This window comes from Pholcus phalangioides, unplaced genomic scaffold (genome assembly GCF_987345545.1).
Source record: "Pholcus phalangioides strain wild (caught in Gottingen) unplaced genomic scaffold, Ppha-v1.0 ptg000019l_1, whole genome shotgun sequence".
NCBI classification, from domain to species: Eukaryota; Metazoa; Arthropoda; class Arachnida; order Araneae; family Pholcidae; genus Pholcus; species Pholcus phalangioides.
The window spans coordinates 7392669-7508356 of record NW_028301612.1 but is presented as its reverse complement, the minus strand read 5'-3'; the positions used below and the strand labels follow the sequence as shown (position 1 = coordinate 7508356).

General features: G+C 36.7%; 1 protein-coding gene across 1 annotated transcript; it reads left to right on the top strand.

The window, feature by feature from the left end:
- Positions 1 to 76858: 76858 nt before the first annotated feature.
- hop (tyrosine-protein kinase hopscotch) lies at positions 76859 to 112474 on the top strand. Its single transcript, XM_089248127.1, has 18 exons — positions 76859 to 76940; positions 78558 to 78852; positions 80218 to 80526; positions 81908 to 82072; positions 82217 to 82315; positions 85577 to 85734; positions 86086 to 86381; positions 86510 to 86757; positions 87135 to 87347; positions 93259 to 93380; positions 93727 to 93871; positions 96304 to 96460; positions 96691 to 97006; positions 99935 to 100031; positions 103344 to 103533; positions 106303 to 106424; positions 108577 to 108743; positions 111321 to 112474. The coding sequence occupies exons 2-18, from the start codon at positions 78586 to 78588 to the stop codon at positions 111616 to 111618; spliced, it is 3369 nt and encodes a 1122-aa protein (XP_089104253.1). The 5' UTR covers positions 76859 to 76940; positions 78558 to 78585; the 3' UTR covers positions 111619 to 112474.
- Positions 112475 to 115688: the final 3214 nt, after the last annotated feature.

Genomic DNA, 115688 nt, shown 5'->3' with positions numbered 1-115688 from the left:
GCCAAAAAATATTTCACTGAATAGAAAACAGATTCGACAGATTGTGCAGATCATCACTGGTCATGCTAACCTAGCAAAACACCCTATATAACTGTGGCTACGCAGATTCAACTCTTCCACTTCAAGATTCCACTTGAGAAAAAGCCACATAGTTTTACATTGATTACAATGTAAACTGTAACTTATTTCTTGGAGAAAAGCACAAAATATCTCTGGATGGTCATCTGTGCCGCTAAGCAATCATCTCCTATTGTCAATCTAAACACCAACAAATTGGTCTATTGTGTCATCAAAGATTATTACATATTGTCTTCATGCGGAGATTATACCCAAATCCTTGTTGCGGAGCATCAGGATGGGTACCGTATATGCTTCGTCCTAGGAGCCTACTTGGATATTTTGTAAGTTAGTGATAGTGAAAATGCTGAACACCAATTTATGCAGTGGCTAGAGAGCAGTGGATCCTTAACTACTTTTTTTTTCTTTTGCTATGCTCTCACCAAAGTCCACTTTAAGAGTCACGCGGGGGGGGGGGGGGGGGGAACTGCGGTGCCCCATGCCGCAGCTCCTTTCTCCGAAGGCGATCAGAAATTAACAAACAATCGTAAAGAAATAAAAATAATGATAACCTTTTTATGGATGCTGTTTTTTTTTACAAAAATGCTGTTTCAATAGATTTTGTAAGTTTAAGTATTGGAGGTTGCAAACTCAAAGTTCATTATTGGAGAATTTTATTTATTCTGAGATAATTAATTTTTCACACACATACACAAATATGAATTTTCATTAATTCTTAAATTATTTTTTCATCAAAAATTCGAATTTCAATTTATTTCATTAGTTTTGAGAAATTATTTTTTCATGAAACAAAATTTTCATTAATACTTATTGTTCCTTCATTAAACGTAAATTATCATTAATTCTGATTGTTTTCCCATTAATTATTTATCTCTAATAATTCTACCACGAATTGAGGAATACATTTCGCTTCTGAAATTATTTTGGAATCATTCCTTTCAATATAATTATGGAATCTATCTATGGAAGATTATTATTATTATTATTATATACGTGAGTAATTCAAATGTGAATGTCCAGCACTGTGAACGGAAGCTCTGTTTGATTATTCCCGTCACTGTGGAGGATCTGGATGTTTTCATGTGTGTGTATATTGCATATGCCGTCAAAACAAAGGGAAGCAAAATTGCCCAGCACTGTGGACGGAGGCGTTGCATATATTGTGTATTTAGATCATTCTCGAATTTCTCCCAGTTCAACATGCCGACAGGGGAGTCACGTTCAATACTTTAAACCTGCAATTCTTGATTACTGCTAGCCGGCGTATCATTGCATAGCAATGCAGTAACCGTTGTACGTAAACTGTCTTTATTAGAAATTGATATATTTGTATGTTATGATTTCCAATATGTATTATTATAACTCGAATAAATTTTAACATGTAATTTACCATCAGATATTGATATAAAACTGAGAAAAAATTACTAGCAATCACAATATTCTTCTTATTGCTTGCTCCACAAGTCTTCTCCACACTTCTTGTTTTGAAATCCCAGGCTGCGGTCTCCGGCCCTTATGCGCCAATGGGCTCACGTGCAATTTTTCTCCCTGGTCATTGTCCAAGCTGACGAAACAGGTGGCGTGTTTCTTTCATCATTAACAAGGAAATTCTGGCATGTTTCGATGAAGTATCCCTCGAGCACACAATTCTGAACTGAATTTTCTCGAGGGATACTTCATCAGAACATGCCAGAATTTCCTCGTTAATGATGAAAGAAACACGCCACCTATTTCGTGAGCTTGGACAGGCTTTATTAACCTCAGTCGTGACAAAACTTTCAACACTTTGCAACAGATGGCTCCCCAATTCGCATCCAAAGACCACTCGGACACAGCAAATACAAAGGCGAACTCTTCGGACGACCAGACGTAAACATCACTCCTCCACGACTCATTCGTGTGAATTCTCACCACGAAGTCCTGATGACGGCTCTCCATTGAAGAGCCAAAACGCGTCGACCATTCGACCAATTGAATTTATTTGTCTTAAAAACGTGGCAATTTTTGTATAAATTCTAAAATTATTTCTCTTAAAAATTCTAAAATTATTTCTCTTAAAAATTCTGAAAATTCTTTCTTTCTTTTTTTTTCATCTTCAAATCATTTCTATAACCATGGAAGGATTTTCGGAGGCAGGCCACTGCAAAAAAATTCGAGGGGGCCACATGTGGCACGCAGTCCATGCGTTGAAGATCCCTGGATTAAAGCTTCCGAAGAGCATGACATCCATGAAAGAGGAAAATAAAAGAGCAGTTTTTTGAAATAAAGGATAAAAAAAAAATCATCAAACAAAATGTTATCTATTCTAACCAATAGCAAAAAATAGAAAATGAAGCTCCAAAACACATAAAGATACATAAAAAAGTAATAATTTAATGAAAATAACCACATAATTAAGTAATCTCTTCCAATAACCCATTCTTAATTCACTCCAGTTAAAAATCATAATGTCCCAGACCCGTGGGAACTACGGAAGCCAAATTTTTAAAGTATTTCCCTCATCACTTTTGTCCACTAGCAAAAGTTATCTCCGTTGGTTGATACGTTGATAGTAAAATACATCGAGTCCCATCGACGTAATTCAAAATGCGTCCATTGGTGGAGGTATCCAGCGATATGCGAGGTTCCACTGCAAAATGATCTCGTGCCTGCTATGCTGATGACGAGAGAGTAGTAAGGGTTGCAGGTTGTTAAGTTCAGGTACTTCCTGAGTTAGATGAAACCTTCTGGAATCAGCAAGTGGCGTTAAAATTTCCAATTTTTTAGACTAGACCAGCTAATTTTATTTCATTTTTTTAATCAAAAGATAAAATTTCCATTATTTCTTTTTTAAAAAAAATGGAACATTTCCAAATTTCAATTATAGATAACTCTCTTGAAAGTTGATCAAAAACATAGCATTCAAATATTCTTCTACCATTCCTATATGCTTGCTACCTGTGTTGGGCTATTTTCTTTTTTTACTTTTGTAAACCAAACTATTTACTTCTACTGTAAATTTGCTAAAAGTGGAAATGTTTCCTTTTAAGTGCCAACTATCGTTGGATGGGTGGTCATGTCTGTCAACTACAGATGTGTCGCTGAGCAATCATCTTCTATTGTCAATCTAAATACCTCAAATATGAGGTATATATCCATTATGGTCCAAATATGAGGTATATGTCCATTATGGTCCAAATATGAGGTATATGTCCATTATGGTCCAAATATGAGGTATATGTCCATTATGGTCCAAATATGCTTATGTATATGTCCAAATATGTCCATTGTGTCATCAAAGAAGCATATTGTGTTCATGCGAAGATTATAACCCAAGTCCTTGTTGCTTGAGCATCGGGATAGGTACCGTATATTCTTCGTCCTGGGATCCTACTTGGATTTTGTAGGTTTATGATAGTGACAATGGCCGAACACCAACCAATTTATGCAGTGGTTCCCAAAATTTTTTTTCGCTGCTCCATTAGATATAATATATATATATATACCTGTATATAACATATGTTAATGTCATGTCTGTGTGCGATACGTCCAACGAAAGCATCTTGTAAAATCCTGCCCCCCCCCCCCATTTAAGATACACGCAGACGCAGAGAGGGAGGACACGGAGTCCCCATGCTGCCCTCCCTTTTCCCAAAACGATGGAAAATTAAGAAGAAATTGTAAGAAAATTATATATTCGGGGGAAAAACCCGCAAATGCTGTTTCAATCGATGTTGTAAATTTAAAATGTCTTTTGAAGGTTGAAAACTTAGTCATTATTAGAGTTTTATTTATTCTGAAATAATTATTTCTTCAAATATGAATTCTCAATAGTTCTGAGAAATTAACTTTTTTTCATTAAACATGAATTATCATTAATTCTGATTGGTATTTTCATTAAATATTAATGGTTATTAGTTCCGGAATTTTTCATTAGTTATGAACTATCATGAATTGGAAAATATATTTTTTCATCGGTTCTGAAATTATTCTATCAGTAATTATGGAATTCTTTCCTACTAATTCTAAAATAATCTCATCACCGATGTTTCCCCCCCCCCTCCAAATCATTTCTATAATGTATTGAAAATCCCTGGACTAAAGCTCCCGATGAACATGATATCCATGAGAAAATTATATATATGTTTATGTACATATATTATGGTTTTTTCCATTACGTGTTTTTTGCTATTTTGTGGTTATCGATTCGAATAAATAATTTTTTCATGATTTTTTTTAACCTTTAATTCAAAACGTTGAGGAAACAACCATAAGAAAACCTTCTTTCCGTCAACTTACCCATTATCAATTCACTCCAATTAAAAATAAAATTGCCCCATTTACAAACGATATTGCAGGGGCTTCATGGTGGGAACTATAAGACTAGAAGGAGTATAATTCATAAAGTATAGCCGAATTTTTATATTTCCTCGTAACTTTTTCTCATTAATGTCCGATTCAATACACAAGGGTAGAAACATAGTGAATGCTGGTTTCCGATTCTGCGCCGTTACTGGTTGGTTAAAAAAACTTGAAATTCATGGTTTTTTTTTTTTTATCAATAAGCAATGGCGACGGCATGGAGAATCGGAAACGGGGGGGGGGTTACTTTGTTCGTTCCTACCCTTAGGCCGGTATTCACAGACAGCTGTTACATATATATAACATGCAAATACATGCTAAAACGATGGTTATCTGGAAAATAGCATTTTCCGTACTTATCAGACCGGTTAGCAGCCGTATTTTTCGTGAAAATATAACCACTGCTATTTTTGGGCTTTTAAAAAATAACATGCATGTTAACGCATGCGCGATAAGTGTGTTTTCGGACTTTTATTCACTTTTTCTTTAATATTTATTTCGTGGACTTATTTTAAGCATTTCAAAGTTAATTTCATAAACATAGAATTACCAAAGGATAATAATAAACAGTGAATTCCGCGTTTACCGTTTATCAAAAAACCGTCATGAATCACAAGCAATCATAGCAGTACGTCTACGTCTTTTCCATAGATTACTTTGCTGATCACATTAAAAATCTTTGCTCTGTGTCATATAAAAAACTTGGTTTGCTTAAAAGAATGTCGAGAGATTTCAAGGATAGTAATACATTAATATCCCTTTTTAATACGCTTATAAGATCTAAACTTGAATATGCTTCAATTATCTGGAACCCATTTCTCGCTTGCCATATTTTGAGTCTTGAAATTATTCAAAACAATTTTCTAAGGTATTTATATTTCAAAAAATATGGTCCTTATAACAATATTCTATCTGCCACTCATCTACGAAACAGTTTCAATGTCAGTAGCTTACAAAAACGCAGAGAGTACTTGCTCGTTATCTTTTTCAAGAAACTGTTGACAAACCAAATTGATTGTATACCAATTCTTAATGAAATCTGTTTCAATATTAAGTGTCACAATACAAGATCTAATTGTTTATTTGCCATCAAATCATATAATACGAATATTGGTAATTTCTGTGCTGTAAACAGATTTTCCGAATTTTATAATGCGCTTCCTCAACATCTGGATACTTTTCATTCGTCTGTTACCGACTTTAGAAGATTTTTGCTGTGATTGCGTTGTATATATCTTTGTATAGAATTTTTGTATTTTGCGTAATTCTTTGTTACTTTTTATTTGTCTTTTGTGTACTTTATCATGTAGTTTTTTTCTATTCTGTGCAAATTTTTATTTTTACTGCAAGCTGTAATTGGGTTTAAACCTGTAGCTTTGTTTTATAAATAAATAAATAAATAAATTACTTCACGGGAGAAAAATCTTCAACTCAACGATTTTAAATACAAATATATAATTTTTGAATAGCCTTTAACACATAATTTATCATCAGATATAAGTGCGAAATTTAATTCAAAACAAATAACTATCATTCATCTTAAGTTTTTCGATCAATTTTGTATTTTTATGAACATATTTCCATCATTCAATAATGAGATTTTAGGGAAACGCCGACAGATGGCTGTAAAGACACGCGTTTAATTGAAGAACACATTAAAATTATTTATTTAACGAAGTTAACGGAATATGCAGTGTGCTTTTGAGAAACTAGTAACCTATTTGGGAATGGGTGACATGAAAAATTTGGGTAATCCATTTTTAAATGTGAAGTAATAAAAGTTTTTTTATATTCGCAAAATTTGGCTTTTGAGTATCGAATCGATAGGGCAATCTATCAGACGTCTATGTCCAATAACATAATTGGATGGATGCACTAAACAAAAAAATTCGATCGTTTTTTTGAAATTTTTCGATGATGATCGATTATGCGGCTTCAGGAAAATTAAATTAGCATTTTATTATTCATATTGAAAAAAAACGAAAGAAGTCATACTCTCTGTAATCTTTAGGAAATAAAAAATAGCAGTAGATATCTTCATTTATACGTCAAATATGTCTTCAAGACCGTATGATCGATTCGACATACGAATGAGTTTAATTATATTAATGATCTTAATTGGAATTTCTGTGTGAAAAATAATTATATTTGATGAATTACTCATTTTGCCATCCAAGCATATCATCTAAATAAATGTAATCGTAAATTGTGAAAAATTAGCAAATTGCTAAACTGTGAAAACATGAAAACCCTTCAAAGAAAGGTTTAGAAAACGGTTTGACGTGGCACTTCAAGTTAGTGTGACATTATAGTGTCAAAAAAGTGCGAGTTTGCAGGTATTTAAAAAAAAAGGCGAAAACTGAGACAAAAATTCCAAAACAAACAGAAATTTTCAAAAAATAAATAAAAATGGAAATGAGCAAGGAAAAGAAAAAGGATAGAAATTCAGAAAAGAACGAGAGATAGAGGGAGCAGAAATTTTCAGAAAAATGCAAGTGTTCAAGAATTCGGAAAAAAGCTGCAGATAAAGAAATTTCAATGAAGGCTAGAGGCAGGGAAATATTCCGAAATAAGCTGAAACTTTTATAAAAAGAGCAAGAATGGGACAAAAATTGACAAAGAAGCAAACATTTTCAGAAAAATTCTGAAGTGCAAAAATTTTAAGAAGGGCAGAGGTGCGAAAATGCAGAAAAAAATGAAAAAGATGCAGGAATTCAGAAATGGGCAAGGATGAAGGAGTTCAGAAAATGGTCAAGGATGGAAACAGGTATTCAGAAAATAAGGCAGGGTTGCCGGAATTCAGAAAAGAGAGGGAGGAGAAGAAATTTTCACAGGAAAGTAAACCAGGGGCAAAAACTTCGAGAAGACTCTATTTATTGTAATTAATTTAACATATTTCAGAAATTTCGACGGAGTCCAAAATGCACGGCCATCACACATAAAATAGATCTTCTCGAGAAGGCGACATTTAATGGGTAAGTGGCATTGATATTGAAACCCGACCACGGACCAGGATCACAAGTTTTCACGTGGGAACTATATCATCTCCGCAATTTCATTATTTAAGAGCTTCGTTATACCATTTCAAAATTGTATACAAATCATATAATCATATAAAATCATCACATAATCGTAATGATAATTGGTGACCGATAATCGGAACTACGAGAGCGAATGTCTTTCACCATTCTTCTTTAAAAGAGTGAGGAGAACATTTGCACCCTTTGTCCCCCCCCTTTACCGGCTTCCCCTGATTACGTCTAATCTACAGGGCGTCCATAATTAAAATACCCTATTTTAAAGTAGCCTACAGGTGAAATTCAGTGATTCACTGAATTTCGCCTGTAGGCTACTTTAAAATAGGGTATTTTAATTATGGACACTCTGTATATATAATTTCGCATCCTTCGCCCAAAGACAAAGTGGTGTCAGAAATTTTATGCATTAATTACTGCCGGACAACTTGGTTAAGTAGTACCGGGCCGTGTCTAGGTCACAACAAAACCGAAACTAAAACAGTCTGTCTCTTTGTTTACTCATTTGACGTTTAACCACTGTAATTACTACTGTAAAAATCGTAAAAAGTCATCACTTTTATGGTCAGTGTGGGATCACTGTGATAAGCATATATTTCATCGGCAGCTACGGAAAAACATACTTCAAATCAAAATAGAGTATTTGCTTTTGTTGATCAAAATTCGTTAACTCTATAACGTTATTGAAATTGATTATTTACCGCTATCCACAACTACTTCTACTTAACCATACATGCACATACATGAAGAGGAGTGTGCGCAGAGGAGTGCACACTCCGCAATTTCTAAAGAATCGTCACACATCGGAATGTTTTGAACAAGTGTATGTATGTGCATGGCCCTAACGTATTTATGTTGTCAAGAATTGTGCTTATTTCATGTTCATCCCAGTGCTGCCACCTAGCTTCCATGTTTTAAGTATAGATGGGAATGTGTGCATAAACTTTCAAGTTATGTAAGGAATATGTAAGTACAGTCGATCCACGCTCAATCGGATATCACCGATTTCAGCACGTTATATCCGATTATGCGGATAGTTATTGTCATTTTACAACGTTAGTATAGTTTGTATATTGAAAACTGATGAAGGATCAATATTAATGGAACTTCTCGAATAAATCAGACATCAAAAATGAAACGGAAATTATATTTCCTTACAATGATCACAATACTTAAGATTTTTCATCATTTAATAATTAAGACTTTTCATTAGGAAATTTAGTGCCCTCTATTGGCTTAACAGAGAACAAAAACAAAATAATTAAATGTACGTATTGAAGACAACCTGAATACTAGGCCAGTACCTACTCTCAAATGTATTTATCTTAACTTAGTAACATATTTTCCATTAATTCCAAATGTTCCATTGAATGAAAACATTATGTCTATAGTGATCGATGTGTATTAACAGCTGACGTGTGAAGTATAATATTCTATTTAACGGGGAAAAGTCGTTGAAATTATATTAATATGAGCGGGAACTCTCTCTCTCCCCCTATTTTTAACACTGTCTCTGTGGAAGAAATTCTGGTTTCGGAGAGGACACTTTATCCGTTTAAGTAAGGTATCCGATTAAGCAGGGCCGACTGTATCATGTTGAAAATCTGCCTGCTCTCTGCGGTGAGACTCTTTTCAAATGGAACATTGGCTCGCATTCGAATCAGGAAGTTAGAAAAACAACTTCAGCAGCCTACTGTACCGCAAACGTGCTGTACTCTGAACCTGCAACCTCATTTTCAGAGTACAACACGATGCCCCAAACGACCGCACAGCGGCACTGCTTTCCACTGAAAATGTCTACTGCTGCTGAAAACGGGACATCTAGTCATCACCTCACATTTGACCTTCGGCTAAATATACCAAAACTTATATTTTCAAAGTCATTGAAAATATGAAAAAATAGGTAAAATGAAATGGAAAAGAAAAAATAAGTAGTATAAAATAAGTTCCCCTAAATTACCAAAACAAAAACAACTAAACAAGGATATGCCGATTTAAAAAAATCAACGATCTTCAAACTCACATCAATTTCTTATCATCTCACTCTTAATGGAAAATATGAGAAGTTACATGCTTCTAAATGGAAGTCTTACGTATGCGCTCGTCTTAACTTGGAAACCCACAAAATATCCACGCCGTTGCTCTATCTATCAGAGAATAGTCGCAATGATATTTTCGAGAGGAAAAGTCCGTCAATAACTCTCGGACAAGTTAACATCATAACCCTTTGGCAAAAGACCAACATGTTAGATCCATATGTATGTTGCTCACGAGAATTACAGTAAATAATAACCAAGAATCTATTCGGATATATCCCGGATGGAATGAGTATAACAAAAACGAAAAAAAAAATGTCTTTTCTAAAATGTTACACGAATGGCGGAGTATTTTCGAGAGCGTGAGTATAGAATGAATTTATCGGCTCACATCTATTGCAAGAAGTGTGCTGATTTAGCTAAACTTTACTCCCATTTGGCGACATTCTTCTTTTTTTTTCCTTTTAGATTTTTATCCCGTGAAGATACTCATTTCAGCCGCAGAAGAAACGTCTGGGATTAATTCCGCCTTTGAAGTTCGGCTTAATAGACCAACATCGATGTTGTTGGTGACTTCAGCCGTAAAACAAGTAATTAGCCACTTACTCGCAATAAATTGCTAAAAATAATAATTAAACGGGATACGCCGATATCAAAAATCCAACGATCATCAAATTCCCATCAATTTGTCATTATTTTAATCTTGATGGAAGACAAGAGCGGTTGCACACATACTTCTAAGTGGAAGTTTGATGTCTGTGCTTGCTTTCTCACACATAAACAAAAAATACACAAACACCATTGCTCCATCCATCAGCAAATAGTCGAAATCATATTATCGGGAAGAAATATGTTCGTCAATAACTCTCGGTCCTGTTAACATCATAATCCTCAGGCAAAATCCATATGTATGTTACACACGAGGATTCCGGTAAATAGTGATGAAGCATCTTATTGGGATATATCCCGGATGGAACAAATAAAAAAATGTGTTCCCTCTCTTCCATGTAACACGAATGCCGGATTATTTTCGAGACCAAGAGTATAGAATGAATAGATTCGCGACTTTCAGTTAACGACGTCGGCTTTCGAGACATTCTTGAGACGTTACTTGCAAATAAGATTCTCACAAAAATCATATTTCTCTTTTATTCTCACAAGAAAGTACGTACTTTTATCAGAGATTCTTTTTTCAGTTTTTCCTTTCATGCATAAAGAATAGGCAGATAAATCCTGAGGAAGATTCAACAAATTGTTGGGACTTATGGTTCGACTAAAATTCAAGATGAATCTATTTGTATCATAATATAATTTGTGAAAAGGTTCTCGATCCTTGATTATGAGTAAAATTCAAGTAAGTTTCGTTGAAAATACGGAATATTTTATAAAAATATCGGGATAGCGCGAAAATAGGAACAGCGTATTGCGGATTCCAATCCAGTAGAACCTCTCGATAACGGACACCCATAGGACCAAAAATTTTGTCCGCTAATCCTGAGGTATGATATACAATGGAACCTCGTTTATACGACTTTCACATTCATACGACGTTCGGATTCGGTCGCAATTGGTTCCTATTAAGTATAATCATCAATCATCTCAATAAAGATAGTTTGATTAAACCTCAGTACATTTTATCATTCTTACCGTTGATTATGCATAATTCACACATAAAGTTGGGAAGTCTGATGAATATGGAAAAATTTACCATTCGAATTCACCACATCCCGGTTAGGGGATTCAGTTAATAAGAACACAGTTCATTAACGACTTGTCCTTAATTTATGCAACACGAAATTGGAATTGAACATAATCTAAGTTGAATATGATGAATTCTCTGTTTATGACCAAAAAATTTAGAAATTAGAGTTTGGGAAAAAAATTAGATTTTGCCTGATTTTACTGTCCGCTAACGGGGAGCGAAATGCATTAAAACCCTATTCCACAAAACTGGGGATCAGAAAACTGTCCGTTAACGGGAATTGTCCGTTAGGGGAAGTTCCACTGTACTGCGAAACGAAAAATCCGTTATAACGAATTCAAAAACTAGTTTTTGAAGAATAATAAAAGAGTACAGAACGTTCCAAAAATGATTCCGTAAAATCTGCTTCAGGGAATCAACTTGCTGAACTGTTGTGGGGGGGGGGGGGGGGGGTTGTGCGGTAAGAACTATTAACCAGAACGTTGTGTGAATAAAATCTGTCGTAGAACAGTGCTACGCGTTACGAATTTTTCATATTTCTTCTGTTTGAAAATTGAAACATAAGTTATAGGATCCCATAAAAAAAAGACTAGACTTTCTCTCAAATTTTCAAGATGTGGATGTAGCTGTCTTTACAGGACATTCGTGCAAGACACTTTCCTGAAAAATACATGATTTCAGGGCATTCATTCACGAAATGTGCCCTCACATGAGAATATACTTTGGAATTTGCAAAGATGCGAATGATTTCGAGCATTTGTTTCAACCATTGCACTCGTTGTAGCACACGTAAAATTTAGAGGAAATTGTTTTATTTCCTCGGCTCCCACAATACTTGTACGAAAGAAAAAAAAATGCGGAATATTCGCCTCAAATAGGCTGTATTAAGTAAGTAAAACTTATCCAAAAAAATTCCAATGCTTTAAATGATTTGAGTGGCTTTGAGTCATTTTTAAACTGAACTTCATTGTTTTCATTATCTAGTACATAGATAAGTAATTTTTTCGTTACAAAAAAATTCGGCTACAAAGAATTCTTTTAATGAATGTTAAAATTCGTAAAATCAGAAATTCCTTTATAACGAAATTTCTATTAAACGAAATTAATTAACACTTATTAGGGTGAACATAATCTTTATTTTTCAAAGTAATAAAATTAGACTATATATATAAACTTTATACACGACATAATGATAAGTAAAACCTCGATAAGTCGTCACCTCAAGTTATCGAAAAATTATGACGGCTTAAGCGGAGTGACGATTTAAGAGGAGTTCCGTCAGTTTTAATGTGCAATGTTATGAAAAAATAGTATAAATTTAAAGTAATGGGACATTTATTAAAGTATGAATCAAAATAACAATATTAATAAAATTTATGGATAGCGAAAGAAAAAATAATAGCAATTTTTTATCTTTTTCATCTCTTATTACTTAAATTATTGTGGTGAAATGTAATGTACACTTTGATTTATACTAGTAATTTTTAATTTATAGACTAACAGCAACTGTTTGAATAAAGTAGCTTTTCTTTGTAATAGAAACTCTCTATTGCACATTAATTTTACATATACATCAAATTTAAAAAAATTTAGTATTTTAATTCTTCATCAGTAGTTCATGAAGCAACTACAAAGTAATCTCGAACACTTTTGACTTTGGGGAGGGGCCCTGGGCCGGGAAAAGTAAACAGAAGTTGGGAAAGAATGTCTAATTTTTTTCAACAAAGATTTTGTTTAAATTTCAAGCCCTAAATTAGTAGAGTCCATGCTTTCTACGATTATTATCCGTGCCCGTTGCACTTTGACTTGATTGATTTGATTCTTCGATTTACATAATTTTTGATTTCCATGCACTATGTGTAATCTTTGACATATCAATAAATTTTGGTTTTGCCGGAGGTGCCCCGAGTGCTTACGTTGCTTCTTGTGACAGAGCTTGGGTGTCTCGCGTTTTGTCCAGTTTCTCCAATGGAGCCCAGGCAGAAATGATTTATAGCTTGAACAGTTCCCAACGTCCCAAAAACCTTATAAGGCAAATGAACTTCCCCAGCTTAACTTTCGTGACTTTCCGTTTTCGGTATATAAGACTTTTATTTATGGTGACGTTTAAGCATATGGCAATGCTGTTAACGAGCTCTTTTCTTAATGGGGGCCATAAAAATAGTCTGTTCCACTATCTCAAACTTTTTCATAGTGACGACTTAACCGAAATTAGCGACGAGTAAACGAGGGTTTAATAACATTGTGGCCTACGAGAGCTGGAAGGGTCTGAAGAAAAATGACGACTTAATCGGAGTGACGACTTATCAGGGTGACGACTTAACGAGGTTTTACTGTATATAAACAATCGTCTCAAAAGTTTAGACAAAGTCAAATTTTCCGTAAAATAAAAATTATCTAAAATATGGTCGGATACCCCTTTTCGTTATTAAATAACTCGATGCAGGTTTTCATCGAAAAAATAAGGTTTTGCATTATCTGCTGCTCAAAATTATGCCAATAACTTTAAATGGCAGCTCCAAGATCTTTTATAGACTAATACTATAGAATATTTTCATAAACCTCTCGACAAAATGGCATAGAGATTCTCAATATGTTTCTGATCAGAACAACTTGTTGCCCAGTCAAAAATTTAAATATTCTTGGCAATAAACTAGATCTTTGCACGGCCTATTGTGTACACTATCTGCCTACGACTACGACCTGCCTGCATTATATTGCTGAAACTCGCACTGGAGACCAGGTAGAGGTTCACCAGATAGTAAGGATGGTTTCACACAGACACTTAACATGTCGTGTCAGACACGGCATGCACTCTTTGACATAAAAATGTCTGTGCGCCTGTGCAGCCACGATACGATAGATATGAATACGTTCATTGGTTTTATGTTAAAGAACGTTTGCCGTATCTGGTGCGACACCGTGAGTGTCTGTATATTTGAATTCACCCTAACGCATCATGATCTATATATAGTGTCTGTATGTAATATTTGCATTAATGTATGTAATATTACCACTAAGACACAGGCTCTATTGGTACCTGCTCATTGCTGCAGAAACCATGAGTGAACCACAACCTTGTCTATGACTACAATATTATTAGTGCGTGGTTCCTTGCGCAAATCGTGCAACGTGCAAGTATTATCCTTATATATCTGAATCTGACCCATCTAGGTTCCACTTTTTCTCATCACTGAGAATAACTGAATACCATTTGTGCATCCACAGGCACACACTAAATGTTTGCGTGCGGAATGCGAGAATTTTATGCGGAGTCCTGCCCCCCCCCCCCCCCAGGGCTATTATAGCGGCTTACGAAAGGTCTAGCAGGCTGAAATGATTGTGTTTTGCGCTCAAGTTGAAACCTGCGTGCAAAAGCTGGTTTCTTCATTCCTTTTCGAAATGCTACCATAACTATCTCTGGTATACGTGTGCGCATCGCATCCATTCATAATGAGATTCCAGACGAGCTATTAAATTGCCACGCAGTCATCCTTTGCGTGGATTCCAATCTGTGGATTCCCCTTTCACCTATTTTATTTCGAACGCGTGGCGTTACTGATCGGTATTGTGACTATGTATATCACCTCCAGATAATACTCGGCAGATAGATATTTTAGAGCGATGTGAGAGAGCTGCAATTTTCGAAACAGTCCCTTCTGATTTCAACTTCCACATTCTATTTGCTTTCTTCCGAACTGCTCGTTGTAAGTCGCGGCATCTGAAATATTCAATGCTATAGCGTGGACAACATAAATACTGAACAGTGGTAACGCGTCATTAGGGGCGAGATTACATATTTCGACTACCGATCGCGAAATATGTTTTTGGGTCTAAACTTTTGCATACATTAATTTCACACTTTTCGTAAAAACTTATTTTTATTAAAAATTACAGCACTGTTTTTGATATTTAAATGTTCGAATAATGTTTTTAGAGAGAGAGAGAAAATAATTTGATAATCTTTATTACTCAATAATTCGGCTGTTTTTTCTTGAATTTACGAGTGAATTTATACAAATACAAATACAAAAACAACGCCACAACAGGCAAAACGCCCAACGAGGTGGCTGAGAAAATTTCATAGGTGTCTAAACTTTTACGGTGCGCAATAATTTATCCATCATTGATCTTTATTACTATCCGATATCTGCATCATAGATTACGCAATGCAATGACAGTCACCTCAAAAAAAAAAAAAAAAAAAAAATCTTTTCGTATATGTATAAGCAGTAACTAATTGACGTTTATGTCATGTAATATGTCTGCATCCTGAGATTAATACTCATAGTAACCAAAAAATATTACACAAAAGAACTTGAGATGTCAAATGGTTTTTTTTTTTTTTAGAAATTTCGCTTTTGGCTATGATTTCTCACATACATTTCATTAACAGGTGTAATTAAACTTACCTAACTTCATTTTGTTTTTATATGTACGTATAAAGAAATTATAATCACATATCAATGATAGGTTTCTGGACGTTGATCTAAGAATAATCTCCCTAAAATATGCAAATGCGTTAGCAGTAGGGTAATTAATAAGGCAATGTAAATTTACAAGTATTTGATCCGAAGGAAATTAGTTCCTTTTAATCTTTTCTTTAAAAAAAGTTGGACATATGACTGTAAGTAGTATAAATAAATAGTTACAAAACAAAATGTGTTATTTGTAGTTAATGAGTAAGGTGTCATTAACGGAAAAGAGTTATTAACATTTTCTGAGTATTAGAGAGTACCGGGAATTAATTACTAGTAAGGTACATATTCCTTCGGTGAAAAATATGTTACGTCATTTATTTAAATTAATCTCGTTATTTAATTACCAATTCGTTCAGAAAACTGTTATTTTTTACTAAAAATTTATCACCGTTAACACAAAATACTTTGGCCCTGGCCGTTCTGTGGCCAACGCAAAAAAAAAACCCACGCTTCTGAATAGAATATTCGCTGAGATATTTGAACTCAAAAATCGGGGAGGAACAGCATAAATAAGGGGAAGGAAGCATTGTCCCCATTAGTTTATCCTGTTTTTCCCCAATTTTTTTAATTCACATATCTCAGTGAATATTTATTTCATATTTACACTTACAAACGTTTATTCTATTTTCTTTTTTTTTACGTCAGAAGTGTCAGGGCAACAACTTCCTAATTGGGTTTTTGTGGACAGGTATCCGTAAAAGAAGTTGGTTTTTGTACTTCAATAAATATACAACCCCGTGCAATATGAATGCCATATCTCAATCTGAGTTCTACACGTTATTCGGATACTTTTTCTAAATGGAAGTATGCTAGTATCAACGGTTCGCCAGAAAAATTCGTTAGGACTTTCCTTGCTGCCCTGTGATAGTGATGGGAACCGAGAGACACCCAGGCTCTTTCACACTCGATGATATAAGCACATTGTCCCTGGGGGCTCGGGTGCCTCCGAGGAACTTAACCATTTATTGAGCTTGAGAAAAATATATTACATACATGGGTAGGTGCCATTACGCACATAAAATTTATGATCGAAAAATTGTGATTCATGTAAATAAATCGCAGGTTATAAATCACGAAATCATCATAATAATCGTCATAATCGAGAATAGTTCTTGATAAAATTTGATTTGCTTCTCCTTAGGGGATTTTCATTGAATTACTATCAATGAAAACTGTCAATCTGCTGCTGGGTTGATTTGGCTTGCTATCCTGTGTGGAATAAAATAATTTAATGAAAAGAACCTCAAAAAAACCCATTTTCAACTCACTCTTATTTAAAACAATACTGCCTCCCCACCCACTGTACGAAACTACAGAACTAGGATTCATAAAATGGGTTATTTTTACATTGGTGGTCGGCTGAAGTTGGTTTTCTGTGGTTCCCAACTTCAAGGCGCAAATGCGAGCCGATCTCCCCGTTAAAAAGTCTCGCAACAGAGAGCAACAGTCCTACAACGATAAATCATTCAATCATAACACTTCACTCATAGTTAGAAAAACTAGTGGCAGATGGCAGCACTACACATAACAACCATTACAGAGAAACAACAAAACTTCACGTCAGGTTTCATTACACGTACATTCCCGCATGTACCGATTCGTTGGGGGGTTCCGTGGGGTGAGGGGGGTAGAGCCTCCAAAAAATGGCTCGGGGATCCATGATGTTCTTAAGCCAGCCACCTCGTTGGGCAATTTGCCTGTTGTGGCGTTGTATTTATTTTAGCTCGCTCATGACGAACATACGAGAGCATATGCAGTACGCTTTACTTATGAGTGATTGAAATTTAAATAAAATACATATTGTTTAAATTAGAATTTTAAATATATAATATTATTACTTACATAAATTTCAACATATAATTTATCATCAGATAGTCTAGTGCGTAACTTAAAAAAAAAGAAATAATTGACAATTACAATGATTCTTTTCAATCAAATTTAGATTTGTATGAACGTCTTCATCATTCGCTAATGAGACTTTAAATGATACCGCTAGATGGCAATAAAGACATATTTAGTAGAAGAATCCATTAAAATTTATTCCTTGAACGAAGCAAAGGAATAAGATGCGTGTTTGGAAAAATGAGTAATATATTTGGGATAGGTGAGCCAAAATTTGGGTAATCCATTTTTCACACCTCCCGTATGGGTACACTAGGAAAAAAATCCGGAATTTTGCAAAGTAATACTGTCTACAGAAGACAAGGAAAAACATTTCAATGTATTTTATGATGTATTACATGCAAGTCATAATATATATATTATATGTATTGAGTATATATTATTTTTAACACTAGAACCGCGGACTGGGTCAAATTGACCCGAACTGTGAAAGAACGGTGTTTCATACCGAAAACGGGAATTTATTTTCGGTTTTTGGGTTTTTCCCCCTACTCTTATTCAATGTTGTTTAATTGCGTATTCATAATGGAAAATTATATTTGTTTATGAATATAAAATGGTCTTCAAAATTAGCTAAAAAATTATGTAATTCAGTAAAAATAAGATTTAGTATACATTATTTACTCTGTTCTGTCCAAAAACACTTTTCAGTAATCCCATAGTACGACAAAGATGTTAAATAAGCGTGTCAAATTGAATATGAAAAAATCTATAATATGATTCTGTCAAATAAGTATTGATTTGTTACTGATAAGTGGAATTTATGATGAGCAGTTAGGAGCAATATTTTTTCATTATTCTTGCACATTCATCGCATGTTGTTGCACAACCCATGCAAAAATTAGAAGTTTTGTTTCCACATTTTTATGTTACTTGACATATCACTCATTTATTTTTATTTATTACTATTATTATTATTATTATTTTGATCGTTCACCAACAGTAACATGATCAAGAGCGCACGTTCCTTTTGCGCAAGGGCAACACGTATGATGAACGCAGCTCTTCAATACGATTTTAGAGGAACTGCTTTCAAAAAATAGCTCTGGCCTTCTGTACTGCTCTGTACAAAATCCAGGAATATTTTTATAGTGAGATCCAGGATGTCGTAGAAAACGTCTGTGATGCCATCTTCACCGAATATTTTCTGGGCATTTGATCGCTACAGCTACGATCGTTACACTTTGTTGAATTGTAGTGTGAAATATTTTGTGTGTGTGTGGAAGCTTTTGCCAATATTGACTGCCAGTTGAGTAATGAAAATCTTATATCGTTCTTTCCTTGATAAATTGTAATTGTGGCATTATTGTTCCATACAACTGTAGTTTCACTATATTTATTGCGTCAGATAATATTACTCTTCAGTTTCGTCTCACCGTCTCTACTAAGCTCGTATTTTTAGCTTCTACTTTAGCTTCTACTCTTCTTCTCAAATGGCTTGATCAGTTGCATCACTATATGCTCTGAAACAGAGAGATTTTTTGGACGCTGATACTCCCCAAGATTTGGAAATCCGTGCAAAACGTATTTGATGCAAGCCAGAATTTTATTCTTTTTCTGTGACAATCGTTTGCCTACAGAAATTTCAGCTATAGGTTTTTTTAGAGTTAAGCTTTTACTCTAGCAAAATCTTTATTGAGTCCCGTCAGAATTCCAGATATTCAAGTTTACAAAGGGAAAAATATTTAGCTCTACTTGCCATTCTTCCATTGAAAAAAAGATAATCTGCTCTGATAATGAATTGGCGTTGACCTTGGAAGACCTTTACTCTTCACTATCTTCATTTAAAAATAATTTTAGAAAGGGTAACCACTTCCAAGAAAATTCTACACCCCTTTTTTCCTGTAGAATAGTACGTTGGGTCAAAATGACCCAAACCGTGGTTCTAGGTATAAGTGCTTATAGCTCTGAAACACGAAATGTGAAAATAATAAAATTTTCGAGAATTAATATTCATATGATATCATGAAAAGTCACGAAATTTTTTGTAAAATCTGCGCCTAAGTTTTCGAGATAAATGAAAACGAAGTTTGATTTGGGTCAAATTGACCCACTCCGCGGTTCGTGTTAGAATCGCAATCGACTTATCCTTGACTTTCTTTTTTTGTAACAATTTCTAGTATTTTTATCACGGTCAACGACGACACTCGATCTCCAATTATCATAAGCGCCCACATGAAGAAAACATTGTGAGGATGAAAGTTGCTGGTCGTCCCGTATATTCGAGACTCAAGCGCGTACGCAGGAGAGAGGGTGCATTGCATTGTTTTTTCAGAAATTATTGGGGGAAAGGGCCTCAGCCCCCCCCCCCCCCCACAAAGTTTATTGGGGGTTTCAAATGGCTCTGTCGGTCCAGGGAATTAATTTGAAAGAGAAATCAAGTTTTTTTTTTGAATATCAGTATTTCATCAGTCATTGCAGAAAAATAACGCGCGGCGTGTAAAACGTTGTGATGTTTTCACAGAAACTTTTGGTCCTGGGCAGCAAATTTTGAGAGCACGGCAAATTTTAGTCATCGACTTTGGAGGTGATCACTGTGGAGGTGGTGTAAAACTACATTTGTTTCAGCCCCTCTCCCCCACACTCAACAGAAATAATCTACACTCTTAGTTACGACCCTGTCCGTGGCACCCAGAAAGTGCTGCAACATACAGATTGGGAATCACAGCCCTATAAAAATACAGTACAGTATAGTGTACATTCAATACAATTTATCTTCAAAGTATCTCTCAGTAATAGGCCCCCACTTGATTGAATAAGGCTTCTGGATTGAGATATTTTGTGGATACCAGGACAGGATTTCCCAATTCCCCTATCTGTTGTGAATTTATATGGTAAAAATCGGAAAAAAATTCCTCCCGAGACTCCAGCCAGGAGTACTGTGGGACCTTCCTTCATGGGAGAGCCATGGGGCTCACCCTCTGGAAACCATTGATATACAGTAAGACCTCGGTATAACCTCGACCACTCCTATAATGTCAGTTTCTTAAAATTCTGCTAGCTTAAAACTGGCAAAACGTTTACTCGTTATTGAATCACATCGTTAATTAAGTCATATTTATTCGGTACTCAGGTGTGACGCGTTATACCGAGGTCTGACTGATGTTGAAATGGCGTCGGACTCGGAAAAGTGGTTTGTTGCAAGGAGCAGATCACCCCGAGATTCAGAAATAAAAATTTGTTATAAGCATGTCTGTGGTGTTTGGCCAAAACATGACAACTCCAAAATCACATTTTTGAGATATAAGCATTTTCATAGTCATTTAAAAATCAAAAATTAAGCATACATACAAATGAAAATACCATATATCAGCATGTTGTTTAGCCGCCGTACGCATGTATTTGTGCATTTATCTCACTTCTAATTAGTTACAATTAGCAAGACTTAATACGAGATCAAAAGGCCATTTTTTTGGAGATGTCATGTTCTGACCAAACACCACAGATATATTTGTAATTGTTTCCGCAAATATTGAACACATGTGGCCCTCAGATCCTAGAGCAGGGCCCCTAGGCTGGGATCTTTTGAGGGGCCTATTATGGTGAATTTATATCGTGAAAAAACAAAAAATGGTGCGAATCGTTTCAGGCCTAGAGCCCTGTCAGCCCCGCCCTTGTGAGGACCATGAACATTTGGCGCTTGCTGGAGTATAGGCCCGTTTACACGAGACAAGTGCTTTAGTGGGCAACTTAATTTTTGGTTGCCAAGTACGATACAATGTATGCAGACGATAAAGGCCGTTTACACGGCTTTAGCTGGCAAGTGTGCAAGTGCAGAAGTGATTTAGTTGGCAAGTCAGATCAGAACGGTTCTATTTTTTCCGGTTAAGTAGACCTATGCGCATTTAAATAAAAAAATATTACTATTATACTCCCGCGCGTTGCGTCTGTCTCTCTCCGTGGATTTGAGTGGACTGAAGCGCGCATGCGCTAACTGCGCTCACCTCTGTAAAAATTATCCAATGAGCGCATACTTACAATTTATCATGTGGACAGTTTCAAGAAGAATCGGTAAGTTAAAATTAAGTTGCCAACTATGGCCCTAGGCCATATGCGGCCTGCACTTCTCAAACCTAATTTTGTAAAAATGAACTGAGCGGCACATTTACAGATCGCTTAAATGTCCCGTGGTACCATTCCAGAGCATTAAGCGGCCCGTGACACATTCGCAGATCACTTAAATGACCCGGGACACAGTTCCAGAACACTTAAGCGATCCGTGACACATTTAGAGATCCCATGAGCGACATATGGTGTAGTTTTAAAGCACTTAAGTGGCCCGCGGAATATAATTACAGATATATAATATAATCATAGATTGGCACAGTTCCAGAGAACTTAAGCGGCCCAGACGACTTGGATCCGCGAAAATTTAGAGGTCACTAAAGTGGCTCTGTAGGGCACTTACAATAACATCAACATTACAAATACATAATATATCAATACGGGGAATATTACTTCTAGTGCCCACAAATTATCGAAAGCTTTTCTCGTTTTTGGTGCAGCGAGTAAGATGTCATTAAAAATATTTCATATCTTCATAAAGGGTAGATGACGTAAGCATTATCCAAACCTCCCCCTCCCCCTTGTCATCAAAAGTCAGCAAATCAGAACCCCCCCCCCCTCCCATCGACGCTGATGTAATACTTGAATGGCCCCTTACCTGCTCACATTGAAACACATTTTCAACGCGACATACATTCAGTGTGAACAACCAATCTGTTAATAATAGCACTAAATTTTGGCTTGGTTATGGGAAATCGTAAATAACCAAGTCCTCATTACTTTATTGGTAGAAATTTCCAAAGTAACAAGGTTTACGGGGGCTGTATCACTAGTGTGAGTGCTGACACTTAAATTCAAGTAGTGACTTGTCCATAGATAGCGTAAATCTGACTCACGAAAAATACCTAAACTCCAGATAACAGCTAATTACTGTATAAAGTTTATTTTAATTTGAAGAAACACACAGTACGTTACACATATACGAAACGAGAATACCCGGACACAGATAATGGCGACTTGACTCTGCAAGAAATGAAAGTCTCTCTCAAAACAGCGAAAGAGAAGTCAAGAAAAGGCGCGCTCACGAAAACGATGTGTTGGCAGATTTATATAATATAGGAATGCCAACACCTACGCACTGTTGCGGACAGCACCACCACAAGTGTTTCGACTTCCAATGTATTCCCCCCAACAGGTCGATTGAGCCCAGTCTGCTTTTAATCCTTGTGGGTGACGGGAAGGGGGAGGGGGAAATACCAACTGCTGAGTGACGTGTCACTCTATAGAGACAAGATTGTTGCATATAAACATTAAGCAGGTTTTGCCACAAAAAAATATGGTAAATAAAAATAGTGTCGACGACTCGCATTTTAGAGGTAATTTTAACTATCACGGCTTCTATATGAAATGTCCTGCTTTTTTTAATTAAGTTGCTTGAATTTTTATTATTTATTGAAATCAAGGATTAAGATCACTTATATAACTTATATAAATTACATTATATATAGTAATAATAACTCTATAATCATCAAATTAATTATAGTCATATAATTAAATATTTGTCAAACTAAATATATTTCCGTGAATCTCCATTGTGATTTGCAATAGCGCTTCGTTTTGCGCTGTTTGGGATATCTTTAGTGATTTCAGTGATTATATAGACGCAACTTTGTTAAACTTTGACAACGTTCTTGGTGATAATTGGCGATGTCCCGTATTTTCCCGTAGGGGATCCCGATGTACTGTACTTCTTTTTCGAGTAGCTGGTCAGTCGGAGTTTATGTAGCGTACTGTGTGTATAATACTTTTCCAACAAAATACATTTCGGAGGCCGGATGGAAGCCCTTCGCTGTGTGCATTTGCAGTGTGCAGATGATTTTTAAATTAATTGTATAAGAATTCATATTGATAGAAGAGAGAAGACATTTGGAAGTTCCACATGTGATATAAAATTTCTCTGATGAAATATGATCACCAACATTCAGGTCGGGTTTTAATAAAATCAGGCTGAAACTTATATTAAAACTTATATTATTCTATAATGGTATGTAAAGATTGAATATTCACTGAGGAAAGCGTTTGTCATACAGGATTCAGGTTTTAGTCAGGGATGGACAAATTATAGGTGCCAGGTCACCATGGCAACTAGAAAATCGATATTGATGCCTAAAATTTTATATGCATCATTGCTAAACTGAAGTGTAACTATCACACAAAATTTTTTTATTTCGTAATAATGTGTCTTTCAACATGGGAAAAGGGTCATAAAGTCTCGGAAAAGTAAAAGAAAACCTTATTTAGGACTAGTTTTTCTTGGGGAAAAACATGCTTGGCTCCAAAGAAATTAGGGTGGTGCCTAATTTTTTTCTAGATTTGTGTGTGTCCAGCCCTGGTTCTGAGCTGTCTGCAGCTTTTACTATCAGGGAAGCCTATGGGACTTTTTTTTTAACGCGATCCTCACGTATTCCCATAAGATCTTTGACCTTTGAAAACCAAACACACCCCGCTTCCCATCTCATTGAGATATCGAAGCGTTCCTGGAGGATGGGTGTGTCTGGAAATTTTATTAAATATCTTCAGAATAATAAATAAAAATATTACACATAGATTGCACATGTAAATTCACATATAATCAATGTTCGTCAATGGACGTATCGTAATATACGGAAGAAGAAATTAAAGAACTCCGAAAGGTATAACCGCCAGATCACGCGCATCTTATAATAAAGTTGATTTGAATAATCGTAGTATCGCCAAGACTGATTATGATTAATTGTCCCTGGAATATAATCTCAATTTACAAGTTGATTTGACATCCGTCAGTACGAAATGCCGATAGGCACAACGTCGCTTGGTTCTCAGTAGATGGGTTTCAGTGACGAGGCCGCAGATCGTATATTCTAGTAGGGTCGGATAAGATCTGTATACGGAATTCGTTAGTGTTAGTAGACACCCATAGGAGGTGGCTCCTTAACCACTCTACAGCCAGAACTTTGGGAACATCTTAATGAAGAGAGAGGAAACAAAATTGAAATGAGCACAGTTGCCATCGAAAAAGGTCACACACACACACATTTTCGAGTTTTTATTTTCTTGCTGTAAGAGTTTAATTATGTGGGCTACAAACTTTAATTTCCCAGTCTATCGGCAATTAATTCTTCTCTGCTCCGTGTAAGATGGAAGAAAATATTCTATAATTAATGTAAGAGATAATTACAGCATTGATGAAAGTGATAATTCCAAAATTAGTGAAAGAATTAATGAAAGAGATAATAATAAAATTAATAAAAGATAATTCCAGAATAAATTAAAAAGATAATTCCAGAATTAATGAAAGATAATTCCAGAATAAAGGGAAGAGATAATTCCAGAATTAATGAAAGATATAATTCCAGAATTAATGAAAGATATAATTCCAGAATTAATGAATTAATGAGATATATTTTCAGAATCAACGACAGAAATAATTCCAGCATTAATAAAAGAAATAATTTCAGCATTAATGGAAGAAACAAATCCAGAATTGATGAAAGCAATTATTTCAGAAGTAATGAAAGAAATTAAATAATTAATAAAGGAAATATAATTCCAGAAATAATGAAAGAATATTCAAGAAATAATGAAGGAAAATCCAGAATTCATGAAGGAAAATTCAAGAAATAATGAAAGAATATTCAAAAAATAATGAAAGAATATTCAAAAAATAATGAAAAAATATTCAAAAAATAATGAAAGAATATTCAAAAAATAATGGAGGAAAATCCAGAATTAGTGAAGGAATATTCAAAAAATGACGAAAGAAATGATTCCGGCATTAAATGAAAATAACTTAATCTTTTTTCACCTTTAGATGAGTTTCTTTATCCTATTTTTAAATCTTTAAAACCCAATATTTAGAGACCGAACCATTTCTTTGGAAAAATTGCCAGGCGGGAAGTTTGTTTTGACCGAGTCACGTAATTTCCTTGCGTTTGATGTCGCTGCAATCGCGGTGGCTGGATGCTCCCTCCTGTAATATATAATCTCTGTCGTCTGCTTCTCTCCAGGTTACTTGTTTTGGGCGTCTCCTTGTGTCCTGAAAAAATTACTGAACTGGCAGTTCGAACTTCCAGTTCTGTTTGTGGGCTTAACTCGTAGGGAACCGACTTCCTCTCTGTCGTCTGCTCATTAAGAGGCTCTTTGTTTGGGACGTGTCCTTATGCTCAAATAAAATAACCGAACTTATAATTTAAATTTCCAGTTCAGTTCACGAGCTTTGTTTATAAGGAACTGAGCGGAATAAAGAATATAGTTTTTTTTTTACTTTGAACTTCATCATCACCACATGAGTCGCTTTTAAATTTGACATTAGATGGCAGCACATTACTATAAAGTGCAGTGTGGAAAAACTCACTTTTTACGATCTCACCTGTCGTCGGACGTGGAGGACGTTTATTTTGGATGTCTCTTTGGGTCTTGAAGAAATTATTGAACTGGAATTTTGATCTTTCAGGTCAGTTTATAAGCTTTGTTTATAAGGAGCAAAGCTGAATGAAGAATTTAGTTTTTTATTCCGGAGCTTCGCCATCACCACATAAGGCACTTCTGATTTTGAAAGTAGGTAGCAGCACCAACAATATTTTTAAATGAATTTCTTAAAGTATTAAATTAATCTCTCTTCTCTAGAGTATTAAATTAATTTTAATTCCCTTGAAATTGTTAGTGCCATTGTGAATTCGCTGCAAATTCTACAAGGGGGGGGGGGGGACTGCTATTGGCGGACGGCGTAACATTTCGAGTCACCCGGTATATACGGATTTTGTCATTGCATACGCAGTGACAAAACTGTTCATGTGAACATAATAATGATTGATTATCAGGATTTCAAGCCCATCGGAAAGTATAAATAAGGGGCCATTCAAGTATTACGTAAGCAGATTTTCAGCCATTTTTGACCCCCGCCTTTGTAAGCACAACACTGATACACTGATCCCCCCCCCCGTCAGCAGCTTAGAATATTTCATATCTTGAAAAAGGGGTGGTTGATGACGTAAGCCACCTTCAACCCCCCCCCCCCCCGTCATCAAAAGTCAGCAAATCCGGAACCCCCTCTTATCAGTTTGTTGACTTTAATTTCGATACGGTGAAAATCTGATATTTCGTTGGATGACAAGTTACCTTCAAGGGGCTTTTTGGTTCATAATGTGGCCGCTCTCTCGCAGGCGAACGAAGCAACGTGCGAGTTGGCTTAAACACAACACAATATTTCGCATAATAGCCTGTACTATATTTAATATACAAGGCGCATAGGTAACGGGGCATATGGCATTTTAATGGCGAACCATTGGTCCTTGAGGCATACTTCCAATTGGAAAAAGTACCCGAATAACGTGTAGTACTCAGATATTTGATTCATGTTGCCAGGGGTTATATAGTTATTAAAATAAAAATATTAACTTTTTATGTGGACACCCTGTGCCCCAAAACACAATTGGAAAGTTGTTTCCCGGTCTCCAACAAAAAAATCCATCGTTTCTAAGTGCAATATTCACTGAGATATTCGAAGAAAGTTGGAAAAAAAAATCATTAAATGCGAGGAAACCATTTCACCCGCATTTAATGCTGTTTTTTTTTCCGGAATTTCCTCAATTTTTCGAATTCGCATATCTCGGTGAATATTGCACTTTGAAACGTGAAATTATTTTAGTTGCCATCGGAAAAGACAGAGCAACAACTTCTTAACTGGGTTCTTTGGCACACGGGGACGGTATAAAAAGTTGTTTTTTTTATTTTAGAGCTATACAACCCCTTACAACATGAATGACATATCTGAGTTGGACACGTGATTCGGATACTTTTTCTAGTTGGGTACGTCTCTAAGATTAATGGCTCTCCAGTAAAATGCCATACGCCCCGTTACCCATGCAGTCTGCATACGCACGTAAAAAAATAGTTTGAGACAAAATACAGTCGACTCTCGTTGTAACGAATACCGTTATAACGGAAAAAAAAATACCGTTTTAACGAAAACTTTTCTAATGCCCCGGATAAGTTTACATAGGAACAATATAAAAATCTGAAATTCTTTTGTAACGAAATTTCTTTATTACTCCGGTCTCTTGGAGTTCATTATAATGGGGGTTGACTATATGCCCACCAAAAAAAATCTGATATTTTTCCACTAAAGTAATTGAACTTTTGCAATTTGATCTGAAAACAGTCCTTTTTACAGTGATTATGGCATTTTACTTTTATAAATTTCGGAAGGAAACAAAAGGAAGAAAGGGTGGGGAGAAAAAAAGAAAAATTGGCCAAGAGGGGCTCTGTTGTGCGTAAATGTCTCGAAATTCCACTTGTGCGCAATGGGATTCGGGCCTCACTCTCAGTTTTATGACAAAATTTCACATTTATGAGACGTTTGACTACGGTCACGATTAATGTCTATATATAGCTTTCGATATTAAAATATTTCATTTATATGAAGTACATAATTTCAATTATTTGACATTTTCATTTTGACTCGATCTCCAAATCTTTGGCATTTAGGCATCATTTCAAACTATCAAATCCACGAGGTTTTTGCAGATTGTGAAAAATGCGTCGCTGAATTGGTTTTGCATGCGTATTATCAACACTAAAAACCACAAATTTTAGGTTGACTGATACAAAGACATGCATTCAGCCGGTTGTGGACATTTCAAAGTGAAGACTTACGTGAGAATTTATTACACGTTTCTGAAAAATCAGCAGATGCCCTGACTCTCAAATAAACGGATTTCAATTGCTTTAAATGTGGTCATACGCCATTTTAGAATTTTCTTTTCTAATGTCCACAACATTGTTCTTGCAGTATAGGAAAATTGCATTGAAATTATTTGGGATGTTGCAGGCCAGCAGCAGGCTTACGTAGTAGGGCAGTTAATAGGAAGCATTACAGTATAGATGTGGTGTGAATCTTAGTCCTACTAAGTCCCAATACATTATCTGCTTGGATTGCATATAGACAGTGCCGTCTTAAGGCATGGGCCCACCCGGGCACGGCCCGAGGGCCTCAAGGGGAGAGAATTTGCCTAGTAGGGCCTCACAGAAATCACTTGGCCCGGGGACCCATGATGCTCTTAAGACGGCCCTGCATATAGAAACCAATCAGCACAAACCAAATGACGTTAAGACCGTCTTAAATATGTTTAAAATCACGTTTTTCCTGTTAAATTGAAAGGAATGGCATAAGAACACTTGCGATTGAGACACAACAGCAAATTTATGCAATTACAGTTTCTTAAGTTATACGGCAATGTAGTTTTAAAAATGTAATTTCGCGGGTATTTTTCCTCATGTATGATTTGGTCTCTTGGATCGAGTTCGTTATAACTGAATTCGACTTTATTTCTTTTCAGTGGGGGCAATGGGTTGGCACACCCCCCTCCCCAAAAATTCATAAAAAATACTCCAGAGCAATCATTCCTTATTCGATTTTTATAAATATATTCCCCATCAGACCACTCAGGTTTAGAGGCGTCGCGAGTTCGATACCCGGTTCGTCCTTGTCAGAAAACTTTCCTGACATACGGGTACAACAAAAAATTACGACTTGACCGCAGCACAAAATTGCTGAGTTCCTCTAAGTCCATATTTTGTCCTTTTCGGGAAAAACATGAATACAGCGGAGGAGTTATTAAAAGAACCTCAAACCTTCAATTACTATACGCATGAAGATTGTATTCTTCAATTGATGCCGAAATTGCAAAAAACGCACGAATTTGTGCGAACAAGTATGCTTGCAGCAGCTGAGCAGCAAGAGCAATATCGGGAAAAAAAACGGAATTCGATAAAAAGCTGAAATTAGATGTGATATGGTTCATTTATATAATTCTGGTTTACGTAAGAAAGGAGTCAATCGTAAATTATGTAGATTATCTTCAGGTTCTTACCGTATCATTGAACCAAAATCACCAATACTATTTTGTATAAAACATATTTATAAACCGGAGAAACCTAGCCAATGCGTACACAGTGACAGATTAACGAAAATTCAATTAGAAAGACCCTTTGAACCTTACCTGGAAATAATAGATAAGGGGGATTCCACAGACAAAGGACAAAAAACGACTCAGGACGAAAATGCTGAAATAACACACGCTACAGAAAGCAACAATGACGACAATGCCATGGAGGGTGAAAAAGAATTCATTATAAAAGAGAAGAGTCTCATTATAATCTTCGATCGCGAGATGAATATGCTCGAGTATAGAAGTTAAATATTATTTGATCAAAAGACGGATAGTAATTCTATAGAAAATTCAAATACTGTACGTTGAATAGCGGTAACAGTCATACAGGAAATGGTATAACCATGGCTGAAAAATTCACACATACACACACACGTCATGGATATCACAACCAAGTAATTATCAAGAATCCGAAAAGACTGTTCTGGACCGAATCGCAGATTCGTTATCTCAGAAACTATTGAATGTCATAACTATTAACTAATAAGAAAATAATAAATGGTAACATTATGCAGTCATTTTAATATTAATAAATTCATAGAGAGATATCTAATATGACCTGGCTTGTATAGGAAGGTGACTTTCCTTAAATCACTAAGGACCAGTTAAAAAAAACACAACAACCTTGCTCGCAACCAGTTGTGTAGTTAGTAGACGGTATCAAAATTGTAAACGAGTTTGAAAAAGTTACATATGGTCTCCGAGCACAGCACAAAAAATGATACAACCCCATCAATTCCTAATGAAACAGAATCTCACTGTTCCTGAAACCACAAAAATTTTTGAGTTTACAGGTTTCCATGTCGGCAAATATTGTCGAGAAATGACATGTAAAAGCCCAGCAATGTGTTTCTGTGAAATCAAACACGGCAAATCCACTATTTTTCACATCGATGGATTCAACGTTATTGGATATCCGCGCATTATTTCTTAAACGTTTTGCGATCAACGCGAGGATCATGATGGTGTGCATAAGCGTCATCGCCGTGCTTTGTTAGATCAAGAAAAAACAATTTCCAATCTTAATGGACAATTTATTGAATTTCATGACCCGGTAGTCAGTTTCTATATTGGGTATTTTAATAGCGAGGAAGGAAGGACCAGAAGAAATTGTTCATTGCAATAATTCCGTTAAACAAGCAGGATGGTGCCTGAAAATTTCCTCAGATTTCCGGGACTCCTTCAATTTATATTTGTGGCTGACCAGGGCGGAAAGACGATGAGAGAAGAATTGCGTATCAATGGTAGAACCATTTGCAGGAAATTACCATGTGCTTTCTGTGTGCACATTTCGGTTTTCAAAAACTTCTTAAACAATACTTATTTCAAATGGTCAATATTGAAAACTATTTTGATTTCGTCCTCAAATTCGCACTCGATTTTTTGCTATACAGATGGACTTCCCGCTCCAACTGGTTAATTTCTCATTTAAAATTCCTTTTTGTTGTCAGCTCTGCTGTACTATTTCAAATCATATTATATAAACTCATGTTGATTTATTTATCGAATTTTTTTATATAAGTAATAATGCATCCCTGCCTGTTGCATCATTATATTGTATTTTATATATAACTTATGTATTATATGTGTGCGAGTATATTTTGATTTTTTCATTTTATCTTTTTTTTTCTCCTCCAAAATTACTAAACACTGTAATTATATTTTATATTGTCAATTGTTGGTGTTTATAAATTACCTCCATTGTAACAACCAGTATGGGGGCCTAGGTGTCTCCTTGGTTGTTTTCATTAATCAAATGTAATACTTTTATTAACCTTATATCAATTAATAAATTGATTTGATTTGATTTGTGTAGCTGCCTTTGAGCATTTACAATGTTTGCCACCGACCATACAATATACTGTGTATGCATTGTGTATACTAATGACTTCTATTATGGGGTCATATATATCTCAAAACAGCATTGTTCTGCGTTGACTGTTCTCATAATCATCAAATCAGTTTTCAGCATGGTGTACCACGCGTTTCGCGTAATTAGAGGTATAGCGAGAGGTACAGGAAACGACTGAGTCCTGCGCAATACCCAGGAATAAATAGATATATAGCGATGGATTCGGGTTCTTCGACATGCGCAACATTGACTACCAAGCGTGTTTGTTTTATATAGAGCCTTCTTAGTTCCTGATCATTTGAGGACTTATGACGTACGGGCCGTCACGGGATACTCGTATTTTTATGATTTGGAAATTACAGAGAGCATGAACGCGTCCTCTCAAGCGACGGTCATCAATCTCATGTTATGTCCATTGTACGACCAACCAACCCAGTTAATGTAAAATTCACTCATAATGCGAGTAGGTAAACAAAGGGAGCCGTATATCAAACATGCTGCTCCAGCTTCTTAATGCTGCACTATTGGATAAATATAAGTTAACAGTTCGCTAACGAACTCTTTCATCTTCGATGAGAACAGTAAACAGTGTAGCGCTTATGAAGAAGTGCTACATTGTCACATAGCGACGTCGGCCCTCCACAGAATGATCGAGAATAAAGTGGCAGCATTACCACGCACTATCGGATATAACTATTTTTATATCGACGAAAACGAACAGCTAATGTCTGAATTGTTATTCAGCAAACCTGTCAACGTGCATCTGTCATTTGAAGATTACCATATCGTGATGGAACGGCGTACAATATGCCCGAAATTTCATACGGAAGAAATTACAGCAGAAGGTTGTTACTCATGCAACCCGTTAGCAAGATTAACCTTTGTTGCCTATAGTTCATGTGCCGAAGGTACAGTGTCGGTGAGTTTTCAACGCATTACGGTGGCGACTAGTACTCTCCATTTGGGAACTACACCAGAGAAACAAATAGTGGAATTTAAAGCAGAAACCAGGTGTATATTCAATAAACTAGGTTTATATGGAAGGATAGTTCATACATGTCAACCCCAACTTTCTGTTTGGAGAATCCAAAAGAAGTAAAACATTTCGATGTATGCGAAACCTCGACAGCAAGTTAACACATCATTTTCAAACAAGACTTTAACTGAGAAATTCAATTTAATCTAGGTTTAATAGGACCCCGAAAATGGTTTCCGAAACCATAAACATAGCAGGGAAATCAGTGGCACAACAACAGAATTTATGACCGGATTTTAGGCGGATTTTTGTATAAATATCTCAAAAGCCTTGCAACAAAAGCAACCCATAGGTTAAGGGCCCTGCCCTAGCATTTGTTCCATGAATTTTGGAATATCATGTATGACAGGGGGTGTACAGTCTCCGGCCCGCGGACCAAATGCGGTTTGCCAAGAAGTTTCACCCTGTCCGCGAAAGATGTTCCGGTAGAAAAGTAACTAATTCAAGCCAAAAAGTTTGTCTAGGCAAGTAAGGTTGCAAATCACATCCAAAAAAAAAAACCGTTTAAGGCAAGTAAGGTTACCATTTACAACCAAAACGATTGCCAAAGGTGCGTGAAGTTGCCAATTACAGCGGAAACAAAAATGTAATTAATTTATAAGTCATGAGAATAATCTAAATTCTTGATTTCGAAAATTCGACTAGGCCTCGGTGAAAACAAGGGGAAAAAACAAGACAATTTATGACAAAGTTAGAACGATCAAAATTATGGGAATGGCCCGTAAAATACGGGTTCTATCGTCACCTTACACGTTCAAGTTTCTGGCCCACGAGCGGTAGAGTTACCACACGGACTGAAAAGGTTGTGTTTCCCTGATGTATGATATATCAGATTCATCACGTTATCGATTACCTGGTCTGGAAAAAAAATTCACTTCTTTCCCCCCCCCCAAAAAAAAAATGTAGACTAATATTAGTCAAACACACGCAACCTCAAATTCCGTAATAACCAGTCTCATGGAAGACATCGGGCTTATTGCAGATACGCAATATAACCATCACATGCCCATTAATGAAATAATTCATATACACAAGAGGGGAAATACAAAAAACCCTTTGCTTCCCGAGAAGATCAAGACAGCAAATTAGACGAGTGAAGAGACTCTTCTCTCTCCAATCTCCAGCACAGCATCTCCAATCCGTATACTATACCTTTCTATCTTTTTTGATCGTCTCTTCCCGCCCATCGCAAAAAATCCTAGATATCATCCATCATATATCCACGAGATGAGCTTCGGGCGATTGCTTCATGACGCCAGCAGAGCCGAATGTTCTTTACATCTGATATAAAATATTCCTGTGGCTTTTTTTTTTTTTCTATTCATTTTTCCTTCGGGTAGAATACGGTAATAGAGTTATAGAGAACCTCAGGAAGAGAGGATGAGGCAACAAAATTACGTCAGTATATAACAAGATCTCGGTTGAAGTTATTCCCAGAGACGGATCCTATTAAACGAAAACGTGGTATATTAGAGCTTTTATGCGAAGTAATGTCAATTTTTTTTTAAAGCTGTGAGGTGAGAAATACCGTGAATGTGCATTTAATCCTATTCCATTTGAATTTCTTTAACGTATATCTGTCAGAAGATTAATCTGTGCTGTTCGTCGACAGAAATATTTTAGTACTATAACTGGAAAAATAATCTGCAGTCCTCATGAAATCGTAATGCGATTATCAAGTTAATCATAGATCGTAATGTGAGTGTATGTCAAGGAGATTTATGTATGAAATTCAAATCACAAAATATTATTGAAGTAATTTCGGACGTCTTTTCGGCAACTTTTTTTTGTAACTTTCATTCTTTACACGTTAAACTATACAAATATTTTTCGAGAATCCCTTACTGTATAAATATCGTCTTCCCTGAGTTTCTTAAACATAAGAGAACCTTCCATGATCTTCTTTCATGTGGACGAAACCTCCAACAAGCTTCCAAATGTGGAATATAATCCCTCACACACATACCTTCCTATACGTATACACGCCTCCCAGAAGCTTCTCAAATGTGGAATCGCCTTCAATGAGTTTTCTAAATGTGGACGCACATACCTAGAACTTCCTAAATATAAAAGCATCTTCCACTAGCTTCCTAAATGTAAACGCACATACCCCGAGCTATCTAAATGAAATGAATCTCCCACATGAGCGTCCTTAAAGCAGAACCATATTCAATGAGATTCCTAACAGAGTGTTTGTCTTCCGTGAACATCTTCGTTGTGGATTAGTCTTACACGAACTTCATAAATGAACGAATGAGTGAATCTTCGATGAACTTCCCAAATGTGAAATCACCTGGGCGGTAGCTGCGAGTGAATTATCATGGGGGGGGGGGGGGGTGTCCAAACAGAAACGAGAGAAATAATCAATGGTGGTGAAAAAAATAAAACAATGAAAATTTGCAATTGTGGCACAATATATGGGGGACTAAGCAAGCCTCTTGTGCTTTTCTAGGAAGCATTTGAAGGAAGTACGCAAGCTTCGTACGCGTACGTTAATCAATATCGTTACATGTCTAGGAGTGTGCAAGTTTATCGTGCATTTCTTAGTGTAAGGCCAGGATTACACTATAAAAGATTGATAAAATCCCTTTTATAAAACTTCAAAAATCCATCCAATACAGCTCATAGGTTATATTCGAACAAATGCAACCGATATTCTTACTAGTTGGAATTTCCGAATTTTGTAAAAGAACTTTTAGAAAACTTTTATAGAGTAATCCCTGCCTAAGGAAGACTCTTACGCTTTTGTAAAAGTCAGTAGGTGTTCTTTGACATTCTAGTGGGATTGAATTCAAGACTATATAACAAAGGCGCTGCCTCATGATACGCCGGAGTCGGTACAACTAGGCGTAATGCGTGACGTCACTGCTCAAGTAAGCCAGTAATCCCGCTTAGCTAGATTGTTAATTGTGGGGTAGCCACCACTGTGACCCCACTCACCACAGTGGTGGACGACTGTAGTTGGTTTTCTGTGGTCTCTAATGATAGCAGATGGCAGCACTACACATAACTAGCGTTACACAGAAACAAGCTTCATGTTAGGTTCACACACATACCGGCATGCACCAATTCGTTAGAAAATCCGAAGAGGAATGTGTGCGAAGTGCATGTACGGTTAAATAGTAGTAGTTGTACCTTCGCAATTACCGTAGTTTGCAGCCACTGTACTCAAGGCCGTCTTAAGAGTGTCGTGGGCCCCCGCACCAGTGATTTTTCTGAGGCCCTACCTAGTAAATTTGCTAGTTTACTTCCGAAAATTCCGAGATCATTAAGTGATCAGGAAATTTGCCGCGGAGCACTTAATTGAAGCGAGAATGTTTCGCGGACCACTTGATTAAGAATGTTCAGTGAACCAACCACTTGATTGAAGTGAAAATGTGTCGTTGGAAACTTAAATGATCAGTAAATGTGTCACTTATTTAATTTTTTACAAAATTAGGTTCGAGGTCACGGGCATATCAGAAAACTCCGCGTGTCTGACCCGCGGAGTTTTCTGCATACATATTCAATCCCCATGGGATGAGCATGCATGACCTAATGCATATCACGATTACGTGACAAAACGAACATCAGCAGTTGCGTGATTGCTCGGTCCGTCTTGATGAGCAGGCCCACCAGGGCTCGCTAGAGATGTTCCTGAAGAATGATTTTAAATCATGAAACGCACCATACGTAACACAAATTTTCTGGCCAGGCGCGGATCCAGCTCAATATGTCAAGGAGGGCGAATAAGGGGAAGTAACAGGCGTACGGTGAATAAACGTCCCGTATTTTAAGGATCCGTCCCACCCGGGCATGGTCCGGAACTGACTGTGTGATGCTCATTTTATTTATTTTTCTCAAAAATGATCTTTTTGATTATTATCATTAGTATCCGCGTATTCATTGGTTTCAATATTATTACATTCTGGTATTATAGGGTTATATTATGTTCTAGTAATATCATAGCCGTCATTATTATATTACTAGATGTTTAATATGGGAAATTGTTTTCGGGCCAGAAACAAGAGTAGATCCAGTGGGGGGGGGGGGAGGAAATCAAAAAGACAATGGAAAATAATCATTCTATCCCTTAAAATACGGGACGTTTATTCACCGTACGCCTGTTACTTCCCCTTATTCGCTCTCCTTGACATATTGAGCTGGATCCGCGCCTGGCCAGAAAATTTGTGTTACGTATGGTGCGTTTCATGATTTAAAATCATTCTTCAGGAACATCTCTAGCGAGCCCTGGTGGGCCTGCTCATCAAGACGGACCGAGCAATCGCGCAACTGCTGATGTTCGTTTTGTCACGTAATCGTGATATGCATTAGGTTGTGGTGTGCCGGCGCCCTCAGTTCATATTTCACTCGCCAGATGGCGTCGCCATACCATAGTGTACTTCCATACTCAGTACAAATTTTTCCTTCTTGTACGAAGTGTGCAACTCCACGATGGCATGGTTTTTTTTAATCAGTTGTTCACACACGCCAGAGACGGAGACACGTTGTTATCTCGGGTCGCGAAACGATCCTCACGTTGTAAATTATTAAATAGGCTTTAATGTAATACTTCTGATTCTCTTGGAGTCGTCAATATGACTTACAAGGTCATGCATGCTCATCCCATGGGGATTGAGTATGTATGCAGAAAACTGACCTCGAACCTAATTTTGTAAAAAATTAAATAAATGATCAGTAAATGTGTCACTTAAGTGTCCAACGACACATTTTCACTTCAATCAAGTGCTTGGTTCACTGAACATTCTTAATCAAGTGGTCCGCGAAACATTCTCTCTTCAATTAAGTGCTCCGCGAAACATTTTCTCTTCAATTAAGTGCTCCGCGGCACATTTCCTGATCACTTAAGTGACCTGCAAAACATCTATAAATCCCTCAAGTGACCTTTCCCACATTTACAGATATCGGCCCAGATCACTCAAGTGACCCACGGCCCGTTTTTACTTCAATCAAGTGACCCGCAGAACAGTCTGTTCTAAATCACTTTAGCAGCTTGAGCATTAAACAGTTCCATTCTAACATTTTTGGTTGGTTTAAGGTCTCAACCTGACCGCTTGTATTCGATTAAACGAGAGACATATCTAAGAACGTCAAACTCTGAGAACTTTCTAACTTAACATGATTTATTTAAACTTGAACAAAATTTATTAGTTAACCAAACAATGTTAAAACATACTGCAGTAAAAATATTATAGCATTGATTGAAGTGTGCGGCTTTCTTATATAGTGGATGAGGGCGTTGCAATAGATGACTGGAAACGATCGCATCATCACTTTGCATATGGAATGCAGCGCCGCCACACATTCTAACACCTCACAATGTCAGAATAACAAAAATGCAGGATTTTAGATCAAAGTAAAAAAAAAGTCCCGTTTTGGGGTAGAATTTTAAAAAAATGTGTGCGTGTGTGTGTAACTATTTTTTTAACACTTTGCAACCAATGATGTAGGCTGTCCCGTTTTACCAACACACCCGTTTACGTTTACCGTTTGTCCCATGCGGCCAAACGTTATATGTTCACCGTACTCGCAGACGGAATTTTTCGGATATAGTTATCATTCGGTTATTGTTATCACAAACGTCGATCCCAAATGTGATCACATTGAAGGCGTGGACTGCGATATAATCTCCGAAAGTAATTCTTACAATTCAAAGAAACGATTTCACCTCGAATATGAGAGAGAAAGAAGAAGAAATTGTCTCCATCTTTTCCGACGGCTTGAGGCATTTTGTCGAGAGAAAAAGAAAAATGGCGTCTATTCTTAAGAAGTGAATTCTTTTAAAGAAGCAATTCCAAGCGCTGAGATTATATTTCATGTAAGATTTTTTTTATTTGGAAGAAATGAAAAGAAACATGTCTAAGTTTTTTAATGAGTTCTTGTCTCCAAAAAAAAAATACAACTCATATTCATTACTATACATATATACGTATATTTTAAATTTAAAACTAGGCTGGATTATTTTTTCTTCAGCTAGTGGGTATTTCGATTAAATCTGCAGTTGCTCAGACACTTATAGGAAAACGCAACCCATGGCTGTGTGGTATTCGCATCAATCTATTCAGCTGGAATTTGTACTTTCGGAGAAAAAGTACTGAATATAGAACTTCAGGATTTTCTGCCACCGGACTTATCCCGTTGCTAAGATCACTTATAGACCAGCTTCTTGGTTGCAGCGCTGTCTATTTTGTTTTGTCTTGACAAGATTCCTTGTCTATTTTGCTTCGATGACAAATTCTATTGTATATGTTACAATGTATGTTACGGTAAATATGATACATCCAGTTATTATGTATAATCACCGAGCATTTCTGTAAGTTTGATGTTTGATATATATCCCTAAAGTTATCACTTTTACAGTCGATTATGCACAGTATCCATACGTCGTTGGAAAATTTAATAAGTACTAAAAAATCATCACTTTTAATGCGATTATGCATAATACCCAAGCGCCGCGTCGTTGGTTAGCAGGATAAATCGTACTACATCATTATTTGATATACTATACATGATAATTATTGCATGTATCGTATCATTATATCGGAGCGCAATCGTAAAACTTGTTATTATATCGGGGTCCGACACTATTCATCAAACATATTGGACTCATTCGGAATTTTTTTTAATATTTATCATATTCACCAATTAGGGGCCGTTCAAGTATTACGTAAGCAAATTTTTAGCCATTTTTGGCCCCCTCCCCCCCTTGTCAGCAAAAGTCAGCGAAACGCTGACCCCCCTCCCCCTCCTTGTCAGCAAAATTTCGTCATCAGCTCTGCCCCTCTGAATCCTATTTTCATAAAGGGTGGTTGATGACGTAAGCATTATCCAACCCTCCCCCCCGTCATCAAAAGTCAGCAAATCGGAAACCCCCTTCCCCCCCCCCCATCGATGATGACGTAATACTTGAACGGCCCCTTACACTATGGCCTTCATTATGCATAATCACAGATAAAGGTGATAAATTGCAAGTATTTATCGAATTTTCCAACGACAGGTGGTTATTATGCACATTCGCCGGTGAAAGTGATAACTTTATCAAACTTACCAAAACTATTTGTAAGTATGCATTGGACCGGCGCCGGGCATGAGGTGACGAGGCGGCCGCCTAGGGTGGCATGATTAAATGGGAAGCATTTTTTATTTAGCGATTTATTATGTGACGGTGTTTTCGCTTTCAAAAATTTTTACACATCGAAATAATTTTGAAGGCAAAGCGTGAGTGGATAAATAAGCTCAGGTAAATACAATACTTTTCAGTGTTGAAATGCTATTCAACTTTTTGCTATATTCAATGCTTAATTCATATCTTAACACATTCCTTTTCTTGTACTGCCAAAAAGTGTCATTTATCTCTAGAGAAGATGGTTTCTGAACCAAAAAAATAGGTCTTCCCTCTTTTCTGTAAAGGATTTTTTCACTCTTTACATTCTGAACATTTTTCCAGTTGACTTTCTTTCGTTGGTCGAATCCCAAAGCTCAAGTTTCAATTCCTTGTTCATCTTCCGGCAAATGTCTCTTTCAACCAACCCCCATAATAGGAGAATCTCTAGTGTGATGCTGTTTCGGCTCCAGAATGTTCCATTTTTTCGGACTGCCGATTTTTATATACCTATATCCTCTTATATTTATCTCTCAGGGGTTTCCAACGTAAAGTTTCTGGCGGAACACTTTATGGTAATGAGGCTGTTCTGCCGAATTCGAATAAATTTTTGAATTTTTATCCAACAAATGTGTGTCCCTACTGCCGTCAAAACAACATCATAGCCCTACAGCAAAATGAAAGAGGGCCTGGGCAGCACCTCTTAATTTTAATATTTATTATCGTAAATCATTGTGCTAGATCTCATCGTAGATGCTCCTATTCAACTGAGGTCCCTGTATGGCCCCTCTAGGAGGGGGGGAGAAGACATGATGAGCACCGAGATGGCCGCGGTAAGAAGGAAAATTTTATTCTTACACCAAAAATGTGCCCTTTAACTGTTTTTTTTTTTTTTTTCCAAGTAGTGGGCATATAGTCTTTTATTTCGCTTGCACAGACCTGTTTCTCTGCTGACAGAATTTCAATATCTGTGCGGAATGACAAAATAACATGGTGCCTCATACAGCATAGGGAACTTTTTTTTCTGCTCAGCATAAATAAACTCTGTGTACACGGATGCATTCTCAGACTCTAAAAATCCATATTTATCAACTTTTTCACCATGAAAAAATTATGCCTTTCTTAGGCGCTTTTGTCCACAATCAATAAACGAATAAAAATAAAATCTCATCAGTAAAAAACATATACTTGTATACTTTAAATCGTGAGTGAAGTTGTAATTATTGAATATCTGTACCGTTGTAGGCCTGTTGCTACTGAATAATTTGATAAACCGGGAAAATCAATATGCATTTTAGATGCATCTGTCTGTAACGATAGTTTTACCTCTTTAGAAAACTGGTAGTACGTTATATCGGGATTTTTTTTTTATCTTGGGAAACGACACCCCATGGTCCAGATTGTAAGATAGCAGAAGAATACAGCACATGAGTGTTGATATAGTTTAGATATGTATATATATTCGACATCCATATTTTTTATGGGCATCTTTTTTTTCCAGCTACCTCGTTGGGCATTTTGTGTGTTGTGGACTTTGCCGCTGTGGTGGTCGAGTGGTTATAGTGACGGACTCGCGATGCGAGGATCCGGGTTCGAACCCCACAGTGGTGGTCGGCTGAAGTTGGTTTTCTCTGGTTCCCAACTTCAAGGCGCAAATGCGAGCCGATCTCCCCGTTAAAAAGTCTCGCCACAGAGAGCAACAGTCCTACAACGATAAATCATTCAATCATAACACTTCACTCATAGTTTGAAAAACTGGTGGCAGATGGCAGCGCTACACATAACAAGCATTACAGAGAAACACAAAAAACTTCACGTCAGGTTTCACTACACGTACACGCACATTCCCGCATGTACCGATTCGTTGGGGGTTCTGCAGGGGGGTGTGGGGGGGGTGCATGTGTGGTGTAGCAGTAGTAGGTAGGGCCTCCAAAAAATGGCTCGGGGATCCATGATGTTCTTAAGTCAGCCACCTCGTTGGGCAATTTGCCTGTTGTGGCGTTGTATTTGTATTTGAAATGATTGCAGGAGGAATCGGAGGGGGAGGAGACGGGCTAGTGACTGTAATGGAAAGAATTCGAATCGAAAGAGATCTTAGACTTGGACGATGATGTGCAAAGAGATTATTACAGAACTACCAGGCGAACATTCATTCATTCAAACCGAGCACAGCTTCGGCCTATCACCCTAGGCAATTCACTACCGATTGAGTTGTTCCGGAAGGCGTGTAGAGTGATGAGGAAGAGGCAACTGACTGAGGATTAATTTCTGCTGAGGATGTCATATCCCCCACTCAATAGCGGCGATTCACAACTGATGCTCCACGGATCCTTTGGGACTCCGTATGCACTTCCCAGGAGCTCCGTTGCAGATCGAGGGAGGGATTTCAAAGGAGTGCTTGAAGTGCAGAAAGGTTATGCAAACCCGCAGTGATCTTCTACACCAGTGATTCCCAACGTGGGCGATGGAATGTTCCAGGGGGGCGGTAGAAGCTATGGGTATAACATAGGATCCTATGGGTTGGATTGCGTTGGGAGGCGGTGGGAGAAAATAATTTCTGAAGAAGGGGGCGATGGGACATAAAAGGTTGGGAAACTATGTTCTACACCATCCAAAAACTTATCAGAACATCAAGTTCCAGCTTTACATAAATTTTCTGAACGTTAAATATCAAGGAACGTACTGTTACTGTGCTTCGGCGTGTTTATACAGGTTGTCCTGTAATTGCTAGCACGGCCTTTATCTCATCAGTCAGAGGTATGATTCCAGTTTAAAAAATCCTCAACAGGCGGTCGAAAATTACCCTCTACTAGTTTTGAAAGTGAAAATACAGTGTCACAAATTAATAATGAAAATCTAAATTTTTATACGGTCCTTCTATGCCCCAACTTCTAATTAAAAAGTTGTCCTATTTCCTTCAGTGTGTAACAAAATATAAAAAATTAGATTTTTTTTTTAATTTTGTTACACACTGTATTTTTACTCTCAAAACTGGTACAGCGTAATTTTTGAACACCTGTTCAGCATTTTTTTTTTAAATTGCAATCTTATCTCCACGACGGACGGTTGATGAGATACGGACGGCCGTGATAGCACTTACAGGACACCCTGTATAATGTAAACAGGTCAAGGCCCTCACACTTATAGCAATTACGCTTATAGGCCCAGTTTCATTTCTGTTCTGTTCATTGCAATCAGCTTCACGTAAAATCAGCTGGTGATGGAGAAACGTCTAGTCGATCACGACGGCCGCCTTATCCCAAGAAAATGTGATTCATGGAATGACGGCCCCATAACGAGTACATACAGTAAGTTGTAATTCGACACTTATCTCATCAAACATTCGTCGTAGAGTTATGGTTCCAATTTAAGAAATGCTCAAAATGTGTTCAGAAATCACTCTGTACCGGTTCTCAGAGTGAAAATACAGTGTGTAACGAAATGAAATATCGACATTTTTATATGCCTCCCCCCGTGTTCTAACTACCAATTGGAAAGTTGTGTTGCCCTGTCTCTCTCTCTTCTGAGCCCATTAAAAAAAAACCCATGTTTTTAACTGCAATATTCGCTCAGATTGAAAAATCTGAGAAAATTTTGAAAAAAGAACAGTATAAATGAGGGAAATTAGTTTTGTCTTTTACTTTACGCTGTTCTTTCCCAACTTTTCTTCGATTTTTGAATTCAAATATCTGAGCTAATACTATACTTAGGAACATGGAACTTATTTCGTTTTCCTCAGAAGAGACAGAACAATAACTTTCTTATTAAAGACAGAGGGGGGGGGCTGTATAAAAATTCAGATTTTTTTTGATTTTGAGACACTGCATTTCCCCCCATAGAACAGGTACAGAGTGATTCCAGAACATTTTTTGAGCATATTGTTCCGGATAATGTCTCTCACAAGCACTTCAGATGGCAAAGCACGTAGCAATTCGAAGGACAACACTGGATTTATTTCACCGAACAGCTATTCATAGGGCCCGTTCAAGTATTACGTCATCACCGATGGAGGGGGGGGGGGGTTTCCGATTTGCTGACTTTCGATGACAAGGGGGGAAGGGAGGGGTTTGGATAATGCTTACGTCATCAACCACCCTTTAGGAAAATATGAGTTCAGAGAGAAAGAGATGATGACGAAATTTTGCTGACAAGGGGGGGGGGGGAGGGGGGTCAGCGTTTCGCTGACTTTTGGTGAGAGTGGGGGGTCAAAAATGGTTAAAAAATTTTCTTACGTAATACTTGAACGGCCCCATACGTATTCACAATCAGAGATTTTGACGAAACACGCTATAACCAGAAAACGACTTCTCTCTATACAAGAAATCTCAACAAAACTTCTCCTAGTTCTGTTTTTGCGGAGCCACTACACAGGCAAAAGAAACCTTCCAGAACAATCTCGATGATTCTCACGAGACATTAACACTTCTCTTGGCACTATAGCATCGCCAAATCATCGGAGATGCCACCAGACTTGACAAGTTTGTTGCTAATTCGGCGAGAATTACAGAAAAATGCTTTAGTGGCTATTTAAAGGCGAAAAAATTGCATAATAAATAATAAATGAAGACTATTTACATAATTTTCGTAACAATATTTTAAATTAGAACTACACTTCTAACGGTTCATGAGATAAAGGCTGAATTAGGACTTACAGGATATCCTGTATAAGCACGTTAACAATGAATTCGTATCATATGATCATGAAGCTCATTTCATTTGTTCTTTTATTTCGATAATAATATTATGTACTCTAATTGAAAATAACGAGATATTTAAAGAGTAAAAAATTCTGATTTTCATGCTCGATCGAGCATCAAATTCTAACGCCATCTTTCCTTAAAAAACGGAAAATATTAATAACAATTCTGTTTCTTGAATAATGTTATTTGCTAATAGTAATTTTCTTCGCTAATTAGTTGCTCATCTCGCCAGATGGGGGCATTGAAAATCTACTCGAACTTAATTTACTTCAAGAGAGATTCCTGAAATATCTTGATTCTTCAACAACAAAAAAAACTCGCATCATAACTAATTACCCATCACTGGAATCGTCAGAAAGATTCCCGGTGATAAATAAGGAATCGGGTGGATACGCTATAATTACGATCTGGATTTAGTATTTGTAGAGGGAAAAATATCTTCAGATGCATTTGCAAACATACTGGTTTCCTTTCATTAATTTCCTTGTATTTTGTGAAAAAAGAATCCGGAAATTCTTTTGAGAATTACGGAGTTGCTTTTGTAGGAATTCCTTTAATTCAAGCAGCGGTGAAGTAAAACGAACACATTGTCCAGTCTTTATTTTTCTTCATCCAAATCACTATGTCCCGTAGGAATTTTCTCGAAGAATAGTAGTTACGTTGACGTGTAGTTATCTGGTTGATTTTGTGGATTTCTTTTTATTCTTCTCTTCAGTAGTCTTGTTTCAATTCTTCACAGAATAGATTTTTGTTCACCTATTCCGTTATTTGCAGCTCAATGGCTAGAATTGAGTTGCTTGTTTTTCAATTGAAATGCGTGTTTGGACGATCTTCCGGAGCTAAAACCTACTGACCGCATTATCGTGCCGATTTTACTAAATAGAGTGATACGAATACAAGGCCCTGTAGGGTATATTGCCACAACAGGCAATATGCCCTACGAGGTGGCTGGGGAAGAAGACGCCCATAACAAACATGGGTGTCATTAGGGCCGGAAATGAAGGGGAGCGGGAGAGGGGGACAACTGCTCCGGGCGGAAATTTTAGGTGGGAACACAAAGAACACCGTCATGAAATTATCGAATTTTAAAGTTGTGGGGGCGGCTAAATACTGTTTGCCCCGGGCAGTAAAAATCCTGGTTACGGCACTGGATGGCATGTACAGTAAAACCTGTCTTTAACGGAACCTGTTTCAAGAGGAATCCCCCCCCCCCGTCTTTAACGGAACCGGTATTAAGCGGAAACCTGTCTTTAACGGAACCTGTATTAAGCGGAAGCCCCCTGTTTTTAACGGAAAAAATCTTGTTCACTTGATTTTGATGCTAAAATACACATTAGAAAACCTGGATTGAACGGAACCTGTCTAACGCGGAAACGGAAAGGAAAATTGATATGCTCCTAACGCAAAATTCCATACAAACACTACGGATATTTCCCACAAACGAGCAGGCTAAGGGTATCACACAAAATGTTTAAGCGCCTCTATCGAAATTTTTTATGCAATTTCTGCTTGCCATTGTGAGTTCTTCTAACATCCACCCCCTACATTAGCAAAAACTGTTTCCGTACTTGATGCTGTGATTTTAATAAGTCATGTGTAGCAAGGCAGTTACTTCCTGTAAAATCGTTACAAAATCTTTCGGGAAAGCAGGCTTTTATACGGGAAAAGCCAGTGCAGAAGTTCAATTTCCAAATGATATGTAAGCCGTACAAAATTGCATGCAAGCTGCTTTCCGTGAACGCATTGCTGAGGATTACATAAACCTAGACGACAACGTACAAACTCAAACACGATAAATATAGACACCCTCACTGAAAATTTTAGTAGGGAAAGCCAAAAAAGAAGAGGATGGAGATGAGGTGAATGACGCCATTTTCAGAAGAAAAAACAATGGGGGGGGGGAGTTTTGTACAGGTTTTTTGTCAAAAACCTTCAAAAAACAGCAGAAATTTTGCTTTATATCATAATGGCTCGGACATTTTTTCCATTATTTCTGTAACAAAACTGTTTACTGAAAGTTAGGCAGCAAAGGGCGTGAACTGCATACAGAAAATACTCTGTTATTGACCACTGGGAAAAAAAATTATTTACATTAGTATTTTTTAAATTTTTTACTCACTGTTTGGTGATGCGAATAGTTAATGTATGTAGTGGACAGTGTATATAGTGTAATGTTGAAATAAATGCATTAAATAATGTATCATATGAAGTGGTGGACGTTTAACAATCAATTATTACTTACTAATTAATGTATATTTTATTGATTTTTAAATTATTTACTTTATTTCATTTTACTTCTTTCTTTTTTTGCTAAAATTTCAACCTTGATGGTAACCTCGTCGAGCAAAATTTCCCTTTTGACTTAATTTTTCCCACACGTTTCAAAAATGTGCTGTCATCTACCGAGGGAAATACGTAAATACAAATACAAATACAACGCCACAACAGGCAAAATGCCCAACGAGGTGGCTGATAAAAAGATGCCCATAAAAATATGGATATCATATATTTCAAAAATACAGCTACCCAATCAAAAATGCAATTAACACAAAATAGTCAAGTATTTTACAATAGAAAAGTATTGCACTGCACATTTTCTTTTATTTTTTCAAAAAAATTCTTTTGTTTTTGATGAACTCTCAAAATTTCCCACAAATACTAAGAAATTTCCCACTTGGACAAATTTTGGTAAATTTTGCCCGTGAATATGGGAAATTTCCCACGAGTTACCATCACTGCACGTGCGCGGGAAATGCGCGCGGATCTATATGAACTTGAATTTTGTGCACGTCCGCATAAGGGCAGCACCTTGTCCTCAACGCAATAGCCCTGTTTACATGGGAAATTGAAAAGTAAGAGAGAAAATAGTTACAAACACCGTTGGAAAAAAACGTCATCCACTATAGGGAAAAATCGCAAAGGATTATGGGAAAGGGGATATGCATCGTGAAAATCTCCGAGACAGAGAGGATGTAAATACGTTTTTTTTCCCTTTTTCCTTACTCTTCTTTCTCTACGAGGTCAAGATGGTGGAACTCCCAATGCTACCACAATATTGTACATGTACACCGGGCTAATATGAATTGAACACAAATCGCCCCCCCCCCCTCCATAATTTTCGCAATTTTTGAAGAATTCGTTAGTCATTTTTAGGAGAATAGGCGCCAATATCGGCGGAATTTTGATTGGGCGACCTTTCGCTGCACCGGAGGTTGTATAGCACCCGTACATTGTACCTAAGTAAATTAAATTCTTTAATATTTATACAGTACTCTTTGAAAGTCACTTCTGAAATATAGACGGCAGCACTGAAAAATCAGACACAACACTAGATACGCACTCAGACTGTTGAGTACACACACTTACACCTCCGACACAACTCACTAGGTAATGAATTGACCATGGCGATAGACCTGAGTTGTGCTCGGATTGAACACAACTCTTATGTGGGGTTTAAAAAAAAAAACCCACATAATCCCAAAACCAAAATGAGAGCAGGTAGTATCTAGTTTTAAAAAATTTACCAAATTTCGTCAATCACAATCTGGCATTCAGCAATTAAGGTAAATATTGTGTTTCGTAACTCGGAAAGTCTGCAAGTCGAGGAGTGCTTATATTTACTTAAAATTTTGATATACGGAAATACCGCCCAAAGTGCTTCCCATTCCTAGGAGTTTTTCCTTTTTATTCATCTTTTCCGAAATGGCAACACCGGTTGACAGGCTGTTTAGATTTGAATAATGCATAAGTCACGGCAGATCCTCTCGGAATGCCTTTTTTTTTATATATGAATGTGTATTTTTTTATGTATTTTGAGAGGAAACCTTTACCGGAAAGCAGATCATGATTCTTCGTTTTCTTACGGAGCCGCGTATTCCGCGTCCCAGTTCCCTGAGCCATGCAATCATTTGCTTGTCACCCAGGATGTCACTGATTCGAGTGACAAAGTAATTCTTCGTTCTTCATACATTCATCTCTCGACGGAGTTAATGTGAATTCGCATTCAAGAGAGAGAGAGAGAGAGAGAAAATGTCATAAAATATATTTTCCCAATCTTACTTTTGAAATTGCGGAATAAGTACTTTAGTTATTTTCTAAGCGGTTTAAATACTTTTCCGCGGAATGAAAACTAAATTTAAATCCTTCTCGGTTTATTATTTAGAACATCTTTACGATTTCGTAGAATTTTATTATGTTGTAAATGTGATATGTTCAGCTGGCATTTCGTGCCAGCACTCAAATGTATATCAAAAGAATTTTCGGATGTGAATTGTAAAAGTTTCTTTAGAGCCTAATAATATGCTAATTACTTTTAATACGTAGGCTGTTCAGTATATAGAGGGAGCTTTTATTCTTTATTTTCATTACAATGGCACTTCCGAAAGAATTTATCATTCACTGTAATGTACTCTTACGTCTCTTCTAGCGCTTAATCACGTCTTGTAGGTCATCTTCGGTGATGTCATTTAGAATCATTTAGAAAAGTCTCGCGGCAGAGAGCTTCAGAACTTCAACTCAATGATACTTCGGCTAACGAAAGCCTCGGCTTACGAAGGGTTTTTTTTTTGCCCTTCATTTTTCTGCCTCCGGCTAACGAACACTTCCTTTGATATGTATGCACGAGCTATTACAAAACAGTCACATCGCGAGCTGAATTTTACCGCCAATCATCAGAATTACTGTCACTCGAGCCTGATCTCAACTCAGCTCCACCCCTCGGAATTTTTTCCCCAGATGTTTCTGAAAGTTTTTGAATGATTTGGAGTAAAACTAAAGATTTTTTTGCTAATGGAAAATTCATTGGGAAAAACAAAGAGCTTATTTTCAGATTCAGAACACGCGTTCTTTCAATGCAAAACTCTTAGCAATAAACTAAATGGCTGGGTTGCGCCAACATCAGCAGGCCAAAGCTATGGTATATTAGTTTACATTAAAGCTACTTCACCAAACATCAACTCTGGCCATATCGCTATATACTGCTATTAATGAGATGGGTTGGAAATGAAGGCGTTGTCTATCGGTGGTCACCTCAAGTTCATTGTAGGGAAAATATCTTATCTATATCCTCTCTCGGGTTTGAACCTGGGACCGTGACAGCAACCTTACCGGCAGTAGACGAGCATCATACCACCACGCCACTCGGACGCCAGTAAATTAAAGCTGGTGATGGGTGAATACATAGTGCAAAATAAAATGATTTTCAGTAGGCCTACATCTTGTAAGTTCTAATTAACCCAATCCTGATGCTGTTCATTTTTACCTTCGATCCGTTTTTGTCTTTTTTATAGTGCTCCTTGGTGTTTTAAAAGACATCTCTTTTTAAATATCGAGTAGTGCCTGGAACGAATTGAACTATTTTCCATAGAATCCTACGGCAAATCGCGTTTCTGCTAACGAACGTAATTCCGGAACGGATCATCTACGTTAGCCGAGGTATCACTGTAGTTATATAACTTGAAAAATCAAGTGTTTCCCATTTTTACTTCAAAATGTGGGAGACAGATGACAGCAGCAGTAGAGCACAAAACATACTTATTTCCGACAACATAAATAGGAGGCCAATGCGTTTTTACACACACGCCCGTGGCCACGGGACGAGTTTGTGGGGGCCAAACTTTTCATGATAAAGACGTACAAAAACCCGTAGGATAAACTTCTGCTATATTATCGATATAATGCTGTAGGATGGCTGTCTGCAGTAATTTGATCACTAACGATCGAGAGATCTTTTTTTCCTCAGCCTGCAATGCATACAGGAAAAACATTTGTATATTATGCAGATGGATACTTTCGAAAGAAAGTCGATGAACCAGCACCGTCCATGGCAGGATTTCTCCGCACAAAGCTCGTGACGTCACTGAAGAAGTCCATTTCACCTAGAGTCATTGGATATACTGCAAAGAAAGGTACATATCGCATGCGTCTTCTTCCTATATCCCAGTGTTTCCCACCCTTTTTTGTCCCATCGCCCCCTTCTTCAGAAATGTTTTTCTCCCATCTCCCCCCAACGCAATCTAACTCATAGGATCCTGTTATACCCGTAACTTCTACCGTCCCTGGAACATTCCATCGCCCCCCCCCCCCAGGTGGCGTTAACGCCCACGTTGGCAATCACTGATATATCCAATGGCTGCAAGTGAAATGGACTTCTTCAGTGACGGCAACTGCTTATATGTTGGCTGAACCATTGCCGGAGATAGATGTGAAAGTCTGGGGGGAGCACGATGATGATTGCTGGGAAGGAGTGGGGGCATGTGTATGATGATGTCAATTCACATATACACATATACATTAGATCAGTAGGCTCTATCTTTGACGCTGCCACCCGTATCTCTGACCATGGGCTGAACCTACTATTGCTAAAGTTAAGAGGTAACTGCAATGTGTATACTCAGTGAATTACGCTATCCTGTGTGTTATAAGGAAACAAAGTTTTGTTCCTGTGGGATATTGGTTAGTGCACTTGGCCGGATATTGCAAGAGGATCCGGGTTCGATTCTTGGGCGAGACAAAAAAACTTTTCCTTCCGAAGTGTGGCTCGGCGTAATATCCATACAGTCTCTTTCCAAGTAAGCAGATCGAAAGACTTCCAGTCGTCCCACAGTATTGAATTACACACAGAAGAGTTTTTTTTTTCTCATATTCCAGTTTCTGGGCTCCAATTCGGAAGGTAGGGGTTGCAGGAACACCAATACCACGACACAGCTTTACTCTTCGGACAGTTAAACGGCAGTGAATTGCACAGACAGGAATTGTGAACGTTAAGTGAAATGATACGGGTGAAGTGTATCTTATACTAGATGCTGCCATCTAACTTTTGAATTTAGTAGTCAGTTAAAGGCTTGTTAAAATAAATAGATTTTTTTGTAATTTCTTTTGGTTGAAATGTCTCGCTTTACCTCATTTCAAGCAAACTATAGTACAGCCGACGCCACTTTTCAGAATCACGGATAATGTTATCGTTCCGGAAATATTACTTAACAAGTACTGAACAAAAAAAAATGCAGGATTTTTTTAAATTGAAGAGAAAAAAATGTGCTTCAGAATTAAAAGAAAAATAGAACGATTGCCCGCGTTCTCTCTCTCTCCTCTTCGACCAAACGGGATACACTTACAAACGAGTATTTTTCGGATATAATTATCATGGGTTATTGTTATCAAACCCCTCGAGTCTCGATGTGATAAAATTAAGCGGCGTGGTCTGTAATAGCCATTCTCGGCCCAATTGCATTCGTTTCGTAGAATTAGGGAACCGAAGAAAACCAACGTCAGTAGTCACTATTAATCGAGCCTCAACCACCTTGGCATGCAAAATCATCAAGGGTAATCGTCAGATGCAAAGGTGTATTCATTTTGATATCACTCCGGTTTCAATATCTCTTCCCGTCTGGGCACCAGGCCCGCGTCCCTGATTCGTAATAAATTGCTTTCCGCTATATCTCAAAAAAGTACGCAACGCATGTCAAAAGCAATTTGTACCGTCACATACGCCTTTGCTATTTTTTCCGCTGTATCTCGAGCAGTTCGCAGCGAAAATACACGACATTGGTGTCGTTTGTTAGCTATTCCAAAAGCAAAATCCAACGATAATGTACCTGACACGCTATTCAGGGGCCCCAAAAAAACGTATTCACGTCAGAACTCGTGTCTATGACACATCCTAGCCCAATTAATTTTCCACCCAGCCAATATCAAATCTCAACAGATATTTCTTTACCGTTTTCTCTCCCATTCCAAACTGAACGTAAAATATTGAAATCCAATACAAGTCCCAAGAATATAATTCTTTTATATCTTCTCCACATTATTCAAATTCTTGAAGTATAGGGAATTTCCATGTTATCCTCCCTCCATGTATAAGAATGTCCAATGTCAAACAGACGCTAACTCGGTATAGAAATTTCATTATTACATACGATAGGACTGCAAGAAATCAGTCTTGTCGTGACGTCGAGTCAAGGAGACAACTTTTTTTTTGTATAAATATTCCAGGACGATCATAAATAACAAATGTCTGCTCACGGACTGATAAGAGACAGAAAATGGTCTTTCTGTTAAGATATTCACGAGAAATGGCGTTTCTTTTCGAGAACCTGTTCCTGCATGAATTTACTTACATTTGTATATGTATGACATTCATAAGCCTAGAGATTTTGGTGGTATATCTCTAAAAAAAATGAATTTCATTTCTAGTTTTCTTATCTGTTTTCTCATTTTTTTCTTCTCCCTACAAAGAAATTTCCATTTCCGCAGACACTTTTTCTCTTCTGAACGTATAAATCAGAATTTTTCTTAACCATTTTTCTGAATAAAGAAAGTTCTAATCTTTTTTTATGTGTTGAGTATAGGTTATTAAGAGAGGGAAATAAAAATACGGGGGGATGTTCAAAAGCAATGTGGGTTTGATGTATATTATCGGTGAATATATCAAGAAATGTGACTACAGTTTCATTTGAACATTCTCTGAATGTGATGAGCTATAAAAGTGTTATCTGTAACTCGAATTTTGCGTGTTCGTCGACCGGTGCCCAGTTCAGAGCCCTCTGGTGGAGAAAACCAATCGACAAAACAGCACCAAGCTATGTTGTTATCAAATTTCAGACGACGTAAATATGATTATTGTGAAAAATATCAATACAAGTTAGACCATGACTCTGAGTATGGTAATTAATTATATTATTCCCGCATCACTTGTATACAGTGAAACGTCGCAGTGACGATACTTGATACAACGATAGAGATCCCTCTACAACGATATTTTTCACGCCTCATTAGTCATTTGTAAATACCTATAGTCTAATGTTAAACTCCTAATTGTCGGTTTTCGATAATCCCTCTACAACGATATTTTTTTCTTGGTCCGCAGAGTATCGTTTTATCGAGATTTCACTTTATTTGAAGGAAAACGCACTTCTCCCTTATGCATGTCTAGAGGTAAGCAAGCTTCTGTAAACATCTCCAGCCTAATCATTTCCATTTTCATTCCTCCACTAAACAGCATGACGTGTAGTTTACAAGAGCGTGCTTTGCTGGTGAAACTTTTACGAACGCGTCGATTCAGTATCAAATGTTACGCGAAGATTTTCAATAATTAACTCCCCATTCCTTGATCAAGACATTCCTGAACTTTTATAGTTTTCTGATAGGTAAAGTTAAGGCCGTAGATCAAGGGTGCCGAACCTTCAGGAGAATGCGGGCCACTTTATTGGTTTGAAAACTTGTCGTGGGCCACTTAAGTGCTCTGAATCTATGCAACACGCCACCTTAGTGATATGTAATTACGACATGCGTTCTCTCTTTTCGTGATTTTTAAATGTGCCGTGGATCACTTGAGTGATCCGGAATTGTGTCGCGATTGCTTAAGTACTCTTGAACTGGGTGGTGGGGTCTCTCAAGTGGTCTGTAAATATGCCACGGGTCACTTAAATCTTTATATCTTGGCTTTATTTACCAGTGTCACGATCGCACTCAACTCTCTCTCTCTCCCCCCATAGCGAAACCACAAACAACACGCTTACACACATAAATATATTAGAAGCAACACATTGAGTTTCTCTTTACCCATGCCGGAATTCTACGACGCATTTTTTTTGTACTCAGATACGTACAAAATTGCGCAATATGAGTACATTTCTCTCACAACAGAAATCGCGTTTACATGCATGTGCCCCTGCGCCAATGAAAACTCTTGATAGATATCAGGTGATTGCTTTCAACCAATAGCACGAGTTTCCAAATTGTAAGGAACTCGCTTTCTCATCTTCGGATAAATTTATATGGAGCACCCTGACGAAGCTTACCAGGGTTACGAATGATCACCCAGGACTGCTTAACCGGAAATGGGTGAATTACCATCCTTCTAAATGTAATTGTATTTAGACTGTGGGAGTGTCAGAAACAATTAGCTCCTTGTACTAAGTGTGTTATGTTTAGGGTTAACGATGAATAAAAATTAACCTGTAATTCAGAAATTGAAGTATATCGATTATTTTAGCAATGTCCGTTTGGTCCGTTTGGTATCGATCATTATTATTTATATATATCGTGATAAACTCGCGACAGCAGTAACTTTTTAATTGCATTTTTGTATCATTAGATATGTTTTAGTGCAGAATGACCCCTAGGAAAGAGTAAAATACTTTTTACAGTGTTTTAGCGATTAATGATGCAGCTGGTACTTAGAATTGCCAACAGGAATATGGGTAATATGTAAGGAAATAAAAATTCAAACACACATATTTTTATTTACACTAGTCGAGATGATACTTCTGTGAAAATAGTTCTTTTTTTTTTTTCATTACAACAGAGAAATGCATCGAAAAATGAACATTTTGACTGAGGTTTGAACTGTACCTTTCGAATGGAGCCCATCTCGCATCTTCTCCTTTGCTGAACAAATGTAGGCCAATCAGCTCCAAGAAATTGTTTCCTGATGTCTTTGGGCACAGAAAAGTTACTCTTCCTTCTCTTCTTTGACTGTTTTGGTGTGGTGCTGACAGCAGCACGACCTCTCTTCTTTAGTAAGCTACTTCCTTGGGCTATGAGTTACATTGCCAAGTTTCTTCGGAACTTCAATAGTGAAATTTCTCCATGAATGTTTTTATAAATGACAGGCATTGACATATGCCATTTCAAGCAGCGCAAAGAACAGTCTGTGCCGCCATTTCTCCGGCCTATCCCTCTCATATAGTGAGCGCAGCGTATTTGCCTTGTCCACTCCGCCCATTGATGGGAAACAATGTTTTTGACTCAAAATAAAGTGTTTTCGGACTCTGCCACGAAGCTCGCCTGGAAGAGATCTCGGCAACGGGATAAGTTCAGTGGCAAAGTTCTGCTGTTCATTCATTCGCACATTGATGAATATCATTGGTGCTACAACGTCATTTTTTCGATCCATCTCGATCTCGACGACTCCATGTTAGTTGCCTCAGTAAAAATCTTTCTCATTTGTTTTCCTTTGTTTTATATTCAAGTAATTTTTATTATAGAGGGAAAAAATTACTCTCATTACCTGGCGGTACTTTACAGTACCGGCGTACGTTTTTGACCCTATGATAGAAAATAAAATAGTAATTTTCAAATAAAATGTAGGGAATGCTTATCTGTACAGTATAGAAGAAAAGAGAATGAAAATAATGGCACACCAATTAACTGGTAATTAGTCCTGCACCGCGGGACGTTTAAGTGCTTTGGAACTGTGCCACTCGTCTTTTAAGAAGTCTGCGGGCTATTTGAGTGACGTAGAACTGTCCCACGGGCCGCTTAAGTGCTGTGGAATTATGTCGCGGGTCCCTCAAGTGATAATAATCACTTCTATCAATCTCCCTAAATATGCTACGGGTAACTTAAGTAATTTGGGAATGTGCCGCTTAGTTAATTTCCACAAGATTATGTTTGAGTTCGCGGGCCACTTTAGATATCTCCGAGGGTCACAGTTGGTCCGCGGGCCATGGGTTGATATTCAATTGAGCATTAATTTTGTTGGTGGCTCAGAACGTGCAGATAGATTTTAATTTTATTATTGACAACCTGTGTTTCAAAATTTTACAGTCGCAGACAATATTCGGGAGACATTTAAATAGAAAATCTAATTTACATATATAATGTCCCATTTCAAATCCTCTTCGATTCATTCTTTTAAATTAAAATTTTCAATTGAAATTCATCGTGTAACCAAGAACTTCAAATGGAAAGGCATCCGTTTCCCTTAAATTCATTTTTGGATGACGAAGAATAACTAAAATTATAATATTCAGGTAAAGAGTGGAATCATACCTAACAATAAGTACAATTTTAAGAATATATTTTAAAATGTAATTGCAACGGCAATTGCAACTCCATTAATTTCGGAAATCAATTTCTTTCCACTGCCATTTGCTGTTATAATATTACAGGCCCAATCCACGAGAGTAATGACATCCGGGATTCGCACAAATCTTTCTGTAATTACTTCAGTCAATATCGTATTGCAAACTACTTTCCGGTGCATTTTGAGATGTCTGTTAATACATGCAGTTTCATAGTAGAAGTTTCCGTAGCTTTTAATGTCAGTCCAAAAATGTATTTTGTACTGGAGTTGCGTAAATTGGTAATTATGGAAATGTCGAAACTGGAAATATCTCCATTTCGTTATCTTATCTTCGCTGCATGTCTATCTGCCTGTGTGTCTTTGGTACGGTTTTTTTTTTCTCTCTCCTCAAAAGGAAATTGTAATAATCAGAAGCGTATGAAAATGAAATTTTGGATACGTTAATCAAGTGACCAGGGCCGCAACTAGGAGGGGGCAGGAGGGTCACGTACCCCAGGTGCTGGACCCGAGGGGACGCAAACTTCATTCTGAAACCTCTCCTTCAATATTACAAGAGGACGTCAAAATGCGCGCTTGCCCTGGATGACCAATCATCTAGTTGCGACCCTGTAAGTGACCGTATACACGACATTCACAACATCAGAGATCTCTTCCAGCTCAGCTTCGTGGCAAGTCAGGAACACTTTATTTTGAACCAAAAAAAGAAGGGACAAAACAAACATGCAAAATTTTTACAATATATTTTCCCCGGACAATTGAATACTGTCGCGATAACGGACGAGACAGCCTTTGATAAAGTACAGTGGAACCTCCCCTAACGGACAATTCCTTTTAACGGACGTTTTCCTTATCCCTGGTCCCGTGTAATAGGGCTTAGTTAGCGGACACTCTCGATATAGCGGACAGTAAAATCAAACTTTTTTTTTTCTGAACTCTAACTTATTAATTTTTGTTCATAAACAGAGAATTTATCAAATTCAACGAAAATTATGTATAACTCCAAGCTCGCATTGGTAAATATGATAATTCATCAATTAATTACTAAATTGACTGAATATATAACTGATCCAGGATGATGAATTCGAATAGTAAAGTCGGTTTTGTTTGTACATGATGATATAGGTGAAGAAAGCCAACATTACAAGACTGATATTGCGATTTTTTAAAATCTTCTTTACACTTAATTTAATTTAATTTTGATTGCAAAATATACGTGTTGTGTGCGTATCGTGTAAGGGTAAAAATAATTATTTAGCTTAATGAAGGGGGGAAAAAGTTGTAAATTTTTCTAAATTTATCAGACTTTCCGACTTTGAGAATTATGCATAGTCGACGGTAACCAAGTGTGACCGAAGCCAAATGCCGTACAAAGTCGTATACACGAGGTTCCACTGTGTATACCGTACCTTTCCATTAGCGGACACTCCCCGTCAGCGTGCAAAATTTTCGGTCCCGTAGGTGTCCGTTATCGAGAGGTTCTATTGTTGGTGTTTTATTTGAGCTCAATGCTTGCGACTAGTCAACAACTTCGTCAAACTTCTGAGAAGAAACCACACGTCGTACACATTATGACGTGAATTTGTGTCCACTAATTCCGACATTGCTCTCATAAGAATCGTTTCCCACGTCTCCCCCCCCCCTTTTCCAAAAATGCACCCAATTATTCCGAAACTGCAGATGAATAAAACTTTTTTTTTGTTACCGCTGTGCGGTCGTATCGTCATAGTGACGGATTCACATCGTCAGGACCCGGGTTCGAACTCAACAGTCGGCACTATGGTAGTCAACTAAAGTTGGTTTTCTGTTGTTCCCAACTTCGAGGCACGGCTCGGATCTCCCTATTAAAAAATCTCTCCACGGAGAGCAACAGGCTTACATAGGTACACTATTAAATTATTACACTTTGTGATAATTTTTTTTCAATATGACAATTTGAAAAAAAAAACCCAAACAAACAAGGTATATGGCAACACTAAATATTCACACGCAACTAGCTTCGCACTCAGACTGTTAGGTACACACGCTCACACCTTCCGTCAGAATTCACTCGGTATAGATATATACATAGCAAGCGTTATAAAAGAGCAACTGACAGAAACCAGATTTATTTGAAAAACTTCAAAAGTCAGAGTATAGCGCCAAAAGGCAGCTTTATACACATAACTCGAAATCATAAAATTAGAGAAAATGGGAAGATGTAAAAAATTAGCAGAAATTAAAAAGAAATTGAAAAAATTGGGAAATATGGATCAATGTGAGGAGGTCGTTCTCAAGGGGGAACCCCCCCCCCCCCCACATTGCTCCAAACTTCAAAAATGTTTCTTATGATGGTAGGCCGTAATAGGCGTAAATGTACCATCAGTTCCCCCAAATTTTTTGCGATAAACAAGCTTTGGAAGTCAAAAACCAATATGAGAAAATACGAAATTAACCAAAAGACATGAGAAATCGCATGAGTAGCACAATATTAAATAGATCAAAATTGATAATATAAAAATTGAAGAATAAAATAAAATAAAACTTACCAAAAATTTGGCATTTCATAACACGTGGTGTGAGCTAACAAGTTGATAAATTACAAAATAAGTTTCTACCATTTTATATATAGAGAGAGTACATATATCTATAGAGTCATAATTATATATAATTATCATAGATAGATAGATAGAACCGCTCACAACCCCGGACTGATGCAAAGCGCCTTACTTCCGTTACTTCAAAAGAGGCAGAGTTGTGTCAGAAAAATTAGCAAACATTTATAGTGGTGGCTTCCCTCGCCCGGGGCTCGCAAGTATCGAATCACTCGCGTCGTTCTCCCCATGAAGACAGCCATCAACTCGATGCAACATACAAGACATATGACTGAAATGGACAGCTGAACCAATTGACTAGGGAGAAAAATTGCACGTGCGCCCAGTGGCACATGAGGGCCGGAGACCGCAGCCTAGCATTTCGAAAGAAGTAGTGGGAAAAGACTTGTGGGCAAGAAAGAAGAAGCTGGCATGTTGAAGTGGGAGAGATTTGAGTATGGTCTAAGTACATAATGTATATAATTATCATAGGTATATAGTGAATTCTGGCGAATGGTGTGAGTGTGTGTACCTAACAGTCTGAGTGCGAAGCTAGTGTTGTGTGTGAATGTACCTATGATAATTATAATTATCAGTTGTTATATACGACGAGTAAAAACTTCATGCTCAAGTAAGGATTATTCTGGTCATTTGTGACGCTTTACTCATTTAACCATGCTGTATAACACATGTCGGTAGAGGGAAAGAACTTGTCTAGATGGTAAATCGCGCCCATATTGTGCAACGGAGGAAGAAAAGGAGCCGTTACTTGTTTTTATGGAGTGCAGCCGAGCATCGGAAAGGAAAAGAGCAATTCCCTTTTTCCATATCACGATAGTTGGCGCATATATGAGATTTGTTATATGTATATTCTTTTTTTTATTCCGTTCTGGAGGGAAGAGTCATACGAACGATATGTCCATTGTTATTCGGATCCGAATCGGCCCATTCGAGTTCCGGGACAATCTATTAGATGCACTCTCACTCACTTCTATATATACCTTTCACTTGCTACCAGCCATGTTTTTCCTCCTATTCCTTTGGGCAACGTCTAACACATGAGAGCGTAACCTTGGCGTAAATGACTTTCGATAAAAGTTTTTTTTTTTGTTCTTTCTGGATGAAGTTGACGGCATTAGTTCCAAGGATGTGCGGAAACAAGGGATTTTTGTTTTACTATTCTTATTGTTTTTCCCCCCTAGATCCTGGAGATCTGTGAAGATGAGATGAAACGTTGGAAATTCGTTCTCTGATAAAAAGTATACACGTTGTGAGAAATAGAGATAGAGAGAGGCGGATTTTTTCCTTCCTTTTCTCGTAGATATTTGATTATTTTGCTGATTGAAAAAGACTGAAACTATTTATTCAACGATGTAATTGGATATTTTGCTTACTCAGTTCTAAATTTCTTCAGAAGAAATACAATAATAAACTTTGCGATTTCTTTCTATGTTACTTTTGTCGATGATTTGAAAATAGTCTACTTTTATACAAAGGCCTTCTATTGATCGACAAATAAATTCGAATATTACAGTCGACTCCGCTTAATCAGATAACGGATAAACAGGTACCCCGCTTAAACGGATAAAATCCTTTTGCACCAAAATTTATCCTCAGAGAAATGTTAAAGTTCACCGCTTAATTAATATATAATATGATTTCAACATTACTTTTTCCCTTTTATTCTTTCTACTGTGTTGTATTGTGTTTTATCTTGATGAGCACTCATTTTACAATGATTTGGAAACGATCCTCCCCTTTCTCTTTTCTCATACTCTACACATACATACACTACACAATTCATGCAAATTCGCAAACTTGTCCTTCTTCTTTACATACAACCCCTGGTGATCTGTAAGTTCCCAGACAGCCTGCAAGGGCTACGCGGCGACGAAAACGTTCAATTCTGGTCTGGTCCCCGTTTAATCGAATATTACGCATCACACGCCAACTGTTAATACACATCAGTCACTATACACAGAATGCTTTTATTGAATGAAAACGTTTGAAATTGAAGTGGAAAATATATGTTAGGTTGAGATAAATACATTTGAGAAAACGTATTGGCCTCTCAAGTATTCAAGTTGTCTTCAATACGTACATTCAATTATTTTATTTCTGTTCTCTTTTGAGCCGATAGAGGACGCTAACTTTCCTGATGTAGAGGAGCAATCTCAGGTATTGTGATCTTTATAATTAATGGCATTTTCATTTCATTTTGATGTCTGAGTTATTCCAGAAGCTTTATTAATATTGGTTATTCATCATTTTTCAATATTCAAACTATGCTAACGTTGTGAAATGGCAATGGAATTGTTCCCCGCATAATCGGATATTGTGTGCTGGAATCATTGATATCCGATTAACCCCATGAACTGAAATGACGAGTCCAGCTCGTCATGAATTTTCTTGAGCAAACTGACAATGACGAGCTGCACTCGCCAGGAATTATTGACTGTTGAAACTTTTTATGAGAGAAGTATTTGCGAGTCTATTTGGTACATTTATTTGCATGCTTCTAGTAGTAGTTTGAATGTAATTTGCATAAAAGATGCCAAATTGCACTGCATCTTCCGGAACGCTTTGATAAGTATCTTACACTTGAAGTTTATTAGTATTTTAAAATAAACCTGAATGTGTGGGTGAGGATAAATATATACATTTACATTATTTGAATTTGCTGCAAACACATTAGCATTATATTGAAACACATACTTCTTTTCCTTAAAAGACTATAACTGTAATATACTTTTGTTAAACATTATTGAAGAATATTTCGACACTAATTATGTTCTATTATGTATATGTAACAAACGTTCATGTAAATGTATGAAGCAAATATTGATTTTACTAATTACAAATTATTTAAGCTAGAAAACCGTGAGTTTCAATATCAATCCCTCCTCTTGAAGCGAAGGAAATTAAATTGTCTGTCTGAGCAGTGCTGCCTGAAAATAAATTGCAATTCAAGGGGTGTGTTTGTCTCTCCATTTTTTTTTTTCACTTTTATGAATAGAAATCCCAATTGAATACACGTGTTCGAGTCGAAGCAGTGACGGAAAAAAAATAATATTGGTTATTCATCATTTTTCAATATTCAAACTATGCTAACGTCGTGAAATGGCAACGGAATTGTTCCCCACATTCTACTCCGTTACAAATTGGCATTAAACTAAACAAGTAGCTTATTTACGAGAACTGGGAATGATTTTTTTGCTTTCGGTCGTCGAAATCACCAGAGAATCGTTAATATATAGAACGGTGTTTTCAAGTATCAGAAAAATTGCTTTTTGAGTCACGAATCTGCCAGTTTTATTCATAAATCAGAAAAGAAATATAAACCATAAAATAAAATAGAGTGAGTGGTTTATGGAAAACAAATTCGTCACACTCTTCCACATTCACATCAAAATAAACACAGATGTTTAGGAGTGCTCTCTAATTGAATGTTTTTGGCTTTTAATGCAATCGAGAATGGTCTTTAAGGGCACGCGTTATGTCCTATTTTGTTTTGATTTTTACATAGCTAAAGTTAGGAAAAATAAGTGTTATATAGTTGTAAGTTTATGCACATCTGTTATTTTTAAATTTCCGAAATATTTTTCCTTTCCTTTTTCATAGTTTTGTATTTCTGCCATAAACATGTCTTTTAAATAATGCGAAAACAATGGGCGCTTTCTCAAAATGTTGCGCAACGAAATGGTCCAACATTAGAAGGGCCAAGACTATACGTTATACCTATACGGGCAATCACTTAATCATTTTGACTGTTGTTTCTTTTTTGCACAATAATACTAATCACTGTGTACTTAGTCACACTAAATTTTTACAATACCAAATAACAAGCGCACATGGTTAGTTTGTAAATTTTGAAAAAATTTTACTTCTTAACACTAGAATAGCCAGAGCAGTCATTCTGACGGTTTTTGATTTTGAAAACGCTATAATTTCAACAGTAATAAACTTAGACACTCCATTTTTACTGACTTTTCATTATTTTTATACTTGTCTCTGTGTAGAAAAATTTGAAACATTGAAGGTTTTGTTCACGAGATATCAACGTTTGTATCTAGAACGGCCGAGAGTAGTCATTTTGACTGCTATATGTAAATTGTATCACGTGAAGAACGTTTCACGTAAAAAATGAAGCCAAGTCTCGAGATTCTTTATCAGTAAAAAGTTACGATCTCTGATGTTGAGCCAAGTCAAACGTTGTCATTAACTGTGACACTTTGATTCACAAATCACTCCAAAGCTCTACATCTTTAGTTGAAGAACATTTTGGGACTTGGCAATTACGCAGCATATATTTCACCTGCTATGTAATGTGAATCTAAGTCAACCTATAAATACGGATATCCTTACACAAACAGTGCTTGATGTAATTTGATTGATGGCATGAATAATAAAACTTGAACACGGCCAACACATTCTCGTGCTTCGTAATTGGGAGGAAGAGTGATCATCTTCGCATATGGTATCATGGGCGAAGATAGGGGGGCATTGCGCCCTCCCCCTCCCCAGCGTCAAAGGTGGAGTCGACTGATCTACTGTATATACGCGTATGTATATATGAATTGACATAATCATCGTGCCCCCCCCCCCCAGACATCCAAGTCTATCTCCGCCTATAAATGGTATTCAAGTCTAATATCAAAAAATCTCTTACCCGAGAGCACTACTGCTTTCAGCACTATTTGCTTATTACGAGTCGTCCGTGTAAGATGCTTTGGTGTTTCTGTCTGAGTGGTTAGTGACGAAGCTTTATGCTGTTAAGAGTCACTCACTTGCACTATTTCTGCTGTGACGTCCTTTTGTTATCATCTTTTTTTTGTAATCTTTGGTGATTTCGCAATAGAATTAAGCATATAGTAACAGAAATAGCAATAGAATTGAACATTTAGTAACAGAATTAGCAATAGAATTGAGGATTTAGCAATAGAATTGAGGATTTAGCAATAGAATTGAGGATTTAGCAATAGAATTGAGGATTTAGCAATAGAATTGAGGATTTAGCAATAGAATTGAGGATTTAGCAACGGAATTGAGCATTTCGCAACAGAATTGAGCATTTAGTAACAGAAGTGAGCATTCAGCTACAGAACGCAGCATTTAGCTGCAGAAAATTTACTATTTAGAAATAGAATTTACTATTTAGAAATAGAATTGACTGTTTAGCAATAGAATTGACTGTTTAGCAATAGAATTCAGCATTTAGCAACCGACTTTATCAGACGTATTTACCAGATTTATTTGTCTGCTTGCAAAAAGTGAATGATTTTATCTGAGCAAGAAGGGCAAGAAAAGAGAGCCAGTCAAAAAATCACTGCACAATTTTGACAGGAAATAGTGTTGTATGCCAGTACTTTTATTTACAATTTTTTTCATTTATATGAGTATCATGTATGCGTCCGTTTCCATAATTCGCTATGTAGGCGTGGACTTTATTTCTTAATGTTCTCATTCAGTAATTGAATATGATTAAATTTGAATACCTTAACTTTTCGAATTTCTATTTCCAGTAGTTTGACACGATTTACTAATACGATATTCTTCATAAATAGCGCTGTTATTTTAATAAAAAAAATTTCCCCCAGTCTAAAAACGGATTTTCGGATAAGAAGAACTAATAATAACTCGAACTTTTTTGTCTCACGCTGCACATTCGACTTATCGAGATTCGACTGTAGTCTGAGAATGCCAATGTCACAATTGAACCGTGGTATCTTGTTTATTCGACCCTTTAAGCGGTTTATAGCATTTTTCTGATCAACATTATAACTGCCACATTGGATATATCACTATACCTTCTAGAAATTGCCCCTCCTAATCTCAAGAAGAAATTTTTTCCGATTGGAGCTGATAAATGCTTCCCCCAAACCAGAAAATTGACTCCGCCCATTGCTTTTATTTCCCTGACTATGATGCAAAGACACCTGCCGTGACGTGTGGCTTTTCTATTGGAAGAGAAATACTTTTCTTTTTAATATATTTTTTCATTATTTACACTGAGCTTTCTATTTCTTACTGTGCGAAAAGAGAGGGAAAAAACGCAGTTTGTTTAACTAGCCTTCTGTTATCTAACTTTAAATAAAAGCTGACTCCGCTCACTGGCAGAGTTGATCGACTTTCTTTCTTTCTTTCAAACCGAGCACAACTCAGGTCTATCACAATCTATGGGCGATTTACTACCTAGTGAGTTGTGCCGTAAGTGTAACAGTGTGTGTCCCTAATGAGTCTGAGTGCATATGCAGTATTGTGTTTTGATTTTTCAGTGCTCCCATCTATATTTCAGAAGTTAAGTGAGTGAAGTGATGTGTTGTGATTGAATTACATTTGTACGGTTTGTAGGTCTGTTGCTGTCTGTGGCGAGACTTTTTAAACGGGAGATCGGCTCGCATTCGCGCCTTGAAGCTTGGAACCACAGAAAACCAACTTCAGCCGACCACCACTGTGGCGACGGTCGGCAGTTGATCGACTGGAGGGGTGGGAGTGAAAAACCTATTTTACTGCAAAAACAACTTTAATGCTTATTTGGGCTCGTCAGTGCCGAAATAAAAGCATTTCAAGAAACAGAGATATTTCGGGATGAGGGAAATACAGCAGATCAAGTTTGACGAAATATATTGGGATTGCCGCTGTAATGGTTAAGACCGGACACATCAACATTTTTCGATCGATTCTTGTCCATCATCTGTTCAGGTGTGTTTTTAAAAAGATTTAAAAAAGATGTGAAACAAAAAAAATTCGTAAAACATAGTTTCTTTTTTTTTTATGAAACATATATTTCACGCACGCACACAAATTTTAGGGTTCATTACTAGTTGAGAGTAAATAATGGTTGACATTTTCTTAATTACATTCAAAATTGTAACAAGTGTTGAAAAAAAGATTCTGTAAGTAGTATTAAAATGTAATGTACCGCGTTATATTTGATTATCAGTATCATTATCAGTCTTTCGATTGCCATTTTTTTTTAATACTTATTCAAATAATATATTGCATAATTAAAATGCAATTTCGATCATTTAAAATTACCGAAAATAAATGGGTTTTTTAATTAAAAACATCAATTTTATTTATAATTGTGATTAATTCTAAGAAAATTGATATGTGGCCACCTTATTAATATTCGATATTCGGCCGAAAACGTTAACCGAATATTCGGTGTTCGGCAAAATCGCTATTCGAGCCATTCCTAACGAATATCACTGAAACTAAGATGATGGCATTTCACCCGGCTCATAATTGAAACTATAGAACGCACACATTGTTTTTTTAATTATGTGGAAATTTCGATAATTCCAGCTGTCTTCGTTCTTCAATATTTTCACGCGTTCACGTTGCTTCATCCTCTGCATCGGAATTTAAATGCACTGATTGTTTTAAGATTGCCTGTATTTAATTAACTGATGTCACGATTGACAAATACATGATTTTTGCGACGCACGCCCCATTCTTCTGGAAGATAATTGACAATATCCATTGCGAAACATCTCTCGATTGCAGTCCCCCGCTTTCATCAAAAGAATAACCCATTAAAATGAAATTAATTCCGAGAAGTTGACGAATACCTTTATTTTGTTTTTTCATTCATTTTTTTCCCTATAAAAGTAAACCGATGAAGTGAAATTCAATATTCTTCAATTTAGGTGTATTGACAATCCAGCAAAGATTCCTCTCTCTCTCAAGCCTGTTTTGTCTATTAAGTAAGTTCCGTTTAATACAGCTATGGTAATTATTTTAACTTGTACGTCACGTAACATCCGCGTATGATGTATTCGTATAATGTCTGGAATTTTTTCACTTATAAAAAAATATTTATGTATTCAAACGGCCCGAAATCGGTTTCTGAATAAAAGTATGTATTCATTGATATCAATAATAATTAGGGCTAGGTTTTCTAAGACTGCATATTTTTTATGCATTTTGCATATTTCGCTATTTTTCGTGGTATAGCATTTTTCATGATTTTCAGTATAATTTAAAGCATCCTTACTATAATTTTCAGTAATTTAAGGCAATTTAGGGCAATATTTTCACGATATACAATAATTTTAGGGGCATTTTCATTATTTCAAAATTTAAGGCAAATTTTCATTTCAGCATAACAATGAGGAAAGATTCCCCCCCCCCCAAGCTTCATTTCCTGCAGTTTTCGATGTAAGGCCGGCATTACACTATAAAAGTTTTCTAAAAGTGCTTTTATAAAATTTGAAAAATTCAATCAATAAAATTATAGATTGCATTGCTTGAATGCAACCTACGAGCTTTATTGGTTGGATTTTTCAAGTTTTATAAAATTGATTTTATAAAACTTTATAGTGTAATCCCGCCCTAAGAAATAATTGCCAATTTTACTTACCTTTGACATGGTTTTTTGGCAATTATAGGCGGTGATATTTCGCTGATATTTCAGCTGTTCTCAATTTTATTTGTGCACCTTTGCCATAATTTTTGACAATGATTTTTTGAGCAATTTCCCGTTCATTTCCAAACCGTCTCATTAATGACAGTAAATTGTAATATAGCGATATGGACAGAGTTGGTGTTTGGTGAAGCCCGTATTTTTCCCGAGGAAATATGGTCAGCCAATTTATAAAAGCATATTTTCATTTTGTTTAGGGGATAATTTTCATGTAGCATATTCTATAGGTTAAAAACCTATAGAATATGCTACATGAAAATTATAGGTCATATTTAGGTCATAAAAATCCTCTCCCTAATAATATTTGAATGAATTTCAATGTGATGCTCACAAATATAATAACAAAATTTAATTTCTCAGAGTTAATACGAATAGATATTATTCATTAAAAAAACTTGCAATAATATTGCATTGGTATTTAATATGGAATATATTGCCTGCATATATCCAAAAAAAAATTATTTATATAAGTTATATTTTCCATTTCATCAAGGTTTTCGAAAAATGAAGATAATCTTATTGTTGAGTCTGGTGATGTTAGTGATTTCGATGATGGGTGGTAAGTATCATTTAAATTTAAGTAATTTTGAACGCATGAAATAATCAACGTTGATTTGCGGAGGCGCATCTACGGTTTTGCCGCATGCAAGCGCTACACGAAATTTGAGGACCTCCCGTCCCCCCTCCTGAAAGTACCTGCGTCTCTAAGTCCCTCTTTTGGTCACTCCCATGCACGCCCTCGAAGTCATTCTTTTAATCACTCGCATGTTTGCACACTGTTTTGGTCATGGCCATGCTGACACGCACTTTCTCCAATTTACTCTTTTAGTCACTCATATGCTTGCACACACTTTTGCTTACTCCCATGCTCACACACTCTTTTAGTCACTTTTTCAGTCATTTACAATGTTGCACACTGTTTTGGTCACTCGTGCGCTTGCATACTGTCATGATCATTCACATCCAGGCACGCTGTTTTGATCACTCACGTGCTTGCATACACTGCTTTGGTCACGCCCATGCTCATACACTCTCCAAGTCACTCTGTTAGTCATTCACATGCTTGCACACTGTTTTTGTCACTCTCATGCTCACACACTCTCTTAGCCACTTTTTTAATCATTTACATGCTTGCACACTGTGTTGGTCACTCACATATTTGCACTCGCTTGGAAGTTTAATGGAATCAATAAGAAAAAATTATTCATGCGTATGCTATAGAGTAGAATATTTTGTGAATATAACTGTATTGGTTTACGAAAATTTTGCCCCGACATTTTGCCTGTACTGACCGTGTGAGAGAGTGATCAAGTGAGTTGGACATTCATCCCCAGCCTTTTCGCTTGTCCTGACCGTATGAGTGGCAATAGGAGTGATCAAATGAGTTGGACATTTGGCCTGCCTTTACCGTATAATTTACCTTATGTATGACCGCATGATTGACCAAGGGAGTGACTGTATGAGTGAGTGGCTAAAAGTGAGTTGGACATTCGCCTCGGATATTTCACACCCGACATTTCGCGCCTTGTAAATATTATGTGTTATGTCACACTCACTTGGTAATTCACTCAACCATACAGTCACTCAATCTGACATATTCATACGGTCACTCACAATCACATATCCATACGGTCAATCACAATAACATATTCATACGGTCAATCACAATAACATATTCATACGGTCAATCACAATAACATATTCATACGGTCAATCACAATAACATATTCATACGGTCAATCACAATAACATATTCATACGGTCAATCACAATAACATATTCATACGGTCATTCACATATTCATACCGGCATTCGCTCGGTGATACACCCGGCAACTCACTCGGTCAATCACGCACTTAAATGGTCTCTCACTCATACGGTCAGGGCAGGCGAAATGTGCCGGGCACGAAGCGTCGGAGGCGAAATTTCCGGTTCCCGAATCGATGTTGCTTCTGAAGCCCCGTAACATGGACGGGGAAACAGATAAAATCTAAAACATTTATTCCTTTAATATCATCATGCTATTTTCAAAAATCATCAGATAATTTTCGATTGTTGTAATAGCTGTCAATGCAATGAATGTGATAAAAAGCTCTTATATAATTCGTAACATGATTTATATGTGAGTAGATGTTATTATTATCATTCATAAATATATATTTTTTCCGGATTCACATTTAGGTTTTGCTGAAGCAGTGAATTGCGATCACTGCAGGGATTTTTGCGAACCCAAAGGAATCGGCGATTGTGCCACCGGCCGGTGCTTATGCGACCAATGATCCTCACATTCATTGTGTGTGTGATTGTACCATACCATAGGAAAATGATCCTGTGATCACTTGGAAGACAAATTGTAAAAATGTCGACTATATGGTATATGATTAAAAAGCATTGCAAAAATTATAATTCTTATTGTCGTCGTTTATTTTTTTCCCCCGGGGGTCGTTCAAGTATTACGTCAGCATCGATGGGGGGGGGGGGGGGTTCGGGTTTGCTGACTTGAAGACTGGGGGGGGAGTTTGATTGATGGTTACGCCATCAATCACCATTAATAAAAATATGAAATATTCTTTTAATGGTATCTTCACTAGGTGTGCCAAAAACAAGAAAAACTTTTATCTAGTTTGTCAGCTCCTGAACTAACGTTCTTCCTATATCGATAAGTCCTCTAGAGAGCCAGTTTGGTGATCTCTAAATGTTCCGTTGATTCTTCAAGTGATCTGGAAATGCGTCCGGGCTGCTCAACTGCTCTGGAACTGTGCCGCGCTTCATTCAAATGATCTGTAAGTATGCCGCGGATCACTTAAATAATCTGGGAATGTCCCGTGGATAACTTGAGTGATGTAGAACTGCACTTTGCGGGCAGCTTAAGTGCTCCAAAACTATGCCACATAAGGGATCGCTAAATGTACCACAGACTGCTTAAGTGTTCTGGAACTGTGCCGTGGGTTCACTTGAGCGATCTGTAAATGTGTCGCTTATAGAGTTAATTTTTACAAAATTTGGTTTGGGGCCCTCGAGGGCCACATTTTGCTCGCAGGCCATGGGTTCAGCATATATATGGTTTAGAGCATAGTTTCCCAAACTTTTTGTTCCATCGCCCCCTTCTTCAGAAATTTTTTTCGCTCATCGCCCCCGACTCAAGCGAACCCATAGGATCCTTTGTTATACCCGTAGCTTCTATCGCCCCCTTGGACCATTCCATCGCCCACAAGGGGGCGATATTGCCCACTTTGGGAAACACTGGTTTAGAGCATAGTTTCTTAGAGGGGGTCCAATGACCCCTTGGGGTTTGTGAGAGCATTTCAGGGGGTCCGTGAGCTTGATTGAGAGAAAATTCAACCAAATGCACTCTTTTTGACACACTGAACGAGATGTATTGTGTAACTGAAACGAAGTGTATTCTCATATTTTTTTTTTTGGAATAGTTCAGTCGTGTTAGTAGCATGTCTAATCACAAGTTCTTGCAATGACCATAGTAGTTGTACCCTCATCAGTTAGCACTACAAAATCACTGCAATCGTTAATTTTGTCTCTAGATGCCAGTCTAGTGCTCAGGTCTGCCATCTAGCGAATGAATTATTGAACGAAGTAATTGCAAATAACTTGGTAAAACTCCCCAGTGTTGCCTACTCGGTTGTTTTCAAACTATAGAAATTTTTCAGCTGTTTAATTGAAGAAATAGCTATCCAACTTTTTTTTTTGGAAATTTGCAAAGGCTATCGATGTTTCCGAAATGATAACATTTCTTTACGGACAAAATTTTGATTGGAAAGAGGAACTTCATTCAATTTGCACTGACGGAGCTCCTGCGATGCTTGGTAATGCATCAGATTTAGCTACTTTGGTGAAAAATGAAGCTGCTGAAGTCAGAATCATAATATATAAGTATTCTGTATGAATTTTAGTAATTAAATTTATTTTACATAATTTTGAATACGCTATAAAAATACAGGATTGGGATATGCAGTCAGTAATACTAGTAGATAATTGTGAATTGATAAGAAATGAGAATCAAAGCATTATTCATAGAAATGTTGTTTCACTGCACAAAAGGATTCAAAACTCTAAACTTCAAGCGTTGGTGGAACACACCTAAACGACACTAAATAGAAAAAACACCGATTCTTTTGGCGAAGTATTGCTCATATGGTATTTCATGGTAATATTGACGTATCGATGTACTTTTTCAAGCAAAAAATTTTTATTGATTAATATTATATACAATGATGATACAACTTTTATGTCATCGCCTGATATTTCTCTATACGAAATCATTTCCCCCTTGTGTGTGATGTACACTGCTCAAAACAATTAGCGGAGAACATGGTTTTAACAAAATTACGCAAAGATGTATACCGATAAGTAACATAAAATGAATCATCCATAATTTAAAGCCTAGAAGGAAACGGAAGAAGAAAACTTCATATGCAAATCAAAGTTCATGACGTCAAAAACCAGAAAAAGGAGATAAGGGCAGAAATTGGGATGTTGCAGAAACGTCTGTTTTACTGCCGTAACTGTGAAATTCGATTGCGCAGTATTTTTTTTTTTTTGAGACAAGGTGACTTGAGGATGTCTCAACAACGTGATTTACCGGAATCCATGGCATGGCGTGTTATAGGCAGACTGGAATCCGGGCAAACACAACATAGTGTCGCGGACGCTGTTGGAGTCGCCAGAAGTGTTGTTGCAAGGCTGTGGAATCGATTCCAAGAAACAGGAAATGGTAGATGTCGACCAGGGCAAGGTCGGCCACGCGCCACTACAGCAACTGATGACCGGTATATACGGTTAACAGCCCGTCGGAACAGAACAGGGAATGCTACGCAGCTGCAAAGACAGTTGCTCTTGGCAACAGGACGAAGGGTGTCCAGCCAAACAGTACGCAATCGGCTTCATGAGGGAGGGCTCTATGCACGTAGGCCAATGGTCTGCATTCCGTTGACCCCACGCCACCGTGCGGCCCGAAGAAGATGGGCTGCTGAACATCGAGATTGGGAGCAACATGATTGGAGCCCCGATTCAGTCTGGAGTGTGACACCCGACGTGTTCTGGTATGGAGGGACAGGGGCACTCGAAATAACCCCGCATTCGTTCGTAAAAGGTCACAATACAGACGAGCTGGTTGGATGGTATGGGGTGGAATCAGCATAGGCGGACGTAAGGACATGCATATCATTCGGAATGGCACTTTGACGGCCCGAAGGTATGCAGACGCGATACTGCGACCTCATGTCATCCCTTACGCTGGAGCCATTGGAGATTCCTTTGTTTCCCAGGATGATAATGCCCGACCGCATAGAGCTCGTCTGGTGGAAAACATGCTTGAAGCTGAAACAATACAGCGTATGGAATGGCCAGCGTGCTCTCCTGACCTGAATCCATCGGACGACGCATTGCTGCGCGACCAAACGACGCATTGCTGCGCGACCAAGGCCGCCTGTTACTGTCCGAGACTTGCAGATTGCACTTCTTAAGGAGTGGAACAGTATTCCCCAAAGTCTGATCGATAACCTCATCGCATCCATGGCAAACAGGTGTACAGCAGTCTTAGCTGTTCGAGGAGACCACACGCCCTATTAAAACTCATGCATCATGTCTAAACAGTACTTTTTCTTATCGTTTACATGTAACCAAATTGTTGCCCTAAATCATCTTTTCATGTTTTTTCCATATTTTCAAAGAATTAAAGCGTAATTCCAAATTCTTTTACGTCTTTTTTCTGTATTGGGCATTGATACGCGTGTACTATCCATTGTATGCCAATACGTGGCTGTCTCGCACGGTTTTCTTACTTTTTTGCTTGCTCCCCTAATTGTTTTGAACAGTGTAGATACTTTGTCACCCGGGGCAAACTGGCATTTTGGCGCCCCTTGCCATGTAGAAGATGCAGTGGACGGATGAATTCGGTGCCCCTTCTGGTCCGGCGCACCAGGCTCGCCTGCCCCCCCCCCCCCAGTTGCGACCGTGCTTTCGGGTCTGAGCTATTTCGACTATGTTTGTCCCTGTGGACTGAGGGTTTTTGGCACTTTTCATAATTTTTTTTCAAATACTTAGAACATATATATCTTGAGTTCTTTTTTAACTTGAGATTTCAAACTCTTTTCTTTCATAACATAACAATTATTTAAAGGTACTAATAATTAATATTTAATGAGAAATAATTTGAAAACAGAATGTTTTAGAGTTTTAAAAAGTTCCGCATAAGAAAACATCATTTTTTAACATAAAATTACAAACAATTCTGAATGAAAACTTACCCAAATGTTGTACAAAAATATCTAAAAATAGTTTTTATTTAAAAAAATATATGATCTTGTAAAATTAGCTTCACATGGTACACTTTTAAACATACATTTACGCGCAGAAAAACACCACAAGGTTCGCAATAAGGTCGAGTTTCTTTCCCCAATCTTTTTCCAGTTTCTGCCTTTGATTTGCTCCGTTGCTCCTTTTCATTATCTAAAATGAATAATAATTTTGTGAAATATGCGTCCTAAAACATTTGAAAAAAATAAGTACAGTAATATACACACAATTGTTCGAAAGCAAAACATCAAATACCATATATTTACGGGTGCTACCGTTGTCATCTGAGAACTGTTATACACGCGGGCTGGTATTCTGGATCATCTGAATCTGATAACTCTGGCAAAGAATCGTGCGTCAGTATATCTGTAAGTGCAGCCAAGTCATCGGCATCTGATAAGTGTAAAAATCCTTTATGAGACATCGCGAAACACAACAAACATGGCTACTTTACGAATACAAATACAACGCCGCAACAGGCAAAATGCCCAACGAGATGGCTGAGAAAAAGATGATCATAACTAGGGTGACCATACGTCCCGTATAGATGCCCATAACAAATATGGATGTCATATACGTATTTTAAAAAAATGTGAAGGGAAATTTTAGGAAGACAAATGTGTTTCAACTATACTTACTTCTACATCGTTTTATAAAGCTACATTCGTTGGCTGCTGCCATCTATATACTTTTTAAGAACTAGAAGATTTATAGATTAATGTTTAAAAACACTAGGATCATAGATATATTCAGCCATTTTTTTTGTTAAAATTCAAGCCCGAGTCAGACTCGGGTTCGTGGATGAAAACGGCATCCCGAGTCGGGCTTATACCCGGTAGTGTTAACGTACAATTCAAGCTATTGGAACCGAAAAGAGGAGGGGGATGCTCAAAATAACACTGGAAGAGAAAGGGGGAAAATCCCCGCCCACACACTTTATTTGAGAGAGAACGGGAAGAACGATATTTTTCCCCTCCGTTATTCCCTGTTGCTTAAAAGAGAGAATTTTTGTAGCCCTCCCCTCTCATGAAATTTCCCTGTCGAAAATGATAATTGAAAAATCCCACGAAATTACTTGCATGCTGCATACCGTTTTCCTATTTTCCTACATATTTCATACCTATTTTACTTGAACAATTATGAAAACGAGTTTTTTTTTATTCGATAGATGGTAGCGGCTGGGGGAAGGGGTATAGCAAAGTTGCTAATTAATGCTAGCACTACTACAAATTGCAGGGAAATAAAAGTAATTTTACAAGGGGAAATTTTTTTTTAATATATCAAATATGTCAAATGAGGGTTACCAAAAGTCCCCCTTTTTGATGTCATTTCAAGCGCCCTCCGACGCCCTATTCAGAAATAAAGAAAATAGAATGCAAACAGCTGAATAATATGATAAATCACCTCTAGCAAAAAAAGAAACCTTCTGACGGTGAAGCTTAACAAGGATGAAATGCCAATAAATGTAGCGAAAGACAAAGTTGTCTTCCGAGGAAAACATCTGCCATACTCCCAGAGCCTAAACTCTAGAAGCTTAGTCAGCAGAGGCAAGCATGCATTTTGGCGCCCCCTTGTAATGTTGAAAGAGAGGTAAAAGTGTGAAATTTGCGCCCCTTCTGGTCCAGCGCTGGGGCGGCAGACCCACCTGCTCCCCCCTAGTTGCGGCCCTACATACTCCAGGTGAAGTGATAAACCTAACCAGATAGTGAGAACTAAGCGAAAGAATACCGGCCGTTATTTGTTTTTGTTTTGTTTGTTTTTTTAGCGGTTCTGTCTTAGGGTTGAAAAATATTGCGGTGGCTGTATTTTTCTTCTTCTTCTTCTCAGTATAGTGTTGTAAGAATTGAGAAAACTGCCGTTTACTCCTGGTGCGTGTACAGCCTCTGTGGTGGTTGAGTAGTCATGGGGACGAACTCACATTTCCAGTATCCGGGTTCATACCTCACTGGCACCGCAGTGGTGGTGGGCTGAAGTTTCTTTTCTGCGGTTCACAATTTCGAGGTATGAATGCGAGCCCACTCACATCTCCGTTTTAAAAGTCTCGCCGCAGAAAGTAACAGAACAACGACGGTATAACTATTCAATCTTTACACTTCGCTTCTGACATATGGATGGCAACACTGAAAAATCAGACACAACACTATATACCCATTCGGACTGTTAAGTACACACTCTTCTGGCACAACTCCCTCGGTAGTAAATTGCCCATAGCAACACACCGGAGTTATGGTAGCTATGGTCTCTCATCGTGAGGATCTGTGTTAGAACCTGACCGTTACTCGAGTGGCGATCGGCTGAAATTGGTTTTTCTGTGGTTCCCAAGTTCGTGGCGCGAGTGCGAAGCGATTTCCGCGTTGAAAAGTCTCGCCACAAAGAGTAACAGGCCTACAACAATAGTTGACGGCAGATGGCAGCACTATACAGGGCCGCTACTAGATGCTTGTTCACCCGAAGCAATCGCGCATTTTGTGTGCGATTTGTAATGTTGAAGGAGAGCGTTTAATGTTTCGAACGTCCGAATGGCGCCGTGGTAACGGCGCTCGTCTTCCGTTATAAAGGTTGCCATCAAGGTCAATGGGCTCGAATCCAGGCATAGAACGTTAGAAACAAGTTCTTTACCTACCGAGCCTTCATTTCCACCCAACTCCTCTGGTTGGAAATTGCCGTATGGCGATATATGACCGGAGCTAGTGTGCGGTAAAGTAGCACGAGCCGTCATAACAAAATAAAAGCGAAATCGCGGTACATCCAGCCAGGGCCGCAACCTGCTTGCTTGGTCACCCGGGCAGTGCCGTCTTAACGCATGGGCCCGACCGGGGGCCCGAAGAGGAGAGGGGCATCACAAAAATGAGAAGTGGGTGAAATTTTCGAGAATTTTCCAGGTGAAGCCTCAAAAACATCACTTGGCCCGGGAGCCCATGCACCTGGAGCAATCGCCATTTTGACGACCCCTTTTATTGTTGAAGGAGAGGTTTCAGAGTGAAATTTGCGCCCCTCTCAGTTCTAGCGCCCGGGGCACGAGAACCCCTTCCCCCCCCCCCCCCCCTCAGTTAAAATCTCTTCATTGAGACAGAGCAGCGGGGCCGTGATCTGGTTAGGAGGAGGAGGAGACCTGAGTTTGTCCTTGATTCAAAAGAAAAAAAAGGAATATGGAAGGGCACGATTCGAAAACTGAGAAATAATCTGGTAACCCTATAAGACTTAAATAAGATATTTGCTGTCGCGATTATCCTAATATAATTTTTAAATTTAGGTCGATCCTTGATTTCAATAAAGAATTTAAATCCAAGTCAGGACGGCCAAGGTAACTTGAAAATATCGGAATGTCCCGGTAAAAACGGTCCTTATGGTCACACATCTGTATGAAGAATATCGTTTTCGGAAAAATATAGTCACGTTGGTATCGCAGTGATCATTCAATGAGCAGGACTAAAGCCTTGATGCGGATCTTTTTCAGTATACGTGGCATAAGACGATACAACTCGAGGATGTGATTTGTTGGTGTTTGTTTTTAATGAAAAACTTGCATTTTGATGTCAGTTTGTGCTTTTCCCCTAATTCAAGTGAGTGTCAGCACATTTCATGTGGAGAAACATGTCCACCAATCCAAATGCGTTGTTTCTTCCATGTATTGTTTCGCCAGTCATTCTTATATATATTCGAATCTACAAATATTTTTTTATGTAAATATTACATGGATTATTGATTATGGATGTTCTTGAGCGTAATCTATCTCGCACATTAAATATTTATAAATATATATAAAATGTTATTTGTATTTTTTTTTTGAACGCCCTCTATGGTCGTCCAACATTTTACAACTCCATACTCTCTGCAGTTGAATATAAATCGATTTTCAATTATTTTTGTTTACACTAAATTTTATTGATTTGTTGAGTATCACGTGATATAAGCATCAAGGACTTGAAGGTAATCTTTTAGGGATTTCTTTTTTAAGGAATATGTGCCTTAAATCTTGAACGTGTGTACGCATTTGATGCTTAAAGTGAGGTATCGGTGCTTTCGACTAAACAGAATGAACCAAACACGACCAGTCTCTGTCGCAACAGTGCTTATAACTGCATTGTCTCTCCCATTCCCAAGGGCAGAGGCAGATCTATGGTGGTTTTGCCACCCTTATCCCATTCTAGTCTAATTTTCTTGGACACAGTTTTCTCAAATTTGCTGGCCTGGGATACGTCCCGCTTAGCTCTCGCACCCTTGTGAATACGCGTCTGTCTTTCTTCGTTTGGTCACTCCCACGCTTGCACATTTTCTTGGTCATTCTCCTGGTCACTCACTCTTTAGATCTCACTTTCAGTCATTCATGTGTTTGCACACTCACCATGTCACTGTCTTTTTATCGCACAGTTGACTAGTCCCTCGCTTTCTACATCACTCTGTTGGTCACTCACTGACGTGACCCGTCTTCATTTGTCACTCACATGCTTGCACACTGTTTAGTTAATTTTCCATGAGCGTGGTCAGTGCCAAATTAGTGACTTGGTGAATTAACCCACCGTTTTGTTCCCGTACATGCTCTAGGTTACTTTTTTTGGTCACTCACCAACCTGGTCCATCACTTTCTAGATCACCTTTTTAAAATACTCACTAACCTGGTCACTCTTGCAGTCGTTCATATGCTTGAACTTTCTCTTGGTCACTGTCCTGGTCGCACACTAGACAGTCTCTTGCTCTCTACGTCATTCTATCAGTTGCTGACTGACTGATCCCCCCTCTATTTCCTTCACATGCTTGTGCATTGTTTGGTCCCTTGACATACAGTAGAGCATTGATTATCTGGATACCAAACAACCGAAACATTGGTAAACTGAAAGTATTTCAGTTGGCAAATTCAAATTTGCTTGCCATGTAGATGTTCTGATATTGGCTACTAGTTCTTTTAGTGAAGCAAAAAAAAATTTTGGACATTTTTAAAAAGTTTGAGTTGGAATTTTGCTTTATGCATATCAAAACTCTTTCAGTGACGTCCGTTAGTTGGTTCTAAAAATATGTGTTAAAACTTGTTTCCTTGCATTTGCTATGTATTTTAGTCAGAAAAAAATATATTCAGTCTATTTTATTATGAGATGTACTGTGCATTTAAGCATTATTACATGTACATTTAAATCGCTTTATTAGATATTCCATATGACAAAACTTTTTTTTTCCTTTTGCAGTGAATGCAAATTCAAATTGACAACAGCCATGGATGGTGGCATAACTATAAACTTTTGTACAAGTCATCAGCCATTACATTTCTGCGAGGGTGTATCCTACATCGCCGAAAACCTCTGCATTCAAGCTGCTAAGTACCTAGGAATTTGTCCACTAGCTCGTCATCTGTTTGCTCTTTGGTGTCCCGCTGAAGGAGTTTGGTTTGCTCAAAGTAAGAGGCTTGACACCACAAAAAATAGAAAATGGGACCTATATTTCCGAGTCAGGTTCAAGCCACCTACAATTCAAAGCTTAAAAGTAAGTGATATATTGTGTGGTATGGCATATACAGTGGAACCTCAATAACTCAATGCCTCAAAAATCATGTTGGCTTAATGTGTGAATGTCAAGTTTGTGGCATTTTATTTCATTTTACCTTTTGACAATTTTTAAAAATCATTCATGTAAGTAAGTACATGTGCCTGTATATTGTTGAATAATTCTATATTCAATTATCTACAAATGGTCGTATAATATTTTGGTCTGTAATTTTCTGTGAAAAATTTTTGTATTGATGAAATAATCTTGTATCAAATGGAAAAAGCATATTTTGATTGCCTGAAGATCTCCTATTTGTGAATGAGCAATGCCATTGTCTAATACAATTTTCCTTGCCTCACTTGAAAGATTTCGATCTCGCTCTCTCAACCATCTCTCACTCAAACATTTCATAAATCATTCACATCTGTCTGTGGTTTTCGTAGTCCACAGGTTGAGGTTTCAGGTTCCAAATAGAGAAATAATGAGAGGTAGTCCTTCCCAAAGGAGGGAGAATCTTCGACACATGTCAATCAACAAACACAAATGGCAGAAACAATGAAACATAGAAATTTTGTAACACACAAGAGTAATGTCATGAAATTTTTGAACAGATGAATGGGTGATTTCAGAAAAGAAGTTGTGATAACACAATATAAATCGCAGTCAACTTAAAGCCTAATGTGGGCATCATATGTCGAGTAAAAGAAGTCCCCCCTCCCCCATTGAAGTTAGCGTTATGACAACCACATGGGAGTAATAAATGTAAAATTACCAGAGTAGTCAAGTTATCTACGTGTCAAGGTTGTGCTATATCTCTGTTTTTTATTATTTTAAAGGCTTGTTCAGCATTTTGCGATCAGGGCTACAAAAAGATGCTTTGTGTGCTGGGGCCAGGGCTCATTTTGGTTTCCCCCGTAATGTTAAAGAAGAGATAAAAGGCTAAAATTCGCACCCCCTTCTAATTTGTTGCCATTAGCACCAAACAGCCTGCGCCCCCTGCCCAGTTGCACCCAACCCTAACAATAATCCTGCATCCTTCATGCATTAATATGCCAAAAGTCAGACCCAAATTTGATAAAGATAACTTTCTCATTTCAAAAACTTTCGTGAAGATTCCGCATTAGCTGTCATGCTGGAAAAAAACAAGGGAGGGTAGCACGCCAAAAATACCCTCATTTTTCTGCCTGCTAGGAAATTTGATTCACAGGTTCTCATAAGAATTCTTAAATGTTTCTTAGTCTCAAAATCTCTTGCCTGAAAGAATAATCCTTACTATAAATCTTTCTTTTCCATGTTGCTTGCATCTCGATCTCAATTTACATTTGATAATGCTAGCTTTTCTATATAATTACCTTTTTCCAGGAAAATACGGACCAAGTTACATTCGATTACTATTTCTGTCAAGTGAGAGAAGATTTCCTTGCCGGAAAAATCCCAGAGATACTCCATCGAAATATGAGAGACAGAGCACTTGGCCTCGTCGCCGCAGACATCATACGCTTCATGCTTGAACAGAAGCAAAATCCTTGCAACGTCAAGTACAATAGCAGGGACTTCCTTCCGCAGGAACTCAAACGTAGCCCTCTGTGGGACAATTTCTTGAAGGACCCTCTTCAGAAGGCTGTTAGCAAAGGATGGATAAACAGCAAGCAAAATGTGAATTTTGTTAAAGTGAGTCTACTATTGAATTCCACAAGGTGAGACTGGTAAGTAGGGTGAACACCTCTTTTTTTCAAAACTGTAAATGGCAGACACCCTACAACATGAGTATTATGGTCTTCCCTATGTTACCTAACATCTGTACTTGTTTTTCAAAATTACTCTGCAGGTATTTATTTCTGTGGTAGCTGTAACAAGAGAGTTGGCAGTGCATTGTGTAATGGAGCAGAGAATCACTATTAAAGTCTGTTTCAATTTGGTTGAAATTGTAACAGGAACGTCTTAAATACTGTGGAATGTGTACGGTGATGAATTTGTATCTCGCAAAACTATTTTGAGTTGTGGATGGTGCTAGAAACACCAAGTTTCACCTCCAGTAACGATTGGCTGTAAAAGCATGGCATCATTGTCTCCTGTATTGATGAAGTTGCTGCACGACTTCATTCACTATTGTCTCAGTTTGTCGCTTGGGTGATAAGGGGCCTTATACAAAGTTTGTGTTTACCCAAATACCCAGTCACAATTGTTTGACTGATTTTATGGAGAAGATTCACTTTTTCTGCCCTAATTGGGATAGACCAATGCTGATCTCGTAATAAAATACCTGATTTGTCCTTGTCAGAAACTTTCCTGATGTGAGGGTACAACAGAAATGCAATATGACCACTGAAAAATATTTCTACTGTATGGAGTTTCACACTGAGGGGTTAACAAACTAACCACACTGTGAGTATTAAAAAAAGAAAAATTTCGAACACTGCCCTTCGGGATTGGCAATAAATTGTAGGTCCTTGTCTAATTAGCCCTCGTACGCAGGAAATGACAGTGGTGCAACAAAACTGATCTCGTCACGATAACTGCCAAACTCTGTCAACTTATGTTGCCATTCTGCTCATCACAGGTCTCCCACAATGATGCTAATCTTTGACACTTTCACGACCTTCACAGAAGTGTGTGTACCACTGAAAAACTGCCGTGTGAGATACAGCTTCATCTCTGTGTGCATTTCATGGGTTTCCGTTGCAGTTTTACCCAGTTCAAAACATAATTTCATATTGATTCTCTGCTCCATTACCCAGTGCACTAACAACCCATACATTACAGCTACTGCATGAACAAAGATCTTCCGTGACAATTATGATAAACACAGTTGTTAAGTAACATAGGGGAGAATATGTAGTGCTCATTTAGCAATGCATCAGGCTGTTCACAATTTTGAAAGGAGTGCTGATTCACCCTACTTACCAGTCACACCTTGTAGTCATCAATCATAATATTTTAGTACATGAAAGGTATTTTGGGAATATCGCCAAGTCCAGATATTACTGTGATTGCTGAGAAGAGTTTATATGTCCTGTGAGATACTCTATTAAACCCAGGTGTTTATTCTTAGGAGATGTACCTTCAGCAACTCAGCGTGCTTGTTCCCGAATATGGCTCTGAGATATTCACAGCGAGTGTTGATGACAATGGAAACGTTTATGAAGTAATCCTATCCGTCGATCCTTATCATACTTCTCAACCTGGTTTGAGGATGAGACTTCAAAAATGCAAAGGGGTATGTGTGTTGATACTGCAGTGCTTAATTTACAGTTTTTTACTAGGTTTCTGATCAAAATAAGCCTTATCTGTTTTCTGGTTGCTATACGAGTTTCATTTTAGTTTTTTTATGGTTAATGATAGAGTTAACGTTTCTTGTTAGGTGTGGACTCATGTGTGCTCCATATCAGATTTATGTTACATAAGCATCATGAGAAAAGATAAAACTGTTGAAATAAGTCGTCAAAATGGTGTTCCTCAGGTAAAAACTTATTTTTTAATCTTGGCAATATTCGTGAATGTGCAGTTAGGCATTAATTATCAAAGCCTCAATTGCCCAAGTTCTTCATTCTGGATTATCCTACGTTCTTTTCACATATATATTTTTTAATTTTCTGCAGTAAAATTACGTGAAAAAAAGAATTGTGCCACAAACTGGTTCATGTGGCAATGTAAACCATTTGAGAGTAGTTTAGGCTACATCACCTATTGCCAGTTGGTAATGTAGCCTGAACTGTTTTGGTTCATGTGATATGGTTCAAAATGCCATTGTGAAAAGTATATTTTTACATAATACTTCAAAACTTTTTTTATAAATTTCAAGTACAGGGTAACTTGTAACTTTTTCTGATTCATTTGATAGCAAATTGATTTAAAATAATCTTTGTTTATGTAAATATAGTTTCCAGCATTTACATTTTTATGACAGATACAGAAAACTGGCTGAGTGAGGAGATATCAATGTTTCTTATACCACCATTTTGGTGGCCCTGATGTCATCTGCGAGCTATTAGAAAAATGTTGCCACTGTCCATTGCACGTAGCCATTCAGCATATACATACGCTCCAAGGAGGGGAAATTCTATCTTTCTTCATAGCTTAGTTAGTAGACCACTCGTCTGGCAAACGGGGAGACCAGAGTTCTAGTCCCCGAGAGGGCCGAGATGAATTTTCCTAGCCTGAAAACATTGATATCTCTTCACTCATCCATTTTACCGTATCTGTTGTATTGACGAGGGAGAGTGACATTTTTCGTCATTTACATTTGGGCGTGGTAGCCTGGTCGATAAGATACTCGTTTAAAGTACCAAAGGATGTTTAGAGGTGTCGCGAGTTTGATATCCGGTTCATCCTTGTCAGAAAACTTTTCTGACATGGGTACAACACAAAACGGCAACTTGACAGTAGCAAAAAATTGCTACCGCAGGGAGTCCCCCATTGAAAATTTAGCGCATTAACCTCTTGATGAGTATAAAAAACATGCCTGCCATTCGGAATCTGCAATAAATTGTATGTCCTGGTCTCGTGTGCAGAAAATGGCCATGGTGCGACAAAAATGATCAAATGATCATTTACATTTTTGTTTTAATTATCCTTAAAATTGTATAGGTAAAGCTGTATCTGAGTAGATTCATATACATTATAAGCTCTCGTAAAGAGCCTTCCTTAACCCTTTGCATCGGCAGTCCCGAGATATGTCATCAAACTTGATTTGTTTTATTTCTGTTACCTTAAAATATCTCATGCTCTTAACACACTTTCATTTTCAATGTGGCAGTTAGGCCTATAATGCGGATCAGGGAAATTTTAAAAACCGCAGGGCTACCACTCGTCCTACTTTTCGATAAAATGTCCTACTTTTGTCCTACTTTCTCGTTTTTGTCCTACTTTTTTACCAAATCCTATCGACAAAATTTGTGTAATTGATTTTAATTGAGCAGGAAATTATTGATATATTGCCAAATATTACAAATGTTGGATAATGCAATTAATGATTCTGCCAAAGCAGAAATTGTATTATTTTTAAGGTAATTTGGAAAGGGGGGGGTGTATGTGGACCATTTGATTGATAAATTTTTCATTTGCTTAGTTTGAGGGTTCAAGTATAGTAGTCATTAAAAACTTCTGTCTGGATGGAAAAATAATTTTGTATTTATTACTTCATGGTCTTGGACAGTAACTTTCATCATTCAAAATTATGGTGCAAATAGGTGAAACAACAGTTGGCATTACAAAGCAGTTGGATACATAGGCCTATTCTAGGTTTGGTGATTCTGATGCTACCCAATAGCATTCAGTTGTCTTCTGTATTTTTAAGGCATGAAAAGGCATAAACAATATTTACAATATTCAGCAAAGAGCTAGAAATGGAATTGCTTCATTTGTCAAAAATGATTACACTGGCATTGAACAGTAAAATGTGAACAAAACAGTAAAATTTAAAAAATGATGAACAGCACAGTAAAACTATCTGGTTCACCTTGCCTTATTTACGTCGGATCTTGTAATTTACACATTTTGCATTGTGCTTTTGAAAGTGGTCTCGAAGGTGCGTCATTCTTAAAAAAACTTACGTCTTCGAAATTTGCTGTGCCTTGTCAAAGAGAGTTGACAAGCTCTTCACTTTGGAAGACTCCAAAAAAGAATGTAATATATATGAGGAGAGACAGCAAAGAATTATCTGTGGTTGCTAATGCACTGTTTTGGCCAAAAATTGGTTTTGTTTTGGCTTGACTGAAATAGTGCTAGGGAAAAAAAGTTAATTTTTTTTTTTTTTAGGATTTTTTTTCCATATGCTATGATTATGTTGTCTAAGGGGGTTACCCTCCCCCATCCTACTTTTTAGTCCTGCGTTTTACTACTTTTTCTCATTTTTTGAGTGGGAGCCCTGAAACCACTTAAAGGGTAAAAATTAATCTTTTTACCAAACTCTGATCTCAAAAGTCTGGTTTTTTCTTGATGCTGTAAGTTTGTTGTACACAAACTTTTCGACATTTGATTACATCGTATTTCGCACATGATTACTTTCACGGCTACATAAAAGCTAAATTATTGCTCTGAGGATAAATGTAAAAGGACAACACACTTTTAACATTAAAAAATTTATTTTGTTTCGCATGCTGAGTAAAATTCTCTAATAGGCTAAATTGGCTTGCAAATCCACTAAATTGTGCACTGATGATATAGTGATATCACTATGTCTGTAGTATTAATGTGTGTACTGTCCGACCCATTGACAACAGTCTGGGAAAAAACAATGAAACTATTCATTATTTGTGCTTGAAAAATGATGTGTTTAAGCAAAATGAAATATTTTACTTACACGATATGCATTTCTCAATAATTTGAGCATTCTTGAAATGAATAGATTAAAATATTATGTTTTATAAAGATTAAAAGGTTAATTAGAATTGCATGTAATTGCATACATCAACATTTCGCGCCCCCCCCCCCCCCCCGCTTCCCAGGTATGACTGTGGACCTTGAACGTTTTGCATTTGAATCATTTTTGCCAAATAAGTATGCACCTTTTCTTTCGGTAAGAGCACAGACCCTAAAAATTATTTAATCTCATTTCTCTGACGTATTTACAGGGAGAAAATTTTTGCTGTGTTAAATGTTAATCTGTATTATTCGAGTTTTTTGGTATCCCTGTACATTACCTTAGATTATTGTGATTCCATTGTATACATATGTAACATCTTGATTTTTTTTCACATTGTTTTTTCTTTTCTTTTTTCAGTATTTGCAGTTCCATAAAACTGAGCAAATGCATTCATTCCTGTCACTACTTGATGGCTACTATCGACTCACTGAAAAATGGACTTTCAATCTCTGTAAAGATCTCAACACGCCATCACTGCTCAATCTGAGAGCTATGAAATGCCATGGACCTATTAGGTATATTTGATTATGCTTATCTTATATTAAGAATTTTTCACTGTTTTAAGATGCTTTTTTGGTTATATCCCGTATTTCTTGCTGTTTCTTGTTTTTTTTAAATGAAGATGCACATTTTTTTTATACTTATTGGTAAATCAAAATTATATGTGGTTAACATTAATGCTTGATTACTCTCAAATTCTTGCTTTCCATCATGGCTTGTCATCATAATTCTTTGGGGGTTAAATGGTTAAATGTTGCCAATAAAAGAAAACCTATTTTTCATCTATGGAATGCTATTTATGTGTTAAGATGGAAGATATTTATTTTTAAATTTTCTGTACATTTCTTACCAATTCATATGTTTAGCACGCATTTTGCCCTCGAGAAGCTTCAGTCAAAAGGGAATTGGGAAGCTGGAAGTTACCTTTTGAGAGAATGTACTGAAAAGTATGATACATATTGCCTGGATGTCTGCATACGAGATGAGCAGCAAGATGTGACTGTCGTGAGTACATTCAAGATTTACCTTGATGGAAGAGATAGATACGTTCTTGAAGAAGACGTGAACTGCCAAGAGTTCTTATCTATACACCAGCTTCTGGTACATTACAACAAAAATGGAAAATTCACTCTCAAACACTGCATACCTCCATCGGAATATGGTGAGATCCTGATCGCTTTTGCCTGTATTGAATACAAAGAGTAGTTTTATCTATAGTGTATTATGCTATAAATTTTGCTCATACATGTGGTCCTACATTTACTCATAAGGCTCATGTTTTATATGCAGATAAAAGCAATCTCCTGTTATGCAGACCTCCGGAATATGAAAATCGCAGTACAACTGCAAGAGAGGATTGTAACTGTGTGGCGCAGTGCATACCTCATGATGCTGTGGTTTTCTTTCAAGATTCTGTGCATGAGTTTCCTGGGCAATTAACTGTGGTTCGGCATGCTCTCTTGAAGAGGTCATGTACAGACATGAAAGATATAGCTGTAAAGACTTTACGTAAAGAGGCGAAAGTGACTCATCTACAGGTGATATTCGTTTTATATAGTCAGATCTCTGTATAATGTCACCCCTGAGGACCGAATAAAAATGACTTCATAAGTGGAGTGTGCAACAATAACCCTAATTCATTACTTATGCTGAGAGGATCAATAAAAAGTGGTGTTATAGGCTAGACAACATTAAATATGATGATGTTATACCGAGGTTTTCCTTTATTTTTTTAATATTTTTTTTATCTAGGCAGTCATTAATAGTATTCTGGCACTGATGTACTATCACAGTTTTCCTTTCAATAATAATTTTTATAACATTATATATTATTATACATGCACTGATTGATCTGATGAAAAACTTCTATATTCAAGCAAATTATACATTTTCGTTTCTATTTTTTTTTTCTCAGGAGTTCTTATCTCAGAGTGACAGGTTTTTATTTCTCCAAAGTAATACTATCGTTAGTACAGTTGGAATGATCCTAACGCAACCTACAGCTCTAGTCATGGAATATCTTCCAATAGGACCATTGGACTTGTACTTGCAGAGATATGAAAATAAACTGAAGCAAGTGGATCTTGTTGAAGCCACTTATCACATTGCCAGGGCACTTTGGTACTTGGTAGGTACTGTTGTTGTGATGCTTAATCTGAAATTCAAATGAAATTTCTGGGAATTCATCATGATGTTTATGGTAATTTTCATAAAGACTTATTAATTTGACCTTCACTTACTAAATATGGAGACTCAATCTCCAACCTATAATGTACCGAAAACTGTGGTGCACATTGTAGAACAATCACTGCTGCTGTATAACAATGTGGATAAGAATTTGAAAAAAAAAGGAAAAATAACACTTTCTTGTTTTCTCAACAAAAGCTAGAATGTTTTACTGCAGAAACATTTTCAGTGAGCTGAGAGCTCATTTCAGAATCAGGGTTGGCAGGTTTTGACACTGTCACGTCAAAAACCTCAAATATTGCTTTTCAATATAAAAATTTTCATTGGAGATGCACACGTTAATTTCATGTAATGTTTAAAGTGACTATGTTATACAAAGAATAAATATTTGATATGATTCTAAAATAATTTTCTAATCTCTACAGAATTATTTTGGACAATATATATGTTTTTTTTCTTCTTGTAAAATTTGAATAAAGCATAACATGAACATTGAAGGGAAAACTGTGGAACGATTTTACATTCTTTGATTCAAGATGATTCTTTACCTTCCAAAATTTCTTCAACTGCTTATATACGTTTGCATTGATATAAACCATCGGCTGTCCTCTTTTTACAACACATAAGTGTTTAAGGAAGTTTATTACATCATGTATGTAATGTTGATTTCTGTTATTATTAAATTATCTAGATAACCAATGATACTTAAAACGATACTCTTATTGCGCATAACATTGAAATATATCTAGCAATCAAAATATTAAATTGTAGGACTAAGATGTCATTTAATTTGGCAATGCTAGCTTGTATATGTCAAACTTGGTTTATTCTTACTTTTGCACTATATGGTACATTTACTAGCATTTATAATGCAATGGTTTTCCAATTGAAGCTGTATTCAAATGTGCAAAACAAATGCTTTGGGTATCAAGTCTTGTCAGCTCTGCTTTGGTTGAAAATACTCTTTAAAGCTCTGTGAATTTATACACCCTGATCTAAGAAATTTTTAGGTGAAAATAAATGAGTTTTATTAGTGCATTAACAGATGCTGCGTGAGAATTTTTATATGGAATAAAATTTTGGTCGGATCAGAAAATTTAAAATATCAAAATAGATATATTTTTTTATTTACTCTTTAATCTAAATAAAAGTGTTTTGTTATTTAACATATATCTATCAAGTTAACAAAAACTATTTGACATCATTGACAGTAAGATTTTGATCGTTCTAATACCGAGTTAGTTTCTGGGGTCAAAAACCTAACCCTGATGTCCTATCATACATATTTTGAATAAGCAGCTCTATTCCACTTAGCAAATTGAACACAGGTAATGAGTAGCTTAGATAAATAAACCATAAAATTATATTTTATATGTTCTAGGCTCTTATGTTGAAGAATTCAAAATTGCAAATTATAATTAATGTTTTGTTTTAATTATTGTAATAAATTAATGTTTAAAAATAAAACATTGTAATATGCAAAAAAAGTAAGTTTTCATCATGTATACCTATTGTGTTCAAAACATTATCAAAAAACATTAACTTATGTTTTTGACGGTTTTCAACAGTTTTTGATGGTTTAAACCAGTTTTTGACGCTTGTCATGTCGAAAACCCAATCCTGTTCAGAATAATGAAAAACATTCCGTGGTTATAAGTGCAATATTCACTGAAATATTTGAATTTGAAAAATGGAGGGAAGTTTGCGAGAAAAATGATGTTAAATGTGGAAAAACCATTTTATCCACATTTGCTGCTTTCCCCCCCCCCCCCCAAGTTTTCTCTGTTTATTCAAATTCGAATATCTCAGTGAATACTACACTTAGAACCATGGGATGTTTCTTTGTTGGCATCAAGAGAGACAGGGCAACAATTTTCAAATCGGATTTTGGGGCACACAGGGACTGTATAAAATTTTTTTTTTTTTATTTCATTAACTATATAACCCCTTAAAACATGAATGACAAATCTGTGTACTACACATTATTTAGAAACATTTTATATTTGAAAGTATACCTCTAGGATCTATGGTTCACCATTAAAATGTCATACTCCCTGCTTGCTATGCTCCCCATTTAGATACACTACATACATTAATATTTGTAAAAACAACATATAAATACATAGAAACACAATAATAATTCACAGAAACAGAAATATATTACAGCACAATAATTCAATTGTCACATCTGACACATACTTCATTTTGCGTTATGCTGGTACTGGACATAAGAAGCATCTCTTATAATTGTTCATCATCCAGCATTATATCCAACCATTTTCCTTAGTAACATTGTTCTATGGTCCTTACCATTTTTTCACCGCTTGGCGTGACGATATGATTTTCATGGTGTGGAAGAGTTACACATGTTGGTATACAAAGCTTGAGCGATGAAGAGAGACTCAATTTCTTGAATATGTTTACATTGGAGGAACAGGTGTCTTGGGAGGGGGGGATATGATCGAAGTGTTTAAAATTTTCAACTGATGGACCATGATTTATTGATACACCGTCAATTGACTGCTTTGATAAGGGGACACCAGTATCGATTAGTAAGGGACAATTCCATGTTGTGGTGTCGCAGGGAATTTTTCTCTAATAGGGTTTTTAATAAATGGAATAGCTTACCCCCGGAGGTTGTAAATTCTAACACAATTGAAAAATGTAAAAAGAAACATGATGCTTATAAAATGGAAGGAATCGTGAAGGTATGCATACTTAGATAATACAAATATTTGTATTTTTATTGTAATCTTTTTTATCTGTATTGCATACAGGGTTCACGGGTAACAGCAGTAAACCACCTTACCTGCATTTAATGCTGTTTTTTCCCAACTCTCCTTTTTTTTTAATTCAAATATTTCAACGAATGTTGCACTTAGAAACGTGGAATTATTATTTGTTGACCTCAGGAGAGAGAGAAGGTGACAACTTTCTAATTGGATGTTTAAGCACAGGGTGACCGTACAAAAAATTAAATTTTTTAAATTTTAATAACTGTACAACCCCTTTGAACATGAATAATGTACCTGAATTCTACACGTTATTTGAATGTTTTTTTCTAACTGAAAATATGCATCTGTGTTTCGCCAGTAAAATGCTGTACGTGCATTATATACTATGCCCATGCACCCTATATATATTAATTATTGCAATATTTTAATGTGTATAGCAGGGTTTAGGCTAGATAATTCCTTTAGCGAAAAAGCTTTAGCAAAATGCTACAATGCTAATGATTCATGGTTGGATGTCTTCTCGTTTCGTACCTCCTGTATGCATTTTTGCAAAAGTGGCGACTACTTCTTTCGCATTCTAAGATTTTCTTTCGCATTTTGCAAAAAATGCGACCGTAGCTTAAACCCTGGTGTATAGGCCTAAGGAACTTCCTAATTTTTTGGGCTGAAAATTTTGAAAAAAGTTGAAGGATATCTATAATACTGCCCATGTGTAAGAATCATCCTTTTTTTTTTTATGACCCAATTTTCAGCAAAAGGGGATTCCTTATACATGTTAAAATACAGTAGCAGTAGGTTTTTTTTTTTTTTTTTTGGTGATATATGCTCTTATATTGGGTTGTGCAGAATAAATAAATGAACCTCAGAAATCCACCACTGGACTTATACCATTGCCAAAATCTCTTCCAGTCCAGTTTCGCGGCTTTTCTTTAGCTACCTCGTTGGGCAATTTCCTTTTGTGGCCTTTGTATTTGTATATTTATACAAAAAATTGCCACATTTTTAAGACAAATAAAATTTAATTGGTCAAATGGTTGACGCATTTCATTGTAGAGCCGTTATCAGGACCTCATGGTCAGAAATCACACAAATGAGTCATGGAGGGGTGATGCTTATCTTATGTCTGGTGGTCCGGAGAGTTCACCTTTGTATTTGCTGAGTCAGAGCGGTCTTTGGATGTGAATTGGGGCGCCATCTGTTGCAAAGTGTTGAAAATTCTGTCTCGACTGAGGTTAATAAAGCCTGTCCAAGCTGATGAAATAGGTGGTGTGTTCCTTCCATCATTAACAAGGAAATCCTGGCAAGTTCTGATGAAGTATCCCTCAAGGAAATTCAGTTCGGAATTATGTGTTACTTTTTAAAAAACAGACGCTTTCTCAAAATTAAATATATTATGTGAAAGTTGCTAATAGTGTTGAGTAATAGTCTAACTGTTTGTCTGTCCCTTTTCAACATACTTTCAGCGTTCGAGAAGAATATTCAGATTTCTCCTAGTTTGTCCAATATACCCTTTTTCGCAATTCTTGTATGGGATGAAGTAAATGCTAGATTCTTTGGGGGTTGAGATAGAATCTTTGAGTTGGGAAAACGTTGAGAAGTGACAGACAAATAGTTCGGCTATTGCCCAACACTGTTGGCAACTTTCACATAATTTTGATTTTGTGAAAGCGTCTTTTTTAAAAAAGCAACACATAATTCTGAACTGAATTTTCGCAAGGGATACTTCATCAGAACTTGCCAAGATTTTCTCGTTAATGATGGAAGGAACACGCCACTTATTTTTTCAGCTTGGACAGGGTTTATTAACCTCAGTCGAGACAGAATTTTCAACACTGCAACATATGGCGCCCCAATTCACATCCGAAGACCACTCGGACTCAGAAAATGCAAAGGCGAACACTCTGGACGACCAGGCAAACATCACCCCTCCAATGTAGAGCCAAAATGTGTTGACCATACGACCAATTAAATTTTATTTATCTTAAAAATGTGTCAATTTTTTGTATAAATTAAAACCAGGCAAAGTTCTAATTTTTGTGATAATGTTTGTATATTCATCAGAGGTCAAAATCATTCGGAATTGTATACGGGGTGATTCAGAAAAGATGGGAAAAACTTTAAGAGGTGATACAGTACACACTAATACAAACAATTGTCATTGAAGAATGCATGGTCTAACATTAAACACAAGCCACTAGTGCGTTTTGAAACTGCTTCTCTACAAACGTTGAAATGTCATTCCTGTTGAAATTTATCGGGAGAAAAAGAGCACCACATGCATGCATATTTAACTTGGAGAAGAATAATAATTACCATATGCAAATCTGCCTCACAGTAAATAAAAGGTGTGGACGCCAGCCCTATGAAGTTATTTCAATGTGCAACCATTCTAACAGTTGTAACATACAAGATAATGGCTTTAGTAATACTGAAAAAGCAGGCATGTATTTCATTAACGGAGCTGCAAATAGAAGTACCACAGAGGTACCACAAATGTACAATGAGTATTTTCCCCACAGGTGGTTGCACAATCCGAAAACATTTGTGCTCTTGCATTGGCAGCTGTGCAAAACTGGATCCTTTCTTGCTTCCCAGTCTGATATGCACTGTGATGCGGATTTGCATATGTTTTTTTCTTCCCCGGGTTATATTTGCATGCATGGTGTTCTTTTCTCCCAATAAATTTCAATAGGAATGTCGTCTTAATGTTTGCGGAGCTACCATTTAGAAATGTGCTAGCGTGTTTGCGTTTTATGTTAGACCATGCATTCTTTGATGACAATTGTTTGTATTGGTGTGCACTATCACCTCTTGAAGTTTTTCCCATCTTTTATGAATCACCCTGTATTTTCATGTCAAATACTGCTTCACTGTTGCCCAGTAGTACCACTTGCAAAGTATGTCTTGAACATTTAACATGGCAATACTTCCAAAACAAGAGCCAATAGAAAATTTTCATAGTAATACTCGTGTTCAGTGTGTGAAAACTATTCAGAATTGTTTATTTCTCTTTGTATGCATGTAAATGGTTTTTTTTCTTCTGCTTTTTTGCATGATCTTTTCTAAAATCTGTCATTTCAATCCTATTATACTGGATTCCTATCACAATTCTCATAGGAAGAACAACAGTGGTGCCATGGGAAGGTCAGGTGTCATAATATATTAGTGGCAGACCATACGGATAATTCCTTCAAAGTAAAGCTTGCAGATCCTGGACTAATTTCTTACAGTGATGCAGAGTGAGTACATGTTACTTCCCATTCGTTTTCATGATCAATCCATATATATTTTTTTCTTCTGTAAAACATGTATGCTCTATGTATTCAAAATTTGGATAAGAATATAATTAAGGGGAGTCTGTGTCAGATTGTCATACCTGTGAAAGTGAAGAACATAATATTCTTAATCTATATTAAGAATCTTCTCTTTCTTAATATAGAATTTTTTTTGTATCAAAAAAGAAAGAAATGTTGACCAAGATAAGGTTATCTGAGTTTTTCAAGATATAAGGCCATCATGGATTGGAGATCTTAGCATTTATTGCTTGTTATTATTTTTAAATTTATCATGTTTATTGCTGTATAGTATTCACTGGATCCCACCGGAATGTTATAACGACTACTCTTCTGCCTCAAGATCAATGGTGGCTGATGTTTATGCATATGGGACAACACTCTGGGAGATATTTTCATATGGAGCAAAACCATTAGCTAATCTGAGTCCTAAAGAAGTGAGTTGCCGTGTCCATTATATCGTCATTGTTAAACATGATGTCTGTAAGTTAATTTCCCCAAATTGTTTTTCACCCAAAATGTAACTTTCAGTGAACCATATTTCATCCATATCAGGGCTGGACAAATCTATTGCCCGACATGCCCGGGACATGTAAAAATTCTTACTGCTATGTATTTTTTTCAACCACGTGCCCAACGTGGGCACATAAAAAAACCAAAAATGCCAACACTTTTCATGTTTTGATTATCAGTAGCGATGCAAGTTCAATTATTTTACCACTCACTACAAGAACTGTATGGGTGTGTAATAAAGCCAATATGAGGTTTTTATGGCTTATAAATAGTGTGTTCATGTTTCAATAACCAGTTGAGAAGAAAAATGCTTGAATCAGTACTTCCTGGACATGCTGTATAATAAGGTTTTTTTTTATGGTACTTCCTAAATAATTTTCATTTGGGAGCTAGTAGTATTCTTATTTAATTTTCTACCTCAAACTTTGTTAGGCCATTGCAATGGATTATATAGTCAGTGCATTTTGTTTAAATTCTATTTTATTTTTACAGCCCTTATTAATTTGCCTGGTGCTGCTCTCACTCCGCGCATCTGTCCAAGTTCGGTCCTGGACTGTAAATCAGCTTATTCCATGAGCAAAATGAACAGTAACTCACTGACTTCTTTTCTGACACCAACAACATGGAAAATTGTAATTGACTGATCTTAGATTTTCAATTGGTGGCCGCATTAATCTTTATGAGGATCAGGATCAGAGGCTCGAAAATTGATAAATTTGACTACAATTTTAAGCTAAATATGATTAATTTAAATTTAATGACAATTTCTGACAAAAGAAGCAGTAAGACAAATAACATTGTGAAACACTCTGCTGGTTTTCATGTCTACAGTCATGGTATTGATGAGGCAGATTCAGATGATATCAAACATTTTAAATTAAGATATGAAAAATGTTGAGCATTCATTAGAATTTTTTTTTTTTAAACATTATGTGAATAAGTATTATATAAAGCTATTTTGTGCATTCTTTTTAACAATGAGAAATGATTTTTACAATTAAATAAGTAAATCCTATAATATTTAGGAGTATTTTTTCGGCATGTAAAAATATTGATTTGGACATGTATTAGTTAAAGTCGCATGCCCGACCAGGCATGTAAATTTTTGGAGTTTTGTCCAGCGCTGATCCATATTGTATGTAATAAATTATTTCTTCATGTAAACGAAAACATGTAAAAAATTATAGCCCCCTCCCCACTTAAGGGCAAACAAAAACAGGAAAAATTTGAAATGTCTATGCATGTTTATATGCTCACTTCAAAAATAGACGTGTGCTATGTCCTAAATATATCATCTTGTGTAGAATGATACTTTTAAAGATATCTTTTGAAAAAACCCAATTTGGCAAATGAATCAGAGGTTGCACATTCTTTCTATAGTTGCCGTTGACAAAACTCTAAATTGAATTTTCAAATCTTTAAAATTGACCCCCCCCCCCCATAATATTAACAAACGTTTAAACGGAGGTGCTCTTTTTTTCTAATACAATATACAGTCGAACCTGATAATGGACACCCTCGAAACCAAAAATTTTGTCCGCTAATGAGGAATGTCCGTTTTTGGGGAGTTAAATATACTGAAGCCATAGGTGCCAATGCTTCCAATTTTTCAGCCTTATTAAATCTTCCAGTCAGAAATCTAATTATTCTGATTTTTTGTATCTTCATAGAAAAATCCCTAAAAGTCCTCAAATTAAGCTTTGTTTGAATGGAAAATCCCTAAAGAATGCTCTTCCAGTCCTTGCAATTTCAGGCTGACCCTGTTTTCTCAGGAAAAATATGGGAAATCAGGATTTCAAGTAAGAAAAATTGATAATTGCCACCAAATATGATGATTAAAGCAAGCAAAGTGGATAATTATTGCTAAAAAAATCAGGACGGAAAAATGCATCCTGGAAAAACAGGACTTATATATGGTCACCCATTGAAATTTCAAGAAAAAGTCCCCAGTTTTCCCCTTTTATTTGTTTGACATGTTTTCTTCGATGTGTGTCATCACGGGATAAATTACAGATTTTGAAGTCTATGAAACTGCACCTATGTGAAGCCCATTGACATTTCTTGAGAAAATGTCTGCGAATGGGAGGTGTCCATTATGGGATGTTCCACTGTATATGGTTGTTGGAAAATAATTTATTACTAACTATGTGAGGTCGGTCATTATTTGCCTTGATCCCAAAGTTTTTGTACTTTAAGTTATTTTAATAACTTTTCTAGGCTCCAGTAATCATGCTGCTTTCCAAATTAATTCACGGAAAGGATCAAAAAGTTGTATCATTTGTATATCAATTTAAATTCTATAAGGTGATTTTTATGTAATATTTTCTGGTAACTGTTTTCTTTGGTGTTTTTTTAGGCAAAAGAATGGTATGTCAAAGGAAATGCACTAGATGCAAGCATCAACAGCGACACAGATATTCAAAAACTCTTGCTCGAGTGTTGGGCATGTGATCCTGACAGTAGGAAGAGGCCGCAAGCGATTGTACGAGATCTAAACCAGATTCTCTATGAAGGTAAGTACTGGGGTTTAAAGGGTTTGAAACATTAAGAATATTTGATATTAGGTTTTCTGGGTTGTATCAGATATTTTTACTTTTTACCTCCATGTTTGATAATTGCTTTCAATGTTCAAAGATTAGATCAAACAAAGTTTTGTTTCAGTTGTATGTATTTTTTTGTATTTGAGTTTATGTTGATATGTATTCTTTTGTACAGGTTTTGATTATTTGATATATTTCCATAGTTTACAACTCAAGAAGAAGTCATACTTATGCATCAGTGGGCAAAGCCTGTTTTCCAGTTCTGCCACAAAGTAATGATTCCAAACCACCGACGCCACCATCAAATCATCCATACAGAGAAGCGGGAATAAATAACCTGCTTAACAAAGTTTTCAAGTGGCAGGTTTCTGTCAGCAATAACAATTACAATAACTTCCAGTACAATCCTCTGTCAACCCAATCTGTGACCAGCGGATCTAGTGGTCAGTCAGTATTGACGGTACTCACAGATCTAGGGAAGGATTCACCTTCAGTTACATCCAATAGCTCTTACACAACGTAAGTATTCAACAAATGTCTCTTCTCTTTTTTTTGTGTCATTGCATTCATTGGCAAGTATGAATTTTAAAAATGCAGTCAAATTATCATTAATCACAAATAGTGGGCATAGTGTCACCTCAGATAATGAAATACTCTTTCAATAGACAGAGTATTGAAAATTGTTCAAAATTCAACTTCTCAGTTCAAATTGTTTCCATACTTGTTATGCACTTATGAAAGGTATATGCAACTACTACTAAATTTCATGTGTGCCTTGCAAACATTCCTCTTAAGAACTGCCAATGAATTTCTGGATGTTGAAATATGCAGTGGATATGTTCTCTACCTGATGTGAAATTTTGTCTCAGAGGGATGCCGGTTATCAGTTTTAAGAAGCATTCATTCTGCTATATGTCTTCTGAATTCTTAAGCAAGCAGTGAGATGTGTCATTTTGCTTGTTGTCTTCGCTTGTTTAATTTTGAAATGCTGTAGACCTGATTGCTGATTGCATACAGACTTTTTCCAAATTTGAGGTCAGCTGGGATTTGCTCCTTAAAATTGAAAATTGCTTTCAGGCAACCACCACTGTGCTTGCAGACAGGGTTTGATCCTGGATCCCCCGAGATGTTAGTCCAACATGACTGCACACTGGTATATGTGACTGGTTTACCTTGGTCTCGCTGAGTTATGTGGGGTGCTTAATTAGTTTAATGCAGTGGTTCTCAGAGTGTGCATCAAGTATCCCAGGGTGTGAACAGCCTCTGTGGAAGAGGGTTGTAAAGAGTTGGTTTATTGATGTGTGTCAGTTGAATGCTTTGAAATGATTCTTTTCAAGACTTCTGGGAACCGCAAATAAAGGATGACAAAGCCAAGGAAATCAGGTGGAAGAAGTTTGAGAACCTTTGGTGTAATAGTTAATTGGTTAATCAGTTCATAGACGCTTGATTAATTAATTTGCTACTGTTTGATTAAAAATATTATATGCATATGACAGAATTTTATGTATGTTATTCCAATTTAAATACCAGTTCAAAACATGCCTCTTCTAATCTATGCCTTTTTCAGCCCTTCTTTGACAAGGAGCACCAGTATCGTTTAGTAAGAGACAATTCCAGGTGGTGGTGTGGTATCACGGAATTTTTTCACTGATATGGTTGTCAATAAAATTACCTCCAGGAGAGGGGGATTCATGAATTCTATCACAATCGATATGTTTAAAAAGAAGCACAATAAACACAGTGGGATAAATCAAAAAGCTATGCATAGTTAGATAAGGCACGCACAACCTTTTTTTTTATGGGCGGTGTATTATATTATAAACTGAAGAGCGAAAAAAACTGGTACAGACATGCAAATAAAGAGATATGGAACCAATCAGAGTACTGTGCTGCGGTCGACAATGCCTATATAACACAACAAGTGTCTGGCATAGTTGTTAGATCGGTCACTGCTGCTACAATAGCAGGTTATCGAGATTTAAGTGGGTTTGAACGTGGTGTTATAGTCGGCGCACGAGAGATGGGACATAGCATCTCCGAGGTAGAGATAAAATTTGGATTTTCACGTACTGCCATTTCACAAGTGTACCGTGAATATCAGGAACCCGGTAAAAAATTAAATCTACGACATCGCTGCGACCGGAAAGAGATCATGCAAGAACGGGACTGACGAGAATCATTAAACGTGACAGACGTGCAACCCTTCCGCAAATTGCTGCAGATTTCAATGCTGGGCCATCAACAAGTGTCAGCGTGCGAACCAGTCAACGAAACATCATCGATATGGGCTTTCGGAGCCGAAGGCCCACTCGTGCACCCTTGATGACTGCACGACACAAAGCTTTACGCCTCGCCTGGGCCCGACAACACCGACATTGGACTGTTGAGGACTGGAAACACGTTGCCTGGTCTGACGAGTCTCGGTTCCAATTGCTTCGAGCTGATGGACGTGTACGGGTATGGACACAACCTCATGAATCCATGGACCCTACATGTCAACAGGGGACTGTTCAAGCTGGTGGAGGCTCTGTGATGGTATGGGGCGTGTGCAGTTGGCGTGATATGGGACCCCTGATACGTCTAGATACGACTCTGACAGGTGACAGGTACGTAAGCATCCTGTCTGATCACCTGCACCCATTCATGTCCATTGTGCATTCCGACGGACTTGGACAATTTCAGCAGGACAATGCGACACCCCACACCTCCAGAATTGCTACAAAGTGGCTCCAGAAACACTCTTCTGACTTTAGACACTTCCGCTGACCACCAAAATCCCCAGACATGAACATTATTGAACATATCTGGGATGCCTTGCAACGTGCTGTTCAGAAGAGATCTCCACCCCCCTTACTCCTACGGATTTATGGTCAGCCCTGCAGGATTCATGGTGTCAATTACCTCCAGCACTACTTCCAACATTAGTCGAGTCCATGCCACGTCATGTTGTGGCACTTCTGCGGGCTCGCGGGGGCCCTACACGATATTAAGCAGGTGCACCAGTTTTTTTGGCTCTTCAGGGTATATATTTAGTATTGATTATATTATTGTTTTTCTTTCTTGATATATGATTTTATATTGGGGGAAACTTCCTTGATTATTACAACCCATCAAAGGAAGGGATTTTCTGAATGTTAATGCTAAGATAAATTTCGGAAAGAAAGTTCTGCTGGGAGTTAAACCCTGCACTAATCAATATAATAAAGAGATTCCACTATTTATTTCATCATCATAGCACATGCAGTGGTGATGTGCCAAGCAGAGTGATAGTGAGTGATAGTAGTTTTTGGGTGGAGAAAATAAACTTTTCTGTCCAAAGTTCATCTCAACATTAATATCCAGGAAGTTTATTTCTTTGATGTGCTGCAATGCTATGCTGCGGAGAAAAAATATAACATCTCTCTTTTATGTTCTTCATGACCATGGTTTCTTTTCCCTTCCATTTAGCGGAGCTCCTGACCAAATGCCAGACAATCCTAGTCCAAGTGATCTTTCTTGGGTGATTGACAAGGAACAGTTAACCATCAAAGGGACGCTTGGACAAGTAAATTTTTAATTTGTTTTGTAAATAATTGATATTTTTATTTTCTATAACTTCGAATATGAAAACAATTTTTACATATGTGCAGACACAAACATGTACATAGATACAAACATATAAATGTAAAAAACATACACTTTCTGACTTCAAGAAACCCAAAAATCCTACCAGCACTTTAGAATTTTGAATATATTTCAAGCAGCAGGATATATAAATACTAGACTTGTCATATTGTATATTTGTTCCTGTATTTATGATTGTAGCATACTGTATGTAGTTAAATTACTCTTTGTGAAGATCATATAGCTATATATAATTAAATTACCTATTGTGAACATCAGTACAATGTAATATAAGCATTGCACATATAAACTGAAGAGCCAAAAAAACTGGTACACCTGCCTAATATCGTGTAGGGCCTCAGCAAGCCCGCAGAAGTGCCGCAACAGGACGTGGCATGGACTCGACTAATGTCGGAAGTAGTGCTGGAGGTAATTGACACCATGAATCCTGCAGGGCTGTCCATAAATCCGTAGGAGTAAGAGGGGGTGGAGATCTCTTTTGAACAGCATGTTGCAAGGAATCACGGATATGTTCAATAATGTTCATGTCTGGGGATTTAGGTGGCCAGCGGAAGTGTCTAAAGTCAGAAGAGTGTTCCTGGAGCCACTTTGTAGCAATTCTGGACGTGTGAAGTGTCGCATTGTAATGCTGAAATTGTCCAAGTCCGTCGGAATGCACAATGGACATAAATGGGTGCAAGTGATCAGACAGGATGCTTACGTACCTGTCACCTGTCAGAGTCGTATCTAGACGTATCAGGGGTCCCATATCACGCCAACTGCACACGCCCCATACCATCACAGAGCCTCCACCAGCTTGAACAGTCCCCTGTTGACATGTAGGGTACATGGATTCATGAGGTTGTCTCCATACCCATACACGTCCATCAGCTCCAAGCAATTGGAACCGAGACTCGTCAGACCAGGCAACTTGTTTCCAGTCCTCAACAGTCCAATGTCAGTGTTGTCGGGCCCAGGCGAGGCGTAAAGCTTTGTGTCGTGCAGTTATCAAGGGTGCACGAGTGGGCCTTCGGCTCCGAAAGCCCATATCGATGATGTTTCATTGAATGGTTCGCACACTGACACTTGTTGATGGCCCAGCATTGAAATCTGCAGCAATTTGCGGAAGGGTTGCACGTCTGTCATGTTTAATGATTCTCGTCAGTCGTCATTGGTCCCGTTCTTGCATGATCTTTTTCCGGCCGCAGCGATGTCATAGATTCAATTTTTTACCGGATTCACGGTACACTCGTGAAATGGTCGTACGTGAAAATCCAAATTTCATCGCTACCTCGGAGATGCTATGTCCCATCTCTCATGCGCCGACTATAACACCACGTTCAAACTCACTTAAATCGCGATAACCTGCTATTGTAGCAGCAGTGACCGATCTAACAACTATGCCAGACACTTGTTGTGTTATATAGGCATTGTCAACCGCAGCACAGTACCAAATCCTTAATCTTGGTTGCTCAGCGGAGCAAAAAAACAATACGTCTGTTCAAGTCAAATGTTGTTGAAAGAATGAAGCAAAGTACCTGCGTGTAAGTCTTTTGCAACAACCTGATTGGCATGGAGCTATCCGATTGGTCTATTCAAATTTTCTTTAAATTCCCGCTCATAATGAATTTAAGCCATGGCGATGCAATCGGTGGTGTTGATTTACTGTCGTTTACCAATTCATTTTAGAGGGCCGGATTCATGTGCCTGCGTAGAAGTCTAAATCAGACATGGATTTCACTTTGTGAAAAATTCTTGCTTCCTGAAATTTGAATCTATGGTTTTTTGCCAGTAGTGAGCGGCTATGGTCGATTTTTCACATTCTTGATTTTTAACACACAAGCATGTTCATTTAATCTAGTTTTTATGGGTCTCTGTGTTTGTCCTATGTAGCCAAGCGGGCAGTCACCACATGAAATATAATAAATGTCTCATTGCTTATTCAGTGATATAGCATCTATAAGGGATTTGAAACAAAAGTTTTTAGTTGGCAGTATGGCTACTAAAGTTATACTATTAGTATGGCTGTAAGGTTAAATTTTTTGAATCTGCTTGATCTTAAGTGAGATTTTGGATCGTATGGTATAACTACACTTTCATTGAGTGGCTTCTCAATAATATTTTTCGAAGTGGTTTCTCTTGCTGGTTTCATGAATTTTTGTCAGCAATCTTGGTGTTGAACCTCCTCTTTAGCAATTGCTCTGATGGTTTCAAGTTCATTGTCTAATGTGTTTCGATCTGAGAAAATATTAAATGCTCTCGCGACAAAAGTACGAAACGCTGAGAGTTTTAGAAATTGAGTGTTTTAAGCCATCGTTCTAGACATTGAATACTACCAGTTATGGGAATATTAGTGAGCATTGAGACTACGTCTAAAGATACCATGGTTAAACTGTTTGGGTTCAATTGTATGTATGATGTGAGTGAAGCTTGATGAATTTCTAACCGTGTTATTATTTGATTTAGTGAGTGGCGAGGCAATGGAAACAAGGGATGGTTATATGAAGCTGTACCTATGTTATAGACTATAGGACGGAGAGATAATGTTTGTTTGTGCACTTTGGGTAGGCCATAGATCCATGAAGAAATGGCATTTGATGTAATAACATTCTTTTATACATGATCGGGAAGAGAGAGACTTGATTTTACCACCTCTTTCAATTCTCTCAAGTGGGAATCGGATGGATCTTTCTTCAATTCTTTATATGGGCCACTCAAAATGTGATACCATCAGCTCAGAGTATTGCTCTTTAGGCATTACCACAATTTGACCCCCTTTATCTGCTTTAGAAATCACAATATTTTTGGTGGCCTTGTAGTTTCTTAATTCTTTCATATTCATCCCATGAATAGCCTACTGAGAACTTCTTATTACTCATCTGATCGTTATGCACTAAGATGTTGGATAAAAGGTGTCTCAGGGTGTCTTTCTGTTCGTGTTGTATCTTACTAAGTGAAATCGACCTCTCTATAGGAGCAATAATGTTAACTGGGTTGAGTTTATGTTTATCACATAAGTCCTATCTATATCTATGCTTATCCTATATAATTCACGCATATATACATTCATTAAACACTGTACAATTTTTCTTCTTTTTTTTTACTTCTTGTATCTAATTACAATGTATTTGCCATAATCGTTTTGCAATTTTGAGTTTTGCTATTCAGTTTTGGGTTGAAAATACTTTATATATGTATTTACATATTTTGTTCAGGATTTAGTGTTCTAATCTTTAAAGAAACTCTATTATAGGGTTTCTACGGTGAAGTTCTTCGAGCGACATTAACTCATTGTGGTGGTTTAACGTCTGAGGAGGTTGCTGTGAAACGTATCAAGATGACTGACCAATCAGCTGAATGCTTTACAGATCTGAAAAGGGAGATCGAGATCATGAAAAGTCTTAGGCATAAAAATATTGTTGAAATCAAAGGCTTAGTCGAAGGTGATTTCAGTTTCTCTGGCATTTTTGTGAACAAATTTGTGTGGTATTTTTTTTTTGTTGAAATATTGCATAGGATTTATTGTCTGATCTCAATGTTATTTGACAAATTAGAATTTAAAAAAAAAAACTTGTTTTAAAGATAAATCTTTTTTCTTTCTTTTGCTGGTTTGAGCCCTAAAATGTAGAGCCATCTTCAGAATATTGTATTCAAAAAACACACAAAAAATTTATCTTTGAAATGTGTTAAGAATTTCTTTGAATTAGAAAGTAGTCAAAGTTTCTCTTCAAATAATAAATTGAAATTCCTTATTCAGTCCGCATTTCCATTCTGTTTGGCAAAAGTATATCAAATTGAAGTTTGCTATTGGGTGAATTGAAATGAGCCATGAAAATGTATGTGTCTGTAGTAAGAACTCATCATATTCACTATAATTCAAGTATTGAAATTTCTGGTAAATAAGATATAGAAAAATGTGTAAGAATGAAGGAAAAAAAAAATGAATTATCAGAAACCAGCACCTTACACTATTTCTCAAAGAAGAAGATAAGAGCAATGTCGTCTTAAAACTGTGCTTCTCCTGTGTTTCTTTCATTCCAACCTTCAGTACAGGCCAATCTCCCCGTTAAAATGTCTTGCACAGAGAGCAACAAGCCTACAACAGTAAAATCTTCAATCATTACTCTTCACTCATAGTTCAAAAAATAGGAGGCAGATAGCAGCACTATAACAAGCATTACACAGAAACAAGATTCTCATTAGGTTCACAACATGGACACTCACATTCCAACATGTACCAATTCTTTAGAAATTCTGCAGAGGAATATGGACGAGGTGCGTGTGTGGCTTAGTAAGTAGTACTTATATGCATGTATCCAATTGCATTGTATTTCTACTTGTTTTATGCTGCAGCATTTTTAGGATGGTCCAAAGGAGAAAAATCTTCATTTTGAAATCTCTATGTGCATTAACAGACAGCTAGAAGGGTGAAGCATTCAATACTTTCATGCACATATGCTATGAAATTCAATCCTATAGTCAGTGGCGTGTTAACAAATGTGGGTCTGGGAATATGACTACTAGTCAAACGAGAATCCCTAGCCTATTAAATGTTTCTATCAATATTCATAATGTGACAATTTTTCTTTTTTTATCGAAATAATAAAAAAGGACCCCAAAAACTTCTTGAATCCTATCCATTGAAATCTGTTGAGATGGCCTTGCCCACAGTGAGAGGAAGTCAATAGACAATGCGAATATGCAAGATCTCTAGACCATACATACCTCTCATGAGACATTACTCATTTATTGAGTCAAAATTTGTTTACAATTTTATGCTTGTATGCCAAGTAACAATTTTGTTCCAAGTTACAAAGTCGTAATGCAAGGCTTTACTGTTGTTGCAGCTCAAAACATGCTCAGAGAGACATATTCCTATTTTTCTGTCAAACTATTCAAATTTTTCTTATAGGTTTTATACTATTTGTTGTGTCTGCTTTTTTCACATAGAGCACACAACTCTGATCTATCTCCATTCAAAATTTAATCGAAGCAGTTGTAATATAAGTGTGTATATATATACATACCAAACGGTCTGAGTATGTATCTAGTGTTGTGTTCATGGATTTTCTGCTACCATCTGTTTTTCAAACTATAAATGAAGTGTAATGATTGTGTTGTGCCTGCAGTAAATGTAGTCAAAATATCAAGATATGTTTCAATCCCGAAAACATTGTGGCTAATGGTAGCTGTGAGTGAGATGGCTTTTTCTCAGCCTAATACATCAAGACATAGACCTTTTCTAGAGGAGTTTTCATACTGAGGTGAACCGGCAAAGAAAACTCACCTAGTCTCTGCCGGGAAGCAAACCTAGGTCCTTTTACAAACCTTAACCATCCCGTTGGTGGGAGGGGCATTTGCTGAAGTATAGTGATACTACTAATGCCTCTACTTCAGCGCTTCACACCACAGTGCGATCTAAGGAAGGAGGAGGGTCGTGTTTCCACTTGTGTATGTGGTAGTGAATTTGCAGAGTTTGCAAGAGGACCTGGGTTCAATTTTTGACTGAAACCAGGTGACTTTCGTTTCCGAGTTTACCTTAGCATAATGTTCAGAAAAGGTATATTTCCTTGATATATTTGGCTGAGAAAAAGCTCTCATCCTCTATATCGGTCCACCTGAGTTGGGGGCATTAGCTGAAGTTAACTGGGCTACTAATACTCCTGCTTCAGCGCCTCATACCACAGTACTCAAAATAAGGAAGGAAAGTTCATGTCTCCAGTGTGGTATCTATGGTAGCACAATTTACAAGAGAACCTGGGTTCAATTCCCCAGGTTCCCAGGGAACCCAGGGGATTTTTCCTTTCCGAGTTCACCTGGCATAACATTCAGAAAATATCTATCCTTAATGTAGTTTTGAACGTTTGAAAAGTGATATTTGTTGACTGAAATTTCTCAGTGAGAGCTCATAAATGCTTATTGGAAATATAAAAACATTATCTCCTTGCATGAAGCCTATTTAAAATAAGCTAATGATATCTTTTTTTTCAATTTTTAGCTTTTAATGAGTTAGATGGGACAAATAATGAGCTTTCAGAGACATTAAAGCTGAAATTTTTGGAAATCCTTTGCAGTGCAAGTTTTTGTCATGAAAGAAATTGAGACAATGAATTGTTTGCTTGCATCTGTTTTTGCTCTGTATGGACATCTTGAATTCATTTCAATTCAATGCTGAATTCACTAACAGTAATTATCATTATTAATTTTCATAGATCCAGAGTTGATGCTAGTCATGGAGTATTTAAGGTTGGGAAGTTTATTAGCTTATTTGCAAATGCAAAGAAACAAGCTTGGGTGTAAGCATCTCTTGAAATTTGCTGCTGATGTTGCTGAGGTATGTTTATAGATTTTTTTTTTCTTTTATCTTTATTCATTAGATTTCTGCATTCATTGCTTTTTTATCATCTCTCTGTCTTATAAACTGTTTTATGTAAAATATTCTTTATTGTTCAGAGGAATATACAGCCACACCTCAATGTATATTGCAGGGTCATTATTTTTAGGTTTATATATTTTAGATCACTCATTTACACAAGTTAAGAAAAAACACAGTTGAAAAATATATTTTTAGATTGGGCAATGATACATAATGAGACTATGGCATGATTCTTGTTTCCTCTGAAAAGGGGGGGATGCCACAGTAGGTTCCTAAAAGCTGTCTATTGTTTTTGTACTCATTTTGAGTCAGTTACATTGGAATTTTCTCATTTTCAAAAGCTATCATGACTGTGAGGTTAAAATTTGTATTTAACAAATAGTCCTCTCAACACTCTTAAAATATTGGTTTATGAACAGTGATTCTCATTTGCGGGCATCCCTCGCTTTGTGCGATTAATTGGTTCTACAAAATGATCGGCTAAGATGAAATATTGTGTAAATTGAGTGGAATTCAGTATAGGTAAGATAGCAATTGGGGGGGGGGGGGGGGGGGCTCTAGTAAAATAAAATAAAATAAAAAATTATTGAATTATTCAAGCTTATAAATAAAATAGATAAATCTGCATTGGATGAATGAATTAGTACTATTTTGTAAATGCTATATATTTCTGACAGTCTTTGATTGAATGACAAATGGACTATATAGTTCTAGCCTGTGTGTGTGTGGGGGGGGGGGGGGCTACTCTTCTGAAATTCTTGAGATGATTGCTTCATATATTTTTTCAATGAAACCGCCAAGATTCATCTTAGTGGCAGCATTCTTCACCTGATTATTAATTTCAAAATACCTCTTGCAAATATGAAATTTCTATTCTCATTGGAATGATTTTTTTTTCTATTTCAATTCTGATGCTATAGTCAGTGTGTTTAAAAAAAAAAAAGCAGCCATTTGTCTTGAAAACTGAGTTTGATAAAAATTAGTAATAGTGGGATTCAAGCATTTTTCATGCATGCTTATTATTATATCTACATCCTCAAATCCAGCCGATTCTATTATTATAACTATGTCATCTCTTTGATTTGCAAGCTCATTTTCATATATTTCATCATTAGAATCAAACTTTAGACCAAATTCACAGGTTTGTTATGTTTTAAACCAACTTTAAAGCACAAGAGTCATACTGTTTCTTGTTAACAATTGGCACACTGTAAAGGATGTGTGCAACAAAGCATTGTCATGATGCAGAAACAGGTTGCCTGTATCTCACAAATCGGGTCTTTTCTTCTCACACTGTTGTGCAATCTTAGCAGCTAGCTTGTAAAAAAGCATGCGTACACTTGAGTTTTACCCATAGCAGCATTTTCATAAGCTGTTTCTGACATCCCAACTGTTTCTGCTGTTTTTTTCCTGAGCAGAATGCAAAACTTCACAGCCCTGTGCTTTCCTGTTAGTTTGCCCTGACCAAAAACAAAGGACAGGCTGAACAACTTCCATGGAAAAAAATTCATGGATGCCAAAAACTACCTTCCCAAGCAACGTCACTTGGCACATTGATTCAGGTTCAGGATGAGAGGTTTTAAGCTTGCCTAGTGGGAGAACTGCATGTTACTGATGTTCTGGTTACCGTAAGGTGATTCCTGTTATTTTTGGAGACACCCCATCCACCCTGTATGGTGATATGAAAAAATTTGCATTAACTTATATTGATAACATTTTTTAACCTAATTAACATAATTTACCTACATTTACATTTGTGCAGTAAGCTCCACTAAATTAAAAAATATCATTGAAAAATGAAAATTTATATTTTGGTACATTCATTCAATACATTCATTTCAATTCTTTCCCATGAATAATCACTTTCCCAGTAGTAGTTACCTTTAGAAATATCCGCATAGACACCACTCCTGCCTTTTCATTAAGTGTTCCAGACTCTTCCATGAAGCTGAGCTGGAAGAGATCTTGGCAACGGGATAAGTCAAGTGGCAAAGTTCTGTCATTCATTCATTCATGCCTCTTCATTAAAACTATAATTGGAATCCTATAAGCATAGTTATTATCTGTTACTTTTAATGCATGAGGTTGTTTCTTCTTCTTCTGTTTATAGGGTATGGAATATTTGGAGCGCAAACACATAGTGCATCGAGATCTTGCTGCGAGAAATATTCTAGTTGCTTCTGAGAGACATGTCAAAATAAGTGATTTTGGTTTGGCTCAATTTACAGAAGACCATTATTATCGAATGAGGACTGAACGGAACCTGCCGATACGATGGTAAAATAATTTTTATGTAATGAGTTCAGAGCATTTTGAACTATTCTTATTTGTTATTGTCTGTGGAAAAACTCTCATTTAGTGGCATATGAGCCAGGTGTGCTGCTTGTGCTTCAGCACCCAGGATATTTTTAACATCAACTGAGCAATTCTATAATTTATTCTGCAATAAGCTCAAGCCCATCACCCATTATATAAAATACTTTTGACTACTCGCTCTGGTTTTTTATAGACAATATTACTTAATTATAGCATGCTTATTAATGGTAACTATGGCTCAGGTTTTTATGACATGTCTTATTTTTTTATGACTAGTCACATTTTGGGCATTTTATGCTATTGGTCATATTTTAAGCATTTTTGAGTGGTTTTTTTTAAAGGAAATTGTAATCTGTGGGCATTTTCTTCAGAGATGCAGTTATGCATTTATACTATGAATTCTTGTCTTTTTTTTTTTTTTTTTTTTTGGAAAATAACTTTTGCATTTCCAGTGGCCATTTTTTTTCTTGAGGATTTTTGTGTTATTGTTTTTCTGAATGGTTGGTCAAGCATTTTCAAAAGATATTCATTCAGACACTCAACCTGTGCACTTGATGCATTTTCATCATGCCTAAACACAGGAATTTTTGTCAGGAAGGGCAGACTTAGTTTTGCCACTGCTCCCTTGTTAATGTAAAATTTCAAAGCTCTATAACAAGGTTTTTTGCATTGTGTTTTGAAGCATTTATGTTTGAATTTTATATTTCAAGCATTACACTTCACTCAAAATTTGAAATACAGATAGCAGCACTAACTTCACGTGCAATACTGGATGAATACACAGACGGTTAGGTGTATCAGTAAGGCATGGAACATACACTCACTTTTGGCTCAACTCTCATCTGAAAGAGGATAAAATGACAATAAATTGCTTGATGATGTTAGATCAAAGTTCTGCTCTGTGTAAATGAAGGAGGATTGATAGTACCACTATATTTTATTTTGTTAAATATATTAAAGTTCTAGCACAAAAACCGATCTAATGTGCAGGAACATTAGAGTTCAGCTTGAGAAACAATAAACAAGATTGCAGAAACTAGATGTCTGCTTTATGGCAAGCTTTCAAATATTGCTCTCCAATTTATCTCTTATTTTTATAGAATTTTCAAAAAAAGTTATTTGCCATGTAGTTTCCTCAAATATCTCTTGGAAGAAACTAAAGATTAAATCTTTTTTCTTAACATATAAAACTGCATCTCATGAAATTCACTAAGATTCTAGAACGTACCAAAAAACAGTTGTTGTGTGTAAGGTAGGCATGGGTTTTCATTTGAATCTGATGAGAGACAATTTTAATTAAAATAGTGAATTGGTGTATTTATGTTTATTTTTTTATTTTAATAAGATAAAAAGGATCAGTAACTGAAAAAAAAGATGAAATAATGAGAAAATTATAAGGTCATATTTTCATGTTTTTTTTAGATCAGAAATGCTTGCATATTTTTAATATTTTCAAGTCATAAAAATCTGTGATACCCCTAATGATAACATATGAAATAATTATTGTCAATCAATTGGTGATTTCAGTAATGTTTTCTAACCTATGTGAAATACATATAAATTTTAAATTTCACTTAAACTCAATTTATACAGTTAAATCTTGATTTAATAATACTCTGGGAACCGGAAAAATACATATTGTTGTAGAGCAGTGGTTCGTAAAATTTTTCTCATCTGGCACCACCCCCCCCCCCCACCAGTAAAATATTATTTACCTTTTCCTGCACAACCCCCCCCCCCCCCCCCGAATGATGTATTTACTATTTGTTAGAAAATTTAGTTTTTTATAATTATATTTTGATTATTCATTAATTTTTTAAATTCTTTTAAACATTAGTTCATTTTTTGGCTGTGGTCGATCAGTAGTTTCTCCTTTTTTAATTTATTCAAAAATAGACCAACTTAAAAACAATTATTTTTTGAAATTTGAGAAAATAAATGATTCAATGAATTGTCTTCTCCACTTGTTAATTCCAGCTGAACAACATTATGTTTCTAGGTCCATTAATTATATCTTCTGACGTTTTTTTCTAAGGCATGCACAGGACTAAATCAAATCCAACCGCAACATGTTAATAACAGGGCTATAACTAGAATTTTTTGTGGAGAGCAAACATGATTTTTCTGCCCCCACCTATGGAAAACTCTTATTATTTTTTACAATATTTTTGTTCTTTCATAAAACTTGTGCCCCCCCCCCCCTAAAGTTTGCCACCATCTAGTTCTGGCCCAATGATACTAAAACAAGCGACAAATGTAAACGAAATGTAAAATATTTACCATTAGTGGTGTTTTTCCTCAATCAAAATGAAAAAGAATATAATAACTAATCAAAAAAAAGAAACTTGCAGTATAATTTGTATTCAAAGAATTGAAAAATTCAATTTTTTTTTCATCTCAATTTTCCTGAATAATCAGTAAAACATGAGAAAGACAAAAGTTCGAGAACCACTGTTGTGGAGGCATTTATTGTTACAAGTATCGTTGTAGTTAGGTTTCACTGTATATAAAATATTTGCTAACCTTGTATGTTTATAGGTATGCACTCGAAAGCATTACAAAAGGGAAATTTTCGCACAAATCTGATGTTTGGAGTTTTGGCATTACACTCTGGGAGATGTTCTCCTATGGAGAAAATCCTGAAATTCCTGGTGTTCCAGACACATCCCTGAATGAAGCTCTACAACAAGGGCAACGTCTTGGGATCCCTGCAAATTGCCCTGGTGACGTTTATTCCTTGATGAGATCGTGCTGGGAAAAAGACTCGCACGAACGGCCATCATTTTCCGAAATATTGCGACAAATTTTGAGACTGAAATCTGAACTATGCTCTTGAAGTCATTGAATTTTCTGCTGTTTTTGAATATTTTTTTGAGAGGATATTTTACGGTTGACTATCGATTATAGCCTCTATTTGGGTTGGCCATGAGCACCACTGAAGGTGGGTTTAACCTTCTTTATACCATCTATTCTGAAGTTTTTATTGCTCATGGATTTCCATGCATGAGTTTTATCGCATGTTGTTGTTGTTGTTGTTGTCATGTTGTGCATAATCAAGAGAATGGGAGAAAAAAGATTTAAAGAGCTATTAACGATCATTGTGAAATATTGTGTATTTATTGATCGAATGATGTTTCATGTGGATATGAAGAGTATATCATGTAAATATATGTTGAAAATGATCTTTTTCAAAGTTTTGTTGAAAAAAAAATTGTGAAGTAGTGTTCTGAAAGAGGAAGAAAATCAAACATCTGATTGAATTTGTTGAACATATGGCTATATTTTGGAAGAAAACGTGTATGAAACTGCATCCTCTCTATTCTCATCCTCTACAATCTTTCCTTATGAGAACTAGACACTAAAGAGCATGTCTCTTTTTTTTGCCCTGTGCACAATTTTCATGGCATTCACAGGGATGAGCTTGTTGGATATATTTCAAGAGTGAGATAGAATTTTATTTATGCTATTATATTGTATTTGTCATAGATGTTAACCTCTATTTATGTATATTTTCTTCAGTTAATTATTTTAATTTCCATGTGAATGAATGGTGGCCCGTGATGACCAACCTCCGTTTTGAGCACAGCACTATATAATTGGTTTGATTTCTATGACTTTTTTTCATTAAGTACATCATAATGTTCATCTGATATGTCACAATTATTTGATTAAAAATGCTCATTTCAATTGGTCGTAACTCCTTGGTGTGGGATTTTTATAAATAATCAAAACTTACATAAATTACAAAAGTGATTTAGGCCATCCACCATTGCTGTTTGTAAATAATTCACATTTTAGTCAGCAGGCTAGACATTCAAAATTTGATTGTTTAAATTTATTTATGCATACGCTTCTGGATTTTTTTTCTCTCATCATTGATATAGATGAATCTTGATATTTTCTAATCGTTTCTGTATGAATCGTCACAAGTTGAAATTTATGGGTCCTGCTATGTTGTGGTATAGTTTTCATTCAAATTTTATTCACTCACTTGGGGGGTCTTCCTTACTAGATGTTGAACCCTGTACAAATATAATCATGGGGACCACTTCTTCTTGCCTCCTTTAGTAGATCTTCACCCACATTCCTCCCTATTTTCGTTTCTGTCACTCTTGTAAAATGCTCCCTGTAAGCTGTATTCACCAGTAGCACTGCAACAAAAAAAATATTAGGAGTTTGGGCTTGCTAGACTTACCATGTTAGTCTTCAGTGTTTATAGATATGCATTAACATCACATCAAGTTCTTTCCTCTAGAGTGTAGGTTAATGTAGGCTTGAATGAATTTGGTTGAGAACTTTTATGTCACACCAATGAAGACATTGGATGTACAGGGGCAGATTAAGATCAGATGGACAAGAAAAACATTCAAACTGGGGGTTTTAAAATACAGTAGAAGTCCGTTATAACAAGTGATAGTGATTGCAAGTAGGTAATTTTAAAGATACAAAAAAATAATTGGTTATAGCAAGTTTAAAATTAGCAATCATTCGCAATAGTATCAAAACCAATCTCCACAATGCTAATTTTTCCTTCTCTCACTTCAAGAATTAGACATGGTGATTCTTATCTCATCGCACAAGCTGCTCATTAAAATTACTCTCTGAGGTATTTTTACTAAGAATGGACTCTGAAAAGTCAAATTTATTTAACTCCCTCTCTCTCCCACTTCTTTTTTTGTGGGGGGTCTTCCCCGTCATACACATGGGATATCAATCAACTGCAGTGAAATCCCAAAAAATAATTTTCATGACTAGAGTTCTGTTCATTCATTACTATTAGAACAAAATTATCTAAATGACATTTCTATGCAGATAAAGTAGAAATTTTCTATAATTTTATAACCTGACAGCAAAAAAATGTAAATTCACTTAAAATGAGAAGTTCATTTTGCATTTGTTTCCCTCATGATTATGAAATGTTGTTACAACAGACTTTTATTGTATTTTAACATAGTTTTTACAATAGCCATCATGTAGTGAAGTTTGATTTTTATTTGTTCGTAGATAAGTTTACCCGTGATCAACAGCCTTTTCATATTTTCTGGGGATTATCCCTATTAACCGAGGATTTCATTTCCTAATCTGATCTTGAACCTAATTCCCCCCCCCCCTCCATAAATCAAGGCTCTGCTGTAGCATATGATTTGAATGCCGGGTTGAGCCTTCTGATGCCCATAACATGTGTCAGTGCGAAAAAAATTTCTGTCTACACCTCGGTAGAATGTACCTTCGGCTTAAATGGTAGAATCTCGCTATATTCATGGTGTATATTCATCTGTCCAACCGAAATCTGGGTCCATTTTCCGGACCCTTCACAAAATAAAAATGAATGATAAAAACCATAAATTTAGCATTTCATTTCTTTTGTAATAGGTTAACTGGATTATTTCGCTTCCCAAAAAATCACTCACTTTCACAAAAATAATGTCCCATATCACAAAAGTAAGGAAAATTTTCACAAAAACAGGACTCTACAAAAGAGCCTGGATAGACCCCTGATATTGTTATCTGATGTGGAAGAAAAAATATGGGGGGAAAATCACAGTGATTGCATTCCCCATTCCTTGAGTCACCTCAAGTCTAGCTCCGCACATACGCATATCGCCCTCCCCAATGAAAGAAGGTGTATTATTATGTCTGGAAGCATTTTTTTTTCAGATTTTAAAGGAAAAATCTACCCTTTGTATCAACATAAACACACATACACGGTCGAACATTTCTATTCAGTTTGATTCCAGTGCATTTATTATAAAACTCTCAAAAAAGTGCCCTGCTTTACAAATCCATTTTCAAATGAATGGATCAACTACTTCAATAAATACAGTGCATATGAATTTAATTTTTTAAAAACAATTTTCTTACATGACATTCCCCACCCCCCCCCCCCCCCACCCCATTGCGGTCACAAGTTATTAATTAATATGATATGTGTATAGTGATAATGAGGAAGGAGTCCTGCAGTTTCTGTATTCAGAATTTATGATATTCAGCAAATATATGAAAATGTCAGTTTTTTTAAATTCAATTTGGTGAAAAATAATTGTATACATCAGGGCTCAACAAGTGTGAGGTAGCCATGGTGACTAGAAAATCAATATTGGAGCCTAAAGTTTTCTGTATGTGATTTTTAACATGGGATGAAGTTATGAAATTCCAGAAAAGTCGAAAAAAACATTATTCAGGACCACGTTTGTTTAGCAAAATCATACTTAGCTTGGCTCCTAAGAAGTTTAGCTGACGCCTAAATATTTTTCTATTTGTGTAGCCCTGTTATACACGTAAACCAATACTGTATTTAGAGCCGCTTTCATGGGTGTGCAACAGGTGCGGTCGCATTGCACCTTGCACTCGCGGTAATGATAATTTCTTTCGTAAATTTAGATTTTTCCTCAATTCTGAATTTTCATCAATTGACAAAGTATTTGTTTCATTTATTCTACTCAGATATTCTGAATCTTTGTGAATTCTGGAGTTATTTCTTTCATTTATATTCTGAATTCTCTTTAATTCTAGAAGTATTTTTTTTACATCTATTTCTGTTCATTCTGAATTTTCATCAGTTCTGAATTTCTGTCAACTCTAAAATTTCCATAAATTTTGGAGTAATTTTTTTTTCAGATTTACTCAGAATTTCCTTCAATTCTATAGATATTTCTTTCATTTATTCTGAATTTTTATCGGGTTTTGTGATTCATCGATTCTGAATTTACATTAGTTCTCAGACAATTTCTTTCATTAGGCTATTCATAATTTTGAATGGTTTGAAATTATTTCTTAATTTTAAATTATTAATTTATAATAATTTAAATTAATTATTTATTTAAAATTATTTTAATAAAATTATTAATTTAAAATTTTCTTCAGTTCGAAATTTTTATTAATTTTTTTTGTTAATTCGAATTTAAT

What these genes read in the sequence shown, in the direction of transcription:
- hop (XM_089248127.1), top strand. Translation starts at nt 78,586, where the DNA reads ATGGATGGTGGCATAACTATAAACTTTTGTACAAGTCATCAGCCATTA. An exon ending in AAATGCCATGGACCTATTAG is followed by an intron (nt 85,735 to 86,085) that starts GTATATTTGATT and finishes TCATATGTTTAG; the next exon opens with CACGCATTTTGCCCTCGAGA. An exon ending in TCAAAGGGACGCTTGGACAA is followed by an intron (nt 100,032 to 103,343) that starts GTAAATTTTTAA and finishes ACTCTATTATAG; the next exon opens with GGTTTCTACGGTGAAGTTCT.